Raw genomic sequence first — 144,179 nt, 5'->3', positions numbered from 1 at the left:
AAAAAAAATGGGAGGTAGAAGCCAATTTTCCCGAACTTAAGGGGAAAACATTTTTTTCCCGACTCCAATCAGGCAATCAGAATAACTACCTGGATCAACCACCCATCAATAGTAGCTATAGCCTGTAATATTATTACACTCCAGAAATACATTTAGGCCCCTCTTGAACTCTTTTAGTGAACTCATCACCACCTCCTTAGGCAGAGAGTTCCATAGTCTCACTGCTATTACCGTAAAGAATCCTCTTTTATGTTTGTGTACAAACCTTCTGTCCTCCAGACTGAAAGGATGTCCCCTCGTCACAGTCATAGTCCTGGGGATAAATAGATGATGCGAGAGATCTCGGTACTGACCACTGATATATTTATACATAGTTATTAGATCTTCCCTCAGTCGTCTTTTTTCTGAAGTGAATAACCCTAATTCTGATAATCTTTTAGGGTACTGTAGTCCCCCCATTCCAGTTATTACTTTAGTTGCCCTTCTCTGGACCCTCTCCAGCTCTGCTATGTCTGCCTTGTTCACAGGAGCCCAGAACTGTACACAGTTCTCCATGTGTGGTCTGACTAGTAATTTGTAAGGTGATAGGACTATGTTCTCATCACATGCATCAATGCCCCTTTTGATGCAACCCACTATCTTATTGGCCTTGGCAGTAGCTCCCTGACACTGGTTTCTAGAGCTTAGTTTGCTGTTCACTAAAGTTCCTAGGTCCTTTTCCATGTCAGTATTACCCAGTGTTTTACCATTTAGTATGTACGGGTGACTTGCATTATTCCTTTCCATGTGCATAACCTTACATTTGTCAGTGTTAAACCTCATCTGCCACTTATCTGCCCAAGCCTCCAATCTATTAAGATCCCTCTGTAGCTGTATAATGTCCTCTTCCGTGTCAATTACTTTACACAGTTTAGTATATTTTACTGTGCAAGCCTTCTACAAGATCATTAATAAATATATTGAAGAAAATAGGCCCCAATACTGACCCCTGAGGTACTCTGCTAGTGACAGTGACCCAATCTGAGTGTGTATCATTAATAACCACCCTCTGTTTTCTATCATTGAGCCAGTTACTTACCCACATACAGACGTTTTCTCCCAGTCCGAGCATTCTCATTTTATATACTAACCTTTTTATGTGGTACAGTATCAAATGCTTTGGAGAAGTCCAGATATACGACATCCATTGATTCGCCGCTGTCAAGTCCAGAACTTACCTCCTCATAGAAACTGATTAAATTAGTTTGACATGACCGATCCCTCATGAAACAATGCTGATATGGCGTTATTTGCTTATTTTCATTAAGGTACTCCAAGATAGCGTCTCTTAGAAAACCTTCAAACTGTTTACCCTCAACAGATGTTAAACTTATCAGCCTATAGTTTCCGGGCTCTGTTTTTGGACCCTTTTGAATATTGGAACCATATTCGCTATGCGTCAATCCAATGGGACACTCCCTGTCAGTATAGAGTCCTTAAATATCTGAAATAAGGGTATGGCTATGACATTACACAATTCTCTTAGGATACGGGGGGTGTATGCTATTTGGTCCTGACAATTTGTCTATTTTAATCTTTTTAAGACGCCGCTGTACTTCTTCCTGGGTCAGACAGGGCACTTTTAATAGGGAATTAACTTTTACATTCTGCATTTCATCTGACAGTTTATTTTCCTCAGTGATTACAGTCGGAAAAAAAATATTTAATAGCTTTGCTTTCTCCTCATCGCTCTCTGCAACTCCCCCCTCATTACTCTGTAGAGGGCCGACACCTTTAGATTTATACTTTTTATCATTTATATAATTGAAGAACATTTGAGGGTTAGCTTTGCTCTCTTTGGCAATTAATCTCTTGGTCTCTAGTTTGGCTGCTTTTATTTGTTTTTTGCATATTCAGTTTTTTTCCTTATAGTTTTTCAGTGCTCTCTCGCTACCCTCCTGTTTTAGTGATTTATATTCTTTCTTTTTGTCATTTATTGCTTTCTTTACAGTTCTATTTATCCACATTGTTTTTTTCTTGTTCCTTAACCTTTTATTCCCATAAGATATGTACCTCTCACAATTAGATTTTAGGATGCTTTTAAAAATATCCCACTTTGTTGCTGTATTTTTATTTTTGAGGACTTTGTCCCAGTTAGTTAGGCCTATGGCCTCTCTTAGTTGGCAAAATTTTGCTTTTTTGAAGTTTGGTATTTTTGTTCCTCTCTGAAGAAACACTCTTTTGAATGACAATTATAAGGCTATTACTTTATGGTCACTATTTCCCAGGTGTCTCCCAACCTGCACATCTGTTGTTCTGTCAGGTCTTTTGGTTTATACTAAGTTCAGTATGGCTGTCCCTCTAGTCGGGTCCTGAACCAGTTGGGAAAGGTAATTGTCTTTGGATATTGCCAAGAACCTGTTTCCTTTATGAGATATACAGTCTATATCTGGGTAGTTGAAGTCCCCAATAATAACAACCTCATTATGATCTGCCGCCTCGTCTATCTCGTTCAGTAGCAGATTTTCTGTGGACTCTGTTATATTTGGTGGTTTAAAATAAACTCCTATTAGTATTTTATTATTGTTTTTGCCTATATGTATTTCTACACACAGTGACTCCACATGTTTATGTCCCTCACTTATATCTTCTCGAAAAATGTGGGCTTTAGACAGGACTTTTCATAAACACAGATCCCTCCCCCTCTCCGGGTTTTGCGATCCTTTCTAAACAGACTGTAACCCTGTACATTAACTGCCCAGTCATAGCTATCATCCAGCTATGTCTCAATTATTCCCACTATGTCATAGTCCTCCTCATACATCACTAATTCCAGTTCACCAGCTTTATTAGTCAGAACTCTGGCATTAGTATACATACAATTAAGAGGTTTATGTATATTTTTTTACCCTACACCTTTCCTTCTGAACTGTTCCCTCCTTCCATTCCTCAATCAGTCCCATTACCTTGCCCCCGGTCTCTATCTGCACTACCTTCCCATCCTATAACGTAATTACCCTCCCCCCCAGTCCCTAGTTTAAACACTGCTCCAACCTTCTAGCCATCTTCTCCCCCAACACAGCTGCCCATTCCCCATTGAGGTGCAGCCCATCCCTACGATAGAACCTGTAGCCGACAGAGAATCAGCTCAGTTCTCCAGGAACCCAAACCCCTTCTTCCTACACCAGTTATTGAGCCACTTGTTAACCTCCCTAATCTCCCGCTGCCTTTCTTGCGTGGCTCGTGGTACAGGTAGTATTTCGGAAAACACTACTTTTGAGGTCCTTGCCCTAAGCTTGTGACCTAAATTCCTAAAATAATTTTTAAGGACACTCCACCTACGTCAAACTTTGTCACTGGTTCTGATATGGACCATGACTGCTGGATCTTCTCCAGACCCTCCCAGTAATCTGTCAAATCTGCGATGTGTCGAACTCGAGCGCTAGGAAGACAACACACTGCTCGACGATGCCGGTCTTTGTGACAGATTGCCCTATCTGTACCCCTAATAATTGAGTCTCCCACTACCAGCACCTGCCTGGCCAGCCCTGCTCTCCTGATCCCCTGTTTACTGGAGCTGACATTCCCCTGACTGGCAGAGGAAGGGTCCGGCTGCAGCAGTGCCGTCCCTGGACTGACATCCCCCTCATCTGACAACCTTGCAAACTTGTTGGGGTATGTCATATCAGTAGAAAACAATTCCAGCTCACCCAAACCAGGTGAGTTCTTCAATCAGCAGCAGTAGAAAAGATAGTCCAGCACTTCAGAGAAGAATATCAAAACTCTGTCTATATTGGTTGAATTCAAGATAACATATAGTGGACCCCACAGCACACTTGCTCCTCCAAGTTTCGACCAACAACCGGTCTTAGTCGTAACTATTTCATATCAGGGCTAGCCTCCCTGGCACTCTTCCTTCTACAAGGAAAGTTAATACAAGGCACATACTAATGTATTGTTATTATCCATACTGCTTCCTTTGCTGGCTTAATTCATTTTTCTATTACATTATACACTGCGGTTTTCCATGGTTACGACCACCCTGCAATTCAGCAGTGATGGCTGTGCTTGCACACTACTGGTGCAATTAAAAACTCCCCATGTAGATGTTTACCCTGTCTGTCAGGAAGCATGAGACTATTTTGTCTGCTGCAGTGGCCACTGTTAAAGCTACTGTATAAAATGGCACCGTTTCATGGATAATCACTTAAAAAAAACACAAACATAATTTATCCCCTGACAATGACCAGGCAAAGTACATGTGAGTTCAAAATACACATTATATATATATATATATATATATATATATACACATACATATACACACATACAGTATATACACACACATTTTATTTTTCAGGTTTTCAAATAATCTTTGTGTGTGTATTTTAACTGTGAAAGATCCATCAGCAGTTTAGATGGTCAAAAGTGCTGACAGGCTCCCTTTAAATACAATGCCTTTTATCGCTGGCAACAGGAGGACAGCTGCTGTAAATTTATAATTTTCTACAAGTTCTACGAGTCTCAATCTGATATCAAACTTCATTAGGAAAGAAAGTACTGACTAAATACTGTGTCAATACTAAATTGCAGACATTATATTAGCTCTTCAAAGCTAAGTAAACATTTGAGAGGTTGGACCAGTATGAAGTTGTTACTGAATATTACATTTTTTTTTTTCAAAGTTTCTAAAGTACAGCAATTTTCTATCTATCTATCTATCTATCTATCTATCTATCTATCTATCTATCTATCTATCTATCTCTTTAGCTGGAATCTGATATTTACAAAATGAATTCCATTCAAATGCAGTGGTTGACAAGTTTTATACATTAGTATAAGGGAGTTACTATTCTGCTGGTAAACAACTGTATACAGTAAAATTCAAAAAAGTCTATTATGCATTAATGAAAATGTAAAAGGCAAAACATTTTTGAAAACTCACTAAATAGTTGTTTTTATGAGGATATCATTGTTAATTCCCCAATCAACATCAATAATATCCTAATATTGGGCTGAAAAGTTCACTCTCTAACACATGCACTGGGAAAGCACTAGAGCGGTGGTCTAATGATTGTCAGTTTTCTATCATATTGTGGCATTGGTTGAAACTTGGCAGGTTATTTTGAACACTTGGTCAAAATACAGCTGTGCAAAATGTCAAATACATGTAGCTAAAGGGCTATTGTGTTTTGTTTTTTTTCATTTATTGGTTTATATAATAGGAAATTATACAATTTTCAGATATACATTTATTTAACATTTTGCTAACATACCTTTCTTATATCAGGTTGTTGACCCCTATCTACACAGTAGAATGGTATAGCCCATGGATCAGTCAGTCCTGTGTAATGCATCCATAACCTTACTGAAACATGCCATCAGTCGTGTTACATCCCACTGACATTCAGTAAGCAGCAATGTTACATACATATATATATCTATACATGCTGGGTCCATACACAGGACACTTCCATATAATAACTACATAGGAGTAATGGTGGAAACCACTGTGGCTATTATAACTACTTCACTGTATATGTATTGAAATGGCTGCCTGTTTGCGGGTGTTGTGTAAAATGGCTGCCTGTCTCTAGGTGTTGTCATGTTGATAATAAAATTAACTGTAAAAAAAAAAAGGTGTAAAATTACAAACACAACATATACAGGGGAGACAGGGAGAACAATGTTAGATGTGTTTTTACACTAACAGACATGATGAGATGCTACTGCAGACAGTAATACTGTATATACTGTATGCATATGTTCTATATCTCAATAAACTGCTATTCATCTGTTAGATATCTGGACAGTTCACTGAATGCCAGAGGTCAAATGTCAGGCTTGTAGTTCACATGACTAATGCCATATTAAGTCCTATCCAGCTCTCCTATGGAAACATTTTACAGGACCAAAATGAGTTGTACCATTTTTTTTTCTTTGAGAGAGGCTATTATGTGGCTTTAACAAAAGTCAGTGAGCAAAATTTTAAATACATCTATATTAGAAAATTGTATAACTGCCTATTATATAACATAAATAAATCATTGAAACTGGAATACCTATTTAAGAACAACTTTCACAAATATAATAAGTAACAAGAGAAAAACAACCTGCACAGTTACCAAATGCAAATACATAATAGGCAAGTGTTTCGAAAGCTGGTAGCAGAAGGCAGATCATAGATATTTATCTGACAAGGGAAGAGCAATGCAAAGACTAAAGAATGGTTTCTAAGCTACTAATGTGGACGCAACCATGTTAGAGCCACAGTGTAGACAGGCCCTTCATTGTTTTACTGAACTAAATGTAATTCACCATAAAGTTTTACGTTTTGCTACAGAGTCCAGTGTTGTGGTCACAATATCAATTTAAGAAATGGCAATCCAATAAAAATATTTCCATGTTTTAGTGATAAGAATTAAATGATGTGAACAAGTATTTTTTCAGGCTTCTCCTCTATTACCTAATTTAAACACTAAAGGATTTTGACTTATAACCGAAATGCAATGTGTAGTGCTTCTTTCACATTAGCGTTAGGATTGTCTGGCAGGCTATTCCGGTAGGGGAACAGCCTGCTGGATCCGTACTAACACTAGCACAAGTGTGGGAATATAAGGTACAATTTCTGTTCAGATATTTAACCCTCTAGCGCTGCAAAATCCCGGACACAAGTGAGCAGAAAGTCCACACAATGAGATAGGAGAAAATGGATTGCGCTACAGGAGAGTATGCTAAAATGGTTAAAGTCCAAAAATAAATTTTCTTTCTTATGTAAATCTTCGGTCAAATGGGTTCATCCATATATAACAAACACAACTGTGGTGTAGAAATCTGAAATAAAATAGAAACCGCACAATGGTGTAGTACTTCTAAAAAGGAGTATCACCTGGCCACAGGTTATACTCACAGGACTCAGATGATAATAAGCGTAAAAGACCGGCTCGGCACTTTCATCCACCCAGGAGCTGCAAACCTCAGATGCCGTTCACTAGACCGCACGGACGAACAGGATCTTTAGCCTGCTTGTAGGAAATCTTGCACAAGCACAAACTGGATCTCAAATTGGCAAGATATCACCAAACTTTACACTCTTCAAGGTCTCGGAGGAAGAATATCAACCAATGGTGAAGTACATACCACAGTGTTGGATAAAAAAGGATTTATTATACTCACAAACAAAGCAAGTTTTGGAGCAGATTAAAACAAGTACAAAGTGCCCGACCCGGGTTTCGCCATGATGCTTCGTCTGGGCCGTATGTTTCCTAAGTGCATGCAGCTGAATATAAAGGATCCAGGGAACCTCCCCTGTTGGGCGTCATGAGACTTTTCAATAAAAATATATATATTTTTTTTTCTAAAATATATATACACACATATGTATACTATCCTCCCCCGCACACAGACGGGTTGGAAACATAAAAGGTAGTCGCTAAAAATAAATATAAAATAAATAAAATCTAGTACAATCGTCTCCCTATCATAGACAACGCGGACCTATTATACAAACATCCTAGATTTAAACTATGCAAGCATTCACATCACATTCTATATTGAGTCCCTGGGGTTGAATGGTGTTTAATAAAAACATCCACTCCACCTCCCTTTTGTTTAATATTGAAATAAAATCCCCTCCCCGTATAGGGGTGCGGACCAACTCAATACCAGTAAAAATAAGCCCCCTGGGATTTTTCTGATGGTGAATTTTAAAGTGAAGGGAGACACTGTGGGTCTCCAATCCTTTTTTGATGTTACAAATATGTATACGGGGAGGGGATTTTATTTCAATATTAAACAAAAGGGAGGTGGAGTGGATGTTTTTATTAAACACCATTCAACCCCAGGGACTCAATATAGAATGTGATGTGAATGCTTGCATAGTTTAAATCTAGGATGTTTGTATAATAGGTCCGCGTTGTCTATGATAGGGAGACGATTGTACTAGATTTTATTTATTTTATATTTATTTTTAGCGACTACCTTTTATGTTTCCAACCCGTCTGTGTGCGGGGGAGGATAGTATACATATGTGTGTATATATATTTTAGAAAAAAAAATATATATATTTTTATTGAAAAGTCTCATGACGCCCAACAGGGGAGGTTCCCTGGATCCTTTATATTCAGCTGCATGCACTTAGGAAACATACGCCCCAGACGAAGCATCATGGCGAAACCCGGGTCGGGCACTTTGTACTTGTTTTAATCTGCTCCAAAACTTGCTTTGTTTGTGAGTATAATAAATCCTTTTTTATCCAACACTGTGGTATGTACTTCACCATTGGTTGATATTCTTCCTCCGAGACCTTGAAGAGTGTAAAGTTTGGTGATATCTTGCCAATTTGAGATCCAGTTTGTGCTTGTGCAAGATTTCCTACAAGCGGCTAAAGATCCTGTTCGTCCGTGCGGTCTAGTGAACGGCATCTGAGGTTTGCAGCTCCTGGGTGGATGAAAGTGCCGAGCCGGTCTTTTACGCTTATTATCATCTGAGTCCTGTGAGTATAACCTGTGGCCAGGTGATACTCCTTTTTAGAAGTACTACACCATTGTGCGGTTTCTATTTTATTTCAGATTTCTACACCACAGTTGTGTTTGTTATATATGGATGAACCCATTTGACCGAAGATTTACATAAGAAAGAAAATGTATTTTTGGACTTTAACCATTTTAGCATACTCTACTGCAGCGCAATCCATTTTCTCCTACTAGCACAAGTGTGCCAGTGGAAGTCAGCTCCGGCCTAATTTATTATATGTGGATGGGTCGGAGATGTGGCCGCAGCATGGCAAACATGCCGACCGGACCAGCCTGCCGGACAATCCTAACGCAAATGTGAAAGCCTAACAAATGTATTACATAGCACACAACTGTCTCTCACTGAGCTCAATCTGATCCCAACTGTTTGATGCCAAGCAGATGTCAACATTTTTTAAGCATTATACAATTCATCTGATGTAAAATGGTACCATTATACTGTAAAATGCAACTTAACTTACATAAAACAAACCATTCTATGGCTTTTGAAAAGCCATAAATGAAAGTAATAAAAAAAAATCCTGAGCCTTAAAAGGGTTTTCCAAGATTTTTGAATTGATAACCTATCCTCTAGATATTTCAACAGCATCTGATCGGTGGGGGTCTAACACCTGGGAACCATGACGATTAGCTGTTTAAGAAGGCACCAGCTCTCACTCTCACTACTCACAGTAGTGTTGTGGCCTTCTTGCAGTTTTGTCTAGGCCATGTGATGTCATTTTCATAGGTCTCATGGCTTAGGTGCAGCTCAGCCTCTTGGAAGTGAATAGGGTTGAGCTAAAATACCAAGCACAGCCATTACACTATGTATGGTGCTGTGCTTGGTGAGCTGGCAAAAGACCTCAGTGCTACTGTTAGCACTGGTCCCTTCTCAAACAGCTGATTGGTGGGGTTCCTGGTTGTCAGACCCCCAATGATCAGGTACTGATGGATGAGATTAGTATGTTTTGTTTTTTTTCTGCCATTTCAGGAAAATTTATTAGTTACCACGAAGCACCAAGAAATTTGGATTTGTTGCGAATCAAATTTTTCCTGAAATTTGGATCGAATTCCACTTTGCTAATTTGATTCACTCAACACTACTTATCCAGAAGATAGGTCATCAGTAAAAAAAAAAAAGGCATGGAAAAACCCTTTAAGCATCAAACTAGACTATACCCTAAAGGGGTTAATCAGTGTCTTCCACTCTGATTTAATTTCTATAAATTGATAGGTACATAGCATAAGATCTCACTTCTAGTTCTATTATGGCATCTCTACAACATTTAAGCAAGGACTATCAAAAAACGATGGGAACGATTCACTGTTCCTGTTTAATATTTAGACAATGTAAACTAGATAGCCTAAAAGAGTGTGCCAAATTTATCACAGGAGCTCAGGGTGGATGATAAATACACATTCAGACATTTTTGTCTACCTTCTACCACCTATTGGTTGAATTACTTTGCATTTACATTTCCGCGCAATTTTTACACATTGGCACATTGCAAGTCATGCCTCTTTTAGTCTACACCATGCCCCTCTAGCGAGGAGCAAAAAAATTTCAAAATCACATATTACACTACAGGAGAATGAAAAAAAAAAACAGGACTTAAAATAAAAAGCTTATTTTACAGTATTGTTATGCTGGGAGGTGGTACAAATACTGAACAGTTCCAAGATCCTTACTTTACATACAAATGCTCCACATACTTTTTTTTGGTCTGGCATCATTATTGTTTTTTGTCTGACAGCACTGTTTTTGTCTTCTCTCTTACATGACTGTAGACAAGGTGTCAATAAAGTGTTCATTATGCCTGCTAGAATAAGGCGTGCACCATCTGTGCAACTAATAGCCGAAAAGTGGGACTTTGAGAAGCTGGATGAACCATCCATCAAATATTAAAAAGAGTTTGACAAAAGGTTTCCATGTTTCTAGATGATCAAGGCAAAAAAAAAAATTGAAAAAAATCATGTGCATGAAGTCATATGCTTACAATATTTCTATTAATGTTTCCTGATTATTATTATGAAATAACTAATGGTATTAATGCCTTCATAGTATTGCTTAGAGTTACATAATAACTAGAGTGTCTGTGTTTAGCTGGCTGTTCATGGAGATACAATAATCACAAAGAAAATAAGAAGTCTGTAATTTAATTTAGGGAAAATGTTAAAATCAATCACTAACAACTTGATAAAGTACTGAGAAGTGAACACCACCACCACCACACATTCTGCCCTAAAGACATTTATTCTAACCTAACCTTTCTTCTACATGTTTTTAAATTAACAGTGAAGTGAACTTCTGACTCTTTTAGCAATAGTTCCAACCTGAACTTTTTGAACAAACAAGGTTATGCACATTTGTTTTCTTTCTACTTCTATGATAAAAAAAATTGCCGTTTCATTGCTTTTATAGTATTTGCAATGAGATCTTTTTTCCCCCAAAAAAATGAATTGAAAAAATCATTGGGGTGTATTCTCATGCAACATAAATTTGGTTCCTTTTGCTAAATAAGGTTGTTTAGGCAGCAAGTGTATCATTTTTATAAATCTAATCCCAGATGCTGTAATTTCTGACACAAATAATGTATATATTTGAATTGGATACGATAGAGATATTTTTACCTTTGCCTTTAAATAATGTGGTATAAATAATATTGGTGCAGTATGTAGGGCTTACATAAAATAAATCTCAGATGGCATATTTCAGACCAAAGAAATTAAAGCTTTATCCACTTTTCTTTGGTACCTGTTCCCAATTTTTCCATAACAGAATCATAGTGTGCGAACCCAGGGTGATGTACTGAATATAAAAATAGGTAGATACAGAATAGACATATTGTAAACAAATTATAAACCTGCTCAGAAACTTAGCAGATGTAATGCAGCTTGGGTTCAATCTTTGTGAGTGATCATAGATATCTACCGACAACCAAAGTTAATTATTTTTGCTTTATTTAAACATAATGAATTGGTAGAAGGTAGAAATCACACTGCTATATTTTTACAAGAAATTGCAATTTGTGCATAAAATAATATCTGTTATATAATTTATCAGTTTCTCTTAGATTGTGTTATATTTAGGCGATGAGAGAAAAATATAAAGATGTAATACATATTTTCAATAGAGGATCCTAACTAATAGAAAAGGATAATAAACACAGGTCTTATAAAATTGTATATTGTAGTGATTTTGGAAAAATTCTGAAGGCACTAAAAGCCATCCCTCTGCCATCTAGAATATATTGATTTAGATGTTGCCTTCATAAGAGAATTTTTTTTTTTTTTTAGACAGTTTTATTGCTCTCAATAAGAGGAACAAAGTAATAGTCTTGATACATTTTAATAATGGATAACTGAGTCTCCTTATGTCTCTTCATCATGCATGGTATAACAAAGTATCTAAAGAAGTATATAGATTCACAAAAAATTACCCTATCTGGGTATAGGCATGTTTACATAATAGACCGAAAAGACCTTGCGGACTGGATGCCAACTTGACCCAGATAATAGTATTTGAATAAAATTTAACTTTTAATCACCACTTATTAAAAGACAAATCTGGTGAGCCAAACAAAAAAGGAATTAAAGGGTTTCTATCACTTGGTATGACATAATTAGCTGTCAGACACTAGCGATCCGCTAGTGTCTGCTCTGGCCAACCATCCTACTATAATCACTTGTGGGGCAGCGGTTTTGCTAAAAAACTAACTTTTATAAATATGCTAATGAGCCTCTAGGTGCTATGTGGGCGTCATTAGCACCTAGAGGCTCCGTCTACCTTCAACACAGCCGCCGCCCAGCGCGTCCCTCCAGCCCGCCCATGTCCTCCTCCGTGTGACGCAGCGGCCGAATTCTCGCGCATGCGCCGTGCGCGGCTGTATTCGGCGCATTTGAGATGTCTGAGCTCGGAGCGGTCAGACATTCAATGCGCATGCGCGGATGTATTCGGCGCATGCGCATTGAATGTCTGACCGCTCCGAGCTCACATCTCAAATGCGCCGAATACAGCCGCGCACGGCGCATGCGCGAGAATTCGGCCGCTGCGTCACACGGAGGAGGACATGGGCGGGCTGGAGGGACGCGCTGGGCGGCGGCTGTGTATGAAGGTAGACGGAGCCTCTAGGTGCTAATGACGCCCACATAGCACCTAGAGGCTCATTAGCATATTTATAAAAGTTAGTTTTTTAGCAAAACCGCTGCCCCACAAGCTATTATAGTAGGATGGTTGGCCAGAGCAGACACTAGCGGATCGCTAGTGTCTGACAGCTAATTATGTCATACCAAGTGATAGAAACCCTTTAAAAATAGTTTCCTGTCTCAATGGCTGGCGTGTGTGTATTTGGTTTCTTTTGTTTCCATTAACCACTGCAGGGATGTGCACTCTCCCCGCTGCAGTCAATCACTGACTGATGGCATATCACTCATTACCAGTTGCAGCACTGGCTACTATAAGTGACTAAATATGCCTACACACTCTATTGTTATTTGGCGCATCACTGCCACTGATTAAATTGAGTTTAACCCCTTCAGGACATAGCCTTATTTCACCTTAAGGACCTGGCCATTTTTTGCAAATCTGACCAGTGTCACTTTAAGTGGTGATAACTTTAAAACACTTTGACTTATCCAGGCCATTCTGAGATTGTTTTTTCGTCACATATTGTACTTCATGACACTGGTAAAATGAAGTAAAAAAAAAACCACATTTTTATTAATAAAAAAATACCAAATTTACCAAAAATGAAGTAAAAAATAGAAAATCTCCAAGTTTCAATTTCTCTACTTCTATAATACATAGTAATACCTACAAAAATAGTTATTACTTTACAGTCCCCATATGTCTACTTCATGTTTGGATCAATTTGGGAATGATATTTTATTTTTGGGGGATGTTACAAGGCTTAGAAGTTTAGTAGCAAATCTTTAAATTTTTCTGAAATTTTCAAAAACCCAATTTTTAGGGACCAGTTCAGGTCTGAAGTTACTTAGTGAGGCTTACATAATAGAAACCACCAAAAGATGACCCCATTCTAGAAACTACACCCCTCAAGGTATTCAAAACTGATTTTACAAACGTCGTTAACCCTTTAGGTGTTCCACAAGAATTAACCGCCTCCGGACCGCCCAACGTAGGATCGCGTTCCGGAGGCGGCAGCCCTGCGCACAGTCACGCATTTATGCGTCATCTCGCGAGACGCGAGACTTCGCTCAAAGCCGGCCCGCGCATGCGCATCGCGGGCCGGCAAAAGTTAAAGAAGTATTTTGTCCCCAGCCTGCCAGCCAATGATCGTGGCTGGCAGGCTGGCGATTTTCAAAAAATCAAATCACAAGCCAGATAACACATTATATTTGTAAATATGATGTGTTAAATGGCCTGTCTGCTCCTCTGCTGGTCCTTTTTGTCGGTTGGTTCCAGCAGAGGAGCAGACATCACAGTGAGTAGCCACCAAACACTACACTTAGCCCCAGATCACCCCCCATCACCCCAATTAACCCCTTGATCACCCCTTGATCGCCCCTGTCAATCACCTAGTGAAAGGAAAAAAGTAATCAGTGTAAACTGTCACATTTTTTTTTCACTGGTATTGACTGATAGGTTTTAGAATAGTTTAGGCCACTTGGTTAGGTAGTTTAGCGTCAGTTAGCGCCCAGCCCACCGCACTGCAGTCACTGATTCGCTGATTAGCGTATCGCTAATCAGCATTTGTACTTTTATAGTATCTGTACGTGATCAAAACTGATCACAGTCAGATCTATAATTGTATTAGTGTCACCTTAGCTCGCCCTCCACCCAAAACGCAGTGTTTGCCCGATCAGGCCTGATCGGTCGCCCACACGTGCGTTCACCCATACCCGCCCCGTCGCAGTGACAAAAAAAATATATTTTTTTGATCAGTGCACAATCACTTTCCAAGCGCTGCGGCAATAAAAAAAAAATCAGTTTTGATATTTTTTATCAATCGCAGCGGCCTCCGGTACTTCGCTAGCCTCCCCTTTGTAAGACAGGCTTGCTTTTTTTCTTGGGTAGTCTCAGGGAATACCCCTAAATTTAGTAGTCCAAATGTCAAACAGGGGGTATTCTTCTGAAGAGGCCTACAGGATTCTGACCCAGTCGGATGAGGAATGGGAACCCTCATCTGACGAATCTAGCAGGTCAGAATATGAACCTGTAGAAAGCAGTGGCAGTCTGACCCAAAGTTCGGACGAGGAGGTTGAGGTCCCTGATACCACCAGGCGTACCCGGCCCCGTGTCGCTAGACCACAGGTTGCGCAGGATCCGCTTCAAGAGAAGCAGAGTGGGGCTGGCGCTGTCGGATCACGTGGTGAGGCATACACCAGCAGCGCAGCCCTCCCTGGACCTAGTACCAGCACTGCCGTACAACATGGTGAAGTGGCGAGCACCAGAAGGGCAGTTGAAGCTGGTACGGTGGCACGTGCAGTAGTTACCCCGTCGCACAGACAGGCCCATAGACCCCCTAGAGTCCCTGAGGTGCTGGCAAATCCTGATTGGCAGTCACCAACTTCAGCCGCACCATTAGTTCCCCCTTTCACCGCCCAGTCTGGAGTTCGGGTTGAGACAGCTCAGATCGGTTCGGCCCTGGGATTTTTTGAGCTGTTCTTGACTGCGGAGCTCTTGGACTTAGTCGTGACAGAAACAAATCGGTATGCCACTCAATTTATATCCGCCAACCCAGGAAGCTTTTATGCCCAGCCTTTCCGGTGGAAACCAGTCCAAGTTTCCAAAATTAAATTTTTTCTGGGCCTTCTCCTCAACATGGGTCTAACCAAAAAGCATGAATTGCGGTCATATTGGTCCACGAACCCGATTCATCACATGCCCATGTTCTATGCTGCTATGTCCAGGGCACGATTTGAAGCCATCCTGCGTTTCCTGCACTTTAGCGACAACACCTCCCGTCCCAGAGGCCACCCAGCTTTTGACCGGCTCCACAAAATTCGGCCCCTCATAGACCACTTCAACCAGAAATTTGCAGATTTGTATACCCCAGCGCAAAACATCTGCGTAGACGAGTCCCTAATACATTTTACCGGGCACCTTGGCTTCAAAACAATACATCCCAAGCAAGCGCGCCCGGTATGGGGTTAAATTGTATAAGCTCTGTGAAAGGGCCACAGGCTATACCCACAAATTTCAGATCTATGAGGGAAAAGATCAGACCCTGGAGCCGGTCGGTTGCCCTGACTATCTGGGGAGCAGTGGGAAGACAGTCTGGGACTTGGTGTCACCCTTATTTGGCAAGGGGTACCATCTTTATGTGGACAATTTCTACACAAGTGCGCCCCTCTTCAGGCATTTGTTCCTAGAACAGATTGGCTGCTGTGGCACCGCGCGAACTAGTCGCGTGGGCTTCCCCCAACGGCTCGTTACCACCCATCTTGCAAGGGGGGAGAGGGCTGCCTTGTGTAACGAAGAACTGCTCGCGGTGAAATGGAGAGACAAGCGTGACGTTTACATGCTCTCCTCCATTCACGCAGACACGACAATACAAATTGAGCGAGCAACCCGTGTCATTGAAAAGCCCCTCTGTGTCCACGACTATAATTTGCTCATGGGAGGGGTGGACTTCAATGACCAGATGTTGTCTCCGTATTTAGTTTCCCGACGCACCAGACGCTGGTATAAGAAGGTGTCTGTATATTTAATTCAATTGGCTGCATATAATAGTTTTGTTCTCTACAGTAAGGCTGGGAGAACACGATCCTTCCTCAAATTTCAGGAGGAGATCATCGAGAACCTCCTGTATCCAGAAGGTTCCATGGCCCCATCCACCAGTGTAGTTAGCCGTCTACACGATCGACATTTCCCCAGTGTCGTTCCTGGTACCTCAACCCAACCGTCACCCCGAAAAAGATGTCGTGTCTGTAGCAGGAGTGGAATAAGGCGTGACACCCGCTATTTCTGTCCTGACTGCCCTGACCACCCTGCCCTATGCTTTGGAGAGTGTTTCCAGAAGTACCACACACAGGTACACTTAGCATAGGGATTGCATCTCACAGGACAGGCACCCAGGGCTATTAGGGCCCTTTCTCTCACAGCTGCTGCAAACCTCTCCTTTCACCTGGGATAAAGTGCATAATGTACTTCGCCACATCTTTGGGCGATTTGCGCTTTGCACATTGTCCCATGGGGAAGGAGAGGTTTGTCCTATAAAAAGGTAAAAAAAAAAAAAAAAAACACCAGTAAGCAAAAAAGTTAACTTTCAGTTCAAAAAGTTAAAAAAAAGTTTTTATGTTCTGTTCAAAAGTTATTATAAAGTTAATAAAATTTATTGCGTTCCGGCCTGGTTTTTTCTTTTTTGTTTTGTTTTTTTTACCTTCCAGGTGGACCAACCGATCGACTAGCTGCAGCACTGATGTGCATTCTGACAGAAGCATTGCGCTGCTGTCAGATTACACACAAGTCGGTGTATGCGGCGCTGCAAGACGAGATTTCTCCTCTGCAGTAAAAGATACGTTTGCTGAGGCATATGAGCTGAGGAGGTGGCGGTGTTCATATGCTTTGGCAAACACTTTGTATATATAAAAAAAAAAATCCCGGCAATGATTTATTCATCCACAACGATTGATGTGAATGGAGAAATCTGGTTTGCCAGGGCACACGGGCTAAGTGGGTATGAGTGTTGGGCGGAGCTCCTATGTCTTGGCAGACGCCTTTCCCCTCCTTTTTTTTTTTGGGCAGAGATTTTTTCATCCACATTGATCGATGCGAATGAAGAAATCTGTGCCATTAATTTTTTCTTTCAGCCCAGAGGCTAAAAAAAAAAAAATCTCATTACCCGTATGCTCAATATAAGGAGAATAGCAGAAACTCCTAATGCTGGCCATACATGTAATGATTGCGGAGACCCTCAAATGCCAGGGCAGTACAAACACCCAACAAATAACACCATTTTGGAAAGAAGACACCCCAAGGTATTCGCTGAGGGGCATATTGAGTCCATGAAAGATTGAAATTTTTGTCTCAAGTTAGCGGAAAGGGAGACTTTGTGAGAAAAAAACAAAAAAAATCAATTTCCGCTAACTTGTGCCCAAAATTTTTTTTTTCTATGAACTTGCCATGCCCCTCATTGAATACCTTGGGGTGTCTTCTTTCCAAAATGGGGTCACATGTGGGGTATTTATACTGCCCTGGCTTTTTAGGGGCCCTAAAGCGTGAGAAGAAGTCTGGGATCCAAATGTCTAAAAATGCCCTCCTAAAAGGAATTTGGGCACCTTTGCGCATCTAGGCTGTAAAAAAGTGTCACACATGTGGTATCGCCGTACTCAGGAGAAGTTGGGCAATGTGTTTTGGGGTGTCATTTTACATATACCCATGCTGGGTGAGAGAAATATCTTGGTCAAATGCCAACTTTGTATAAAAAAATGGGAAAAGTTGTCTTTTGCCAAGATATTTCTCTCACCCAGCATGGGTATATGTAAAATAACACCCCAAAACACATTGCCCAACTTCTCCTGAGTACGGCGATACCACATGTGTGACACTTTTTTTGCAGCCTAGGTGGGCAAAGGGGCCCACATTCCAAAGAGCACCTTTAGGATTTCACCGGCCATTTTTTACAGATTCTGATTTCAAACTACTTACCACGCATTAGGGCCCCTAGAATGCCAGGGCAGTATAACTACCCCACAAGTGACCCCATTTTGGAAAGAAGACATCCCAAGGTATTTCGTGATGGGCATAGTGAGTTCATGGAAGTTTTTATTTTTTGTCAAAAGTTAGTGGAATAAGAGACTTTGTAAGAAAGAATTTTTTTTTTTTTAAATCATCATTTTCCGCAAACTTGTGACAAAAAATAAAAAATTCTAGGAACTCGCCATGCCCCTCACGGAATACCTTGGGGTGTCTTCTTTCCAAAATGGGGTCACTTGTGGGGTAGTTTTACTGCCCTGGCATTCTAGGGGCCCTAATGTGTGGTAAGTAGTTTGAAATCAGAATCTGTAAAAAATGGCCGGTGAAATCCTAAAGGTGCTCTTTGGAATGTGGGCCCCTTTGCCCACCTAGGCTGCAAAAAAGTGTCACAAATGTGGTATCGCCGTACTCAGGAGAAGTTGGGCAATGTGTTTTGGGGTGTCTTTTTACATATACCCATGCTGGGTGAGAGAAATATCTTGGCAAAAGACAACTTTTCCCATTTTTTTTATACAAAGTTGGCATTTGACCGAGATATTTATCTCACCCAGCATGGGTATATGTAAAATGACACCCCAAAACACATTGCCCAACTTCTCCTGACTACGGCAATACCAGATGTGTGACATTTTTTTGCAGCCTAGGTGGGCAATGCCCACATTCCAAAGAGCACCTTTCGGATTTCACCGGCCATTTTTTACAGATTTTGATTTCAAACCACTTCTCATGCATTCGGGCCACTAAAATGCCAGGGCAGTATAACTACCCCACAAGTGACCCCATTTTGGAAAGAAGACACCCCAAGGTATTTTGTGATGGGCATAGTGAGTTCATGGAAGTTTTTATTTTTTGTCACAAGTTAGTGGAATATGAGACTTTGTAAGAAAAAAAAAATAATAATAAAATCATCATTTTCCGCTAACTTGTGACAAAAAATAAAAAGTTCTATGAACTCACTATGCCCATAAGCGAATACCTTAGGGTGTCTACTTTCCGAAATGGGGTCATTTGTGGGGTGTTTGTACTGTCTGGCCATTGTAGAACCTCAGGAAACATGACAGGTGCTCAGAAAGTCAGAGCTGCTTCAAAAAGCGGAAATTCACATTTTTGTACCATAGTTTGTAAACGCTATAACTTTTACCCAAACCATTTTTTTTTTTTACCCAAACTTTTTTTTTTATCAAAGACATGTAGAACAATAAATTTAGAGAAAAATTTATATATGGATGTCGTTTTTTTTGCAAAATTTTACAACTGAAATTGAAAAATGACATTTTTTTGCAAAAAAATCGTTACATTTCGATTAATAACAAAAAAAGTAAAAATGTCAGCAGCAATGAAATACCACCAAATGAAAGCTCTATTAGTGAGAAGAAAAGGAGGTAAAATTCATTTGGGTGGTAAGTTGCATGACCGAGCAATAAATGGTGAAAGTAGTATAGTGCAGAAGTGTAAAAAGTGGCCTGGTCATTAAGGGTGTTTAAGCTATGGGGGCTGAGGTGGTTAATGGCAAATGGTGATAAAATTTCAGAATTTAGATTATTTGGCAAATTTTCCATTTTAATCAATTTTTTCCAGTAACAAAGCAAGGGTTAACAGCCAAACAAAATGCTATATTTATTGCCTCGATTCTTTAGTTTGCAAAAACACCCCATATGTGGCCGTAAACTACTGTACGGGCACACAGTAGGGCGTAGAGGGAAAGGTGCGCCGTATGGTTTTTGGAAGGCAGATTTTGCTGGACTGGTTTATTTACACCATGTCCCATTTGAAGCCCCCTGATGCACCCCTAGAGTAGAAACAACACCCCTCAAGGTATTCAAAACTGATTTTACAAACTTTGTTAACCCTTTAGGTGTTGCACAAGATTTAATGGAAAATAGAGATATTTTAATATTTTTGTTTTTCCAGTTACAAAGCAAGGGTTAACAGCCAAACAAAACTCAATATTTATGGCTCTGATTCTATAGTTTACAGAAACACCCCATATGTGGTCGTAAACTGCTGTACAGGCACACGGCAGGGCGCAGAAGGAAAGGAATTCCATACGGTTTTTGGAATGCAGATTTTGCTGGACTGTTTTTTTTTACACCATGTCCCATTTGAAGCCCCCCTGATGCACCCCTAGAGTAGAAACTCCCAAAAAGTGACCCCATTTTAGAAACTATGGGATAGGGTGGCAGTTTTGTTGGTACTAGTTTAGGGTACATATGATTTTTGGTTGCTCTATATTACACTTTTTGTGAGGCAAGGTAACAAGAAATAGCTTTTTTGGCACCGTTTTTCTTTTTTGTTATTTACAACATTCATCTGACAGGTTAGATCATGTGGTATTTTTATAGAGCAGGTTGTCACGGACGCGGCGATACCTAATATATATACAATTTTTTTATTTATGTAAGTTTTACACAATGATTTCTTTTTTGAAACAAAAAAAATCATGTTTTATTGTCTCCATAGTTTGAGATCCATAGTTTTTTCAGTTTTTGGGCGATTATCTTAGGTAGGGTCTGACAGGTTAGATCATGTGGTATTTTTATAGACCAGGTCGTTACGGACGTGGCGATACCTAATATGTGTAGTGTATTTTATTTTTTTTATTTTTATTCAGTGATAAATGTGTTTTTTTTTTATCTTTACTTTTTTCACCTTTTTAAAAAAAATAATTGGACCCAGACCCACTTGGTTCTTGAAAATCCAGTGGGTCTCATGTCTGTATAATACAGTACAGTACACTATATAGTGTTTTGTACTGTATTTTACTTACACTTTGTCTGAACAGATCTATGCCTTTAGCACAGATCTGTTCAGCACCATGGACAGCAGGATGCCTGAGAAGGCGTCCTGTTGCCATGGGAACCTTCCCCGTCTGCTCAGTTGTGGCCACAACTGAGCAGACGGGGAAGGGGAAGGAGGGGGGCTCCCTCCCTCTGTGACCCCATCCTGTCTGGGGGCTGCAAAGGCACAGCAGCCCCCCGATGGGAGAGGGAGGGAGCTCTCTGACTGTTAACCTTTTCCATACAGCGGTCCGTACGGACCGCAGTATGGAAAGGGTTAAACGGCTGACATCACAGCACAGATGTCAGCCGTTTATACCAGAGTGTCAGCAATGTGCTGACACTCTGGTATAACCACTGGACGCCAATGAATATTCAAGAGGAGGCGGGCGGGGGATCACGATCCCGCCCACCGCACCGCCCGCACTGCCTGCACCGCCTGCAACCCCCCTTCCTGCACCACCCGCCAGCATAAAATCATTCAGGGGTGCAGGGGGGGTAAAAAATAGTTATTTTCGGCATATTAAAGTTTCTGATCCCCGCGGTCAGGGACCGCGGGGATCAGAAACTGCAGGAAGCGCTGCAAACCGCAGGTCTGAATTGACCTGCGGTTTGCTGCGATCGCCGACATGGGGCATTTAGCCGAGGTGCCTGCTCAATCATTTGAGCAGGCACCTTGTTCCGATCACCTCCCGCCGGGCGGCGGTGATCGGAACAACACATGACGTACCGGTACATCATGTGTCCTTAAGGACTCGGGAAACATGCCGTACCGGTACGTCATGTGTCCTTAAGGGGTTAAGGGACCATTCACACATCCGTATGTGTTTTGCGCATCCACAGATCCACAAAACACGGACACCGGCAATGTGCGTTCCGCATTTTGCGGACCGCACATCGCCGGCACTATAATAGAAAATGCCTAATTTTGTCCGCAATTGCAATTTTTTCGGGAACGGAATTGCGGACCCGTAAGTGCAGATCCGCATTTCCGTAGACGGACAGCACATCGTGTGGTCCCATAGAAATGAATAGGTCTGCAATTCCGTTCCGCAAAATGCGGAACAGAATTGAAGATGTGTGAATGGAGCCTAACACTGATTTTAGCTCTATGAGGCAGGCTGACAGTAGATCTAAAACCTAAGAACTGCCCCCGACATGTTTCACCAGCTAACCTGGCTTCTTCAGGGGTTTGGGAAGCATTGGAAAAGGAACGCCACAAACGAGGTGTAAATAACCTCTGTAATGTGATTGACACCTTAGTGAACCAAAGAGACTTGCAAGACATCATCTAGGTGGGTGTCAACTCCCTGTACGCCCAACCAATCTCTATGCACATTGTAAGGGATTAGGTAGCGGGGCTGTCGTCTCCTGGGTAGACAGGCACAGTTTAGCAGGCACACCGAAGCAGTTACAGTCCACACGGCAGGAACTTCGTTTAACTGACCTCAGCCAGTTTTATTGTCAGGTTGAGGTACAGAACATAAAATATAACAAACAAAAATCCTAAGCCTGTCCAGCTCTAACTATACAGCATGAAACCTCCCTGACCAAGTGCCGGCCTAATACCAAGCACCCAAACAAAATAGCAAAGTCCGTACCTCTTGAAGTGCTCTCACAGGCTCCATGCAGGTAACCTGTTCCCAGGCTGAGAGAGCTGTGTCTGCATTCTCAGCCTTATATCAGGCCAGCACACCTGAGGAGTAATTACCTGACAGCCCAAAACCCGGACTGTCCGGATGGAGTGGGGCCCACCCTTCTCTCCCCACTCCAGCAACACAGGCCCTAAAAACAGGTTTTATGCAGACCCGAATTGCAGAGACCTCTCCTGAACATTTCCCTGGTTGCTTTTAAATGACAGAAGTGAGGAATCTTGGGCACACATAGACCCCGTCCACTACTTCTCCAGACACTCTGTCACATATCCTCCCCCCCTGTTTCAGACCCGGGGCTGGAACACATCTGGACATCAGACAATGTACACGTGACAAGGCATCTGCATTTCCCATTTGGGTCCCAGGCCTGTGCTTTACGGTAAACTGGTACTCTTGCAGGGCTAAGAACCATCTTGTTACCCTCCTATTTTTTTCCTTATTCTCACACATCCATTTTAAGGGAGCATGATCCGTGACCAATTCAAAGTGACGGCCAAGCAAATAGTAGCGGAGTGCTTCCAGGGCCCATTTAATAGCGAGGCACTCTTTTTCCACAATTGCATATTTTTGCTCATGGTCATTAAGTTTCCTGCTCAGATACAGTACAGGGTGTTCTTCTCCATCCCGTACCTGTGACAGTACTGCCCCCAGTCCCACCTCAGACGCATCCGTCTGTAGGACAAACCCTTTCTTAAAGTCTGGGGTTATCAGCACTGGCTGAGCGCACAGGAGGGTTTTTAGAGTCTGAAATGATTTTTCCGCCTCTTGTGACCACTTGACCATGACAGAGTCTTTCCCTTTTGTCAGGTCCGTTAATGGGGCTGCAAGGGAAGCAAAATTAGGTATAAATCACCGGTAATAGCCTGTAATCCCCAAGAAGGCACGGACTTGCTTCTTGTTTACCGGTTGAGGCCATCTTTGTATGGCTTCGATTTTGTTTAACTGGGGCTTTACTAGGCCTCGGCCTATGATATAACCTAGATACTTAGCATCTTCAAGACCAATGGCACATTTTTTGGGATTGGCTGTGAAGCCTGCCTCACACAGGGAATTGATAACCGCCTGCACCCTAGGTAGATGGGATTCCCAGTCTGGACTTTGGATGATGATGTCATCCAGATATGCGGCTGCGTACCGTCTGTGGGGTCTTAAAATCTTATCCATCACCCTCTGGAAGGTTGCAGGGGCTCCATGCAAACCAAACGGCAAGACCACATAATGAAACAACCCATCAGGAGTGGCAAAGGCAATTTTCTCTTTGGCCTCATTTGTCAGGGGAATTTGCCAGTATCCCTTGGTTAGGTCTAGAGTGGTTATATACCTGGCATTTCCGAGCCTGTCAATGAGCTCATCAACACGGGGCATTGGGTAAGCATCAAACTTAGATATGGTGTTCAAAGTCATTGCAAAACCTCCAGCTGCCATCTGGTTTAGGGATCAGAACTATAGGACTGGACCACTGGCTATGGGACTCTTCAATTACCCCAAGTTCCAACATTTTCCTCACCTCTTCAGAGATAAGCCCTCTCCTGGCCTCTGGTATTCTGTAGGGTCGCAGCTTAACCCTTTTCCCTGGTTCTGTAATGATGTCATGTTTTATGACAGAGGTGCGACCTGGGATCTCTGAGAAAAAATCCCTATTCTTAAAGAGGAACCCCTGCACTTCTACCTTTTGTGTCTTAGCCAGGGAGTCGGGTACTGTTACCTCTGGCAACAGGGGCTTCCCAGAGCACCGCTGCTCTGGTGGGAAGGAGGTGTCAGCCGCAAGTGATAGTCGATCTTTCCACGGTTTTATAAGATTGACGTGGTATATTTGCTCAGGCTTCCTCTTACCTGGTTGACTGATTTTATAGTTTACCTCATTTACTTTCTCTATCACCTCAAAGGGGCCTTGCCACTTAGCCAGGAATTTACTCTCTACCGTAGGGATCAGTACCAGAACCCGGTCACCTGGCGCAAAGGTACGTACTCTGGCACTGCGGTTATACACCCTTTGTTGTGCCCCCTGAGCCTGGGCCATATGTTCTCGTACAATAGGCATCACCGCAGATATACGATCTTGCATTTGTGCCACATGTTCTATGACACTTCTATAGGGGGTAGCTTCTTCTTCCCAAGTTTCTTTTGCTATATCTAGCAGACCCCTAGGGTGGCGACCATATAGCAACTCAAATGGGGAGTAGCCTGTAGAGGACTGAGGCACTTCACGGATGGAAAACATAAGATAGGGGAGAAGGAAATCCCAGTTTTTCCCATCTTTGTCTACCACTTTTTTAAGCATGGCTTTTAGAGTTTTATTAAATCTCTCTACCAGTCCATCAGTCTGTGGATGGTAGACAGAGGTACGCAGCTGTTTAACTTTGAACAGTTTACATAACTCCTTCATGATGCGTGACATAAAGGGGGTACCCTGATCTGTTAGGATCTCTTTTGGTAGTCCCACGCGACTGAACACCTGCACCAACTCTTTAGCTATGGCCTTGGATGACGTATTACGTAAGGGTATAGCTTCCGGGTAACGAGTAGCGTAGTCCATGATTACGAGAATATGTTGGTGGCCTCGAGCAGATCTTACAAGGGGCCCCACCAGATCCATGGCTATTCTCTCAAATGGTATCTCAATGATTGGTAGAGGTACCAGGGGACTACAATAGTGTGGCCTAGGAGCCGAAATTTGGCACTCGGGGCAGGTGTCGCAATAGTCTTTAACATCTTTATGGACCCCAGGCCAAAAGAACCTTTGAAGGACTCTGTCTGTAGTCTTTTCAGCTCCCAAATGCCCCCCCATAAGGTGACCATGAGCAATATCTAGTACCGTTCGTCGGTACACTTTAGGAACCACCAGTTGTTCCACCAGATCCTCTCCCCTTTTTACCACTTGGTACAATAAGTCATGTTTCACAGCCATATGCGGGAAACAAAGTCTGCCGTCCGGTTCCACCAGTTTACCATTAATAGACTTCACATTTTCCCTGGCTCTAGTAAGGGTGGGATCTTTTAATTGCTCAGCACCAAATTGCTCTTTCCGTACTGCCAGGTCTGGCAAATTGTCATTAAGGGAGTCTTCCCTCTCTGGACTGCTCTGACCCTCTTCTATCCCATCACTATGGTCAGAGACCACAGGCTCCCCCACCATGACAGACAAGGGAAACGATTCACCATCAACAGAAGTCTCTCCTAAATACCCACACCTCTCGGTACCCAGTGGTAGGTCATCTCCTTCCTGACAGGCATTTGAAAGTTTATGTTCCCATAGCTGCCAGAAATGTGGGAAATCCCGCCCCATGATGACATCATGCATTAACCTAGGCACTAAACCAACCATAAATTTTCCTGCCCCGAACTGGGTATTTACATCTACCACAGCAGTGTGATAATTACGGGTGTCTCCATGTATGCAGGTTACCGCAATGGCTTTCGTTTGCCATTTCCTGGGGTTTACCAAATGCATTTTTACTAGGGTGACCAGACTGCCTGAGTCCAACAAGGCACTCACATCTTTACCTTCCACCGTAATAACACACATTTGTTTCTCCCCCCCAGTATTTGATAAAGCCACACACGCAGGCTGAGCATACAGTGATAAACGGCGGTTTATATATGAGGCATCACATTGCATTGGTTCACCATACATTGGGCAATTGGCAACAACATGACCTGGCATTTGACATCTGAAACATTTTATTAAGTCCCTATTAAGTGTCTTATAGGCCACAGACCTCCCTGGCACGGCTTGCCAGCTTCTAGAGCCTGGGCCTCCAGTCTCTCCACTTGCACCCACAGATATATCACTTCTGCCAGCCCCCTTTTCCCTTAGAACAGTCTTACCAGGTAGTCCTGGAGATCTCCGCTGCGGGGCTGGGGGGCGCTGTGGCAGACTCAATAGCTTCTCTGCGGATGTGTACCTCTCCACCATCTCCACCATCTGGTCAGCATTCTTGGGGTCACCATGGCTCACCCACTTGCGCAAGGTAACGGGGAGGGCCCTTAAGTACCGGTCCATCACAACCTGTTCCACCATCTGAGGGCCTGTCAGGAACTCCGGCTGCAACCACTTCTTGGTCAGATGTATGAGGTCGTGCATTTGGGAACGTGGAGGTTTATCCATACTGTAGTCCCAGTTGTGCACACGCTGTGCACGGACCGAGAGAGTAACACCAAGGCGTGCAAGGATCTCCTTTTTTAGCATAACATAGTCCATAGCATCATGATTCTCCAGGTCAAAATATGCCTTTTGGGGTTCTCCTGAAAGGAAGGGGGCCAACAATCCGGCCCACTGTGCCTTTGGCCAACCCTCTCGCTCGGCAGTCCTTTCGAAGGTGGTCAGGTAGGCCTCCACGTCATCTGCGGTTGTCATCTTTTGCAGAAAGTGACTAGCCCTTATGGCGGCATGAGGGGCCTCTGCCATACCTGGGTCCCGTCCAGCGACACTGGTAAGTTGCTGCACCACAACTGCTAAGGTCTCTCGATCTTTTCTTTGCGCCTCTTGTGCAGCCTCCAGTTGGGCCGTCAGCCTGCGGCTGGTTTCCTCAAGCGCCTTTTGCTGTACTAGGGTAGCCTCCCGCTGCACTCGGGTAGCCTCCTGTTGAGATGCAACAGCTTGCAACATAGCTTTAACCACATCCTCCATTTTCCAAGAGGCAGAAAACAGTCTTTGGTGCACAGCACAAAAATGTACTCTGTCCCTTTAAATGTTCAGTTTTTTTTTTTTTTTTTTTCTTATGCCAGAATTTGGTGTGCCCGCATCCTCCACCAAATGTAAGGGATTAGGTAGCGGGGCTGTCGTCTCCTGGGTAGACAGGCACAGTTTAGCAGGCACACCGAAGCAGTTACAGTCCACACGGCAGGAACTTCGTTTAACTGACCTCAGCCAGTTTTATTGTCAGGTTGAGGTACAGAACATAAAATATAACAAACAAAAATCCTAAGCCTGTCCGGCTCTAACTATACAGCATGAAACCTCCCTGACCAAGTGCCGGCCTAATACCAAGCACCCAAACAAAATAGCAAAGTCCGTACCTCTTGAAGTGCTCTCACAGGCTCCATGCAGGTAACCTGTTCCCAGGCTGAGAGAGCTGTGTCTGCATTCTCAGCCTTATATCAGGCCAGCACACCTGAGGAGTAATTACCTGACAGCCCAAAACTCGGACTGTCCGGATGGAGTGGGGCCCACCCTTCTCTCCCCACTCCAGCAACACAGGCCCTAAAAACAGGTTTTATGCAGACCCGAATTGCAGAGACCTCTCCTGAACATTTCCCTGGTTGCTTTTAAATGACAGAAGTGGGGAATCTTGGGCACACATAGACCCCGTCCACTACTTCTCCAGACACTCTGTCACAACATATACTACACCTCTTGTCCAATCGCTTTATTGGGGGGCGTGGCCATCATGATCAATCTACCTAGTGCGCATGTCCTGCGCAGCATGTAGAAGAGCAGGGACTTAGACTCATCTGAGTTCTCCACAGGTTGAGCGCATGTTCTGGTCAACAGTTAGATGTGCCGAAACTTAACTTTCTGTGTGCAGAGGTTTAGGCAGATGCAAATGGAAAAGAAGCTGACATGTCTATCTCTGTATCAGAGTTAATCTCAGAGATGCTTGGTACAAAATACCAGATGTGTGATGCCAGGTAAGAGTGTCAGAATTATACCGTATGTCTAGAAGAGTGGGCTGATACTGATTACTGATCACTATAAAAATAAAAGAGGTAAGTATAAAGCAAATGTATAAGAGATAAGTATAGGCGACATGGGATAGATCGGGGACTCGCAGCCCTATCGAGAAGAACAAAAGATGATCATGCTAGAAAAACAATATCACTCAATGGTGGATATAATTGCATTGAAATATAAGAAGGTGAGGTATTTTAGCAATAAATATCATAATGTTTCAGTGTTTGGTGTTCCTTCTGCTCACACATGGGCATCTGACACAACAAATTATATCATCAGCCATTATAAAAAAGAAGAATAGGTGAAACCTTCATTCAAGCCTGTTGGACTCAAACTGTCCAATCTGTAGATCCACTTAGTCTCTTCTTGCAGTAGGTTTCTGTAAAGGGGGAATATTAATTACCAATATTTATGCAAATATCAATAATTAATATTCATAAATAGGAGGAGCCGTCTACCGATGACTCCGCCTATTTATACCTTTATATTAATAACACTATACTTTCACCTTGCCTTACGCTAATCACTAAGCTAGCTGCAAGCGCCTAACTGAGCTAACTACCGCTAATAAACACACGTTACACAGTAGGTATAATACAAATAATACACAATATTTATTAACACCTACAGTGCACAACGCACGCAATGCACTTACTAAACTACACTACACAGTTCCCAAATTCCACCCACAAACTATCTATACAATACACTTACACACATTCATTAGCAGCCCACCCCACCTGGCTCTAAACTATCCCTATGAACAAAGGGTTAACGGTGGCGCCTGTGGACCACTAAGGGCAGATGTGCGCAGATGCTGGGCACATCTGCGCACATCATCCTATGAGGTGGCTGTTAATGCATGCATATATATTGTACATGCATGCACGTGTTTGCATGCATATATATATATATACATATATATGCATACGTCTCAACCCTTCCTCAACAGATTCTATCCAGATTACCTTTTCTCACCTCCAAGAACTTCTTACAAATTCCCCAAAACTTCAGACATTTGGGGTCACCATTATGATATTGTCTCACATGCCTAGAGATCACTGTGTCTGCTTTAGTATTAACGCTGCTGATGTGCTGACAGATGCGACGTCTAAACTCTTGAATAGTTTTGCCCACATATAAATTTTGGCAGGGGCATTGGGCAACGTAGATTATACCTGTAGTCTGGCAGTTGATGAAATCATTGATATAAAATTCTTTATTATCCAATGGATTTTTAATTTTTTTAATTTTTTGGATGTTTGGACAAAAGGAGCATCTACCACAAGGGTGTGCCCACTACCTTAGATGCAAGCCATGTTTTCTGAGGTTGTTCTGGACTAATAACACTCTGAACCAAGATATCTTTAATATTTTTGCCTCTGCGATAAGTGATGCTCGGAGGGTTATTACCTCTCTTAGATCATCGTCCGCCTGGAGAATGTGCCAATGTTTCCTTAGGATTTGAAATACCTTCAAATTTTGTGCATCATAGGTACCAAACCATCTGATGACTTTTGATGTATAGGTATATCTTTTGTCACACAACAAATCTGACCGATTCAACCCTTTGGACCGGGAAAACGCCTTATGCAATATTTTCTTAGGGTATCCCCTTTCCTTAAAACGCTGGAACAGGTTATTGCTTTCCTTGATTAAACTGGAATCTTTAGTACAGTTTCTCCGAGCCCTAATGTATTGGCCATGGTGCCCTTTTTCAATAGTACTGGATGGTGGCTTAGCCAATGTAACAGGTTAATAGTTGAAGTAGGATTACGAAACACCTCTGTCAGGATGCGTCCACTGAGATCCTAAGGTCCAGAAAGGTCAGCGTATGATCGTCTATTTCAGACATGAACCTCATGCCTATCTGATTGTGATTGAGAGATTCAACAAAATCATTAAAAAGTGCAGCAGTGCCATCTCAAACAATCAAATCATCTATATACCTGCCCCAAAATAAAATGTGCCTGGTGTATGTCTGAAATGGTTCCGTGAATACAATGGTGTTTTCCCACCACCCTAAAAACAAATTTGCAAAATTCGGTGCACATTTACTCCCCATAGCGGTGCCAATTAATTGTAAATAATAGTGACCATTAAATAAAAAATAATTGTGTGTGAGTAGAAACCTTAAAAGTGTGAGGAAAAATTGGTTATGTGGGAGAAATTGTGTGCCTTTTGTGGATAAAAAAGGAGACGTCCAAAATCCCCAAATCATGTCTGATGTTTGTATACAACGCTTGAATGTCTAACCTTCTTCTTAAGAGGGCTGCGAGTCCCCAGTCTATCCCATTTCACCTATACTTGTCTCTTATGCATTTGCTTTTTACTTACCTCTTTTATTTTTGTAGTGATCAGTATAAGCCCACTATGCTAGACATATAATTCTGATACTCTTACCTGGCGTCACACATCTGGTATTTTGTACCAAGCATCTCTGAGATTAACTCTAATACAGAGATAGACATGTCTGCTGCTTTTCCATTTGCATCTGCCTAAACCTCTGCACACAGAAAGTTAAGTTTCGGCATATCTAACTGTTGACCAGAACATGCGCTCAACCTGTGGAGAACTCAGATGAGTCTAAGTCCCTGCTCTTCTACATGCTGCGCAGGACATGCGCACTAGGTAGATTCACTCTGTGGAAATGTCCAAGCGCAATCGCAGTGAACTTACCACAGCATTCAGTTTAAGAAGTCTGTGTGCATCGGGAGTGTGCGCTGCACATCACAATGGCCACACCCCCAATAAAGCAATTGGACAAGAGGTGTAGTATATGTGTATAGAGATTGGTTGGGCGTACAGGGACTTGACACCCACCTAGATGACGTCTTGCAAGTGTATTTGGTTGACTAAGATGTCAATCACATTACAGAGGTTATTTATACCTCGTTTGTGGCGTTCCTTTTCCAATGCTGCCCAAACCCCTGAAGAAGCCAGGTTAGACGGTGAAACATGTCGGGGGCAGTTCTTAGGTTTTAGATCTACTGTCAGCCTGCCTCATAGAGCTAAAATCAGTGTTCTACTCAGTTTAATCAGTGACAGTGATGCGCCAAATAACAATAGAGTGTGTAGGCATATTTAGTCAATTACTTATAATCTTTATAAATCATTATGGTTTTCCAATTTGTCCGTAAAAAATATTGTCTGTTCTTTATTTTAGGATAAGTTGTTCAGATAAAAGAAAAATTCTGGTTGGCAACCATGTTCTCTGGTCAACCCTCCAATCTATCCAGATCTATCTGTCTTCATTTGTGTTAATTGCTTTACACAGTCTAGTATCTTCTACAAAAATTAATATTTTTCTGTGTAACGCCCTTTACAAGATCAATAATAAATATATTGAAGATAAGAGGGCTTAATACTAACCCCTGAGGTAACCCAGTAGTGACAGTGACCCAATCTGAGAATGTACCGTTAAAAACCTTTTTCTGTTTTCTATCACTGAGCCAGTTACTTACCCAGATACACACATTTCACCCAAGTTCAAGCATTCTCATTTTATGCACTAACCGTTCTATGTTACACTGTATGAAATGCTTTGGATAAGTCAAGCAATATGACATCCATTGTTTCACCCGATCCAGTGTAGAACTTACCTTCTCATAGAAACTGATTAGATTAGTTTGACAGGACCTATCCTTTATAAACCCATGCTGATGAAGTATGATACACTTATTTTCATTGAGAAATTCCAGGACAGCATCTCTTAGAAAACCTTCAGTTTGCCTACAGCAAATGTTAGACTTACTGGCCTATAGTTTCCAGGCTCTATTGTTGATTCTTTTTTGAATATTGGGACCACATTTGCTAAGCCCCAATCATGTGGAACAGACTTTGCCATTATAGAGTCCTTAAATATCAGCAATGTGCTAATGTCAGCTGAACCTAACTAGCCTATTCCTACTTCTATCTATTCCCCCGTTACTGCAGAAATATAACTTTTATAATATGCTAATTAGCCTCTAGGTGCAGGGGCGGCATTGCCCCTGCTCCTATAGGCTCCATTCTCCCACCTCTGGCCACGTCCTGCAACACTAGATTGACAGGGCCAGGTAGCCTTCACCTCCAATATCGCAAATATGGACAGTCTGCATTTCATCTGACAGTGGAGAAAAAATTCACTTTCTCCTTATCACCCTTTACAACTCCTCCCTCATCTCTCTTTAATGGGCTAACACTTTCAGGTTTAAACTTCTTTTTATTTTTTTCATATGATTTATATATGAAGAACATTTTATAGTTAATTTTACTCTCTTTGGCAATGAGCCTTTCTGTCTCCAGCTTGGCTGCCTTTATCTGTCTTTTACATATCATATTTTTACTTCATGTTTTAGTAATTTAAATGCTTTATTTATGTCTTTTATTTGCCCCTTTACATATCTATTTATTTTTGTTCCTTCAATCGATTTTTTGTGAATTGAAGTTGCTCCAATTGCACTGAAAATTGGTATATAACACCCTCTCCTGCGACTCCGATTTTTTATTAATGAAATATGTTTTTTATTAATGAAATATTTTATTTCAGGTAGCAGCAGCCTTACAGAAGTTAATGGCCTTGTTTACATTCTTAATTAACCCTTTCAGGACCAGCCATTTTTCACCTTTCTGCCCAGGCCATTTTTAGCCAATCTGACATGTGTCACTTTATGTGGTAATAACTTTAAAATGCTTTTACTTATCCAGGCCATTCTGAGATTGTTTTCTCATCACATATTGTACTTCATGACAGTGGTAAAATGGAGTCAAAAATTTTCATTTTTATTTATAAAAAAAATACCAAATTTACCCAAAATTTGGAAAAATTAGCAAATTTGCAAATTTCTATTTCTTTACTTTTATAATAGATAGTAATAACTACAAAAATAGTTACTACTTTACTTTCCCCATATGTCTACTTCATGTTTGGATAATTTTGTGAATTCCATTTTATTTATGGTCCCGTTAGAAGGCTTAGAAATTTAGAAGCAAATCTTGAAATTTTTCCGAATATTTCCAAAACCCACTTTTTAAGGACCAGTTCAGGTCTGAAGTCACTTGCATAATAGAAATCACCCAAAAATGACCCATTTTAGAAACTCCACCCCTCTGTAACGGTCACGTACACACACACACACAGGGGGGAGGGAAGTGACCACTGCGCTCCACCCTCACCCCTGGCCCTGCCTACTTGCCTCGCGAGTCCTAATGACAGGGGACAACTGGACGGCAATCCCTAGCTTGGAATAGGTGCAGGGATGACAGACAGACAAACAACAGAACGTGAACGGACCGAGTCAATACCAGGAAATCTACAAAGTACAAATGGAGCAAGCATAGAATAGTCAGGAGAAGCCGGGGTCATAAATACCAGGAGAGTCGTGAAGTACCAAAGGAGTCAGCAGAGGATCGTCAGGAGTTCAGCAGGGGGTCAGTACGCCAGGAAAGACAAAATCGCAGGTGGAACCTAAATAACAGGCAATCTGTGGCCAGCAGATTGCCTGTTTAAATAGGAAGCTAGAGGGGTCATGTGACATGGTCAGTGATCAGCTCGGTGCTCAGCCCTAAAACCATTAGCATGAATGCAGATAGATGCACGCATAGTATTATCAGGAGCGCTGGTGACGCTGGACGCACTGATGATGCGCGCGCGCTCTTGACGTGCCCGCCTCCTAGACGGTGCCGTGACAGTACCCCCCCTTTTACGCGGGGCCACTGGACCCAAGGACTCAGGTGACGGCTTCTCGGGATGATCCTCATGAAATTTCTTAACCAGTCTAGGGGCATGAACCTCCCTAGCTGGTACCCAAGACCTCTCCTCAGGTCCATAGCCCTTCCAGTGCACCAGATACTGCAAGGAATTACGCACTGTCCTGACATCCAAAATTTTAGATACCACATACTCCACAGAATCCTTAACCAGAACAGGCAGAGGCCCGGCTTGTGACGGTACAATAGGTTCGTTTTTTTTTAGTAGGGACTTGTGAAATACATCGTGAATGTGGAACGAGCTGGGCAATTCTAACCTAAATGATACAGGATTAATCACCTCTACGATTTTGTACGGCCCTACAAAGTGAGGAGCAAACTTTCTTCAAGCAACTTTGAGTGAAAGATTTTTAGAGGACAACCACACCTTATCACCCACCTGAAAGTTCACCCCCGTGGAACGTCTCCTATTGGCCTTGACTCTTTGAGTATCTTGAGCCTTTTCCATGTTCGATTGAACCCGAGCCCATACTGTGCACAGTTCAGAGGAGAGCCTATCCGCCTCAGGGTTAGAAGAGGAGACGGATGACCCAGAAAGAAAATGAGGATGAAAGCCATAGTTACAAAAAAAAGGAGAGACCCCAGCAGAGGAATTAACACGGTTATTCAGAGCAAACTCGGCTAATGGAAGGTATTTCACCCACAACTGTTGATCATCTGCAACATATGCCCTGAGAAATTGTTCCACCGACTGATTGAGGCGCTCAGTCTGTCCATTACTTTCAGGGTGATAAGCAGATGAAAAGGACAGAGAAATCCGGCATCTCAGACAGAAGGCCCTCCAAAACTTGGACACAAACTGCACACCCCTGTGAGATACAATATTTTCTGGAATGCCATGTAAACGTACAATTTGTTCCACAAACAAAGATGCTAGGGTCTTCGCACTCGGGAGTTTAGGCAGGGGAATAAAGTGAGCCATCTTGCTGAATCTATCGACCACTACCCAAACCACAGTTTTACCCTCTGCAGGTGGCAGATCAGTGATAAAATCCATCGAGATATGAGACCAGGGTCTACTGGGAATGGGTAATGGTCGTAGGTCCCCAGCCGGGCGAGTCCTAGGGGTCTTAGACCTCGCACAAACCTCGCAGGCCAACACATAAGACTTGACGTCTCTAGTTAAAGTAGGCCACCAGAATGATCTGGAAACCAGCTCTTTAGTGCCCTCAATGCCCGGATGTCCACAAAAAACAGAGTCATGACACTCACCCAGCTGGAGACGAAACTGTACTGGAACAAACAACTTATCTGTAGGAGTGTATGGCGGAGCTAGGTGTTGTTCAGCCTTGATGAGAGTCGTGATGTCCTGAGACAAGGCTGCTACGAAGACCTTAGCTGGTAAAATGGTTTCAGGTGGAGTCTCTGTAGGCTGGTACGCACAGAAACTCAGAGAGAGTGCGTCGGCCTTCACGTTTCTACTTCCAGGTCTGAAAGTTATGGAAAAATTAAAGCGAGTAAAAAACAATGCCCATCTAGCCTGATGGGGATTTAACCTTTTAGCCGACTCGAGAAACATTAGGTTCTTATGATCGGTAACAACAGTAACACTATGTTTTGCCCCCTCAAGAAAATGTCTCCATTCTTCAAATGCCCACTTAATGGCCAGTAACTCCCGATTTCCTATGTCATAATTTCTCTCAGAGGGGGAAAACTTTCTGGAAAAAAAAGCACAAGGTCTCAGGTTAGTGAGGGTAGCAGGACCTTGCGAGAGGACTGCTCCTGCCCCGTCCTCAGAAGCATCCACCTCCACAATAAAAGGTTTTTCCTGATCTGGCTGGGTTAGAACGGGAGCGCTACTGAAAGCATCCTTTAGGGTTTCAAATGAATCTAAGGCCTCAGTAGACCAATTTTCCAGATCCGCCCCTTTTTTAGTGAGGTCGGTCAGTGGTCTAGCGATTACCGAGAAATTCTTTATGAACTTACGGTAGTAGTTAGCGAATCCAAAGAAACGTTGTAAGGCCTTTAAGGATGATGGTCTTACCCATCCCTTAATCGCTAAAACCTTGCTAGGATCCATCTTTATGGCATGGGGAGTCAGAACATGTCCGAGAAATATAATCTCCTGCACCCCAAAAACACATTTTTCCTGTTTAGCAGATAATTGGTTCTCTCTCAACACCTCCAACACCTGTCTAACATGAAACACATGACTCTTAAAATCAGGGGAAAATATCAAAATGTCGTCGAGATATACAATGACAAATTTTCCCAAGAACTCCCTAAGAATATCGTTCATGAAATTTTGGAACACAGCCGGGGCATTGCTGAGTCCAAAAGGCATAACGAGATATTCAAAGTGACCAGCCGGGGTATTGAATGCTGTTTTCCACTCGTCCCCCTCCTTGATTCGGATTAAATTGTATGCTCCTCTTAAATCAATCTTAGAAAACCAGGCCGCCCCTAATACCTGGTTAAATAAATCCGGAATCAATGGGAGGGAGTAAGTATTCTGGATAGTGATCTCATTTAATTTCCGGTAATCTATACAGGGTCTAAGACCACCAACCTTCTTCTTAACAAAGAAAAACCCCGCACCCATGGGAGAAACCAAGGGTCTAATGTGCCCCTTAATGAGACTCTCCTTAATGTAATCTTCCATGGCCTCACGTTCAGGTTTGGAAAGATTGTAAATACGCCCCTTAGGAAACCTTGCCCCCTTCTCCAGGACTATGGCGCAATCATAAGGTCTATGGGGAGGAAGAGCCTCTGTGGACGACGACGAGAACACATCAGCATACTCCTTTATGACTGCAGGTAATACCTCAGTCTCCACAGAGAACCCAACCCGTATTCTAGCCAAACACGAGCCGCACTCAGATCCCCAACTCACCAGTTCCCCTCTGGTCCAATCAATCGTAGGATTGTGTAATTGGAGCCACGGCATCCCCAATACCACCTCGACTGGTAAGTTCTCTAGGACTAACAGGGAACATTTCTCTAAGTGGCACACTCCCACAGCTAAGGAAATCTCTGAGGTACATGACCTCACAGTACCCCCCACCAGGGGAGTGGAGTCGATGGCCATGATATGGATGGGCGTGGGTAAAACAAAAATTGGAATACCCTGGCTAGTAGCATACCCCTGGTCAATAAAGCTGGCCGCTGAGCCCGAATCTATAAAGGCCTGACCCGACCAATTATTAGATCCCAGAGAAATTGTTATAGGAACTAAAAGCTTACTCTTAGTAATAACAGGGAGTACCTGGTCCCTTGGTGGTCTTGTCTTGGAAGCCTTATCAGAAAGGATCCTCTTTGGACACTGATTGATCCAATGGTCAGGATCTCCACAGTAGAAACAGATCCCACGTCTGCGGCGCTGATCCCCTCTGGTCATCCCAATTTGTATAGGTTCTTCAGAGGAGACCTCCACACCACTCCTGGTGCAACACCACTCAGACTGGACCAGTACCTGGGAAGAGAACTGTCGTTCCTGTCGTCTTTCTCTCACACGTCGGTCGAGTCGGACTGCTAGGGTCATAGTCTCCTCAAGAGTCTCAGGGAGCTGATAACTCACTAGTAGGTATTTTAGATTATCAGATAGGCCTGACCTGAATTGACACTTAAGAGCTGGCTCATTCCACCCTGAGGGAACACACCACCTTCTAAATTGGGTGCAATACTCCTCCGCAGAGAGGTTGCCTTGAACCAATACTTTCAGCGCAGTTTCGGCTACCAGGGCCCTGTCTGGTTCATCATACAGGGTACCCAGAGCCTGAAAAAAAAACTCTACCGTGGTTAAACAACTAGCATCAGGGGGTAAAGAAAAGGCCCACTCCTGGGGATCCCCCTGTAAGCGGGAAATAACAATGCCCACCAGTTGGCTTTCCGACCTGGAAGACAAGGGGCGTAAACTAAAATACAATTTACAGCTCTCCTTAAAGGAGTGAAACTTCCTCCGAACTCCAGAGAAGGGCTCTGGAAGCTTGATCGGTGGCTCCATATGAGGGCTCAAGTTCGGACCAGAGGCCTGAGTAGCAGCGGCGTATTGTCCTATTTCTAGGGAAAGAATCTTCTCCCCTAGCTCCTGCACCATCTGCGTCAGGTTTGACACATACTCAGTCAGGGTCACTAGAGGATTCATGGTACAGTGGTTTCAGTAGGCCTGTTATTCTGTAACGGTCACGTACACACACACACAGGGGGGAGGGAAGTGACCACTGCGCTCCACCCTCACCCCTGGCCCTGCCTACTTGCCTCGCGAGTCCTAATGACAGGGGACAACTGGACGGCAATCCCTAGCTTGGAATAAGTGCAGGGATGACAGACAGACAAACAACAGAACGTGAACGGACCGAGTCAATACCAGGAAATCTACAAAGTACAAATGGAGCAAGCAGAGAAAAGTCAGGAGAAGCCGGGGTCATAAATACCAGGAGAGTCGTGAAGTACCAAAGGAGTCAGCAGAGGATCGTCAGGAGTTCAGCAGGGGGTCAGTACGCCAGGAAAGACAAAATCGCAGGTGGAACCTAAATAACAGGCAATCTGTGGCCAGCAGATTGCCTATTTAAATAGGAAGCTAGAGGGGTCATGTGACGTGGCCAGCGTCACATGACTTCACACAGACTACACAGCCGAGCACCGAGTGATCAGCTCGGTGCTCAGCCCTAAAACTATTAGCATGAATGCAGATATATGCACGCATAGTATTATCAGGAGCGCGGGTGACGCTGGACGCACTGATGATGCGCGCGCGCTCTGGACATGCCCGCCTCCTAGAAGGCGCCGTGACACCCTCAAGGTATTCAAAACTGATTTTGCAAACTTTGTTAACCCTTTAGGTGTTCCACAAGAATTAATGGAAAATGAAGATTACATTTCAGAATTTCACTTTTTTGGCAGATTTTCCATTTTAATTAAAAAAAATCCACTTACAAAGCAAGGGTTAGTAACCAAAGAAACTTCAATATTTATTGCCCTGATTCTGTAGTTTACAGAAGCACCCCATATGTGGTTGTAAACTGCCATACGGGCACACGGCATTGCGCAGAAGGAAAGGAACGTCATATGGTTTTTGGAAAGCAGATTTCATTGGGATAATTTTAAGCTGCCATGTCACATTTGAAGACCCTCTGATGCACCCCTAGAGTAGAAACTCCAAAGAAAGACCCCATTTTGGAAACTACGGGATAAGGTGGCAGTTTTGTTGGTACTATTTTAGGGTACATATGATTTTTGGTTGCTCTATATTACACTATTTGCGAGGCAAGGTAACAAAAAATAGCTGTTTTGGCACTGTTTTTATTTTTTGTTATTTACAATGTTCATCTGACAGGTTAGATCATGAGGTATTTTTATAGAGCAGGTTGTTACGGACGCGACAATACCGAATATGACTACTTTTTTGGTTGTTTGTTTCAGTTTTACATAAGGAAGCATTTTTGAAAAAAAATATTTTTTTGTGTCTCCATATTCTGAAAGCCATATCTTTTTTTATTTTTTGGATGAATGTCTTATCTAGGGGCTCATTTTTTTCTGTATGAAATTACAGTTTGATTGGTACTATTTTGGGGTGCATATTACTTTTTGATCGCTTGCTATTACACTTTTTTGAGATGTAAGGTGACAAAAAATAGTTTTTTTACACCGTTTTTTGTTTTTATATCTTTTACGGTGTTCACCTGAGGGGTTAGTTCATGTGATATTTGTATACAGCCGGTTCATACGGACGTGGCAATACCTAATATGTATACTTTTATTTATTTAATTATGTGTTACACAATAACAGCATTTTTGAATTTAAAAAAATCATGTTTCAGTGTCTACATATTCTGAGAGCCCTATTTTTTTTTATTTTTTGGGCGATTGTCTTAAGTAAGGTCTAATTTTTTGTGGGATGAGATGATGGTTTGCGGTTTTGGGGTGCGTATGACTTTTTGATCGCTTGGTATTACACTTTTTGTGATGTAAGGTGACAAAAAAAAAATCTTTTTTGACACTCTTTCTATTTTTTATTTTATGGTGTTCACCTGAGGGGTTAGGTCATGTGATATTTTTATAGAGCAGATTGTTACGGATGTGGCAATACCTAATATGTATACTTTTTTTATTTAAGTTTCACACAATAATATAATTTTTGAAACCAAAAAAATCATGTTTTAGTGTCTCCATAGTCTGAGAGCCATAGTTTGTTAATTTTTTGGGCAATTGTCTTAGGAAGGAGCTCATTTTTTGTGGAATGAGGCAACTGTAAGATTGGTACTATTTTGGGGGGCATACGCCTTTTTGATTGCTTGGTGTTGCACTTTTAGTGATGTAAGGTGAAAAAAAAATGTTTTCATTAGCACAGTTTTTATTTGATTTTTTTGACAGTGTTCACCTGAGGGGCTAGGTCATGTGATATTTTTATAGAGCCGGTCGATATGGACACGGCGATACCGAATATGTCTACTTTTCTTTTTTTCCTTTTTAACTTTTTTTTTCACTTTATCTTTTGTCCCACTCTGGGACTTCAACTTTTGGGGGTCTGATCCCCTTTACAATACATTACAATACTTCTGTATTGTAATGCATTGGCTGTAAGTGTATTACTGAGTGTAATACACTTACAGCTCCCTGCCTGTGAGATCCAGGGGGCTGGATCTCACAGGCTTTCCCGGAAGGTAGCCACGATGCCTAAGGAAGGCATCAGGCTGCCTTCCCTGCCATTGGGTCCCCGTCACAGCAGTGCGGGACCCCGAGGCACACCCTGCACACGTCAGGGACACCAGAGGGACACACTGCTGACCGTGGCCGTGCAGGGGTTAATGCACCGGCATCGGTGATTTCACCGACGTCGGCGCGTGCAGCAGGGGTCCGGCTATCGGTGACTGCCGGAACCCTGCCGCGGATCTGGCGGGCGCAGCTCCTGCACCCGCCCGATCAGCGGGTCGTACATGTACGCCGTTGGGCGTTCAGTCAGGTCCGGTTGCGCTGTACATGTACGGCGTGGGGTGTTAGGCTCCATTCACACGTCCGCAAAATGGGTCGGGTGCGGACCCATTCATTCTCTATGGGGACGGAATGGATGCGGACAGCACACAGTGTGCTGTCCGCATCCGCATTTGCGGAGCGCGGCCCCGATCTTTGGGTCCGCAGCTCCGCAAAAAGATAGAGCATGTCCTATTCTTGTCTGCAGCTGCGGACAAGAATAGGCATTTCTATAGGGGTGCCGGGCGGGTGTGTTGCGGATCCGCAATTTGCAGGTCCGCAACACAGCACGGACGTGTGAATGCAGCCTTAAGGGGCTAATCCAGGTGAAAACCCTTGATGGGGTCTACGAACAACCTTCCCACTCAAGGTCTTCAGTCACTCCTAAATCCTGGACCCAAATTCCAGTTAAAGAAAACACTCCCAAAGTAACCTATTGTTGCTGGTGCATATGTTTTACAGAATCTACATCACTAAATCAAGAAACCTCAGTGACAAATACACATGATATACGACTTTTCTTGGTTTTTATAATCTATACTAATAAAAGCCCTGTGTACATGAGGCACTTGATACTGGCACATGGGGGAGAGAGGAGAGAGGCACTTGATACTGGCACATGGGGGAGGGAGGAGAGAGGCACTTGATACTGGCACATGGGGGGAGGGGGGTTGGCACCTGATACTGGCACATGGGGGGGTTGGCACTATGATACTGGCACATGGGGGGGAAGGAGAGAGGCACCTGATACTGGCACATGGGGGGGGGGGTTGGCACTATTATACTGGCACATGGGGGGAAGGAGAGAGGCACTTGATACTGGCACATGGGGGAGGGAGGAGAGAGGCACTTGATGCTGGCACTTTTTTTGGGGGGGGGGAGATGGCACTATGATACTGGGACATGGGGGGAGGAGAGAGGCACTTGATACTGGCACTTTTGGGGGAGGGAGATGGCACTATGATACTGGGACATGGGGGGGAGAGGCACTTGATACTGGCACGTGGGGGGAGGGTTTGGCACTTCATGGGGGAGAGGCACTTGATACTGGCACTTTTTTTGGGGGGGGTGGCACATGATACAGGGACATGGGGGGGAAGGGAGAGGCACTTGATACTGGCACATGGGGGGTTTGGCACTATGACACTGGCACATGGGGGGTGGGAAGGAGAGAGGCACTTGATACTGGCACATGATGGGGGGGCATCTATGGGGGACACTAGGCCGGCAGCCTATCAGAGGCCGGACACTGAGGGCATCTACTGGGGGACTATATATGGGGCATTTTATACTGGTACATTATGGGGGGCACTAGCAGGAAAGGGGGAGAGGAGCACTATGGGGGAATTTACTGGGGGCACTATATAGGGTATTTTATACTGGGACATTATGGGGACATTAGCTCAACTGGGGCATTACAAGGGGGTATTTTTTGCACTGTCACATTAAAAGGAGAATTATTTCTACTGGGGGGGCATTATGGTGGGCTTTATTACTCCCACATGGTATGACCCCCGAGTAGCAGCACCAGCCTCTCCCTGCTCTGCTACATCTATACACATGACAGCTGCCCCAGCACACCCAGCTCTGCTACATCTAATACACATGACAGCTGCACCAGCACACTCAGCTATACGTTATCTCTATATATGACAGCTGCCCCAGCAAACCCAGCTCTGCTACATCTATACACATGACAGCTGCCCAAACACACTCAGCTTTGCTATATCTCTATATATCTATCTACTGTATAGCAATACTTAGAGATATATAGATGTAGCAGAGCTGGGTGTGCTGGGGCAGCTGTTATATATAGAGATATAGTAGAGCTGAGTGTGCTGGTGCAGCTGTCATGTGTATTAGATGTAGCAGAGCTGGGTGTGCTGGGGCAGCTATCATATATAGAGATATAGCAGAGCTGAGTGTGCTGGGACAGCTGTCATATAGAGATATTGCAGTGCTGGATTTGTTAGGGCAGCTGTCATGCGTATAGATGTACACTTAGCCAGCTATAACAGTAGAAGTCTCATTTTTTTTTTTCAATCACTGGCAATGCAGATCTTATGGCTGTGTGGGTAAGTGCTTTGCCTCTGATACAGAAGGTCGTGGGTTCGAATCCAAGCAGAAATTTTTCTGAAATACAGGCTAAATTAGAATACACAAGCACTGACTCCATATATTGACATACAGGAAGAGGCTGCATCGCATCGCTGACATGGAGGTAAGTATAAGTGTTTTTTTTTTTTTTTTAATACCCGACTGCCATGGGGGGAGCGGGAGGCACTTGATACTGGCACATTGGGGGAGGGGGGTTGGCACCTGATACTGGCACATGGGGGGGAGGGGGGTTGGCACCTGATACTGGCACATGGGGGGGTTGGCACTATGATACTGGCACATGGGGGAAGGAGAGAGGCACTTGATACTGGCACATGTGGGAGGGAGGAGAGAGGCACTTGATACTGGCACATGGGTGGAGGGGGGTTGGCACCTGATACTGGCACATGGGGGGGTTGGCACTATGATACTGGCACATGGGGGGGAAGGAGAGAGGCACCTGATACTGGCACATGGGGGGGTTGGCACTATTATACTGGCACATGGGGGGAAGGAGAGAGGCACTTGATACTGGCACTTTTTGGGGGGGGAGATGGCACTATGATACTGGGACATGGGGGGAGGAGAGAGGCACTTGATACTGGCACTTTTGGGGGAGGGAGATGGCACTATGATACTGGGACATGGGGGGGAGAGAGGCACTTGATACTGGCATGTGGGGGGGGTTTGGCACTTGATACTGGCACATGGGTGGGTTTGGCACTATGATACTGGCACATGGGTGGGTTTGGCACTATGATACTGGCACATGGGGGGAGAGGCACTTGATACTGGCACTTTTTTTTGGGGGGGTGGCACATGATACAGGGACATGGGGGGGAAGGGAGAGGCACTTGATACTGGCACATGGGGGGTTTGGCACTATGACACTGGCACATGGGGGGTGGGAAGGAGAGAGGCACTTGATACTGGCACATGATGGGGGGGCATCTATGGGGGACACTAGGCCGGCAGCCTATCAGAGGCCGGACACTGAGGGCATCTACTGGGGCACTATATTTGGGGCATTTTATACTGGTACATTATGGGGGGCACTAGCAGGAAGGGGGGAGAGGAGCACTGTGGGGGAATTTACTGGGGGCACTATATAGGGTATTTTATACTGGGACATTATGGGGACATAAGCTCAACTGGGGCATTACAAGGGGGTATTTTTTGCACTGTCACATTAAAAGGAGAATTATTTCTACTGGGGGGGGCATTATGGTGGGCTTTATTACTCCCCCATGGTATAACCCCCGAGTAGCAGCACCAGCCTCTCCCTGCTCTGCTATTCCTCTGCCCCTTCTCCAAATCCTTATTATGAAATCTTTCTCATTAGGATAAAACAGAACATCAGCCCTACCGAGCCCACGGCCAAAGTGTGGAAGTGGCGTCCGAGATCCCCAAGGGCCAAGCCAAGTAATTGTAAGTACAGTACACCGCTACACTGTGCCACACAATATACAGTATACCTCTACACTGTGCCACACAATATACAGTATACCTCTACACTGTGCCACACAATATGCAGTATACCTCTACACTGTGCCACACAATATACAGTATACCTCTACACTGTGGAGTCTGTTCTATAAGCACCATTGTTTTGTGGCGGCGGACAGAAAATAATCTGGAAGTGCCCCTCCCGAGACCAGGCTCTGACTGCTAGGAGGGGTCTGCTGAGCTAATGGATGCCCCCTATGGCAGTAGCACCACCATAGCACCACCATAGGGGTGACACCATTTTCTACCGCACCAGGTGACACCAGCCCTAGCAACGCCACTGTGCGCAGGTAAGTATAATGCTTCTAAAATTGCTAAGTAACCATGGCAGCCAGGACTGCAGTAGCATCCTGGCTTCCATGGTAACCGATCGGAGCCCCAGCGATTAAACTGGGACTCCGATCGGAACTCTACGCTGCCACCAATGATGGGGGGGTGATTTTAATTAGAGGGGGGGAGCGGGGAGGCCACTAGTTAGTGCCAGCTCTATCAGCCACCAGTCACAGTGCCAGTGGTCTCAGCACCACCAGTCATTGCCAGCCGTATCAGCCACCAGTCACAGCAGTCTCAGCACCACGTGGCACTGCCAGTCGTCTCAGCCACCAGTAAGTGCCAGCTGTTTCAGCCATCAGCTGCAGCCTCAGCACCACTTCTATAATCGGCACACACGCACGGACACCAGCCCTGAGCACGTACACAGGGCTTTTATTAGTATAGATAATATTTTCTCTTACTGTAATACTGACTTATATGTAGCTGTAATATGCGTCACTGGCACTCACTTTTGGCTGAGACTGCAGGCACTGTGACTGGTGGCTGATATGACTGCCACTGACTGGTGGTGCTGAGACCACTGGCACTGTGACTGGTGACTGATACAGCTGTCACTGACTGGTGGTGCTGAGACCACTGGCACTGTAACTGGTGGCTGATATGGCTGGCACTGACTGGTGGTGCTGAGAGCACTGGCACTGTGACTGGTGGCTGATACTGCTGGCACTGATTGCTGGTACTGACTGGTAGTACTAAGATCACTTGCACTGTGACTGGTGACTGATACAGCTGTCACTGACTGGTGGTGCTGAGGCCACTGGCACTGTGACTGGTGGCTGATACGGCTGGCAGTGACTGGTGGTGCTGAGAGCACTGGCACTGTGACTGGTGGCTGATACTGCTGGCACTGTTTGCTGGCACTGACTGGTGGTGCTGAGACTGTGGGCACTGTGACTGGTGCCTGAGATGGCTGGCATGACTGGTGGTGCTGAGACTGCAGCTGATGGCTGAAACAGCTGGCACTTACTGGTGGTTGAGACGACTGGCAGTGCCACGTGGTGCTGAGACTGCTGTGACTGGTGGCTGATATGGCTGGCAATGACTGGTGGTGATAGTACAATAAGGCTGGAGGGGTTTAAAAAAAAATAAAAAATTTAACTCACCTTAATCCACTTGATCGCGCAGCTCGGCTTCTCTTCTGTCTTCTTCTTTGCTGTGCACAGGAATAGGACCTTTGATGACGTCTCTGTGCTCCTCACATGGTCCAATCACATGGTTCATCACCATGGTGAGGGACCATGTGATTGGATCATGTGATGTGACGTCACCACAGGTCCTAAGCCGGCAGCTCAACATTACAGAAGAAGACAGAGATCCGCAACTACGCGATCAAGTGGACTCGGGGAGTTAATTTTTTGAAATTTTTAACCCCTCCATCACTATTGTACTTTGCATTCTGCATTCAGAATGCTATTATTTTCCCTTATAACCATGTTATAAGGGAAAAAAATACAGATCGGATCCCCAGCCCGATCGTCACCTAGCAACCATGCGTGAAAATCGCACCGCATCCGCACTTGCTTGCGGATGCTTGCATTTTTCACGCGGCCCCATTCACTTCTATGGGGCCTGCTGCGATTTTCACGCAACGCACAAGTGATGCGTGAAAATCACCGCTCGTGTGCACAGCCCCATAGAAATGAATGAGTCAGGATTCAGTGCGGGTGCAATGCGTTCAACTCACGCATTGCACCCGCGCGGAATACTCGCCGGTGTGAAAGGGGCCTTAGCCTCTACTGTTTGAAACAACAGAAATCTGGCTGCTATCTCGCCCACTGCATGCGCGAGCGGGCGCCATCTTTAAAGTGGCGACCTCCACCATACATCTATGGTGAAGGTCAGTAAGGGGTTAAAAACTTACATGGGCACCATGTTACAGCTATGCAGAGCCAAATTATGGTCTTTGCATGTGGCCTAAATAAACTGGGTGTTAAATAGTGCAACTGCCATATCAATCCTGTGAGTTTTTGCATGCATTGTATATAGACAGTGCATATTAGATTTTTTTCTTTTATCTCTGATACAAATCTGGTACAAATTAATGATAATAAAGCATGTTTACTGCAATATTTTTATGTACATGGAGTATTAGAGTACAAATATTACAAAAAAACAGGTCTTATTTGAAAAGTTGTCTTCATGAATTTCTAATGTGTCTTATGATGCTTGTAAATAATCTTCAATATTACAAAGAATAGCAAAATTCATAGCAGTGTAAATTAATTGCAAAATAATAAACTCTGATTTATTTTGTGCTATGGAAGATGATGGAGAATTAATTAATGTCATGAAAATGTTGAAACACATTTCAAAGTAAATAATATATCTGGTCTGAAGCAGGTCTTCAAGATCTTAGAAAATTATCACAACAGAGGTCCTCTTAGGAGCAGTTTCTGAGAATGAATATTCATTAACAGTCTCCTCAAATTGAATAGTGATCTTATTTTTTATGTTACTAAGGGAATCATGCTGCTATATGTTTTGATTGGTTTTGCATTGCCTATAGCTTGAATATCATTAAATAATACTGTAACCAGTATTACTGAGGGTGAGTTAACTTATGCATTTGTGTGTGTGTGTGTGTACAATATATATATAGACTACACATTAAGCCCGTTACAATAACGGGCGCTAGAACAGTAGTGCTGGCACTGTGATGGGGGATCTGTGGATGGCACTGTTATGGGGGGATCTGTGGATGACGCTGTTATGGGGGATCTGTGGGTGGCACTGTTATGGGGGACCTGTGGATGGCACTGTTATGAGGGGATCTGTGGATGACACTGTTATGGGGGGATCTGTGAATGGTACTGTTATGGGGGGATCTGTGGATGACACTGTTATGGGGGGAATCTGTGGATGGCACTCTTATGGGGGCGCTGTGGCTGACACTTATTGGGGTCTGTGGCTGACACTGTTATGGGGGTATCTGTGGATGACACATAGCATCTTATGCTATGTGTCATCCACAGATCCCCCCATAACAGTGACGCTGTTTAGTGTGAATGTAATGGCAGCGGGGCCCGGTGCAGTCACTGTATTGCACCGGCCCCGCTCAGAGTAGTAATACTTTGAATAACTGTACACAGGGCACGTACACAGGGCTTTTATTAGTATAGATAATATTTTCTCTTACTGTAATACTGACTTATATGTAGCTGTAATATGCGTCACTGGCACTCACTTTTGGCTGAGACTGCAGGCACTGTGACTGGTGGCTGATATGACTGCCACTGACTGGTGGTGCTGAGACTGCTGGCACTGTGACTGGTGACTGATACAGCTGTCACTGACTGGTGGTGCTGAGACCACTGGCACTGTAACTGGTGGCTGATATGGCTGGCACTGACTGGTGGTGCTGAGAGCACTGGCACTGTGACTGGTGTATGGCGGAGATGTATGGCGGAGGTCGCCACTTTAAAGATGGCGCCCGCTCGCGCATGCAGTTGGCGAGATAGCAGCCAGATTTCTGTTGTTTCAAACAGTAGAGGCTAATGGCCCCTTTCACACCGGCGAGTATTCCGCGCGGGTGCAATGCGTGAGTTGAACGCATTGCACCCGCACTGAATCCTGACTCATTAATTTCTATGAGGCTGTGCACACGAGCGGTGATTTTCACGCATCACTTGTGCGTTGCGTGAAAATCGCAACAGGCCCCATAGAAGTGAATGGGGCCGCGTGAAAATTGCAAGCATCCGCAAGCAAGTGCGGATGCGGTGCGATTTTCACGCATGGTTGCTAGGTGACGATCGGGCTGGGGACCCGATCTGTATTTTTTTCCCTTATAACATGGTTATAAGGGAAAATAATAGCATTCTGAATGCAGAATGCAAAGTAAAATAGTGATGGAGGGGTTAAAAATGTAAAAAAATTAACTCCCCGAGTCCACTTGATCGCGTAGTTGCGGATCTCTGTCTTCTTCTGTAATGTTGAGCTGCCGGCTTAGGACCTGTGGTGACGTCACATCACATGATCCAATCACATGGTCCCTCACCATGGTGATGAACCATGTGATTGGACCATGTGATGAGCACAGAGACGTCATCAAAGGTCCTATTCCTGTGCACAGCAAAGCAGAAGACAGAAGAGAAGCCGAGCTGCGCGATCAAGTGGATTAAGGTGAGCTAAATTTTTTTTATTTTTTTTAAACTTCTCCAGCCTTATTGTACTATGCATTCTGTATTAAGAATGCTATTATTTTCCCTTATAACCATGTTATAAGGGAAAATAATACAATCTACAGAACACCTAACCCAAACCCGAACTTCTGTGAAGAAGTTCGGGTTTGGGTACCAAACATGCCGATTTTTCTCACGCGTGTGCAAAACGCATTACAATGTTTTGCACTCGCGCGGAAAAATCGCGCATTTTCCCGCAACGCACCCGCATCTTATCCGGGCAAAAAACATGACGCCCGTGTAAAAGAGGCCTAAGGGCAGACGTATCCGATCAGTCCTAAGGTTCATTGCATACATTTAACCCCTCAGATACCATAGTCAAATGTGCTCGGTAATAGCCCGGGGTAGGTTCCGATAGCTATCACTGGAATATTCCAAAACAGGAATACAATTAATAGCCTGTTCTATGATGGATATTTACCCATCAGAGAACACAATTGGCAATCTGATTGCCAGTTATAGTCACCTGGGGTAACTAAAAAAAAAAGTTAAAGAAAGTTTTTAAAAATATTTAAAAAATTATTACATTTTAAATCACCCCCTTTTCTCCAAAATGAAAATAAACAATAAAAAAATTGGCATTGTCGTGTCTGAAACTGTCCCCACTATTAACCCCTTAAGGACCCTGACATTTTCCACCTTAACGCTTTTACTTATCCAAGCCATTCTGAGATTATTTTCTAATTACATATTGTACTTCATGACAGTGGTAAATTTGAGTCAAAATATTTCATTTTTATTTATATAAAAAAAATAGCAAATTTACCAAAAATGTGTAAAAATTTGCAATTTTCAAAATTTTGATTTTTCTGTTTTTTAAAACAGATAGTGATACCTCCTAAAATAGTTATTACTTTACATTTCCCATATGTCTACTTCATGTTTGGATCAATTTGTGAAATACATTTTCTTTTTTTGGGACATTACATTCCATCACTATTGTGGCCAGAAAGAGTCCCTGTGGGTTTAAAAATTCTCCTGTCTATTGAAGTCTATGGCGGTTCGCACGTTCGAGAACATTTGCGGAAGTTAGCATTCGCCATTCGCAAACGGAAAATTTTATGTTCGCGACATCTCTAGTTAGATCATGTGGTATTTTTATAGAGCAGGTTGTTACGGACGCGACAATACCAAATTTGACAACTTTTTTTGTTGTTTGTTTCAGTTTTATATAATAAAGCATTTTTGCATCTTCTGAAAGCCATTTTATTTTTATTTTTTTTGGGCGGCTGTCTTATGTAGGAGCTCATTTTTTGCGGGATGAGGAGACAGTTAGATTTGTACTATGTTGGGGAGCATACACCTTTTTATCGCTTGGTGTTGCACTTTTAGTTATGTAAGGCGACAAAAAAAAAGTTTTTTTAGCACAATTTTTATTTAATTTTTTTGACGGTGTTCACCTGAGGGTTAGATCATGTGATATTTTTATAGAGCCAGTCGATACGGACGCAGCGATACCTAATATGTCTACTTTTTCTTTTTCCTATTTTCTCCATTTTCTTTTTACTTTATTTTGGAAAAACAAAGCTTTTTTTTACAAACCGGATTACCAAAAAGTTGGGACACTATACAAATCGTGAATAAAAACTGAATGCAATGATGTGGAGGTGCCAACTTCTAAAATTTTATTCAGAATATAACATAAATCACGGAACAAAAGTTTAAACTGAGAAAATGTACCATTTTAAGGGAAAAATATGTTGAATCAGAATTTCATGGTGTCAACAAATCCCCAAAAAGTTGCGACAAGGCCATTTTCACCACTGTGTGGCATCTCCCCTTCTTCTTACAACACTCAACAGACGTCTGGGGACCGAGGAGACCAGTTTCTCAAGTTTAGAAATAGGAATGCTCTCCCATTCTTGTCTAATACAGGCCTCTAACTGTTCAATCGTCTTGGGCCTTCTTTGTTGCACCTTCCTCTTTATGATGCGCCAAATGTTCTCTATAGGTGAAAGATCTGGACTGCAGACTGGCCATTTCAGTACCCGGATCCTTCTCCTACGCAGCCATGATGTTGTGATTGATGCAGAATGTGGTCTGGCATTATCTTGTTGAAAAATGCAGGGTCTTCCCTGAAAGAGATGACGTCTGGATGGGAGCATATGTTGTTCTAGAACCTGAATATATTTTTCTGCATTGATGGTGCCTTTCCAGACATGCAAGCTGCCAATGCCACACGCACTCATGCAACCCCATACCATCAGAGATGCAGGCTTCTGAACTGAGCGTTGATAACAACTTGGGTTGTCCTTGTCCTCTTTGGTCCGGGTGACATGGCGTCCCAGATTTCCAAAAAGAACTTCGAATCGTGACTCGTCTGACCACAGAACAGTCTTCCATTTTGCCACACTCCATTTTAAATGATCCCTGGCCCAGTGAAAACGCCTGAGCTTGTGGATCTTCCCATAGGAACGAATGGCAAAATGTTCAAAACTAGAGTGGGAGCTGACAAAAGCTAGAGTGTGAGCTGAAAAATCAGGACATGATTTCTAAACTGCCACCACTCCCTGATTTTCAAGCCCACCTACACAAACCTTATATCAAAACGTTCAGCTATCCTTGCTGCCACTAAAAATCCACAGCTAAGCCATAGTCCTGGTAGTTTTCACAATATGACCATTTGTTTTCAACTCACGCCACCCATTGACATTTATTGAAACTCCACTCTAGCCACCTCAAATTTGAAGGGCAATTTCTAAACTGCGACTGTGCCTTCATTTTCAATATTTCAGAGACATACTTCTCACAATATAAAGCTCCTTGCTGTAGGATTTATAATTTTTAAACTACAACCGTTTGAAGATGGCAACCGCCAGTGAAGTGAGATAGTTGGAGCAGGTGGTTTTTAACCTCTCTTCTCTGCCCTTGCTGTAGAGTGAGTTGCCATAGGAACCCAGGTGTGTGAGCAGCCAGCAGAGTGACAAAAGCTAGAGTGTGAGCTGAAAAATCAGGACATGATTTCTAAACACCTACACAAATCGGCTGCTAATGTTTTTATAAATGTATGTTTTAATGTAACTGTGAAGCACTTTGGGCAACAACTTTGCAATTAAATGTGCTATATAAATAAAAGTTGAAATGCATTTCTCACTCGACCAGGCTTGCCATGTGCACTTTTTAAATTTGATCAATCAATTGGTTAGTATAAGGTTTACTATCTTTACTCACGCCAAACACTCCACACAGTTACTCTGCCCACTCCATAAAGTTACTCTGCCCAGTCCAACCTTTCCACAGTTACTCCAGCCACTCTAACCACACAACAGTTACTCAAGCCACTCCACCCAGTTACTCCGCCTACTTCAGTTGTAGACTACTGGAGGAGGCAAGAACACTTTTCCAACGAAATTGTAGCTTTTGTAGTTCTATATATTTTTAACAGTTTAATTGAAAGTTGCACTATTTGAGCTATTCTGTGTTTAGTATAGCTGCATTTCTACAATGGAGTCATTATTGCCTATGCCTGTATCTGATTATAACACCCAATCAGAGAGACCTCTGCTCTTTGCCTTCCTTGCACACTCACTAAGTAGCCAGCTGAGAAGGCTGTAGAGTGGAGGCATCAGTAATCATGCATTACAATCTCACACCAGCAAAGGGCCAATGAAACAATGGGTGCATCGGGTTTTTCAGCAGGACAAGAAAATCTCTGCCTCTAGCTTGTACAAGAGTATTCAGTATCTTTGAGTGCTGAATGTGGATTTTTGTAGCAATGGTCAGTTACTGATACCACAGGGGCTGCGGCTCAGGACCATTTGAGGAGCCTGAATTGACTAATAAAGTATAATAAAACCTTCATAAAATGAACTGACCTACACATTTATTTCATTAAAACTGTAACAGTTACACTTTAAGCAGTATGGGGGTCATTTACTAAGCTGAAATACACATAAATTAGGGTTGCGCTGCTATCTGTGACTTCGCTCAACTCACGCCAGTCCTAAAAATGTGGGTGTGGCAGGGGCAGGGAAGGGCCGGCAGGCCTGTCCCATTTACCATTTTCTATGCCTGTTTTAGACATAGAAAATGGTCTAAATGTAAGACAGTTAGGAAGCTGTCTTACATTTAGAACTGGCGCTGGATGCACCGACGTTATGAAGAGACCTGCGCCTCTTCATAACTTCGGAAAAACCACCGCCAACAATGGGGCTTTATTAACCCCTTAGGGACGCATGACGTACCGGTACGGCATGTTTCCTGAGTCCTTAACCACCTCAGCCCCCCTAGCTTAAACACCCTTAATGACCAGGCCACTTTTTACACTTCTGACCTACACTACTTTAACCATTTATTGCTCGGTCATGCAAGTTACCACCCAAATGAATTTTACCTCCTTTTCTTCTCACTAATAGAGCTTTCATTTGGTGGTATTTCATTGCTGCTGACATTTTTACTTTTTTTGTTATTAATCGAAATTTAACGATTTTTTTGCAAAAAAATGACATTTTTCACTTTCAGTTGTAAAATTTTGCAAAAAAAACGACATCCATATATAAATTTTTCTCTAAATTTATTGTTCTACATGTATTTGATAAAAAATAATGTTTGGGTAAAAAAAAAATGGTTTGGGTAAAAGTTATAGCGTTTACAAACTATGGTACAAAAATGTGAATTTCCGCTTTTTGAAGCAGCACTGACTTTCTGAGCACCTGTCATGTTTCCTGAGGTTCTACAATGGCCAGACAGTACAAACACCCCACAAATGACCCATTTTGGAAAGTAGACACCCTAAGGTATTCGCTGATGGGCATAGTGAGTTCATAGAACTTTTTATTTTTTGTCACAAGTTAGCGGAAAATTATGATTTTTTTTTTTTTCTTACAAAGTCTCATATTCCACTAACTTGTGACAAAAAATAAAAACTTCTATGAACTCACTATGCCCAACAGCGAATACCTTGGGGTGTCTTCTTTCCAAAATGGGGTCACTTGTGGGGTATTTATACTGCCCTGGCATTCTAGGGGCCCTAATGTGTGGTAAGTAGTTTGAAATCAAAATCTGTAAAAAATGGCTGGTGAAATCCGAAAGGTGCTCTTTGGAATGTGGGCCCCTTTGCCGTGAGAAGAAGTCTGGAATCCAAATGCCTAAAAATGCCCTCCTAAAAGGAATTTGGGCCCCTTTGCGCATCTAGGCTGCAAAAAAGTGTCACACATCTGGTATCTCCGTACTCAGGAGAAGTTGGGCAATGTGTTTTGGGGTGTCATTTTACATATACCCATGCTGGGTGAGAGAAATATCTTGGCAAAAGACAACTTTTCCCATTTTTTTATACAAAGTTGGCATTTGACCAAGATATTTATCTCACCCAGCATGGGTATATGTAAAATGACACCCCAAAACACATTTCGGATTTCACCGGCCATTTTTTACAGATTTTGATTTCAAACTACTTACCACACATTTGGGCCCCTAGAATGCCAGGGCAGTATAACTGCCCCACAAGTGACCCCATTTTGGAAAGAAGACACCCCAAGGTATTCCATGAGGAGCATGGCGAGTTCCTCGAATTTTTTATTTTTTGTCACAAGTTAGCGGAAAATGATTATTTATTTATTTTTATTTTTTTCTTACAAAGTCTCATATTCCACTAACTTGTGACAAAAAATAAAAACTTACATGAACTCACTATGCCCATCAGCGAATACCTTGGGGTGTCTTCTTTCCAAAATGGGGTCACTTGTGGGGTAGTTATACTGCCCTGGGATTCTAGGGGCCCAAATGTGTGGTAAGTAGTTTGAAATCAAAATCTGTAAAAAAATGGCCGGTGAAATCCGAAAGGTGCTCTTTGGAATGTGGGCCCCTTTGCCCACCTGGCTGCGAAAAAGTGTCACACATCTGGTATCCCCGTACTCAGGAGAAGTTGGGCAATGTGTTTTGGGGTGTCATTTTACATATACCCATGCTGGGTGAGATAAATATTTCGGTCAAATGCCAACTTTGTATAAAAAAAATGGGAAAAGTTGTCTTTTGCCAAGATATTTCTCTCACCCAGCATTGGTATATGTAAAAAGACACCCCAAAACACATTGCCCAACTTCTCCTGAGTACGGGGATACCAGATGTGTGACACTTTTTTGCAGCCTAGGTGGGCAAAGGGGCCCACATTCCAAAGAGCACCTTTTGGATTTCACCAGCCATTTTTTACAGATTTTGATTTCAAACCACTTCTCACGCATTCGGCCCCTAAAATGCCAGGGCAGTATAACTACCCCACAAGTGACCCCATTTTGGAAAGAAGACACCCCAAGGTATTTCGTGATGGGCATAGTGAGTTCATGGAAGTTTTTATTTTTTGTCACAAGTTAGTGGAATATGAGACTTTGTAAGAAAAAAAAAAATAATCATTTTCCGCTAACTTGTGACAAAAAATAAAAAATTCTAGGAACTCGCCATGCCCCTCACGGAATACCTTGGGGTGTCTTCTTTCCAAAATGGGGTCACTTTTGGGGTAGTTATACTGCCCTGGCATTCTAGAGGCCCTAATGTGTGGTAAGTAGGTAAATGACCTGTGAAATCCGAAAGGTGCTCTTTGGAATGTGGGCCCCTTTGCCCACCTAGGCTGCAAAAAAGTGTCACACATGTGGTATCGCCGTATTCAGGAGAAGTTGGGCAATGTGTTTTGGGGTGTCTTTTTACATATACTCATGCTGGGTGAGAGAAATATCTCGGCAAAAGACAACTTTTCCAATTTTTTATACAAAGTTGGCATTTGACCAAGATATTTATCTCACCCAGCATGGGTATATGTAAAATGACACCCCAAAACACATTGCCCAACTTCTCCTGAGTACGGCGATACCAGATGTGTGACACTTTTTTGCAGCCTAGATACGCAAAGGGGCCCACATTCCTTTTATGAGGGCATTTTTAGACATTTGGATCCCAGACTTCTTCTCACGCTTTAGGGCCCCTAGAATGCCAGGGCAGTATAAATACCCCACATGTGACCCTATTTTGGAAAGAAGACACCCCAAGGTATTCAATGAGGGGCATGGCGAGTTCATAGAAAAAGAATTTTTTGGGCACAAGTTAGCGGAAATTTATATATATTTTTTTTCTCACAAAGTCTCCCTTTCCGCTAACTTGGGACAAAAATTTCAATCTTTCATGGACTCAATATGCCCCTCACGGAATACCTTGGGGTGTCTTCTTTCCGAAATGGGGTCACATGTGGGGTATTTATACTGCCCTGGCATTCTAGGGGCCCTAAAGCATGAGAAGAAGTCTGGAATATAAATGTCTAAAAAATGTTACGCATTTGGATTCCGTGAGGGGTATGGTGAGTTCATGTGAGATTTTATTTTTTGACACAAGTTAGTGGAATATGAGACTTTGTAAGAAAAAAAAAAAATTTCCGCTAACTTGGGCCAAAAAAATGTCTGAATGCAGTCTTACAGGGGGGTGATCAATGACAGGGGGGTGATCAATGACTGGGGGGTGATCAGGGAGTCTATATGGGGTGATCACACCCCTGTCATTGATCACCCCCCTGTAAGGCTCCATTCAGACGTCCGTATTTGTTTTGCGGATCCGATCCATGTATCAGTGGATCCGTAAAAATCATACGGACGTCTGAATGGAGCCTTACAAGGGGGTGATCAATGACAGGGGGGTGATCAATGACAGGGGGGTGATCAATGACAGGGGGGTGATCAGGGAGTCTATATGGGGTGATCACCCCCCTATAAGGCTCCATTCAGATGTCCGTATGTGTTTTGCGGATCCGATCCATGTATCAGTGGATCCGTAAAAATCATACGGACATCTGAATGCAGCCTTACAGGGGGGTGATCAATGACAGGGGGGTGATCAATGACAGGGGGGTGATCAGGGAGTCTATATCGGGTGATCACCCCCATGTAAGGCTCCATTCAGACGCCTGTATGTGTTTTGCGGATCCGATCGATGTATCCGTGGATCCGTAAAAAACATACGGACATCTGAATGCAGCCTTACAGGGGGGTGATCAATGACAGGGGGGTGATCAATGACAGGGGGATGATCAGGGAGTCTATATGGGGTGATCACCCCTGTCATTGATCACCCCCCTGTAAGGCTCCATTCAGACGTCCGTATGTGTTTTGCGGATCCGATCCATGTATCAGTGGATCCGTAAAAATCATATGGACGTCTGAATGGAGCCTTACAAGGGGGTGATCAGGGAGTCTATATGGGGTGATCACCCCCCTGCAACAAAACCTTGTATATAGGGGGATTCGAATTAACATCAGACCAAATTCCCATCAGGATGATCCAGATTTTTTGAAGGGGTGGGAAGACCTGCTGACTGACTGTTCCCTGCGGATGCAGACATATCTCCTTGAATATGAAAAACAATCATTAAGTAAAATAGCTACACAGCTGGAAAAGGAGATTACTGATATACAAACTTTCCGATCCCATACGGAATTTACAGATCTAGAGACCAAACTCCAAAAAAATATTGAATATTTGCAGAGTGAGGTGAAGGAAAGAAAACATCGGAAGTATAACAGGGACAAAAAGGACTTCGAAACAGGGAAAGTCTATAACAGAAATAGTCAGAGCAATTATCGCGGCAATTACAATCGTAGTGAGTACACTGATATCTCAGAGTCAGACGTATCGGAACCTGAGAACTATACCTCTATGTATAAAAGAGATTACCGACCGAGATCTAAACGTAGAGGTAATAGTAGATCCAACTATAAACAAACTAATAACAGAGGATACTCACAAGATACGCAAAAATGCCCCAATGTAGTACCAACAAATATGAGTGGAACAATGGGAGTGAGTGGGGGACAATCAGGTGTAGTACAATCATCTTCCTACTCACTATCTACTCAACCTACAGGGAACAGCCCAGTGGGAAATATTGGTCAGGCAGGAATTACTATCCAAACACTAATGCCTCATTTTTTAGTGCCCGGCATCCAGCTAAAGGACAGAGACAAGTGGGGGTATCGTCAGGGGACATAGTCGCAGTATCATCCTCTGATGAAATGCGAATCATCAACCTAACAGACCTGATACTTACACCAGAACACGAGGCACTGCTCAGTAAAGGCCTGTCATTCACACCACTACCCTACTTCGATTGCTTCAGCTGGGTCAAAGATGTGAACTTGTTCGCACGGAAATTGGCCCTGTATAAGGAATATAAAAATCTAGAAAAGGACCCTACGAAGTTCAGTGGTAAAGAACTAGAAGCAGTACAAATTTTAGAAGATTTACAATGGGAACATCGAGGGGAGGTAGTACCATCTAGGGCACCTCACAGTACGTTAACACCACAATCTAGATACACGCCACCGTTCACGAAGTATGGCAAAATAGATTCATTTGTAGATCTAGTTACAAAGGACCTTCAAAAAATAAGAACTAATAAAACATCTCTGGGGTCTAATCTTACCCCACAAGAGAAAGGAGCCTTGGACAGTCTGATCAAAAATGATAATTTAGAGATCAAGCCGTCGGATAAAGGAGGAAACATAGTACTGCTTGAGAAAGAGTACTATGTACGCATGGTAATGACCCTCCTTGAAGACATCAATACTTATCGACCACTCAGAGAAAATCCCACAGAAAAATTTAAACAGGAGTTGAAAATCATCTTAAATGCAGCAAAAGAGAGAGACCTTATTACTAAAGAAGAGCTAAAGGTCCTATACAACCCGTATCCTACTGTAGCTACCTTTTATGCCATTCCTAAGGTACACAAAAAACGGGATCCCATCCCAGGCAGGCCGATAGTATCAGGTAATCTAAGTCTTTGTGAGGGAATCAGCAGATATGTGGACCAAGCCATTAGCCCATTTGTAACTAGCTTATCCTCCTACCTCAAAGACACCAAGGATAGGCTGGTGAAACTTCAGGGCATTCAGGTGAATGAGTCCATTCAAATAGCGAGTCTGAATGTAGAAGCTCTCTACACTAGTATTAAACATCAACTTGGCCTAGAAGCTATTAGATATTATTTGAATAAAAAAGGTATCCAATTCTTAGAGCACAATGAATTTGTTTTATCACTACTCGAGTTTCTGTTGACACATAATTATTTCACATTCAATGGTAAGTTTTATTTGCAGATTACCGGGACAGCTATGGGGACAACCTGTGCGCCTAGCTTTGCGAATTTATTTTTAGGATGGTGGGAGGAACAGGTAGTATTCACAGAAGCCAATCAACATTACACTGATCACATACTGTATTGGGGTCGCTTCATAGATGATATTTTAATTTTATGGGACAGCACTAGCACTCACTTTTTTGATTTTGTTAAAGAACTAAACAACAATCTACTAGGCCTTAAATTCACAGCGGAATTAGATCAGAAAACTATCAATTTTTTGGACCTCACCATTACCCTTGAGAGTGATGGCAGCATACAAACTACCATCTATAGGAAGCCTACTTCAACAAATAGCCTCCTACATTGGAAAATACATCATCCAAGTAGCCTTAAAAAAGGAATTCCGATAGGGCAATATCTTCAAGCGAAACGTAATTGCTCAACAACTGAAGGCTTTGAAGTTGAATGTAGGCTCCTATATGAAAAATTCTTAGTAAGAGGATACCCGAAGAAAACTTTACATTACGCATACAATCGAGCTAGAAAAACCAGCAGGGTGAATCTATTAAAGAGCACCGGGCAACCTAGAACCCAAAACGATAAAATCATACGATGTATTGGAAATTACGATGGACAACATGAGAAGATACGGAAGATCCTAGCACGGTATTGGCATATACTACTCTCAGATGATGAGCTCAGAGAAATCATCACCCCGAGACCAGCAATTACATACAGAAGGGGGCAGAACATAAAAGAGAAAATAGTGCACAGTCACTTTGTTCAGAATAAAAAACAAATTAAACCCACCTGGCTTGGTACAAGCGGATCCTTTCCATGTGGGGACTGCAGTTTCTGCAGGATGATGTCACCGAAAAGGGAATTTTTAAACCCTGGGGACAATAAGAAATATCAAATTAAGGAATATATCAATTGTAAGTCAATGAGAGTAGTATATGCCATGCAGTGTGAATGTCCAAAAATTTATGTGGGTAAAACCACGCAAGAACTCAGAAGACGTATATCCAAACACTTGAGTGTAATAAATACCAGTGGTGATACACCTGTGGCAAGACATATGCATCAAATGCATAATGGAAATGTCCAGAACTTAAAAGTCTGGGGCATACAAAAACTTAAATTAGGCCCCAGAATGGGAAATTTAGACAGGAGACTACAGCAAGAGGAAACCCACTGGATCTATCGTCTGAAAAGTCTAGCCCCTGTAGGACTAAATGAGGGATTCACCTTCGCCTCATTTCTCTGAGAGAGATTACAGTAACAAGAATTTAGTATAAGGAAGAGATTAGAAGGAATAGAACCTATTTTAACTAGAAAGAAGAGGAGCCAGCCAGAAACTAGCAACAGATGTATAGTATGAGGAATAGGATCTCAAGTACAATATGGAATATTACCATTGGCATTGTATAGCCGTGCTGTAAACTATACACTTGGAGTTGAATTATACTGAGAAAGCAACGGTAAATGTGTATATAATAGTAACATTAAATCACTATTTATAATAAGCGAATGGAAAAGAAGGGAGAGAAATAAGTAGTCAAAAGTTCCTATAAAGAAAAAATGACAATATAATTCCAGTGGACCCTTTCCCCAGTGATTAGATTATATGCAAGTTACACAGGATACAAGAGAGCTAATACCTGTGTAATTAGCATACACACTCACAAATTCAAATACTCACCTACAGTTCTTAACCCTGGAGAGGGAAGAGAAAGATTATGTTATACAATCACAAGCAGCACCAATAATTAATATCTAATGATAAAAATTTCACTATTATTTTATTATAAAAATATATAAAAAAAATAATAAAAAAATATTTCACTAAAACTATCAATAATATATATAAAAATAATAAATAATAAAAAATAATAAAATAAATAAAATAAAAATAATAATAATAATAATACAAATATTTCTACACCAAAATGATTATAAATCAGCAAAAAAAAAAAAGGGGGGGGTGGTAACACAATATATTTTTTTGTTTAAAAACTCACATTCTGGAAACATGGTGGAGTAAAAGGGAGAACTGGTGCATCTGGAAGTTATCTGGATGCAGAAAGAGGAGATTCAGAGATTATATATCCCCATTCCAAATTTATCAATATGAGAATGCTGAAATAATTAATAAATATACAGTATTAACCAATACAAACATGAACGGCTTTATAAGAGTGAATTAAGAGCCCCCATACAGGAAGGAGATACTACCTGAGGTAAAATGAATTGAGAAAAAGTCATTAATAAAAGGGGCCTGCACATAATGAATAGAACTGAAAAGGCATGAACTTTGAACCAAGACCGGACGCATGAGCAGTGGTCACCTTTGGGATTCGCTCCAAGAGTGAGAGCAGGCGCAATACAACTCATGAGCACTGAAATATTCAGAGTGCCCTGACATGCGCAGAGATGCTAAATCATTCAGCCGGCATCCTGTCCCAACGACGGGGGGGGGGGGGTCATGTGACCCCCCGTATCGGCGATCGCAGCAAACCGCAGGTCAATTCAGACCTGCGGTTTGCTGCGCTTTCTGCCTATTCTGATCGCGGGGATCAAACTTTAAAATGCCCCATATAAAGTTTTTTTCACCCCCCCTGCACCCCCCCTGCACCCCTGAATGATATTATAGCGGCGGGTGGTGCAGGGGGGGTGTTGCAGGCGGTGCGGGCGGTGCGGGAGGCGGACGGTGGTGTTCAGTGGGTATACCAGAGTGTCAGCACATTGCTGACACTCTGGTATAAACGGCTGACATCTGTGATGCGATGTCAGCCGTTTAACCCTTTCCATACCGCAGTCCGTACGGACCGCGGTATGGAAAAAGTTAACAGTAAGATGGGGCTCCCTCCCTCTCCCATCGGGGGGCTGCTGTGCCTTTGCAGCCCCCCGACAGGATGGGGTGACAGAGGGAGGGAGCCCCCCTCCTTACCCTTCCCCGTCTGCGCAGTTGTGGCCACAACTGAGCAGGCAGGGAAGGTTCCCATGGCAACAGGACGCCTTCTCAGGCATCCTGCTGTCCATGGTGCTGAACAGATCTGTGCTAAAGGCATAGATCTGTTCAGACAAAGTGTAAGTAAAATACGGTACAATACCCTATATAGTGTACTGTACTGTATTATACAGACATCAGACCCACTGGATCTTCAAGAACCAAGTGGGTCTGGGTCAAAAAAAAGTTTAATTTTTTTTTTAAAAAGTTAAGATAAAAAAAAACATTTATCACTGAATAAAAAAAAAAAAATACACTACACATATTAGGTATTGCCGCGTCCGTAACGACCTGATCCCAAAAAAAATAATAAAAGTGATCAAAAAATTCGCATGTACACCAAAATAGTACCAATCAAACAGTCATCTCATCCCGCAAATATCATACCCTACCCAAGATAATCGCCCAAAAACTGAAAAAACTATGACTCTTAGATTATGGAAACACTAAAACATGATTTTTTTTGTTTCAAAAATGAAATCATTGTGTAAAACTTACATAAATAAAAAAAAAGTATACATATTAGGTATCTCCGCGTCCATATCGACCGGCTCTATAAAAATACCACATGACCTAACCCCTCAGTTGAACACCGTAAAAAAATAAAAACGGTGTAAAAAAAGCAATTTTTTGTCATCTTACGTCACAAAAAGTGTAATAGCAAGCGATCAAAAAGTCATATGCACCCCAAAATAGTGCCAATCAAACCGTCATCTCATCCCACAAAAACTATACCCTACCCAAGGTAATCTCCCAAAAACTGAAAAAATTGTATACATATTAGGTATCGCCGCATCCGTGACAACCTGCTCTATAAAAATACCACATGATCTAACCTGTCAGATGAATGTTGTAAATAAAAAAACGGTGCCAAAAAAGCTATTTCTTGTTACCTTGCCTCACAAAAAGTGTAATATAGAGCAACCAAAAATCATATGTACCCTAAACTAGTACCAACAAAACTGCCACCCTATCCCATAGTTTCTAAAATGGGGTCACTTTTTGGGAGTTTCTACTCTAGGGGTGCATCAGGGGGGCTTCAAATGGGACATGGTGTCCAAAAAACAGTCTAGCAAAATCTGCCTTCCAAAAACCGTATGGCATTCCTTTCCTCCTGCGCCCTGCCGTGTGCCCGTACAGCAGTTTACGACCACATATGGGGTGCTTCTGTAAACTACAGAATCAGGGCCATAAATAATGAGTTTTGTTTGGCTGTTAACCCTTGCTTTGTAACTGGAAAAAAAATATTGAAATGAAAAATCTGCCAAAAAAGTGAAATTTTGAAATTGTATCTCTATTTTCCATTAAATCTTGTGCAACACCTAAAGGGTTAACAAAGTTTGTAAAATCAGTTTTGAATACCTTGAGGGGTGTAGTTTCTTAGATGGGGTCACTTTTATGGAGTTTCTACTCTAGGGGTGCATCAAATGGGACATGGTGTCAAAAAAAACAGTCCAGCAAAATCTGCCTTCCAAAAACCATACGGGCACCTTTCCCTCTACGCCCTACCGTGTGCCCGTACAGTAGTTTACGGCCACATATGGGGTGTTTCTGCAAACTACAGAATCGGGGCAATAAATATAGCATTTTTTTGGCTGTTAACCCTTGCTTTGTTACTGGAAAAAATGGATTAAAATGGAAAATTTGCCCAAAAATTGAAATTCTCAAATTTCATCTCCATTTGCCAATAACTCTTGTGCAACACCTAAAGGGTTATCAAAGTTTGTAAAATCAGTTTTGAATACCTTGAGGGGTGTAGTTTCTAGAAAGGGGTCATTTTTGGGTGGTTTCTATTATGTAAGCCTCACAAAGTGACTTCAGACCTGAACTGGTCCTTAAAAAGTGGGTTTTTGAAAATTTCAGAAAAATTTCAAGATTTTCTTCTAAACTTCTAAGCCTTGTAACATCCCCAAAAATAAAATATCATTCCCAAATTGATCCAAACATGAAGTAGACATATGGGGAATGTAAAGTAATAACTATTTTTGGAGGTATTACTATGTATTATAAAAGTAGGGAAATTGAAACTTGGAAATTTGCAATTTAAAAAAAAATTTGGGTAAATTTGGTATTTTTTTATAAATAAAAATGAATTTTTTTTACTTCATTTTACCAGTGTCATGAAGTACAATATGTGATGAAAAAATCTCAGAATGACCTGGGTAAGTCAAAGCGTTTTAAAGTTATCAGCACTTAAAGTGACACTGGTCAGATTTGCAAAATATCGCCAAGTCCTTAAGGTGAAATAGGGCTGAGTCCTTAAGGGGTTAATACGGGCGTCTAAAACGCCGGTCTTAATAAATGTGCCCCTATGTTTTTATGACATACTGTATTTTCAGACGTGGACAAAATTGTTTGTACCCTTCTGTTAAAGAAAGAAAAACCCACAATGGTCACTGAAATAACTTGAAACTGACAAAAGTAGAAATAAATAAAAATTTACTGAAAATTGATTTCACATCTGCGTTTTTGCTGGATCAGTCATGGATGAGCAAAAACGCCTCTGTAATGATAATACAACCATCTGCATCCGTTATGAACAGATCCGGTGGTATTATCTCTAAAATAGCCATGACGGATCCGTCTCCAAAACCATTAAAACCATTCTTTTTGTCAGAGAAAACTGATCTGTCACCATTGACTTACATTGTGCGTCATGACGAATCCGTCTTTTTCTGCATCACTGGAAGCACTCAAAAATTCTGCTTGCAGCTCTTTTGTGTGCATCATGGGTACGCAATGAAATGGAACGGAATGCATTCTTGTGCACTCCTTTCCCTTCAGTTCAGTTTTGTCCCCATTAAAAATGAATGGGGACATAACGGATCTCAATAGTGGAAAGGGAAGGCGCAGGTGTGAAAGTAGCCTTATGAAAATCAGACATTGCATTGTGGTTCAATAGAATAATAAAAAAAACTATGAAACTGGCCTGGACAAAAATGATGGTACCCTTAAATTAATATTTTGTTGCTCAACCTTTTGAGGCAATCACTGTAATCAAGCAATTTCTGTACTACAAATTAGACTTTTGCACATGCCCACAGGTATTCTGTCCCACTCCTCACGAGCAAACTGCTCCAGCTGTCTGAGGTTTGAAAGATGAATTCTCCAGATTGCATGTTTTAGCTCCTACCAGGAATTTAATAGGATTTATATCAGGGCTGATAGAAGACCACTTCCGAATAGTCCAATGCTTTGCTCTTTAGCCATTCCTGGATGTTTTTCGCTGTGGACCCATGGCCCCACGACCTGCAACTGAGACCAAGCTTTTTGACACTGGGCAGCACATATCGCTCCAGAATGCCTTGATAGTCATTAGATTTCTTTATGCCCTGCACAGATTCAAGACACCCTGTGCCAGATGCAGCCAAGCAGCCCAAAAACATAACTGAGCCTCCTCCAGATTTCACAGTAGGTACAATGTTCTTTTCTTTGCATGCTTCATTTTTGCATCTGTGAACATAGAGCTGATGTGACTTGCCAAAAAGCTCCAGTTTTGTCTCACTTGTCTAAAGGATATACTCTCAGAAGTTTTATGGTTTGTCAATATGCATTTTGGCATATTCCAATGTCGCTTTTTTATGATTTGCTTTCAATAGTCGTTTCCGCCTCATCTGTCATTAATTGCACATTGACTAAGACAGCGACGGATGGTGCGATCTGACACTGATGTACCTTGAATAATAAACCTACACACCACAAAGGCCAATACCATTATAGTATGAATTGTGCTGCTATGGACCCAGGGCCGGCGCCACCTGTAAGGCGACCTAGGCAGCCGCCTAGGGTGCAATTTAGCAGGGGGTGCCGGCCCCGTGCGGTTTAAAAAAAAAAGCGTTGCCACAAGTTTTTTTTTTTTTTTTTTAAGTACGGCGGCGGGCCCTCCCCCGCACCGGGCGGCTGCCGCACTGCCCGGGCTGGTGCGTCTATGATTGTGCACCGCCCAGGCGCAGCCTGAAGAGAGGGACTCACAGTCACAGGAGGGAGGCGCCTGTAATGTAGCGTAGCCGAGCTCTGTTCGGTCCGCAGAACAGGAGCTTTTGTTTCCTGTACCCTTAGTGTGCACTTCCTGTCAGTCCGGCCGGGTACAGGAAACAAATGCTCCTGTACCGCAGACCGAACAGAGCTCGGCCACGCTACATTAGAGGTGGGGGGGAATGAGAGTGACAAGGGAGGAGGGGGAGTAAATGAGAGTGACAAGGGGGGGGTAAATGAGAGTGACAAGGGAGGGGGGGAGTGACAAGGGAGGGGGGGAATAAATGAGAGTGACAAGGGGGGGAGTAAATGAGAGTGACAAGGGAGGGGGAGAAAATGAGAGTGACAAGGGGGGAGTAAATGAGAGTGACAAGGGAGGGGGGGAGTAAATGAGAGTGACAAGGGAGGGGGGAGTAAATGAGAGTGACAAGGGAGGGGGGAGTAAATGAGAGTGACAAGGGAGGGGGGGAGTAAATGAGAGTGACAAGGAGGGGGGAGTAAATGAGAGTGACAAGGGAGGGGGGGAGTAAATGAGAGTGACAAGGGAGGGGGGGGAGTAAATGAGAGTGACAAGGGAGGGGGGAGTAAATGAAAGTGACAAGGGAGGGGGGGCGTAAATGAGAGTGACAAGGGAGGGGGGTAAATGAGAGTGACAAGGGAGGGGGGAGTAAATGAGAGTGACAAGGGAGGGGGGAGTAAATGAGAGTGACAAGGGGGGGAGTAAATGAGAGTGACAAGGGAGGGGGGGAGTAAATGAGAGTGACAAGGGGGGAGTAAATGAGAGTGACAAGGGAGGGGGGAGTAAATGAGAGTGACAAGGGGGGAGTAAATGAGAGTGACAAGGGAGTGGGGGTGTAAATGAGAGTGACAAGGGAGGGGGGAGTAAATGAGAGTGACAAGGGAGTGAGGGGAGTAAATGAGAGTGACAAGGGAGTAGGGGGGAAATTAGAGTGACAAGGGAGGGGGGAGAAGAGAGTGACAAGGGAGGGAGGGGGGAGAAGAGAGTGACAAGGAAGGGAGAAGGGAGAAGAGAGTGACAAGGGAGGGGGGGAGAAGAGAGTGACAAGGGAGTCCCCAGAGCCAGACCAAGAGCCAGACTGCAGCCAGAGACCAGATCGTCTTATTGTCCTGGTGGTAAGTAGACAATGTAATATGTTTATTATGTAATTGTTTAGTTATTAATACTACAGTCGTGGCCAAAAGTTTTGAGAATGACACAAATATTAGTTTTCACAAAGTTTGCTGCTAAACTGCTTTTTATATCTTTGTTTCAGTTGTTTCTGTGATGTAGTGAAATATAATTACACACACTTTATACGTTTCAAAGACTTTTATCGACAATTACATGACATTTATGCAAAGAGTCAGTATTTGCAGTGTGCATGCTCTCAATCAACTTCTGGGCCAATTCCTGACTGATAGCAAGCAACCCATTCTTTCATAATCACTTCTTGGAGTTTGTCAGAATTAGTGGGTTTTTGTTTGTCCACCCGCCTCTTGAGGATTGACCACAAGTTCTCAATGGGATTAAGATCTGGGGAGTTTCCAGGCCATGGACCCAAAATGTCAACGTTTTGGTCCCCGAGCCACTTAGTTATCACTTTTGCCTTATGGCACGGTGCTCCATCGTGCTGGAAAATGCATTGTTCTTCACCAAACTGTTGTTGGATTGTTGGAAGAAGTAGCTGCTGGAGGGTGTTTTGGTACCATTCTTTATTCATGGCTGTGTTTTTGGGCAAAATTGTGAGTGAGCCTACTCCCTTGGATGAGAAGCAACCCCACACATGAATGGTCTCAGGATGCTTTACTGTTGGCATAACACAGGACTGATGGTAGCGCTCACCTTTTCTTCTCCGGACAAGCCTTTTTCCAGATGCCGCAAACAATCGGAAAGAGGCTTTATTGGAGAATATGACTTTGCCCCAGTCCTCAGCAGTCCATTCACCATACTTTCTGCAGATCAATCTGTCCCTGATGTTTTTTTTGGAGAGAAGTGGCTTCTTTGCTTCCCTTCTTGACACCAGGCCATCTTCCAAAAGTCTGCCTGCTGCCATTCCTGAGCAAGCTCTGCACTGGTGGCACTCCGATCCCGCAGCTGAATCCTCTTTAGGAGATGATCCTGGCGCTTGCTGGACTTTCTTGGACGCCCTGAAGCCTTCTTAACAAGAATTTAACCTCTTTCCTTGAAGTTCTTGATGATCCTATAAATTGTTGATTGAGGTGCAATCTTAGTAGCCACAATATCTTTGCCTGTGAAGCCATTTTTATGCAATGCAATGATGGCTGCACGCGTTTCTTTGCAGGTCACCATGGTTAACAATGGAAGAGCAATGATTTCAAGCATCACCCTCCTTTTAACATGTCAAGTCTGCCATTTTAACCTCCTCAGGACCGCCGTACGCAGGATTGCGTCTTTGCGGCGGTCCTGTTACTCTGGGTGGACGCGCCGGTGCGTCCTCTCGCGAGACGCGAGATTTCGGGCAAAGCCGAAGTCATCAACCTGCCAGCCAATGATCGTCGCTGGCAGGTTGATGATTTTCAAAAAAACGAATCAGAAGCCAGTTAACACATTATATTTATAAATATAATGTGTTAAATGGCTTCTGTGCTCCTCTGCTGGTCCTTTTCGTCAGTTGGTCCCAGCAGAGGAGCACACATCACAGTGAGTACCCACCAACACCACACTTAGCCCCCAGATCCCCCTCCATCACCCCAATTAACCCCTTGATCACCCCTTGATCGCCCCTGTCAATCACCTAGTGAAAGGGAAAAAATGGATCAGTGTAAACTGTGACTTTTTTTTTCTCACTGGTATTGACTGATAGGTTTTAGGATAGTTTAGGCCCCTTGGTTAGGTAGTTAGCGTCAGTTAGCGCCCAGCCCACCGCTGTCACTTATTCGCTGATTAGCGTATCGCTAATCAGCATTTGTACTTTTATAGTATCTATAAGTGATCAAAACTGATCACAGTCAGATCTATAATAGTATTAGTGTCACCTTAGTTCACCCTCCACCCAAAACGCAGTGTTTGCCCGATCAGGCCTGATCGGTCGCCAAAACGTGCGTTCACCCACGCCCGCCCCGCCGCAGTGACAAATTTTTTTTATTTTTTTGATCACTGCACAATCACTTTACAAGCGCTGCGGCGATAAAAAAATCAGTTTTGATATTTTTTATCAATCGCAGCTGCCTCCGGTACTTCGCTAGCCTCCCATTTGTAAGACAGGCTTGCTTTTTTTCTTGGGTAGTCTCAGGGAATACCTCTAAATTTAGTAGTCCAAATGTCAAACAGGGTGTATTCTTCTGAAGAGGCCTACAGGATTCTGACCCAGTCGGATGAGCAATGGGAACCCTCATCTGATGAATCTAGCGGGTCAGAATATGAACCTGTAGAAAGCAGTGGCAGTCTGACCCAAAGTTCGGACGAGGAGGTTGAAGTCCCTGATAGCACCAGGCGTACCCGGCCCCTTGTTGCTAGACCACAGGTTGCGCAGGATCCGTTTCAAGGGCAGCAGAGTGGGGCTGGCGCTGTCGGATTACATGGTGAGGGATACACCAGCAGCGCAGCCCATCCTGGACCTAGTACCAGCACTGCCGTACAACATGGTGAAGTGGCGAGCACCAGAAGGGCAGTTGAAGCTGGTACGGTGGCACGTGCAATAGTTACCCCATCGCAGCAACCGCACAGACAGGCCCGTAGAGCCCCTAGAGTCCCTGAGGTGCTGGCAAACCCTGATTGGCAGTCCCCAACTTCAGCCGCACCATTAGTTCCCCCTTTCACCTCTGAAGTTCGGGTTGAGACAGCTCAGATCGGTTCGGCACTGTTTTTTTTTTAGCTGTTCTTGACTGCGGAGCTCTTGGACTTAGTCGTGGCAGAAACAAATCGGTATGCCACTCAATTTATAGCCGACAACCCGGGAAGCTCTTATGCCCAGTCTTTCCGGTGGAAACCCGTCCAAGTTTCCGAATTTAAAATTTTTCTGGGCCTTCTCCTCAACATGGGTCTAACCAAAAAGCATGAATTGCGGTCATATTGGTCCACGAACCCAATTCATCACATGCCCATGTTCTCTGCTGCTATGTCCAGGACACGATTTGAGACCATCCTGCGTTTCCTGCACTTTAGCGACAACACCACCTCCCGTCCCAGAGGTCATTCAGCTTTTGACCGGCTCCACAAAATTCGGCCCCTCATAGACCACTTCAACAACAAATTTGCAGATTTGTATACCCCTGAGTAAAACATCTGCGTAGACGAGTCCCTTATACATTTTACCGGGCGCCTTGGCTTCAAACAATACATCCCAGGCAAGAGCGCCCGGTATGGGGTCAAATTGTATAAGCTCTGTGAAAGGGCCACAGGCTATACCCACAAATTTCGGATCTATGAGGGAAATGATCAGACCCTGGAGCCGGTCGGTTGCCCTGACTACCTGGGGAGCAGTGGGAAGACAGTCTGGGACTTGGTGTCACCCTTATTTGGCAAGGGGTACCATCTTTATGTGGACAATTTCTACACAAGTGTGCCCCTCTTCAGGCATTTGTTCCTAGAACAGATTGGCTGCTGTGGCACCGCGCGACCTAGTCGCCGGGGCTTCCCCCAATGGCTCGTTACCACCCGTCTTGCAAGGGGGGAGAGGGCTGCCTTGTGTAACCAAGAACTGCTCGTGGTGAAATGGAGAGACAAGCGTGACGTTTACATGCTCTCCTCCATTCACGCAGACACGACAATCCAAATTGAACGAGCAACCAGTGTCATTGAAAAGCCCCTCTCGGTCCACGACTATAATTTGCTCATGGGAGAGGTGGACTTCAATGACCAGATGTTGGCTCCTTATCTACTTTCCCGCAGGACCAGTATAAGAAGGTGTCTGTATATTTGATTCAATTGGCTGCATATAATAGTTTTGTTCTCTACAGTAAGGCTGGGAGAACAGGATCCTTCCTCAAATTTCATGAAGAGATCATCGCGAACCTCCTGTATCCAAGAGGTTCCGTGGCCCCAACCACCAGTGTAGTGAGCCGTCTACACGAGCGACATTTCCCCAGTGTTGTTGCTGGTACCTCAAACCGACCGCCACCCCGAAAAAAATGTTGTGTCTGTAGCAGGAGTGGAATAAGGCGTGACACCCGCTATTTCTGTCCTGACTGCCCTGACCACCCTGCCCTATGCTTTGGGGAGTATTTGCGGAAGTACCACACACAGGTACACTTAGCATAGGTATTGCATTTTACAGGACAGGCACACAGGGCTATTAGGGCCCTTTCACTCACAGCTGCTGCAAACCTCTCCTTTCACCTGGGATAAAGTGCATAATGTACTTCGCCACATCTCTGGGCGATTTGCGCTTTGCACATTGTCCCATGGGGAAGGAGAGGTTTGTCCTTTAAAGGTAAAAAAAAAAAAATCACCGGTAAGCAAAAAAGTTAACGTTCAGTTCAAAAAGTTTAATAAAGTTTATATGTTCTGTTCAAATTTTATTATAAAGTTAATAAATTTATTGCGTTTCGGCCTGGTTTTTTCTTTTTTGTTTTGGTTTTTTTACCTTCCAGGTGGACCAACTGTTCGAATAGCTGCAGCACTGAAATGCATTCTGACAGAAGCATTGCGCTGCTGTCAGATTACACAAAAGTCGGTGTATGCTGCGCTGCAAGACGAGATTTCTCCTCTGCAGTAAAAGATACGTTTGCCGAGGCATATGAGCTGAGGAGGCGGCGGTGTTCATATACTTTGGCAAACACTTTGTATATAAAAAAATTAATAAAAATCCCGGCAATGATTTATTCATTCACATCGATTGATGTGAATGGAGAAATACGGTTTGCCAGGGCATACGGGCTAAGTGGGTATGGATGTTGGGCAGAGCTCCTATGTCCTGGCAGACGCCTTTCCCCTCCTTTTTTTTTTTGGCAGAGATTTTTTCATCCACATTGATCGATGCGAATGAAGAAATCTGTGCCGTTCATTTTTTCTTTCAGCCCAGAGGCTGAAGGGAAAAAAATAATCTCATTACCCGTATGCTCAATATAAGGAGAATAGCAGAAACTCCTAATGCTGGCCATACATGTAATGATTGCGGAGACCCTCAAATGCCAGGGCAGTACAAACACCCCACAAATGACCCCATTTTGGAAAGAAGACACCCCAAGGTATTCGCTGAGGGGCATATTGAGTCCATGAAAGATTGAAATTTTTGTTTCAAGTTAGCGGAAAGGGAAAGGGAGACTTTGTGAGAGAAAAAAAAAAAACAATTTCCGCTAACTTGTGCCAAAAAAAAAAATTTCGATGAACTCTCCATGCCCCTCATTGAATACCTTGGGGTGCCTTCTTTCCAAAATGGGGTCACATGTGGGGTATTTATACTGCCCTGGCATTTTAGGGGCCCTAAAGCGTGAGAAGAAGTCTGGAATCCAAATGCCTAAAAATGCCCTCCTAAAAGGAATTTGGGCCCCTTTGCGCATCTAGGCTGCAAAAAAGTGTCACACATCTGGTATCGCCGTACTCAGGAGAAGTTGGACAATGTGTTTTGGCGTGTCATTTTACATATACCCATGCTGGGTGAGAGAAATATCTCGGTCAAATGCCAACTTTGTATAAAAATACCTTGGGGTGTATAAAAGACACCCCAAGGTATTCCGTGAGGGGCATGGCGAGTTCCTAGAATTTTTATTTTTTGTCACAAGTTAGCGGAAAATGATGATTTTTTTTATTTCTTTTTTCTTACAAAGTCTCATATTCCACTAACTTGTGACAAAAAATAAAAACTTCCATGAACTCACTATGCCCATCACGAAATACCTTGGTGTGTCTTCTTTCCAAAATGGGGTCACTTGTGGGGTAGTTATACTGCCCTGGCAATTTAGGGGCCCTAATGTGTGGGAAGTATTTTGAAATCAAAATGTGTAAAAAATGACCTGTGAAATCCTAAAGGTGCTCTTTGGAATGTGGGCCCCTTTGCCCACCTAGGCTGCAAAAAAATGTCACACATCTGGTATCGCCGTACTCAGGAGAAGTTGGGCAATGTGTTTTGGGGTGTCATTTTACATATACCCATGCTGGGTGAGATAAATATCTCGGCAAAACACAACTTTTCCCATTTTTTATACAAAGTTGGCATTTGACCGAGATATTTCTCTCACCCAGCATGGTTATATGTAAAATGACACCCAAAAACACATTGCCCTCCTTCTCCTGAGTACGGCGATACCAGATATGTGACACTTTTTTGCAGCCTAGGTGGGCAAAGGGGCCCACATTCCAAAGAGCACCTTTCGGATTTCACAGGGCATTTTTTACAGATTTTGATTTCAAACTACTCACACATTAGGGCCCCTAGAATGCCAGGTCAGTATAACTACCCCACAAGTGACCCCATTTTGGAAAGAAGACACCCCAAGGTATTTCTTGATGGGCATAGTGAGTTCATGGAAGTTTTTATTTTTTGTCAAAAGTTAGTGGAATATGACACTTTGTAAGGAAAAAAATAAAAAAAAATCATCATTTTCCGCTAACTTGTGACAAAAAATAAAAAGTTCTATGAACTCACTATGCCCATCAGCGAATACCTTAGGGTGTCTACTTTCCGAAATGGGGTCATTTGTGGGGTTTTTCTACTGTCTGGGCATTGTAGAACCTCAGGAAACATGACAGGTGCTCAGAAAGTCAGAGCTGCTTCAAAAAGCTGAAATTCACATTTTTGTACCATAGTTTGTAAACGCTATAACTTTTACCCAAACCATTTTTTTTTTACCCAAATATTTTTTTTTATCAGACATGTAGAACAATAAATTTAGAGAAAAATTTATATATGGATGTCGTTTTTAAAAAAAAATAAATTTCAACTGAAAGTGAAAAATGTCATTTTTTTGCAAAAATTTCGTTAAATTTCGATTAATAACAAAAAAAGTTAAAATGTCAGCAGCAATGAAATACCACCAAATGAAAGCTCTATTAGTGAGAAGAAAAGGAGGTAAAATTCATTTGGGTGGTAAGTTGCATGACCGAGCAATAAACGGTGAAAGTAGTGTAGTGCAGAAGTGTAAAAAGTGGCCTGGTCATTAAGGGTGTTTAAGCTAGGGGGGGTGAGGTGGTTAACCCAATCAGCCTGACATATTGATCTCCAGCCTTGTGCTCGTCAACATTCTCACCTGAGTTAACAAGACGTTTACTGAAATGATCTCAGCAGGTCCTTTAATGACAGCAATGAAATGCAGTCGAAAGTTTTTTTGGGGATTAAGTTAATTTTCATGGCAAAGAAGGACTATGCAATTCATCTGATCACTCTTCATAATATTCTGGAGTATATGCAAATTGCTATTATAAAAACTTAAGCAGCAACTTTTCCAATTTCCAATATTTATGGAATTCTCAAAACTTTTGGCCACGACTGTACATTGAAAACTACTTTACCTCACATTAAGGCTCCATTCACACGTCCGCAATGTGTTTTGCGGATACACGGAGCCGCGGATCCGCAAAACACGGAAAGCGGCAATGTTCGTTCCGCATTTTGCGGACCGCACATTGCCGGCACTAATAGAATATGCCTGTTCTTGTCCGCAATTGCGGACAAGAATAGGACATGTTCTATTTTTTTGGCGGAACGTAAGTGCGGACCCGGAAGTGCGGATCCGCAATTCCGTGTCCGGGCAGCACATCGTGCTGCCCCATAGAAATGAATGGGTCCGCAATTCCGTTCCGCAAAATGCAGAACGAAATTGCGGACGTGTGAATGGAGCCTAAAAGGACACTATAGTCCCAGAACCACTACAGTTTAATGTAGTGGTACTGGTGTCTATAGCTTGTTCTATAGTGCCAGGAAAACAAACTCATTTTCCTGGCACTATATAGTTGTTAGGAGTGGGGCACCCTCGTGTCCCCTTCCCACTGGGAATCATTTTCCTGGCACTATATAGTTGTTAGGAGTGAGGCACCCTCGTGTCCCCCTCCCACTGGGCTGAAGGAGTTAAAACCCCTTCAGCCACTTACCTTTCTCCAGCTCCGTCACTGGGAACTCTTCTCCCCTATCCTCCTCTCAGCTGCGAATGCGCATGCGCACGCATTCAAAACTATGTTTCGCGTCTTCCCACTGTAATTTTCACAGTGAGAATCGCGGAAGCACCTCTAGCGGCTGTCAGGGAGACAGCTACAAGAAGCTTAATTAACCCTAAGAGAAACATAGCAGTTCTTTTAATTTAAATGCTGAGAAAGGGGTGGAACATATGTGATGTCATGATATGGGCAGATCATCTGATAAGGGGGGAGGGTGGCAATTTTTATCTTGCCTAGGGCGGCAAAAATCCTTGCACTGGCCCTGTATGGACCTAGAGCTAAATACTAATAGAAAAACTAAACAAAAAAAAAACTGGTTATAAAAAACAATACTACTAGATTGCAAAACAATAAGGGTCCATTCACACGTCCGCAAATTCGTTCCGCATTTTGCGGAACGGAATTGCGGACCCCTTCATTTCTATGGGGCAGCACGATGTGCTGCCCGGATCCGGAATTGCGGATCCGCACTTCCGGGTCCGCAATTCCGATCCTGAAAAAAATAGAACATGTCCTATTCTTGTCCGCAATTGCGGACAAGTATAGGCATTTTCTATTAAGTGCCGGTGATGTGCGGTCCGCAAAATGCGGAACGCACATCGCCGATGTCCGTGTTTTGCGAAACCGTGGATCAGCAAAACACATATGGACGTGTGAATAGACCCTATCTATAATTTTTTTGAATGAAATAGACAAATATATTAAAAGCAGGCCACAAATCACATATATGACATAAAAATTTAAAAAAATTTAAAAAAAGAGTACAAGAAAGGCAATGGGGGGACACTGCAAGAAGTCATCTATAATGATGTTCTTAAAAATAATCTAACAAAATACAAATGGCACCTTGCCACCACCAAAGTGTACTATCTATACAATAAGGAGTCTCACATATTACATATCTGCATTACCGATCAGTCTTTTACAGGGAAACGCTCAATGAAACGAGGTACAATGCCAGCCACCCAGCAAAGGGAAACCCCACCCCAAACACAACACCTGGACATGCGATAAGTGCATCTGATGATGTGGGAGAGGAGCACCAGCACCTGCTCATGTTCTGCAGTTTCACTGGTAGTTTAACAAATAATGCCAGCCATCTATGTATTGCCCAATGGGCACAGCCATTTTGTCTTGGCCCCAAACATAAAACTCCATTACCCATTTTCTGTTAATCAAATAGACACAGCCACTACTACTACAGCTACCTGCACATGTGATATGAGTGATCTCCAGCAGTGATGGGCAGTTCGCCGTGTTTGCCCGCGAACACATGCGGGCTGCCATCTTATTTCACAAGTCTGGCGAGACACAGGTAAGCCCTCACCTGTGCCTGTGCTGCGAGCCGGTCTGAAACAAATGCGGTCACCGGGAGCAGGCAGTTCCGAAAACAGCCCGATGAAGGCCCCCGGCCGGACTTGTGAGTTAAGATGGCAGCCCGCATGTGTTCGCGGGCGAACACGGCGAACTGCCCATCACTGATCTCCAGTAGCCAATTTATAAGGTCCAAGAGAATTTATGACCAAACATTTGACTTTGAAAAGGAAGCTGCTGAATTGAAACAAATTCTTTCTAAAACAGGGTTATAAAGAACATATTAGGAATTGGCTGTTTTCCAGATTGGCTTTTTCCTCCTCTCTGTAAGTAGCAATGCTACTGAATTGATTTTTTATCCTTCTGTTTTTCAAATAGTACCTTACAAGGTTCATGTGCATTATACCTTGCAGCAAACTCAGGGTATATTTGTATATATTTGTATATGTGATTTATGGTATAGTACATGTGAGGGACAGATGGGGTAAGTTGATTTCATGGAGGGGTACAGTACCTATAGCTTTTGAACAATAGCCTATTAGCAACTTCAGTAACCATGTGATTAGCAGGGCATTGTAGACCAGTTATGGGAGAGCCAAGATTAGAAGCCAATGGGAGATAGAGTTTGTGAATTAAATCTCAATTGCTAACAGTTTTTTATATTTGCCTTCCAATTGAAGTGATGCTGAAATGGATACCTCAGCTGGCTTGTTGGGCCAAGGATGTTCATTTTGTATGGGTACTCAGAATTATAAGTCTTTGGGATCACTCACTAGTGGAGTACCTCAGGGGTCAGTACTAGGCCCTATCCTATTCAATATATTTATTAATGATCCTGTAGAAGGCTTGCACAGTAAAATATCAATTTTTGCAGAGGACACTAAACTGTGTAAAGTAATTGACATGGAAGAGGACAGTAGACTGCTACAGATGGATCTGGATAGATTGGAGGCTTGTGCAGATGAGGTTTAACACTGACAAATGTAAGGTTATGCACATGGGAAGGAATAATGCAAGTCACCTGTACATACTAAATGGTAAAACACTGGGTAACACTGACATGGAAAATGACATAGGAATTTTAGTGAACAGTAAACTAAGCTGTAAAAAACTGTGTCAGACAGCTGCTGCCAAGGCTAATAAGATAATGGGTTGCATCAAAAGATGCCCGTGATGAGAACATAGTCCTACCACTGGTCAGACCACACATGGAGTATTGTGTACAGTTCTGGTCTCCTGTGAACAAGGCAGACATAGCAGAGCTGGAAAGAGTTCAGAGGAGGGCAACAAAAGTAATAACTGGAATGGGTGGACTACAGTACCCTGAAAGATTATCAAAATTAGGGTTATTCACTTTAGAAAAAAGACGACTCAGGGGAGATCTAATTACTATGTATAAATATATCAGGAGTCAGTACAAAGATCTCTCCCATCATCTATTTATCCCCAGGACTGTGACGAGGGGACATCCTCTGCGTCTGGAGGAAAGAAGGTTTGTACACAAACATAGAAGAGGATTCTTTACGGTAAGAGCAGTGAGACTATGGAACTTTCTGCCTGAGGAGGTGGTGATGGTATGGATGTATTTCTGGAGTGTAATAATATTACCGGCTATAGCTACTAGAGATGGGTCATTGATCCAGGGAGTTATTCTGATTGCCTGATTGGGGTCGAAAAGGATTTTTTTTCCCCTTAAAGGGCTTCTTCCACCAGATTTGGTCCTATTTAGCTGACTGACACTAGCGATGTGCTAGTGTCAGCAGTCCATAACAGTGTTCTTACTTATCATCTGTCTGCTGCCGTTCACCTTAAAAACTTACTTTTATAGATATGCTAATGAGCCTCTAGGTGCTATGTGGGCGTCATTAGCACCTAGAGTGCTCCGTCCACTAACCATTTCAGCCGCCCATCGCGTCCCTCCAGCCCGCCCCGCTCCTGTTGATTGACGTGAAACTTCTCAGTATCTCGTACCAATTCCCGCGCCTGCGCCGTGCGGGGCGGGCTGGAGGGACGCGATGGGCGGCTGAAATGGTTAGTGGACGGAGCACTCTAGGTGCTAATGACGCCCACATAGCACCTAGAGGCTCATTAGCATATCTATAAAAGTAAGTTTTTAAGGTGAACGGCAGCAGACAGATGATAAGTAAGAACACTGTTATGGACTGCTGACACTAGCACATCGCTAGTGTCAGTCAGCTAAATAGGACCAAATCTGGTGATAGAAGCACTTTAAGTGGGGAAAATTGGCTTCTACCTCACTGGGGTTTTGCCTTCCTCTATATCAACAGGCTGAACTGGATGGACAAATGTATTTTTTCGGCCCTCATATACTATGTTACTATGTTACTCAGACTGGAATAGAAGAGTGAAAATCTGAAACAAGTGTATTTGCCCACTATCCACTATAACAGGGTAATTTTTTTTTCACACAGATTCATATTTTTACATTCATTATTTCATTATATTCATTATAACACCCTTGACGTATTCATCTCTTTTTTTGTGTTTGACACAGATATTTGGTGTCATTATTTTCACATTTTTATGCAAACCATGCAGTTGTTTTTTTTCATTAATACATCAGCGAATCGACTTTTGATGAAACATCAAACTTCGTTCCAATACTGTACAAAGCTGGAGCTCCGTACAGTATTAGAATGTATTGGCTCAGATAAGCCAAAGTTATTGCTTTGCGAAGTCTCGCGAGACTTCGGGTAATAACTCCATAAATTAATTTGTACTGTAAAAAACATTTCCTGAACTCGGGTTCGGTTCCAAGTGGTACCTTGGAACCGAACCAGAGTTCGGGAAATGACCACCCCTCAAAATTAAGTAATTGGGGGAGAAGGGCTTTAGTAAGAGAGGTGACGAAGAACCTAATGGTCACTCTGGCTAAGCTTGAAAGATCCTGTGTCGAGATGGGAAAATCTTCTGGAAGGTCAACCATCACTGCAGCTCTCCACCTATCTGAGCTTTATGGCATACTGGCCAGAAAGAAGCTTCTCCTCAGTAAAAAGACACAAGAGCCCACCAGGAATTTATAATAAAAAAATAAAAAATAAAACACATAAGGGACTCTAAGACCACGAGAATTATTTTCTGGTCTAATGAAACCAAACTAAACTTTTTGGCCTCAATTCTAAGCATTGTGTCTGGAGAAAACCATGCACTGCTCATCACCTGCCCAACAGTGATGGCCAGTTCGCCGTGTTCGCCCGCGAACACATGCGGGCTGCCATCTTAAATCTAAAGGCCGGCGATGCACAGGTAAGCCCTTACCTGTGCCTGCGCCGCGAGACGGTCTGAAACAAATGCGGTCACCGGGAGCAGGCAGTTCCGAGAACAGATGCCGGGGGTCTTCATCGGGCTGTTCTCGGAACTGCCTGCTCCCGGTGACCGCATTTGTCTCAGACCGGCTCGCGGCGCAGGCACAGGTAAGGGCTTACCTGTGCATCGCCGGACTTGTGATTTAAGATGGCAGCCCGCATGTGTTCGCGGGCGAATACGGCGAACTGGCCATCACTGCTGCCCAATAACATCCCTTCAGTGAAGCATGGTAGTGGCACCATCATACTGTGGCTGGGGCAGGGAAACTGGTCAGGGTTAAGGGAAAGCTGAATGGAGAAAAGTACAGAGATATTCTTACTGAACACAAATTTACTGCTGACACCCTCTCCACTCTGTCGGGGGGGCTCTACTTGTATAAGCGTTTAATAGAACAGGTTCTGTAGACATGTATGTGGAATCAGTTGACGACGGAATAATTCGCTTCAATACGAATTTATTTGCGGCGAATTGTGTTACAAAACAGCCATTTCCTTGCTGCTGAGAGCCTTTATAGTGGTGTAGAAAACTGTGCCTTGCAGTAGCATGCATAGGGAGTCTGCTTTGGTAGTGAAAAAATACTGTGAGTCCGTATGACATGCAGATGACAGTAGTCACTCTTAGGCCCCTTTCACACTGGCGAGTTTTCCGCGCGGGTGCAATGTGTGAGGTGAACGCATTAAATGATGATGTCAGCCAGGCCGAAAGCCAAAATAGTGGACCAGTCATGAAGTGGGGAGAGTGGGAACAGCAGGAGAAGTCCACAGAGTTGACCTATGACATAGTGGTGAGGTGAAAGCAGCATGAAGAGACCACAGAGTGGGAAAATGACAGAGTCTGGAGGTGGCGGCAGCAGCAGCAGCATTAGGAGTAGGCCACAGAGTGGTGCAATGACAGAGTGTGGAGGTGGCAGCAGCAGCAGCATTAGGAGGAGGCCACAGAGTGGTGCAATGACAGAGTCTGGAGGTGGCAGCAGTATGAAGAGACCACAGAGCGGCACAATGACAGAGTCTGGAGGTGGCGGCAGCAGCAGCATCAGGAGGAGGCCACAGAGTTGCACAATGACAGAGTGTGGAGGTGGCGGCAGCAGCAGCATCAGGAGGAGGCCACAGAGTTGCACAATGACAGAGTGTGGAGGTGGCGGCAGCAGCAGCATCAGAAGGAGGCCACAGAGTGGCACAATGACAAAGTCTGGAGGTGGTGGCAGCATGAGGAGACCACAGAGCGGCACAATGACAGAGTCTGGAGGTGGCGGTAGCATTAGTAGGCCACAGAGTGGCACAATGACAGAGTCTGGAGTTGGCAGCAGCATGAGGAGACCTCCAGACTATAGAGCGGCACAATGACAGAGTCTGGAGGTGACGGCAGCATCAGAAGGCCACAGAGTGGCAAAGTGACATACTGTGGAGGTTGGTGGCAATACCAGTATCTGCTGTAGATGGTGGGTGAAAGAAGGAGCACTTTGCATCAGATGTGTGGCATCAGATGTGTGGCATCAGGCGGGTAACAGCATCAGAATAGTAGCTGAGGAAGGTAGACAGTGGAAAACGGTCTCTTTTGTCAAATTGTTGGTGTGGCACCATGGATGATCTAGTCTGATGCATCAGGCATTGGTGTGTGGAAATCCTGGCTGATCCACACCTGATTCATCTTGATGCAGTGTCCCACTATGTGCTATACACTCACCTAAAGAATTATTAGGAACACCATACTAATACGGTGTTGGACCCACTTTTGCCTTCAGAACTGCCTTAATTCTACGTGGCATTGATTCAACAAGGTGCTGATAGCATTCTTTAGAAATGTTGGCCCATATTGATAGGATAGCATCTTGCAGTTGATGGAGATTTGAGGGATGCACATCCAGGGCACGAAGCTCCCGTTCCACCACATCCCAAAGATGCTCTATTGGGTTGAGATCTGGTGACTGTGGGGGCCATTTTAGTACAGTGAACTCATTGTCATGTTCAAGAAACCAATTTGAAATGATTCGAGCTTTGTGACATGGTGCATTATCCTGCTGGAAGTAGCCATCAGAGGATGGATACATGTTCTCATTCTGTTTACGCCAAATTTGGACTCTATTATTTGAATGTCTCAACAGAAATCGAGACTCATCAGACCAGGCAACATTTTTCCAGTCTTCAACAGTCCAATTTTGGTGAGCTCGTGCAAATTGTAGCCTCTTTTTCCTATTTGTAGTGGAGATGAGTGGTACCCAGTGGGGTCTTCTGCTGTTGTAGCCCATCCGCCTCAAGGTTGTGCGTGTTGTGGCTTCACAAATGCTTTGCTGCATACCTCGGTTGTAACGAGTGGTTATTTCAGTCAATGTTGCTCTTCTATCAGCTTGAATCAGTCGGCCCATTCTCCTCTGACCTCTAGCATCCACTAGGCATTTTTGCCCACAGGACTGCCGCATACTGGATGTTTTTCCCTTTTCACACCATTCTTTTTAAACCCTAGAAATGGTTGTGCGTGAAAATCCCAGTAACTGAGCAGATTGTGAAATACTCAGACCGGCCCGTCTGGCACCAACAACCATGCCACACTCAAAATTGCTTAAATCACCTTTCTTTCCCATTCTGACATTCAGTTTGGAGTTCAGGAGATTGTCTTGACCAGGACCACACTCCTAAATGCATTGAAACAACTGCCATGTGATTGGTTGACTAGATAATTGCATTATTGAGAAATAGAACAGGTGTTCCTAATAATTCTTTAGGTGAGTGTATGTGGGCACTTTAAACTTTTGCTAAATGTTATATCAAATGTATTGTGGTATCATGCTGTAATTCACTTTAACAGGCTGGCAGTGTCATTTATCTTTATTCACCCCTAGGTGGTGCTGGCACCACTTATATATATAGCTGGGTGTGGTGTCAAGTCAGTGTGTTGTGGATGAGAAGGAAGAGAGGAGGAAGTTAATGGAGGAGGTGGAAATTTGTTTTTCCAACTAAATAATTCACAAAAGATTTTACCACAAATAACTGCAGCGCTGAACGCTGAATACAATTTTTACGAAGTAAGTCACAAAAGATTTTACCGCATATAAGTGCACAGCTTAACGCTGAAGACTATTTTTTATTCCACCAAAATAAGTCACAAAAGATTTTGCCACATATAATTGCAGCACTTAACGCTGAATAAATATTTTTTTCCACCAAAATAATTCACAAAAGATTTTAATGCATATAAGTGCAGCGCTTAACGCTGAATAAAATTTATTTTTCTGCCAAAATCCTTAAATATAACGGAGCACGGAGATGGAGAGGGTCTTCGGATTCCCCCCGCACTATTCGGACGTCTCAGAAATGAACCGTTGCTCCCGACAGGAGCTCCTGGGAAAGGCATGGAGCATCCCGGTCATCCGAAATCTATTCGCTCCTCTGAAGGATTATTTTTAAAGTGTGTAGAAGCCCCCATACTGCAGATTTATCATGGAGACATCATGGAGATTTAACCGCATATAACCGCAGGGCTGACAACTTAATAAATTTTGTTTTTGGACCGAAATACTTCAATAAAGATTTTACCACATATAACCACCCTGCTGAATCCCAGCCATGCTTTCAATACATAGAACTGCCTCCGCAATAAACTGAGAATGTATTTTACTGTTTGTCCTGAAATAGGCCACTAAACGCTTTCAACACATAAAACCGCCGCCAACGTGACCTGAGAATGCATTTTTTTTTTTGTACTGAAATAGGCCACTAAACACTTTCAACACATATAACCACTGCCGACGTGAACTGAGAATGTATTTTTCCTTTTGTACTGAAATACAAAATAACATAACCACCGAACTGACTGACTGCTACCACCGCTACTTCCGTGAACCCCTGCACCACTACTTCCCGGGTAGGTAGGCTGCTGCGAAGCAGGTGCTCTACCCCAGGCACGTTTGGCTGCTGACCTCCCACTGCTGCCACCCTAATGAGTCCCAGCCATACTTTGAACACATATAACCGCTGACGTGAACTGAGAGTATATTTTTCTCTTTGTACTGAAATAGGCCAGTAAACGCTTTCAGCAGAAATAAATGCACCAGTGAAGTGCGTATATATTTTTCTTTCTGTAATGAAATTGGCCACTGAAAGCTTTTGCTACAAATAAGTGCACCAGTGAAATGTGTATATATTTTTCTTTTTTTACTTTAATACGCCCCTATATGCTTTCACCAGAATTAACTGCAGAAATGCACTGAGAATATATTTTTCTTCTTTTACTGTAATACACCCCTAAACGCTTTCACCAGAAATAACTGCAACAGTGCAGTGCATATATATTTTTCTTATTTTACTTAAATACGCCCGTATACGCTTTCACCAGAAACTGCAACAGTGCAGTGCATATATATTTTTCTTATTTTACTGAAATATGCCCCTATACGCTTTCACCAGAAATAACTGCAACAGTGCAGTGCGTATATATATTTTTCTTATTTTACTGAAATACGCCCCTATACGCTTTCACCAGAAACTGCAACAGTGCAGTGTGTATATATTTTTCTTATTTTACTGAAATATGCCCCTATACGCTTTCACCAGAAATAACTGCAACAGTGCAGTGCGTATATATTTTTCTTATTTTACTGAAATACGTCCCTATACGCTTTCATCAAAAACTGCAACAGTGTAGTGTGTATATATTTTTCTTATTTTACTGAAATACGCCCCTATACGCTTTCACCAGAAACTGCAACAGTGCAGTGTGTATATATTTTTCTTATTTTACTGAAATATGCCCCTATACGCTTTCACCAGAAATAACTGCAACAGTGCAGTGCGCATATATTTTTCTTATTTTACTGAAATATGCCCCTATACGCTTTCACCAGAAACTGCAACAGTGCGTATATATCTTTCTTATTTTACTGAAATACGCCCCTATACGCTTTCACCAGAAACTGCAACAGTGCAGTTCGTATATATTTTTCTTATTGTACTGAAATATGCCCCTATACGCTTTCACCATAAATAACTGCAACAGTGCAGTGCATATATAGTTTTCTTATTTTACTGAAATATGCTCCTATAAGCTTTCACCAGAAATAACTGCAACAGTGCAGTGCGTATATATTTTTCTTATTTTACTGAAATATGTCCCTATACACTTTTACCAGAATGCACTGAGAATATATTTTCCTTTTTTTACTGTAATATGCCCCTATACGCTTTTACCAGAAATAACTGCAACAGTACAGTGCGCATAGATTTGTCTTCTTTTACTGAAATACGCCCCTATACGCTTTCATCAGAATTAACTGGAGAAATGCACTGAAAATATATTTATCTTTTTTTATTGTAATATGCCCCTATGCACTTTCACCACTTTCTACGCCGCTTAATAGTAAGTATGGTAGTCATGTATTTGACCCTGTTCACACATTCCCTGTTTACCCACCCTTAGTGCATTTAGTGGTGTGCTGCTACTTTGTTTTTCTACATAGTTGCTATGGTAGCTTGCATCTGCGATTGTCTCTGGAGGTGCTGTTCCTTTTTTTAAATTAGGCATATATATATATATATATATATATATATACATATATACACGAATACAAAATAGAGCAGCACTCCAAAAAATAGTGAAAAAATAAAGTGGTTTATTAACCCAATGGTGTAGCGACGTTTCGGCTCTATCCCAGAGCCTTTCTCAAGCAATGGTACACAGGGAAATGTGAACAATATATACCCAACAGTGATTACATCATAATGTCCCATGATCAACAAGTTCCATACAATGAACACTTTGTGTACAATTCATGTGAAATAAACATACATAAAATATCTATATTCGCATGATTATTGTGTAAAAATACATAGTATACATGATTTTTGATGAGACACAACTATGTATTGGATTTTTATCATGTATTTTACATAAAACACAACAAACACAACAAAGTGTTAATTGTATGGAACTTGCTGATCATGTGACATTATGATGTAATTACTGTTGGGTATATATTGTTCCCTGTGTACCAATGCTTGAGAAAGGCTCTGGGATAGAGCCGTAACGTCGCTACACCATTGGGTGAATAAACCACTTTATTTTTTCACAATTTTTTGGAGTGCTGCTCTATTTTGTATTCGTTGATATTGGGTAAGCTTTATCCCTTTGACCTTGCACCCAGCCTTCCCTCCCTTTTGGTCGGTGCTGCCTCTGTTTTTTATTTTTACACATATATATATATATATATATATATATATATATTATATATATTATATATAGAGAGAGAGAGAGCATTTTTTGTTATTATAAACAATATGTGCATGGTAACTCATGTAATGAACAGCCAGCCAATGTATGCCTAAAAGGCTATTTATTCTGGATCACAGGGGGGGGGGGGGTTGACCTTAGAACCCTCTCTATGACATCCATATGCCCAAATAGTGCATACTGACAATGGTTGTCTTTCTTCGACAACCTCTTCAGCTTACTGCTATAAGTGTAAGAGCTCCTTTTACTAACGTTAATAATATACTAATTGTGACAACCACCCGACAATCCCTTCGTACTATGCCACAGTTGCCATACAGGTCTCGTCCACTGAAGACTTCTGGAGGCGAATCCACTGTGAGCACACTAGATGTTTAAGATTGGTTGGTGTGCCCATACATGATACAATCGCGATTGTATGTACAATTGGTAAAGTAAAATTATCGATTTCGCTCTGGAAATCAAATTAATTTGCTGCCACCACTCTTCGTATTAAATCGGGCGAAGAGACCCCGGCTAGCTAATCCTAAAGGGACGAAACGGTTATTTTGCAACCTAGCTAACCAATTAACAATGTATAAAAATAAGACAAATGTGGTAGTATGTCTCCTCTGAGGACAGAGTTCTTAGCATAGACGAGATAATCAGGTAACAAGGGCAAAACTGGAACGATTAAATCGTTAGTTTTATTTTAAAAAATATACACAAAAATATACATTAAAACTGACAGAAAAATATACCTGCCAGTCGAACAGATTGGTTGGATGGAAATAGGTAAGAGATGGAAAGGAGTAGAAAGTCTGTAAATTCAGAATTACCATGGTAGGGTCCAGTAAAAGATAAAGTCTTTGCAAGGAATAATCCAAGATGGCGGTGTGCCCGTGTCCAGCGGGCGGTCGTGATGTTAATCGACTTCAGATGGTAAGTGAAGGACCAGGACCAGAGTTGGTCACTGTGTTTTACCCACTCTTTAGCTGGGAGTGGCTATGACACGTACAAGCCCAGCCCTGTGTAATTGGAAGAGGGGCAGTTCTTGCCCTGAGAGGGAGAAAATCTGGCAGAATCTTGGCTTTGCCAGTTTCTCCGTACCTGTAGGCCAAATTAAGAAATAAAGTTAATATTTATAATCAGGACAATTTTACGCATCATCTGATAACAAATATGACTGGAAGATGATACAGGGTGCCTGAGAACCGTTATATCTCAGAGCAGGAACTTCTAATTGACTTGCCGATTTCCTGGAAGGTGTATTAGAAGAACTGAAACATTTTCTGAAGAGATTGTTCATTTCGTATTTTCCTAACCCAGGAAATATGGGAAAAATATGAAGTCTTCGGATTGGAGGTGACCTTAAGGTCATCTTTCTTCTTGTACTAACCAGCTGTGTGATAAGGATCTGTCCTTCTCTTTTAAAGGTCTGACTAGGCTTAAGGAGTGTGAAAACTCATGCTGTGTTGGGGCCGCTCAGACTAGAGAGAAGGCCTGTTTATGAGGTTTTGTCATGATGATATCAAATTGATGGATGTATAACCTGACAGGGGGTCAGTAGGAATCTTTGGCCAGGGTTTGCTAATTAACGTCTGCTCTGTGAGCTGTAATGCAAAGTTTAAACTCTTTGTGTGCAGGAGAGGGCTCTGGCGATTCTATGATTTTAGAGCATGATGCATTCGCTATTTCTTCGTATTGCCGAGATCACGAAGCATCACACTAGCGCAGTAAAATGTAAGGCATTGAAATTCTTTATCATTGTTCTGTGAAGTTATTAGCCTTACACATGCTGCAGTATTGGCAGCATATAGCAAACACCAGGGATGGACTGGCCATAGACTCTACATGGAAATTTCCCAGTGGGCTCATGTCCAAGGGGCCACCATGTGCTGTCCGCATCCATATGACCGTTCCATAGCTCTGCAAAAAAGATAGAACATGTCCTATTCTTGTCCATTTTGCTGACAAGGATAGGAATTGTTACAATGGATCCACAAAAAAATGGATGAAACACGGACTTCACATGGACGTCATCCCTATATTTTGCGGATCCATGTTTTGTGGTCATGTGAATGCACCCTAAAGAGGAAAAATCTCTCGCACTTAAGGGAAATATCTTTGTTATAAAATCATCATTTATTGAAAAAAGCCATTAAAAAATACATGACACAGAGCCCCGGTCATCTTGAAAACATGTTTCGAACCTGCTTGCAGTGGTTTTTACTATGAGTAAGAACCATTGCAAGTAGGATTGAAAGTAGGATTGAAAGATGTTTAGTGATAACTAATACATAAAATATGTATTAATCTTATTACATTAACAGTATGGCTTGGGATGTTTTAGGAAACTTTTTTGATTTTCCATTTTGAATTGGAAGTGGTGATTCCAGTGAGTAGCATGTTTCTTTTTATAGAAAGACTACACTGAATATTTTGTTTTTCCCTAAGAAGGCATTCTTCTGCTCTACTGAACAATGGTTATATGACATAATCTTAGAGCCAACATGTTAAACATATAGTTAATTATTTTCAACTTTTAGAAACTGATGGTACAGTGTTACTATTTCCTTCTTTAAGTGTTCTCAAACATTACTTGTATGAAAGAACACAGATGAACAAAACACAATACAAGAGAGTTGGTTAAATAGCTGTGGGTAAATTGATCCCGAGGGATGCAGGGGGCTTACACAGGAATAAAAGGTCAAGTAAATAAGGTAATGTTCTCATGTACAATAGAACTACAGCTGTATTACCTGCCACTGCGCCAGCTTCTCAACTTCTGTGCTTTCCTATAGTCCAGATGGACAAACACCTGCACCTTCAGAAACAATGTGATGTGATGTGATGCAATGTCCTTGCTTTTCTGTATAGTAAAAAAAAGGAAACTGTAGGAATATGGCTGCAAGTTACGAATACACACAAATACACTATGTAACCCAATTTTAAGATTATATTTCTGAAGAAATGTAATCATGACTAGTACAATCAATTCATAATTTAAAGAGTAACTGTCATTGTTTTTTTGTAATATACTATCATTACTGAAATCATACATTTCTATTAGAAAAATACCTCTAACAGTCAGTGTTAGCAAGTCTCCACTGTTATGTAAACAGAAGACAGAGGAGCGTTACTAAGGCTCAAAATGGGCCACTTCAGAGGTATTTTTCTAATAGAAATGTACTATTATAGTAATTAAAGTATATTACAAAAATGTTCAGTATCATTGCCTCTACACATTGCAAAAATAAAAAAAGTTGCACTTTAAAGTTAATTTTCAATATGGTTCACAATTTTTTTTACTATTTCTCATTCACATACAGTTGCAAGAAAAAGTATGTGAACCCTTTGGAATGATATGGATTTCTGCACAAATTGGTCATAAAATGTGATCTGATCTTCATCTAAGTCACAACAATAGACAATAACAGTCTGCTTAAACTAATAACACACAAAGAATTAAATGTTACCATGTTTTTATTGAACACACTGTGTAAACATTCATAGTGCAGGTGGAAAAAGTATGGGAACCCCTAGACTAATGACATCTCCAAGAGCTAATTGGAGTGAGGTGTCAGCCAACTGGAGTCCAATCAATGAGATGAGATTGGAGATGTTGGTTACAGCTGCCCTGCCCTATAAAAAACACACACCAGTTCTGGGTTTGCTTTTCACAAAAAGCATTGCCTGATGTGAATGATGCCTCGCACAAAAAGAGCTCTCAAAAGACCTACGATTAAGAATTGTTGACTTGCATATAGCTGGAAAGGGTTATAAAAGTATCTCCAAAAGCCTTGCTGTTCATCAGTCCACAGTAAGACAAATGGTCTATAAATAGAGAAAGTTCAGCACTGCAGCTACTCTCCCTAGGAGTGGCTGTCCTGTAAAGATGACTGCAAGAGCACAGTGCAGACTGCTCAATGAGGTGAAGAAGAATCCTAGAGTGTCAGTTAAAGACTTACAAAAGACTCTGGCATATGCTAACATCCCTGTTAGCGAATCTATGATAAGTAAAACACTAAACAAGAATGGATTTCATGGGAGGATACCACAGAGGAAGCCACTGCTGTCCAAAAAAAACATTGCTGCACGTTTACAGTTTGCACAAGAGCACCTGGATGTTCCACAGCAGTACTGGCAAAGTATTCTGTGGACAGATGTAACTGAAGTTGAGTTGTTTGGAAGAAACACACAACACTATGTGTGGAGAAAAAGAGGCACAGCACACCAACATCAAAACCTCATACCAACTGTGAAGTATGGTGGTGGGGGCATCATGGTTTGGGGCTGCTTTGCTGCACCAGGGCCTGGACGGAATGCTATTATCGAAGGAAAAATGAATTCCCAAGTTTATCAAGACATTTTGCAGGAGAACTTAAAGGGGTATTCTCATCTTCCCTTTTCATACTTACCTTCCTTGAGCGTGACGTTCACTTCCTGGATTCTTCTCCCGGCCAGGCCGCGCTTGCGCTGAAGACTGAAGATTTTCTCCCGGCCGGGCCGCGCAATGTCCTGAACGCGCACGCCGCCGCGCATGCGCCATGGTGACTTATTCCTGGCCTGTGTAGTACAGAGCCGGCGTGCTTGTTCGCGGCTCTGTGCTATACTGGCCAGGAAGAAGTTATCATGGCGCATGCGCGGCGGCGTGCGCGTTCAGGACATTGCGCGGCCTGGCCGGGAGAGAATCTTCAGTCTTCTGCGCAAGCGCGGCCCGGCGGAATTCGACAGGAGAGGTGGCCGTAACCAGGGGAAACCAAAGACAACATCAGGTAAGAGGGGACTTATTTTCTAAAAATGGGTGGGAATTGACTAATAACATGTATTTAGAAAAATGATCATTGTCAAATCATTAACAGATTTAACAGTTATCATTAAGATGAGAATACCCCTTTAAGGCCAGCTGTCCACCAGCTGAAGCTCAACAGAAGATGGATGTTGGAACAGGACAACGACCCAAAGCATAGAAGTAAATCAACAACAGAATGGCTTAAACAGAAGAAAATACGCATTTTGGAATGGCCCAGTCAGAGTCCTGACCTCAACCCGATTGAGATGCTGTGGCATGACCTCAAGAAAGCGATTCACACCAGACATCCCAAGAATATTGCTGAACTGAATCAGTTGTGTAAAGAGGAATGGTCAAGAATTACTCCTGACCGTTGTGCACGTCTGATCTACAACTACAGGAAACATTTGGTTGAAGCTATTGCTGCCAAAGGAGGTTCAACCAGTTATTAAATCGAAGGGTTCACATACTTTTTACACCTGCACTGTGAATGTTTACATGATGTGTTCAATAAAAACATGGTAACATTTAATTCTTTGTGTGTTATTAGTTTAAGCAGACTGTTATTGTCTATTGTTGTGACTTAGATGAAGATCAGATCACATTTTATGACCAATTTGTGCAGAAATCCATATCATTCCAAAGGGTTCACATACTTTTTCTTGCAACTGTAGCCGTACGAGGGCTTGTTTTTTGAAGTACAAGTTGTACTTTCTAATTGCCCATATAATTGGTTGCATAAAATGTAGTGAGGAAAAATGGGGTGGAATTATAAAAAAAAACACAATTCTGCCACAGTTTTATGGGTTTTGTTTTTACAGCGTTTCCTATGCGGTAAAAATGACCTGTTATTTTTATTCTCTGGGGTTAGTACAATTACAACGATACCACATTTGAAAAAATACATTAAAAAAATTGGAAAAAACTATTTTTTTCTTTGCATTGCCACATTAAGAATCTTAATATAACTTTTTTATTTTTATGTATACGAAGCAATGTGAGGGTTAATTTTTTGTGGGACGATCTATAGTTGTTATTAATACCATGCTGGAGTATGTGCGACTTTTTGATCACTTTTTATTCAATTTTTTGTGGGGTTAAATGACCAAAAAACGGAAAATCAGCTAATTTAACTTTTTTTCGTTTCGCCGTTTGCTGTATAGGATAAATATTTTTATATTTTAAAAGTGTTGGTGTTTTTAGATGAGGCGATGCACATGATCTTTATTTTTGTTTATTGTTTATGTATTTCTATTTTGGAGAAAAGGGGGTGTGATTTGAATTTTATATTTTTAAACCACTAGAGCTTCACAAGTTGCCACTGGAATCCTCTTCCACTCCTCTAAGATGATGTCACAGAGCTGGTGGATGTTAGAGACCTTGCGCTCCTCCACCTTCCATTTGAGGATGCCCCACAAATGCTCAATAGCATTTAGGTCTGGAGACATGCTTGGTCAGTCCAGCACCTTTACCCTCAGTTTCTTTAGCAAGGCAGTGGTCGTGTTGGAGGTGTGTTTGGGGTCGTTATCATGTTGGAATACTACCCTGTGGCCCAGTTTCCAAAGGGAGGGGATCATGCTCCTCTGCTTCAGTATGTCACAGTACATATTAGCATTCACGGTTCCCTCAATGAACTGTAGCTCTCCACAGCAAGCACCACTCATGCAGCCCCACACCATGACAATCCCACCATCATGCTTGACTGTAGGCAAGACACAATTGTCTTTGTACTCCTCACCTGGTTGCCGCCACACACATTTTACACCATCTGAACCAAATAAGTTTATCTTGGTCTCATCAGACCATAGGACACGGTTTCAGTAATCCATGTCCTTAGTCTGCTTGTCTTCAGCAAACTGTTTGTGGGTTTTCTTGTGCATCATCTTTAGAAGAGGCTTCCTTCTGGGACGACAGGCATGCAGACCAATTTGATGCAGTGTGTGGAGTATGGTCTGCGCACTGACAGACTGACCCCCCACGCCTTTAATTTCTGTAGCAATGCTGGCAGCACTCGTATGTCTATTTTGAAAAGACAACCTCTGGATATGATGCTGAGCACGTGCACTCAACTTCTTTGGTTGACCATGACGAGGCCTGTTCTGAGAGGAACCTGTCTTGTTAAACTGCTGTATGGTCTTGGCCACCGTGCTGCAACTCAGGTTCAGAGTGTTGGCAATCTCCTTAAAGCCTAGGCATTCTTTATGTATTGTAGAGCAACAATTCTTTTTTTCAGATCCTCAGAGAGTTCTTTGCAATGGGGTGCCATGTTGGACTTCCAGTGACCAGTATGAGACAGTATGAGAGCAATAACACCAAATGTAACACACCTGCTCCCCATTCACAACAGAGACCTTGTAACACTAACGAGTCACATGTCACCGGGGAGTTATTTTGCCGGAACACCAAATTTACACTGTTATACAAGCTGTAGACTGACTACTTTACATTGTATCAAATTGTCATATCTTTAGTTTTGTCCCATGAAAAGATATAATTAAATATTTACAAAAATGTGAGGGGTGTACTCACTTTTGTGACATACTGTACGTGTGGCAGCCTACTGTGGTATCAGAAGAAGCAATGACTTGTTTTTAACGTTTAAAGTTACTCCTTTTGTTCTTTGATTAGCAACAGGTTTGGTGTCATTTTAAACTGCTGATGTGTAGGGACAGGGAACATTTTTCTAATATACTTTATTTAGGGAAAACGTTTATTTTTACCAGAAAACTAGGGATGAACAGTGCTGCGCTGTTAGGAATATACAGAGACGGACTAGGTTGGGGGGTGGTGGGCGCCTGCCCTCACTGCTCCCTTATATCGTGGGGACGATACAGTCACAACTATATTATGGTTCTTAGTGACCTCTTCTGTACTCCCAGTGTGCTGTGTAAGGAACCAGCCGCGGGTAGAGAAGCCTGTGTGAGCGGTATGCACTGGCTACTGACAATGTAGGGAGGCTATTTTACTGTATATAGGGGCAGTAATATACTATAACTGTAACTATAAACTGTAGAAGATCTTCCCCCTGCCTCCCTGTATTGCCTGTAGTGAGCGCTAACCGTTCACACAGGCTTCTCTCCCAGTGGCTGGTTCATTACACAGCACACCAGGAGTACAGAAGAAGAGGTCACTGACAGCGCTGGCACTGATCAGTAAGAAGGAATGAAATGTAGATATTTATATATTGATGAACTAGTTATTGCCGTATCATCCCAGCTATATGAGGGCGCAGTGAGGGAAGACACCTACCAGCTCCCAGCTTGTCTTCCTATCTTCCTAACAGTACAGTACTGCGCTGTTAGGATGATGGATTTCCCTTAGCAACGGCTCTGGAAAAGAGCCCTAGTTTTCCACTATAAATAAATGTTTTCCCTAAATAAAGTATATCAGAAAAATGTTCCCTATCTCTGTCCCTACACATTAGCAAAAAAATAATAATAATAATATATGACAGTTACACTTGCATAGCTTTTTTAGAGTTTTGGAGCAATTGCAGGTTTAAATCTAGGCCAGCAGGGGAGCTGGCGTAGAGTGTAAATTCCACCTAAGTTATGTAGAGACCAGCGACTCTACATAACTTAGGCAGATGAACTGCCAGCGCATGAGGGACGAAAACCGACGTCTAAATCAACAGTCTTCATAAATGTCCCCCATGGTTCTTATATTTGTGCCTGACCAGCCGCATCTAATTCTCTACCTGCAGAGTTTGCATACTGCGATCGTTTTGTTGACTGATAATGTAGAGAAAGATTCCTACATGGAGATGGCTGTACATAGCCATCACAAACTGCACTTACAGTATTTCTCTCACCACCACCCAATCTTGCCCTAAGTAGGACAGCTTTTGAGCTTACAAAAACAGCAGCAATGGTATCAACTGTTCCTGAGCTGAACACAGTAGAAGCAGATCTGCCACTGGTAGGTTTATTACCCTCCTCCTCTCATATCATCATCACCTCCTCCTCACCCTGATCCAGGTCCTGTCCAAGATGCAATCATCATCATCAGCTCCATACTATGATATACTATGATATGTAATGGGTGCATTGGCCCCCTCATGTTTCCCACTCAGTGGCGTAACTACCGGGGAAGCAGGGGAAGCGGCTGCTTCGGGGCCCGGGCTGCCAAGGGGCCCGGCGCCCAGGCATCGTGTGTGACAGTTTATTTTCAAGTTAGTTAAATATGATCGATTCTTGTTGTTCAGGGCCCCTTCACAGCAGCAGCGGCGGCGGACCAGGCCCCCTCGCTAATGTGATCTTAATCTTACTGTCTCCTGGAGTCTCCTGATGTGTCTGCGATTCGAACCCCAGACACTCCTGATGTGTCTGGGATTCGAACCCACAACCTTCATGTATCAGAGGCAAAGCATAAGGGCTGCATTGAAACTGAGTGAAAAAATATGAGACTTCTACTGTTGTAGCTGGCTAAGTGTACATCTATACACATGACAGCTGCCCCAACACACCCAGCACTGCTATATCTCTATATATGATAGCTGCCCCAACACACCCAGCACTGCTATATCTCTATATATGATAGCTGTCCAAGCACACCCAGCTCTGCTACATTTAATACACATGACAACCAGCACACTCAGCTCTACTATATCTCTATATATGACAGCTGCCCCAGCAAACCCAGCTCTGCTACATCTATACACATGACAGCTGCCCAAACACCCAGCTCTGCTACATCTATACACATGACAGCTGCCCCAGCACACTCAGCTTTGCTATATCTCTATATATCTATCTACTGTATAGCAATACTTAGAGATATATAGATGTAGCAGAGCTGGGTGTGCTGGGGCAGCTGTCATTTATAGAGATATAGTAGAGCTGAGTATGCTGGTGCAGCTGTCATGTGTATTAGATGTACCAGAGCTGGGTGTGCTGGGGCAGCTATCATATATAGAGATATAGTAGAGCTGAGTGTGCTGGGACAGCTGTCATATAGAGATATAGCAGTGCTGGGTGTGTTGGGGCAGCTGTCATGTGTATAGATGTACACTTAGCCAGCTATAACAGTAGAACAGTGTTTCCCAACCAGTGTGCCTCCAGCTGTTGCAAAACTACAACTCCCAGCATGCCCGGACAGCCTTTGGCTGTGCCGGCATGCTGGGAGTTGTAGTTTTGCAACAGCTGGAGGCACACTGGTTGGGAAACACTGCAGTAGAAGTCTCTGTGGCGAAACCAACCTCGCCACTGGGTTTTGGAGAGGCCTGGCTGCTGGCCTCTTGCCCCAGGATTATGGGCCATATACTAACTTTTAAACCCCTGAACCTATTCAAGTGAATTTTGGATAGGTTTGTCCCCAAGTTATACTGTTTAAATTGATGTAAGTTATATGTATGGCCAATGTAAACTCACAAAGTTGTAACAATTTATAATAAGTGTAACTTGTCAGCTTGGGAGGAAAATTCTGGGTGTGTTTCTATTGTGCCATTGTCCCATTGTGTGTTTAAAGGGTGATGTCTGTCCTATTGTCTGCACATGTGTGTCTCCAGGGCAGAGAGGAGGAAACCATGATGCATTGTGGGGATGTATTGTCTCTGTGTATCCTACAGTGCTGCATATCTGTCCTATGTCACAAGTCTTCCTTCTGGTCCCCTAGGGGCGTGTACTTACATTGTATGTGTTGTAACATATTGATTGGCTGTATTTCAAACCCCTGTGGGCGGACCTGTATTTGCAACAACTGTAATAAAAACCAGCCTGGGTGTGCCAGCACCTCAGACCACTGCTTGACCCTCAACACGGAGCCTTGTCTCGTTATTGGGGGGATCCGCTGTATGCTGTTAGAGACTGATTGCCAGGAGTGTAAGCTGATTCCTGTTCGTCTGCTAGCAGCTATTCGTGAGGTTCCAGTTTGGAGTGCTACTTTGTATCCAGTTCGGGAGGTTGGTGTCCTGCAGTAGCTGTGCCTGTCTCTCAGAAAGGGGCATATCGCCTAAACGGTTTTTAACCCCTTGTCTGCTGAAAGGGTCCGTTACATTGGTGGCAGCAGTGGGATCGTTCCTACAGCCAGAAGGACAGCTACAGGGGACACCATTTCTTTGGATTCTACAATTTAAAGGCAACGCATGTCCCAGTACAGCGACCCTAAAAGCAACAGGATGGAACCAGCAGTGTTATACGAGGAGGAGGACCTGGATGGCCGGGATGTATTAAGGAAAGGCATCTGGTACCAGGCTCTGGATAATGTACAATACCAGCAGGGTGAGAGTCTCCCCAGTGAAGAGCAGCGGTTGCAGAAGCAAGTGGCCCTGCGGATGCCCTTTCTGGGAGAGCAGCCCCTGGAGGAATGGGTGAAGGATCTAGAGCACCGGGTATGGCAGGAGCTATGGCTGGAGGATGCCTACCAGGCGCTTTGGTGGTATATGGCACAGTATATACCCTGGACAGCCGAACATGACAAGCCAGAGGGAGAGGCGTTTGATGGTCCTGGCTTGTTATGGGAGTCCTTTGCAGAGCCTGACTTCGGGAGCCCTGCACAGTCCAGACTTCAGGACATTTTCTATGAGAGGGAGGCTAGGCATGAGTGGGATGACCCCCATGAGGTAGAGCAAGACCTGGCTCACCTAGCAACCCTGGAGTGGGAACTGGAGCAGGACTACCGAGATCTCTTCCACTCCATTGAGAAGGCTCAGCAGGACGGTAAGGTGACAGACCCAGACCCATTCAGCTGGGCAGATATTGTAGAGTGTTACTGGGAAGGACCCCAGGTGGCCGGTAGAGATGGGACCGAGGTCTCTCCACCGGTCCTGCAGGGAATTGGGAGCCCAGTCTCCATTCCCCAGCGGCAGTGTGAAATGCAGGGAGAGGAGAGCAGCATCCTCCCTCCCCAGTGGCAGGCTGAGTTACAGGGGGCAGAGGTAGTTGTTCCTGCCCCCCAGCAGCAGAGTGATTTTTTGGGAATTGGGAGCCCAGTCTCCATTCCCCAGCGGCAGGCTGAGTTACAGGGGGCAGAGGTAGTTGTTCCTGCCCCCCAGCAGCAGAGTGATTTTTTGGGAATTGGGAGCCCAGTCTCCATTCCCCAGTGGCAGAGTGTCCAGCAGGGAATAGAGAGCCCAGTCTCCTTTCCCCAGCAGCAGGACACTGTATTGGGAGCGGAGACGGTTGGTCGCCCTCCCCAGCGTCTGGAAGTATGTATGGGAGAGGAGCTCGTTACCCCCTCTCCCCAGTGGCAGCTTAACGCACCAGGGGGAGACAGTAACCCCCACAACAGTGCAGATGGGACCGTGGTCTCTGCACCTACAGAACAGGGGGTAGAGACAGTCGGTCTCCCCCTCCAACAACCAGACTCTAAGCCAGGGAGCAACACAGAGACCGGGAGTACCAGCTTCCAACATAACCTTGGTGGACTCACTGGACATAGACAGGCTACCAAATGCAACAGGTCCAGTATTGGGTTGTGGGTGGGCTGCCAGACTAACTCAGGTACCGACCGGCGTGAGGTCAGGTATTTGGTTAGTCTTCCCTGGGGGGGGAGATGTGTGGCGAAAGCAACCTCGCCACTGGGTTTTGGAGAGGCCTGGCTGCTGGCCTCTTGCCCCAGGATTATGGGCCATATACTAACTTTTAAACCCCTGAACCTATTCAAGTGAATTTTGGATAGGTTTGTCCCCAAGTTATACTGTTTAAATTGATGTAAGTTATATGTATGGCCAATGTAAACTCACAAAATTGTAACAATTTATAATAAGTGTAACTTGTCAGCTTGGGAGGAAAATGCTGGGTGTGTTTCTATTGTGCCATTGTCCCATTGTGTGTTTAAAGGGTGATGTCTGTCCTATTGTCTGCACATGTGTATTGGTGACTTCTCTTTGTCTTGAGAGGTAATTGGATTACGCCTCGGGTGTCTCCAGGGCAGAGAGGAGGAAACCATGATGCATTGTGGGGATGTATTGTCTCTGTGTATCCTACAGTGCTGCATATCTGTCCTATGTCACAAGTCTTCCTTCTGGTCCCCTAGGGGCGTGTACTTACATTGTATGTGTTGTAGCATATTGATTAGCTGTATTTCAAACCCCTGTGGGCGGACCTGTATTTGCAACAACTGTAATAAAAACCAGGCTGGGTGTGCCAGCACCTCAGACCACTGCTTGACCCTCAACACGGAGCCTTGTCTCGTTATTGGGGGGATCCGCTGTATGCTGTTAGAGACTGATTGCCAGGAGTGTAAGCTGATTCCTGTTCGTCTGCTAGCAGCTATTCGTGAGGTTCCAGTTTGGAGTGCTACTTTGTATCCAGTTCGGGAGGTTGGTGTCCTGCAGTAGCTGTGCCTGTCTCTCAGAAAGGGGCATATCGCCTAAATGGTTTTTAACCCCTTGTCTGCTGAAACGGTCCATTACAGTCTCATATTTTTTCAGTCATTGGCAAGGCTGCTCTTGTGGTTGTGTGGTTAAGTGCTTTGCCACTGATACAGAAGGCCGTGGGTTCGAATCCCAGTAGAAACTTTTCTGAAATACAAGCACTGACTCCATATATGGACATACAGGGCGGGACACAGGAAGAGGCTGCATCACATCGCTGACATGGAGGTAAGTAGAAGTGTTTATTTTATTTTTTTAATACCCGACTGTTACTGCCATGGGGGGAGCGTGAGGCACTTGATACTGGCACATGGGGGGAGGGGGGTTGGCACCTGATACTGGCACATAGGAGGGGTTGGCATCTGATACTGGCACATGGGGGGGAGGGGGGTTGGCACCTGATACTGGCACATGGGGGGGAGTGGTTGGCACCTGATACTGGCACATGGGGGGGAGAGGCACTTGATATTGGCACTTATTTTGGGGGGAATGGGGAGATGGCACTATGATACTGGGACATGGGGGGGGAGGAGAGAGGCACTTGATACTGGCACGTGGGAGGGGGGGTTTGGCACTTGATACTTGCACATGGGTGGGGGGGAGAGAGGCACTTGATATTGGCACGTGGGGGGGTTTGGCACTTGATACTGGCACATGGGTGGGTTTGGCACTATGATACTGGCACATGGGGGGTGGGAAGGAGAGAGGCACATTGGGGGGGAGATGGCACTATGATACTGGGACATGTGGGGGGGAGGAGAGAGGCACTTGATACTGGCACATGATGGGGGGGCATCTATGGGGACAATTACTGGCACATTATTGGGGGGAATTATGGGGGACACTAGGCCGGCAGACTATCAGAGGCCGGACACTGAGGGGCATCTACTGGGGCACTATATATGGGGCATTTTATACTGGTACATTATGGGGGGCACTAGCAGGAAGGGGGGAGAGGAGCACTATGGGGGAATTTACTGGGGGCACTATATAGGGGTATTTTATACTGGCACATTATGGGGACATTAGCTCAACTGGAGGCATTACAAGGGAGTATTTTTTGCATTGTCAAATTATAAGGGGAATTATTTCTACTGGGGGGGCATTATGGTGGGCTTTATTACTACCCCATGGTATGACCCCCTAGTAGCAGCACCAGCCTCTCCCTGCTCTGCTATCCCTCTGCCCTTTCTCCAAATCCTTATTATGAAATCTTTCTCATTAGGATAAAGCACAACATCAGCTCCGCCGAGCCCCCGGCCAAAGTGTTGAAGTGGTGTCCGAGATCCCCAAGGGCCAAGCCAAGTAACTGTAAGTTTTCATATGAAATATGTTTATGTTATACACATACAGCCTACACTGTGCCCCACAATATACAGTATACCGCTACACTGTGCCCCACAATATACAGTATACCGCTACACTGTGCCAAAGGAGAGGGGTTTACACAGGAGGAGGGATGTGCGAAGCGCGCTGGGGGGGCCCTTACAAATATTTGCTGTGGGGCCCAGTCACTTCTAGTTACGCCTCTGTTCCCACTTCAATATTTGCCCTGAGTACCACAAACACCATGGCTATACATGCAACTACTACCACCAATACAGTTATGCAATTGTCACGGGGCACCAAAGGCACACTCGGTCTCCCATCAGCCGCAGACCTGCTGCTTAGCTTCGGGAGCGAGGATCTGTGCTTGGCCTCGTTCCCAGGGCGGCTTTGCTAGCTGGGAGGCTCCCTGCTCTTAGGTCTGCCTTGAGCGCCGAGCTGATCACTAGGTGCTTGATTTGTCTGTCTGCCGGTCATGTGACACTGGCCACGTCACATGACCCTCACTCCCCACTATAAATACAGGTAGCCTGCTGGCCACAGGTTGCCTGTTAATTTTAGGTGTCTGGTGATTGCTTTGTTCCTGCATACTTACCTGATTCTGTGTTCCCTGACGATTCTCTGCCTGCTCCTCCTGTACTGCACATCTCTCCTGGTATTCTGACCCCGGCTTCCACCTGATGATTCTTTGCGGACTCCTGTTGTACTTCGTTTCTCTCTTGGTATTTGACCTTGGCTTTTCCTGACTATTCTCTGCTCATTCCTTAGTACTGCGTAGCTCTCTAGATATTGACCCGGTCCGTTCACGTTCCGTTATTTGTCTTGTCTGTCTTCCCAGCACGTATCCTAAGTTAGGGACTGCCGTCTAGTTGTCCCCTGTCATTAGAACTTGCGAGGCAAGTAGGCAGGGCCAGGGGTGAGGGTGGAGCGCAGTGGTCACTATCCTCCCCCTGTGTGTAGTGTACGTTACCGTCACAGCAATCCAGTCATGTCCTCAGACTACATATCATACTCCTCCCCAATGAGGTCCACATGCTGATGGTGGTCATACAACTCATCAACAGGAACAACCTGTGTGAAGTTAGCACCCCATATTCGCAAAAGATGAAAATAAATACACCATTCGTTTGTGCTGCTTTGTGCCGCAAAAATGAACGTTTGTGTCGGTTCGGTTCCTGAGATATTGCGCGTTAGATTTTTATGAAGCCCCGCCCACTTTCCACCCCATGTTCTTACATTTCAAAAAGAAATACACCATTGGTTTGAGCTGCAAAAATTAACGTTTGCGCCGCTTTGGTTTCCGAGATATTGTGCGCTTGATTTGCTGAAACAATGCCCTCTTTCCACCCCATGTTCTTAAATTTCAAAAAGAAATACACCATTCGTTTGTGCCGGTTTGGTTCCTGAGATATTGCACGTTACATTTTTATGAAGCCCCGCCCACTTTCCACCCCATGTTCTTAAATTTCAAAAGGAAATACACCATTCCTTTGTGCTGCGTTTGTGCTGCAAAAATGAACGTTTGCGCCGCCTTGGTTTCCGAGATATTTCACGCTCCATATGCTGAAAAAAATACACCATTCGTTTGTGCTGAGTTTGTTCCGCAAATCACTGTAACTGATGCATGAATAAAAGGAGAGAAAAAGAATTGAAAAACACTGCGTGCCATAGCAATTTTATAAAAAGAAAACTGTATAAAGGACTAGACCCCATACTTCATTTCCTGCTTCTGATGCCCCTCCTCTATGCTGGGCACTTTTAGCACCACACATTGTACCTTGGGGAAAGGCATAAGCAAATGTACAGTCAGGTCCATAAATATTGGGACATCAACACAATTCTAACATTTTTGGCTCTATACACCACCACAATGGATTTGAAATGAAACAAACAAGATGTGCTTTAACTGAAGACTGTCAGATTTAATTTGAGAGTATTTACATCCAAATCAGGTGAACGGTGTAGGAATTACAACAGTTTGCATATGTGCCTCCCACTTGTTAAGGGACCAAAAGTAATGGGACAGAATAATAATCATAAATCAAACTTTCACTTTTTAATATTTGGTTGCAAATCCTTTGCAGTCAATTACAGCCTGAAGTCTGGAACGCATAGACATCACCAGACGCTGGGTTTCATCCCTGGTGATGCTCTGCCAGGCCTCTACTGCAACTGTCTTCAGTTCCTACTTGTCCATGGGGCATTTTCCCTTCAGTTTTGTCTTTTAGCAAATGAAATGCATGCTCAATCGGATTCAGGTCAGGTGATTGACTTGGCCATTGCATAACATTCCACTACTTTCCCTTAAAAAACAGTTTGGTTGCTTTTGCAGTATGCTTTGGGTCATTGTCCATCTGCACTGTGAAGCACTGTCCCATGAGTTCTGAAGCAGTTGGCTGAATATGAGCAGATAATATTGCCCGAAACACTTCAGAATTCATCCTGCTGCTTTTGTCAGCAGTCACATTATCAATAAATACAAGTGAACCAGTTCCATTGGCAGCCATACATGCCCACGCCATGACACTACCACCACCATGCTTCACTAATGAGGTGGTATGCTTAGGATCATGAGCAGTTCCTTTCCTTCTCCATACTCTTCTCTTCCCATCACTCTGGTACAAGTTGATCTTGGTCTTATCTGTCCATAGGATGTTGTTCCAGAACTGTGAAGGCTTTTTTAGATGTCGTTTGGCAAACTCTAATCTGGCCTTCCTGTTTTTGAAGCTCTCCAATGGTTTACATCTTGTGGTGAACCCTCTGTATTCACTCTGGTGAAGTCTTCTCTTGATTGTTGACTTTGACACACATACACCTACCTCCTGGAGAGTGTTCTTGATCTGGCCAACTGTTGTAAAGGGTGTTTTCTTCACCAGGGAAATAATTCTTCGGTCATCCACCACAGTTTTCCTTGGTCTTCCGGGTCTTTTAGTGTTGCTGAGCTCACCGGTGCGTTCCTTCTTTTTAAGAATGTTCCAAACAGTTGTTTTGGCCACGCCTAATGTTTTTGCTATCTCTCTGATGGGTTTGTTTTGTTTTTTCAGCCTAATGATGGCTTGCTTCTTTGATAGTGACAGCTCTTTGGATCTCATCTTGAGAGTTGACAGCAACAGATTCCAAATGCAAATAGCACAGTTGAAATGAACTCTGGACCTTTTATCTGCTCATTGTAATTGGGATAATGAGGAAATAACACACACACCTGGCCATGGAACAGCTGAGAAGCCAATTGTCCCATTATTTTTGGTCCCTCAGCAAGTGGGAGGCACATAGGAAAACTGTTGTAATTCCTACACCGTTCACCTGATTTGGATGTAAATACCCTCAAATTAAAGCTGACAGTCTGCAGTTAAAGCACATCTTGTTCGTTTCATTTCAAATCCATTGAGGTGGTGTATAGACCCAAAAATGTTAGAATTGTGTTGATGTCCCAATATTTATGGACCTAACTGTATGCTTAACAAATTGACTTCAAGCTAAGAGACTCCAGGGAAAATCAAGTGTACCTACTTAGGCTCCATTCACACATCCGCAATTCCGTTATTGCGGGCCCATTCATTTCTATAGGGCCGCACGATGTGCGGCCCCGATCCGGAAATGCGGACCCGCACTTCCGGGTCCGCATTTCCGTTCCCGAAAAAAATAGAACATGCCCTATTCTTGTCCGCAATTGCGGACAAGAATAGGCATATTCTATTAGTGCCGGCGATGTGCGGTCCGCAAATGGTGGAACGCACATTGCCGGTGTCCGCGTTTTGTGGATCTGCAAAACCCACACGGATGTGTGAATGGACCCTTATTGTAACTAATCAGGGCTCGAGTTCTGCAGGAACGTGTGCGCAGCCTTCACAGCACAGCCGACAGCAGGATGCAGATCGCGTAGGAGGAGAGGAGAGGCAGCGTCCAGGAGCAGGAGAGGTAAGCGTTTTTTTTATTTTATATTTTATGAGGCTGATGGAGAGGCACTGGGGGGATGCTGGTGAGAGGCACTGGGGGTATGCTGGTGAGAGGCACTGGGGGCTGGTGGAGAGGCACTGGGGGCTGGTGGAGAGGCTACTGGAGGCTGGTGGAGAGGCTACTGGGGGCTGGTGGAGAGGCTACTGGGGGCTGGTGGAGAGGCTACTGGGGGCTGATGGAGAGGCTGCTGGGGGCTGATGGAAAGGCTACTGGGGGCTGATGGAGAGGCTACTGGGGGCTGATGGAGAGGCTACTGGGGGCTGATATATGGCTACTGGGGGCTGCTATGAGGCATGGGGCTCTTATCTGAGGTCTGATTGGGGATCATTCATATTGGGGTCTGAGCTGAGGTGTGATCTGAGGTCTTATTGGGGTCTTATTAACATTGGGGATCTTATTAGGGCTGTTAGCTGAGGTCTGATTAACATTGGGGGTCTGATTGGTGGTCTGACCTGAGGTGTAATGAAAAATATTTTTTTCCAGAGCAGCTTGGAGAAAAAAGGCCTCACAGTCTGACACACTCCTTCTGCCCGGCCAAGCCTGTCAGTGCCCCCGAGGCCAAGCCTGTCAGCGCCCCTGAGTCTTCAGAACTGTAAGTAAATTATATATAAGGGGAGCTTATAATATGACAGACGAATTACGCCTGAACAGACATATAGTGCAAATTCCAGTTTTTATTTACGTTTTGATCACGTGTACATTTGGCTCATGTATGTCAAAAAACCGCAGCACTCACTTGTCTTCAATTATGCAGGATATATTCACCAACAAAAATGCGACGTTTCGACCGTCATGGTCTTTCTCAAGCAACAAGTTGCTTGAGAAAGACCATGACGGTCAAAACGTCACATTTTTGTTGGTGAATAAATCCTGCATAATTGAAGACAAGTGAGTGCTGCAGTTTTTTTACATATACGACGCATTGAAGGGGGATCCTCAGACTGGCTCCCAACACGGCTGGCACCACCACAAGAAAGGTTTCATTTTTTCGTTGAGCTGCTATAAACATTTCTTTTTCTACATTTGGCTCAGTCCTTAAGGGGTTAAAAACACAGTCATTAAAGGGTGGCAAACAGAATCAGAAACCATATGTAATTAAGGACACAATTTCTGGAATAAAAGGGAATAATGACAAAATATTTCCGTCATGTGTCCTAAGGGGTTAAAATAACTGATATATACACTCACCTAAAGAATTATTAGGAACACCATACTAATACGGTGTTGGCCCCCTTTTGCCTTCAGAACTGCCTTAATTCTACGTGGCATTGATTCAACAAGGTGCTGATAGCATTCTTTAGAAATGTTGGCCCATATTGATAGGATAGCATCTTGCAGTTGATGGAGATTTGAGGGATGCACATCCAGGGCACGAAGCTCCCGTTCCACCACATCCCAAAGATGCTCTATTGGGTTGAGATCTGGTGACTGTGGGGGCCATTTTAGTACAGTGAACTCATTGTCATGTTCAAGAAACCAATTTGAAATGATTCGAGCTTTGTGACATGGTGCATTATCCTGCTGGAAGTAGCCATCAGAGGATGGATACATGTTCTCATTCTGTTTACGCCAAATTCGGACTCTATTATTTGAATGTCTCAACAGAAATCGAGACTCATCAGACCAGGCAACATTTTTCCAGTCTTCAACAGTCCAATTTTGGTGAGCTCGTGGAAATTGTAGCCTCTTTTTCCTATTTGTAGTGGAGATGAGTGGTACCCGGTGGGGTCTTCTGCTGTTGTAGCCCATCCGCCTCAAGGTTGTGCGTGTTGTGGCTTCACAAATGCTTTGCTGCATACCTCGGTTGTAACGAGTGGTTATGTCAGTCAATGTTGCTCTTCTATCAGCTTGAATCAGTCGGCCCATTCTCCTCTGACCTCTAGCATCCACAAGGCATTTTTGCCCACAGGACTGCCACATACTGGATGTTTTTCCCTTTTCACACCATTCTTTGTAAGCCCTAGAAATGGTTGTGCGTGAAAATCCCAGTAACTGAGCAGATTGTGAAATACTCAGACCGGCCCGTCTGGCACCAACAACCATGCCACACTCAAAATTGCTTAAATCACCTTTCTTTCCCATTCTGACATTCAGTTTTGAGTTCAGGAGATTGTCTTGACCAGGACCACACCCCTAAATGCATCGAAGCAACTGCCATGTGATTGGTTGACTAGATAATTGCATTAATGTGAAATAGAACAGATGTTCCTAATAATTCTTTAGGTGAGTGTATATATATATATATATATATATATATATAAAATAAGGGGGATCGGTGCTGTCTCGGACAGGATAGGAGGAGGTGGCAGGGGTGCCACCTTCTCCTATCCCCTGTGATTGGTCGATTGGAGCAACCAACCAATCACACGGGGGGGGGGGGGGGGGGCGGGATATTGAAAATTAGAGATGGGATGGGGGATTCGTCTAATCCACGAATCCGTTGAATCTTGCTGGATTCGTGGGATTCGTGGACTCGAATCCCGACGTAGTTTACCGGATACGAATCCGACGGATCCCGGTGGTGCCCAGACTGGTGGTGGCGGCGGCAGGGCACTCTAGAAGATGAGCGCTTCGCTGCTGCGACAGGTGAGGGAGAGGCGTTTCCTTTCCCTGTTCCTTTGATAGGCTGCCGGCACAAGGCCCGCAGCCTATCAGAGGCCGGTGCAGGCGGCGCGATGACGTCATCGCGCCGCCTGAGCCGTACAGCGCGGGACACAGGCCAGAAGAGGCCTGCATCGCAGCGGAGGTAAGTTAAAGCAGGGCTTTTTTTCTGGCGGAGCGCACCGGAACGGCGTTCCGCCACCTTTTGACATCGCAGCCTGCCATGCTCCAGCATCGCAGGCTGCGATGTATCAGCGGGGAGGGACTGGGAGGAGGAGCTGGGGGCTGGTGCGTTCACTGTGCTCCGGCCCCGCCGCTCCAGTACAGTTATAAAATGTGTAATTCAATTAATAATGATTCATGCTGCCCCCTCTGTAGTATAACATTCAATATATCCTACTCACAGGGCTACTGTTATATTGTAATGCAGGCCAGCCGGGCAGACAAGCGGCAGAGTGACTGACTGACGTCACGTGCCTGCCCGGCCTACTTTATGAATGAAGCAGGCGGCGCAGGCACGTGACGTCAGTCAGTCACTCTGCCGCTCGTCTGCCCGGCCGGCCTGCATTACGATATAACAGTAGCCCTGTGAGTAGGATATATTGAATGTTATACTACAGAGGGGGCAGCATGAATCATTATTAATTGAATTACACATTTTATAACTGTACTGGAGCGGCAATGGGGTGTCTGTGGATGACACTGGTAAGGGGTGGGGGGGGTCTGTGGATGGCACTGTTATGGGGTGGGGGGTCTGTGGATGGCACTGTTATGGGGTGGGGGGGTCTGTGGATGGCACTGTTATGGGGTGGGGTCTGTGGATGGCACTGTTATGGGGTGGGGGGGTCTGTGGATGGCACTGTTATGGGGTGGGGGGGTCTGTGGATGCACTGTTATGGGGTGGGGGGGTCTGTGGATGCACTGTTATGGGGTGGGGGGGTCTGTGGATGGCACTGTTATGGGGTGGGGGGTCTGTGGAAGGCACTGTTATGGGGTGGGGGGGTCTGTGGATGGCACTGTTATGGGGTGGGGGGGGTCTGTGGATGGCACTGTTATGGGGTGCGGGGTCTGTGGATGGCACTGTTATAGGATGGGGGGGTCTGTGGATGGCACTGTTATAGGATGGGGGATCTGTGGATGCCATCCACAGATCCCCCATAACAGTGCCATCCACAGATCCTCCACCCCATAACAGTGCCATCCCCAGATCCCCCATTAACAGTGCCATCTCCAGATCCCCCATTAACAGTGCCATCCCCATCTGGGGGGTTTCTTTGCTGGGCTGGACTTTTATAGCCCCCCAAATTTTACTTGCATCCCTGTTCTCTAAAGGGGCGTTTTTAGGGGGCGGTCCTAGGGGTGGGTAGGGGTGTGGCCAGGGGAGGGGGTGAGTTCCACCACCTTTTCTCTGAGAAAAAAAGCCCTGAGTAAAAGTTTTTTTTTTTTTTTAATCTGTTACTGGCACATTGGCGAGGGGGAGAGGTGAGAGGCACTATGATACTACTGCCACATTGGGGGGGGTGAGGCACTATGATACTGGCACATTATGGGGGGAGATGGCACTATGATACTACTGGCACATTGGGGGGGAGGCACTATGACACTGGCACATTATGGGGGGAGATGGCACTGATACTACTGGCACATTGGGGGGAGGCACTATGATGCTGGCACATTATGAGGGAAGATGGCACTATGATACTGGCACATTATGGGGGGAGATGGCACTATGATACTGGCACATTATGGGGGGAGGTGGCACTATAATACTGGCACATTATGGGGGAGATGGCACTATGATACTGGCACATTGGGGGGGAGATGGCACTATGATACTGGCACATTATGGGGGGGAGATGGCACTATGATACCGGCACATGGGGGGGAGAAGAGAGGCACTCCGCAATTGATACTGGCACATGGGGGGAGAAGAGAGGCATTTGATACAGGCACATGATTAAGGGGGCATCTATGGGGACACTTACTGGCACATTATTGGGTGGCACTGTGGGGCCACTTCTTATTGGCACATTATTGGGGGGCACTATGGGGGCATCTACTGAGGCCACAAAGAAGGGGTATTTTATATGGGGGGCTCTGTGTGGTACTAGTATTATCAGGGGTATTATCTGTTTCTGCAGTATAGTATTGGGGAGCACAGCGGAACAGTATTGGGGGTGTTAGGATGATTTGTTCAGAAGATGGGAGGATGATGGAAAAGTAGTAAACTAAGATATTTTTTTTGTCAAACTGCAGAGACGAAAAATGGCTGAAAAATGGTGGTCTGGTCTGAAGGTCTGAAAGGAGAAGATGAGGAAAGAGAACATCTACATCAAAGGAGACGTCACTGGATGTAAGAGGTATGTGGCGCTGTATTACCCTGTATGTTCTGTAGTGATAGGAGCAGGGGAGTAACGATCGCGGTCATAGAGGGTGCGACCATGACTGGGAGGTAGAGGTTCAGACAAACTGAAGCGGTCTGACTTTGTTTCTTACACCGTTCACACAATTATGTACAGGATTCGTAGGATTCGAGATTCGAAAGATTCGATATATTCGAGAACCTTTTCGGATTCGGATTTGAAAAAAATTGGATTCGTCCCACCTCTATTGAAAATGAATTTCCCCTGCTCTGTCCGCCCATCCCGGTCTTGTAGACAGCTTAAGGCCTCATGCACACGACCGTTGTGTGCATCCGCGGCCGTTGTTCCTTTTTCAGTTTTTTTTTCGCGCACCCACTGACTTTCAATGGGTCCGTGGAAAAATCGGAAAATGCAGCCACATCCGTGATCCGTGTTTCCTGTCCTATTTTTGGACGGACAACGGTTCACGGACCCATTCAAGTCAATGGGTCTGTGAAAAAACACGGATGCACACAAGATTGCCATCCGCGTCCGTCATCCTTGTCCGTACACTACTTTCACACAGATGGATCCGCTGATCCGTCTGGTAAGTGAAAGGTCTGTGCGGCGCATTGCTTATAGCACAGACCTGTCACTTACCAGTAGGAGGAGCGCCCGGCCGGTCACAGACATCGCAGGTAAGTATAATGCTTCTAAAATTGCTAAGTAACCATGGCAGCCAGGATTGCAGTAGCATCCTGGTTGCCATGGTTACCGATCGGAGTCCCAGCGATTAAACTGGGACTCCGATCGGAACTCTCCGCTGCCACCAATGATGGGGGGGTCGGTCATTTTAATTAGGGGGGGAGGGGGGGGCCGGCTGCACTGGCCACCAATGTGTTAAATACAAGGGAGGGAGGGGGGGCCGGCCGCACTGGCCACCAATGTGTTAAATACAAGGGAGGGAGGGGGGGGCGGCCGCACTGGCCACCAATGTGTTAAATACAAGGGAGGGAAGGGAGGGGGGGCCGGCCGCACTGGCCACCAATGTGTTAAATACAAGGGAGGGAAGGGAGGGGGGGCCGGCCGCACTGGCCACCAATGTGTTAAATACAAGGGAGGGAAGGGAGGGGGGGCGGCCGCACTGGCCACCAATGTGTTAAATACAAGGGAGGGAGGGGCGCCGGCCGCACTGGCCACCAATGAGTTAAATACAGGGGAGAGAGGGGGGCCGCACTGGCCATCAATGAGTTAAATACAGGGGGGGAGGGGGGCTGCCCCCTGTTGCCTGGCAGCACCTGCCAGGCAGCAGGGGGCAGTCATGTACACAGTTCTTTTAGTATATTCTAACCTGAAGCGTCCCCATCACCATGGGAACGCCTCTGTGTTAGAATATACTGTCGGATCTGAGTTTCACGATCTAACTCAAATATGATGGTATATTCTAACATAGAGGCGTTCCCATGGTGATGGGGACGCTTCAAGTTAAAATATACCATCGGATTGGAGAAAACTCCCATCCGATGGTATAAAAGGGACTCCTGACTTTACATTGAAAGTCAATGGGGGACGGATCCGTTTGCAATTGCACCATATTGTGTCAACGTCAAACGGATCCGTCCCCATTGACTTGCATTGTAAGTCAGGACGGATCCGTTTGGTTCCGCACGGCTAGGCGGACACCAAAACGACTTTTTTTTCATATCCGTGGATCCTCCAAAAATCAAGGAAGACCCACGGAAGAAAAAACGGTCACGGATCACTGAACAACGGAAATCCGTTTTGCGGACCGCAAAAAAAACGGTCGTGTGCATGAGGCCAAAAGCACAGCACATGACTAAAGTAAAGTTTCTTTGCTCAGGTAATAGTGTTACAGATATCTACCAAGACAGTTTAGCACATTATTAGTTACAGGGGTTAAGTCCTGGGAAAGAAAGTGTGGGAACTCACCCAAGATCAATTTTTTTTGGGGGGGGGGGGGGGGTCAGGGTGTCAGTGGATCTTGGGTGAGTTCCCACACTTTCTTTCCCAGGACTTAACCCCTGTAACTAATGTGCTAAACTGTCTTGGTAGATATCTGTAACACTATTACCTGAGCAAAGAAACTTTACTTTAGTCATGTGCTGTGCTTTTAGCTGTCTACAAGAATTGTTACACACAGGTAGTAGTATCTGTTTATAGTATGAGGAGAAAGTGCTGTTCTGTGAAATGTTGCAAAACTACAACTCCCAGCATGCCCAAACAGCCGTTGGTGGTCTGGGCGTTTTGCAACATCTGGAGGGCCACAGTTTGGAGATCACTGTGGCCATTCAGATCTCTGCTGCATACACCCACTGCTGTCTCCGCCGCACATTCCCCACTCTGCCCGGATCGAGATGGGCGGACAGAGCAGGGTAAATTCATTTTCAATATCCCGCCCCCCCCCCCCGTGTGATAGGTTGGTTGCTCCAATCGTAGGGGATAGGAGAAGGTGGCACCCCTGCCACCTCCTCCTATCCTGTCCGAGACAGCACCGATCCCCCTTATTTTCCGGGCTATCGGGTCGCCAGAATTAACCATCCAATCACGGCATCGCCATTATGGGGGGTCTCAGGACCCCCCATGGGCGATGACAGAAAGGCCTTATATGCCATCACATTATGTCTGACATTTATTATTGTCTTTAGACAGCTTTTTTTTTGTGTCTAGAAAAAGCGCAAAAAAGGCGCAAGCAGGATTTATTTGCTCCTTTTTTGCGCCTTTTCAAATAGACAATTCTGCAGTTCCTGACCTGCAGTGACTCTTTTCACTTTTGTCGATGCAGCGATCACAAATTTACTAACTGCGCCTTTTGACAAAAAGGCGCAGTTTGGGGCGCAATGGGCCATTTAGAACAAAAGTGTACACCAGGTACAGGGAGGTGTGAGTATAAGTTCTACACTTTCTACAACCAGTTTGCCTTCATAAAGTTCCACACTGCGCCAAATTCACCACCTGTGCCTTTTTGATAAATAAGGTGCAAGAAAGTCACACTTCACACAGAAAGTGTGTAAAAAGCCCTCTACAATAGAGATACATTGATGAATGTCGGCCTATGTGCTTCTATATTTCTATCCACATAATTTTGGATCACATACTATAAGACCAAAATTCCACTAAGATTCTGCCGCATGACGTTTATTCATTGAAAAAACACTGCGGCCAGATGTTAGCTGTTCTTCAATAGGTAAGCGCAACAAGCAATATCCACACAGCGTTTTTTTATTTGGCGTTTTTTTTTTTATCCTTTTGCCGTTTTTTGGCTTTTTATGCCTCAGTGGCAGTTTTTCAAAAACGACCTCTTGTTGAGACTTGGCATTTTTTTCCCATAGAAGTATATGGGAGTAAAAAAAAGCCTTGAAAAACGCCATTTGGGTTTTAACCCCTTAAGGACTCGGCCCTATTTCACCTTAAGGACTTGGCCATTTTTTGCAAATCTGACCAGTGCCACTTTAAGTGTTGATAACTTTAAAACGCTTTGACTTACCCAGGCCGTTCTGAGATACTTTTTTCGTCACATATTGTACTTCATGACACTGCTAAAATTGGGTCAAAAAAAGTTAATTTTTTTGCATAAAAAAATACCAAATTTACCAAAAATTTTGAGAAATTTGCAAATTTCAAAGTTTCAGTTTCTCTACTTCTGTAATACATAGTAATACCCCCCAAAAATTTGATAACTTTACATTCCCCATATGTCTACTTCATGTTTGCAGCATTTTGGGAATGAGATTTTATTTTTTGGGGATGTTACATAGCTTTGAAGTTTAGAAGCAAATTTAGAAATTTTTCCGAAATTTTCCAAATCCCGCTTTTTATGGACCAGTTCAGGTTTGAAGTCACTTTGTGAGGCTTACATAATAGAAACCATCCAAAAATACAAACTACACCCCTCAAGGTATTCAAAACAGTTTTTACAAACTTTGTTAACCCTTTAGGTCTTCCACAAGACTTCATGGCAAATGGACATAAAATTTACGAATTTTGATTTTTTGGAAAATAGAAGGACATAGAAGGAGGGGAACGCCATATGGATTTTGCAAGGCAGATTTTGTTTATACCATGTCCCATTTCAAGCCCCCCCCCCCCCCCCTTGCACCCCTAGAATAGAAATTTCAAAAAAGTGACTCCATCTAAGAAAGTACACCCCTCAAGGTATTCAAAACTGGGTTTACAAACTTTGTTAACCCTTTAGGTGTTCCACAAGTGTTAATGGCAGATGGAGAAACAATTTAGAAATATCAATTTTTTGGAAAATTTTCCATTTTAACCCATTTTTTACAGTAATAAAGTAAGGGTTAACTGCCAAACAAAACTCAATATGGGTTGCCCTGATTCTGTAGTTTGCAAAAACACCCCATATGTGGTCCTAAACTACTGTTTGGCCAAACGGGAGGACATAGAAAGAGGGGAGCGCCATATGGGTTTTGGAAGGCAGATTTTGCAGGACTGGTTTTGTTTATACCATGTCCCATTTCAAGCCCCCCCCCTTGCACCCCTAGAATATAAATTCCAAAAAAGTGACTCCATCTAAGAAAGTACACCCCTCAAGGTATTCAAAACTGGGTTTACAAACTTTGTTAACCCTTTAGGTGTTCCACAAGAGTTAATGGCAGATGGAGAAACAATTTAGAAATTTCTATTTTTTGGAAAATTTTCCATTTTAACCCTTACTTTATTACTGGAAAAAATGGGTTCACAGCCAAACAAAACTCAAAATGGGTTGCCCTGATTCTGTAGTTTGCAGAAACACCCCATATGTGGTCGTAAACTACTATTTGGCTAAACGGCAGGACATAGAAGAAGGGGAACACCATATGGTTTTTGGAAGGCAGATTTTGCTGGACTGGTTTATTTACACCATGTACCCTTTCAAGCCCCCTGATGCACCCCTAGAGTAGAAACTCCATAAAAGTGACCCCATCTAAGAAACTACGGGATACAGTGGTTGTTTTGGGACTTTTTTAGGGTAAATATGATTTTTGGTTGTTCTTTATTACACTTTTTTGAGGCAAGGTAACAAAAAATGTAAATTCTAAAATTGTTTCTACATTCGCTATTTAGTTTTGTGGAACACCTGAAGGGTTAACAAAGTTTGTAAAGTAACTTTTGAATACCTTGAGGGGTGTAGTTTCTTAGATGGAATCACTTTTTTGGAGTTTCTAGTCTAGGCTACATCAGGGGGGCTTCTAATGGTACATGGTGTAAATAAACCAGTCCATCAAAATCTGCCTTCCAGAAACCATATGGAGTTCCCTTCGTTCTATGCCCTGCCGTGTGGCTATATAGCCATTTACGACCACATATGGGGTGTTTCTGCAAACTACAGAATCAGGGCAATAAATATTTAGTTTTGTTTGGCTGTTAACCCTTGCTTTATTACCGGAAAAAAGGATTCAAATGGAAATTTTGCCCAAAAATGGGTGTTTTGGCACCGTTTTTATTTTATATTTTTAATGCTGTTCATCCGAAAGGTTTGGTCAAATGTTATTTTTATAGGGCAGATTCTTACGGACGCAGCGATACCTAATATGTCTACATTTTAAAATGTATTTAGATTTTACACTATATTATCATTTTAGGAACCCAAAAAAATATTTTAGTATCTCCATAGCCTGGGAGCTACAGTTTTTTTTTTGTTGTTGGGCGACTATCTAATGTAGGGACTACTTTTTTGCGGGATGAGATGGCGGTTTTATAGGCACTAATTGGGGGTGCATATCACATTTTGATCGCTCGCTATTACACTTTTTCTGATGTTAGGTGACAAAACAATTGCTTTTTTTACACTTTTTTTTTTTTTTAACGCTGTTCATCCGGGGGGGTTGGGTTAAATGTTATTTTTATAGAAATGATTTTTACGGACGCGACGATGCGCAATATGTATGGTTCTCAGACTTTGGAGACACAAAGCAGGCATCCTAAAACTGCGGCCCTCCAGATGATGGCTGTAGGTTGTCTGGGCATGCTGGGAGTTATAGTTTTACAACATCTGGAGGGCTGCAGTTTGAGGATGCCTGCACTAAAACTAATATTTTATTGGGGAAAAAAAATTGTTTCCGTGTCTCCAAAGTCTGAGAGCCATAGTTTTTTATGTTCTCTAGGGGACTGTTGGGGATTATAAAAATGTAGTACTCCATGGAAGTGTGATACTCCCTGAAGCAATCGATAACGCAGAGGCCCGGATGATCGGGGCAAGTGTCACACTGAGTGGTGGTGTCCTTCCGTATCCCCCTCTTGTGACACACTCTGCATCTTTTTTGGGTTCGTCCCTGCTTTCCAGTATGGGGGACCACACCTGGAAAATGTTGGCCAGGGATGATCCGGGCGCCTCCAACTCCCAAGGTACTCCGGCCTGCTCTTGCCCGGTCCGAAAAGATCAGGTCTTTGAGGACTGCCTCATAGAATTGGAGGAATGTCCCTGTGCTGCCAGCACTTCGGGATAGTACAAAAGAGTTGTACAAGGCAGCCTGTACCAAGTAGACCGCAACTTTTTTGTACCATGCCCGGGTTTTGCGCATGGCATTATATGGCTTGAGGACTTGATCAGAGAGATCAACTCCTCCCATATACTGATTGTAGTCGATGATACAATCGGGCTTGAGGACCGTTGCCGAGGTACCTCGCACAGAGACGGGGGTGGTGCTGTTACCGTGGATTGTGGACAGCATAAGGACATCCTTCTTGTCCTTATACCTGACCAGCAACAGGTTTCCACTGGTAAGGGCACGGGTCTCACCCCTGGGGATAGGTACCTGGAGGGGGTGGGCAGGGAGGCCGCGTTGATTTTTCTGCACGGTCCCACAAGCGAACGTGGATCTGGCGGCAAGGGACCTGAACAAGGGAATGCTAGTATAAAAGTTATCCACGTAAAGGTGGTAACCCTTATCTAGAAGTGGGTACATAAGGTCCCACACGAGTTTCCCGCTAACACCCAGAGTGGGGGGACATTCTGGGGGTTGAATACGGGAATCTCGCCCCTCGTACACACAAAATTTGTAAGTGTACCCTGAGGTACTCTCACAAATTTTGTATAGCTTCACGCCATACCTCGCCCGCTTAGTGGGAATGTATTGGCGTAAACTGAGTCTCCCCTTGAACGCAACGAGAGACTCATCAACCGCGACCTCCCTTTCCAGGTACGTAGGCCTGCTCAAATTTGGCCCCGAAGTGATCGATGACCGGCCGTATCTTATACGGGCTGGTAGTGAGGGGGGGCTGGTGGTGAGGGGGGTTGGTGTTGGGGGTCAAGTGGCAGGGGGGGTCTAGGGTCTGAAAGCTGAAACAAAAAAGTTTAGATAAAAGTGCTTTTTTTTTTTCCTAACTAACTTTTCCCTTCTATCCCTGCCTAACGGTGCCTCTCCCTCACTGACCCTAACCTACCTGGAGGGTGATGGATGCAGGAGGGTGATGGATGACGATTAGGGGGACTCAGGAGCTGGTGCTGGATGGTGCTGCAGGGTGCTCGTGCAGAACAGGAAGAGGAGGGGAGAGAGGAGCGCAGGAAGTTTGAATCTCGCGCCTCTCTCCCCTGCACCAATCAGCACCCTGGACAGCAGCATCAAGCACCAGGGCCAGCACCGCCTCTTCAAATCTTCGTACTGCGATTGGTGGTGTATAATCACGCCACCGATCGCAGTCTTTTTCCGGTTCATCGGGTTACCGGAGACCCGAATGGACCGGAAACGCAGCAAACCGCAGGTCTGAATTGACCTGCGGTTTTCTGCGATCGCCGATACGGGGGGTCAAATGACCACCCCCCCCCCCGGCGTTGTTACAGGATGCCGGCTGAATGATTTTTTCAGCCGGCATCCTGTTCCGATTAACCCCCGTGGCCAGGGGCGGGCTGGGCCGGGGGGCAGGGAGGCAATTGCCCCCCAGGCCGCCCGAAATAAACGGCTACTGGGCCGACCGTCTTAAAAGAAAAATTTTTTTTTTTTTTTTTTTTTTATTCTTCAGGGCGTGTCCCTCCCCTGTTCTTCTGATAGGCCGCAGGCACTAATGCCTGCAGCTTATCAGAGGCCGGCTCAGGCAGAGCAATGACGTCATTATCATTGCGACGCCTGAGCCAGCACACAGCAGGGACACAGGCCAGAAGAGGCTGCATCGCTGCTGATGGAGGTAAGTATTAGTGTTGTTTTTTTTTTCTTCTTTGCAGGGGCTGGCACTATGGGGGGGGGATCTGGCACTATAAGGGGGGCTGGCACTATGGGGGGATCTGGCACTATGGGGGGGGATCTGGCACTTTGGGGGAGCTAGCACTATGGGGGGGCACTATAGGGGGAGCTGGCACTATAGGGGGGGCTGGAACTATGGGGGAGCTGGCACTATGGGGGGGCTGGCACTATGGGGGGCTGGCACTATGGGGGGGCTGGCACTATGGGGGGCTGGCACTATAGGGGGAGCTGGCACTATGGGGGGCTGACACTATGGGGGGCTGTCACTATAAGGGGGCTGGCACTATGGGGGAGGAGCTGGCACTATGGGGGGGCTGGCACTATAGGGGGGCTGGCACTATGGGGGGGGGGGGGGATCTGGCACTATGGGGGGGATTTGGCACTATGGGGGGATTTGGCACTAAGGTGGGCAATCTGGCACTTTGGGGGAGCTAGCACTATGGGGGGGGGCACTATAGGGCTGGCACTATGGGGCAGCTGGCACTATGGGGCGGCTGGCACTATGGGGGGCTGGAACTATGGGGGGGGCTGACACTATGGGGGGGGCTGACACTATGGGGGACTGGCACTATAAGGGGGCTGGCACTATGGGGGGGGCTGGCACTATGGGGTAGGAGCTGGCACTATGGGGGGGCTTGCACTATAGGGGAGCTGGCACCACGGGGGGGGCTGGCACCACGGGGGGGGGCTGGCACTATGGGGGAGCTGGCACTATAAGGGGGCTGGCACTATGGGTGAAGTGGCACTATGGGGGGGCTGACACTATAAAGGGGCTGGCACTATAAGGGGGCTGGCACTATGGGGGGGGGGTGGCACTATGGGGTAGGAGCTGGCACTACGGGGGGGGGCTGGCACTACGGGGGGGGGCTGGCACTATGGGGGAGCTGGCACTATAAGGGGGCTGGCACTATGGGGGGGCTGCCACTATGGGGGGCCTGGCACTATGGGGGGCTTGTACTATGGGGGGGGGGGGAGCTGGCACTATGGGGGCATTTCTTGCTGGCACATTATGGGGGGGCACCATGGGGGAGAGGAGCACTATGGGGGTATCTGGGGGCTCTAAAGGGGCTTTTTTTTAATTATTGGCACATTCTGGGGGGCACTATAGGGGAGAGCAGCACTATGGGGCATCTGGGGTTACTATAGGGGCATTATTTGGGGGCACTATGGGGAAGTGGGGGCTCTAAAGGGGCCTTTTGTATTGGAACATTATGGGGGGCACTATGGCATTTGGTAGCACTAAGGGGGCATTTTTTACTGGCACATTATGGCAGGCACTATAGGGGAGAGCGGCACTATGGGGCATTATTTGGGGGCACTATGGGGGAGTGGAGCACTATTGGGGCATATGGTGGCACTAAGAAGGGAATTTTTTTTACTGGCACATTGTGGGGGAGAGGAGCACTATAGGGGCATCTGCTGGGGGTACTAAGGGGCATTTTTTTTACTGGCATATTATGGGGGACACTATGGGGAAGGGGGAGAGGAGCAGTATGAGTGCATTTACTGGGGCACTATATAGGGGTATTTTATACTGGCATACATTATGGGGACATTAGCTCAACTGCGGGCACTAAGCGGGGGTATTTCATGTACTGTCATATTATAGGGAAAATTAGTACTACTAGGGGGTATTATGGGGAGCTTTACTACTACTGGGGGGCTATGAGGAACATGATTACTAGGGCACTATTGGGGCATTATTACTACTAAGTGTGCTCTGGCAGATAATTATTTCTATTGGTGGGATTTTGGGGGGCACTGTTACTTTGGGGGCACCCTAGCACAGTATCAGCTTAGCACAATTATTTTTGGGGGACATTATCTTTATACTATTAGTGTCTGGGCGCAGTTATTTTTTAGAGCACTGTGTGCCAATAATTGTTTAAGGGGGCACTATCTGTGTGGTAGTAGTATTCCCAGGGGTACTGTTTCTGCAGTATAGTATTGGGGGTGGCAGGAAACTAATGTCTGTTTCTCAATCTCTGCAGAGACGGGAGATGGCTGAAAAATCATCATGGCGGTCTGGTCTGAATGGAGAAGATGAGGAAAGAGAACGTCTACAACAAAGGTGACATTGGATGTAAGAGGTATGTGGTGCTATGTAGGAGAGGAGATGCTCCGGCTCCTCCCCCTGCCATTTGCAGAAGGAGGATTCAGAGCTGGGTGAGGATGACGAAAGGGGGCAGCAGGCCACGGGCGGGTGGCAGATGGTGGGGGGGAACCACAAGCCTTAAGCAGGATCTGGGGAGGGAGGAGAGCGGAGGAGCTTCCTGGCTGTAGCTTGTTGTATAAGCAGGCAGTGCAGCCAGGACAGGTCCTCCCCTCTTCGTATGATGTGTAGACAGGCCTCAACTATAGAATGTCAGCTGTACAGTGTGTGTTGGGAGTGGCCTATTAAATGTAGGAGGGGCTTTTAATAATGGGCGGGGCTAAAAATGGGCCACTTGACTGGATTTGCCCCCCAGGACTAAGGCTGCCAGCCCTCCCCTGCCCGTGGCGCCGGAATCGCGATTTAAAGCCATGACGTACAGGTACGTCATGGGTCCTTAAGGACTCGGGAAACATGCCGTACCGGTACGTCATGCGTCCCTAAGGGGTTAACATTGGCTTTTTTGCAATTTTTATTCTTCTACTTTTGGACAAAAGTACTACAACTCCCATCATAGAAAAGACTCTTCCATGATGGTAGGTGTAGTCCACTCCTGAGACCCGCTGCGATCCAATTTATTAACTGTATAAGCAGGCGGCATTCATTCACTATTCTCTGCTACACTGTACTGACAGCTGATCTCTCTGCCACAATTTATAATCCCCGTCGGGACCTCTGATTGGTCAGTATCTATTCACCAATCACAGCTACCGCCGGGATTATGAATTGTGACAATGCAGATATCAGAGACAGTAAATGAATGCCTCCGGCTTATACAGTTAATAGGTTCTGATTGCAGTGGGTCTCAAGAGTGAAAGCTGCTGCGATCAGTTCCTCAGACCCTGGACTACAACTCCCACCATGTAAGAGTCTCTTGCATGCTGGGAGTTGTAGTACTTTTGTCCAAAAGATTTAAAAAAAAAATGTTTGTGTCCCTAACCCCTTGTACTATAACTCCTGTCATGAAACAGAGGTTGTTGCATGATGGGAGTTGTAGTACTTCAAAAATATTAAAAGAAAAATATTCATACTCTTAGGTCCTTTGGGAAAAAAAAACTGCCAAATGAGCCAAAATTTAATTTCCACACAAAGGCAAAGACGCCAGAAAAACCGCCAAAATGCAGGGAAAAACTGTGGCAGTTTTTCAGGAGTTTTTTTCTGGCGGTTTTTCCAAGACAAAAAACTCAGTGGAGTCCTAGCCTTATAGTAGTTTTCAATGTATGTACTACTTCAGAGCATTGTTTACTATGATTACTATAAAGTAAGCTCATGACTCTATAGCCAATGAGTGGCGGTTGCTTTCAGCAACTGGCACTCATTTTTAGGGTACGTTCACACATAATAATATGCTGCTGGAAATCCACAGCATATGCTACTCGATAATTTTCCATATATTACACTGAATGTAACTAATGAAACAAAAAAAATCATTTTTGTTTCTATCAGATTACCACCTCTGCCAGGTATAACCTCACTGACCGGTCTCGGTGTATGAAGTAATAACTGTGTGTATATCAGAATAAATCATATATTGCTACGTTAATCCCTTAATGCTAAATTAACTTCTCTGATCTCAGAAACCGAACCGGCACAAACGTTCATTTTTGCGGCACAAACCAGCACAAACAAATGGTGTATTTATTTTCATCTTTTGCGAACATGGGGTGCCAACTTCACACAGGTCACAGTGCCTCTCCATCAGCCCCCAGTCAGTGCCTCTCCATCAGCCCTAGTCAGTGCCTCTCCATCAGCCCCCAGTCAGTGCCTCTCCATCAGCCCCCAGTCAGTGCCTCTCCGTCAGCCCCCAGTCAGTGCCTCTCCATCAGCCCCCAGTCAGTGCCTCTCCATCAGCCCCCAGTCAGTGCCTCTCCATCAGCCCCCAGTCCGTGCCTCTCCATCAGCCCCCAGTCAGTGCCTCTCCATCAGCCCCCAGTCAGTGCCTCTCCATCAGCCCCCCTCCAAATAAAAAAAACACTTACCTCTCCTGCTCCTGGACGCCGCCGCTCCTCTCCTCCTACGCGATCTGCATTCTGCTGTCGGCTGTGCTGTGAAGGCTGCGCACAGTGTGACATCACAGAGCGCCTCAGCCCTTATGCCTGTGCACATCTGACAGCCGAGGACCAGGAAGCGGTGAGTGCTAAGCCTTCAGCGCTTCCTGGTCCTTTTGCCCAGCGTTAAAGCCGGCCGGCCCTGAAAGGGAACGGCGTTCCTCCTATGAAAAAAGTGCAGGAACGCCGTTCCCACATGTTCCTGCAGGACTCGAGCCCTGATTAGTTACAATAAGGGTCCCTTCCGCAAGACACAGACACTGGCAATGTGTGGTGCGCAATTTGCGGACCGCACATCGCCGGCACTAATAGAATATGCCTATTCTTGTCCGCGATTGCGGACAAGAATAGGGCATGTTCTATTTTTTTCAGGAACGGAAATGCGGACCCGGAAGTGCGGGTCTGCATTTTCGGATCGGGGCCGCACACCATAGAAATGAATGGGTCCGCAATTCGGAATTGCGGATGTGTGAATGGAGCCTAAGTAGGTACACTTGATTTTCCCTGGAGTCTCTTAGCTAGTAGTCAATTTGTTAAGCATGCATTTGCTTATGCCTTTCCCCAAGGTCCAGTGTGTGGTGCTGAAAGTGCCCAGCATAGAGGAGGGGCATCAGAAGCAGGAAATGAAGTATGGGGTCTAGTCCTTTATACATTTTTCTTATTATAAAATTGCTATGGCACGCAGTGTTTTTCAATTATTTTTCTTTCCTTTTATCCATGCATCAGTTACAGTGATTTGCGGAACAAACTCAGCACAAACGAATGGTGTATTTTTTTTTAGCATATGGAGCGCGCAATATCTCGGAAACCAAAGCGGCGCAAACTTTCATTTTTGCAGCACAAACCATCACAAACGCAGCACAAACGAATGGTGCATTTCTTTTTAAAATTTAAGAACGAGGGGTGGAAAGTGAGAACGAGGGGTGGAAAGTGGGCGAGGTTTCAGCAAATCATGCACACAATATTTCGTAAACCAAGCGGCGCAAACGTTCATTTTTGCAGCACAAACACAGCCCAAACGAATGGTGTATTTCTTTTTGAAATTTAAGAACATGGGGTGGAAAGTGGGCGGGGCTTCAGCAAATCAAGCGCACAATATCTCGGAAACCAAAGCGACGCAAACGTTCATTTTTGCAGCACAAACCAATGGTGTATTTATTTTCATCTTTTGCAAACATGGGGTGCCAACTTCACACAGGTACAGGAACACTATCTTGAATATCTTTTTTAGCACCCAAGTTGCTGTTTCTTAAAGGGAACCTGTCATCAACTTTATGCTGACCTCACTGAGGGCAGCATAAATTAGTGACAGAAATGCTGATTTTGGCAGTGTGTCACTCATGAGCTAAAAGTCAGTGGTTGCCGAGAACCAGCATCATAATTATTGCAGCACAGGCCTTGAAAAGAGGCAAATCTACCTAAGAAGAGTCATGGTTATTCATAATCTCCTGCTCTCCCCACCCATCTGCTGATGAATGGCAGTTCTCTCCTAGAGAGAAAGGGAGAAAACTAGGTAGAAGCCTGTCAATAATCAGCAGGTGGGCAGGGAGGGCAAGAATTTATGAATAACCATGACTCTTCTCAGGTGGCCGTGACTCTTTTCCAGGCCAAGTCTGTAATGATTGTGATGTTGGTTCTTGGCAACCACTTATTTGTAACTTATAAATGACAGACTGCTGAAATCAACTCACCTGTCTCTACTTTATTCTGCCATTAGTATGGGCAGCATAAAGTTGATGACAGGTTCCCTTTAAGAGAAAAGAAGTTGTCCTACTAGGGGTCTGTGAAGATAGAGATGACGGAAAAGAAATCGTCCTATCAGGCCTCAAATTAACTGTAAAGCAGGAGGAGCAAGACAAATGTGCTAAACATAAGCCCAAAGGCACACATCAGACTTAGAGGTAATATCAACATCATCAGTGAATGAGATGATGATTAACCCCTTCAACCCCGGGCCTGTTTTCACCTTCCTGCCCAGGCCATTTTTTGAAAATCTGACTTGTGTTACTTTATGTGGTAATAACTTTAAAACGCTTTTACTTATACAGGCAATTCTGGAATTGTTTTCTCGTCACATATCGTACTTCATAACACTGGTGAAATGGAGTCAAAAAAATTAATTTTTATTTTGAAAAAATACCAAATTTACCAAAACTTTAAATTTAAATTTCTCTACTTTTATAATAGATAGTAATACCTCCAAAAATAGTAATTACTTTACATTCCCCATATGTCTACTTCATGTTTGGATCATTTTGAAAATGACATTTTATATTTTTGGGACGTGAGAAGGCTTAGAAGTTTAGAAGCAAATCTTAACATTTTTAACAATATTTCCAAAACCCCAATTTTTCAGGATCAGTTCAGTTATGAAGTCACTTTCTGGGGCTTACATATTAGAAACCACCCATAAATCACCCCATTTTAGAAACTACACCCCTCAAAGTATTCAAAACTGATTTTACAAACTTTGTTAACCCTTTAGGTGTTCCACAAGAGTGAATGGCAAATGGAGATAAAATTTCAGAATTTCACTTTTTTGGCAGATTTTTCATTTTAATCCATTTGTTCCAGTAGCAAAGCAAGGGTTAACAGCCAAACAAAACTCAAAATCTATTACCCTGAATCTGGGGTTTTCAGAAACACCCCATGTGTGCTCAAAAACTGATGTATGTGCGCACAACAGGCTTCATAGTGGAAGGAGCATCATATGGCTTTTGGAGAGCGGATTTAGTTGGAATGGTAATTGGGAGCTATGTCGCATGTGAAGACACTCTGAGGTGTCCCTACAGTGGAAACCCCCAAAAAGTCATCACCCCATTCTGAAAACTACACCCCTCAAGGAATATTTCAAGGTGTGTAGTTAGCACTTCGACCCATCAAACGTTTCACAGAATTAGGAAACGCTTGGCTGTGAAAATGAAAAATGACTATTTTTTTCCTAAAAAAGTTGCGTTATAAAGACACCCTGAGGTACCCCTAGAGTGGAAATCCCCAAAAAGTGACCCATTCCGGAAACTACACCCCTCAAGGAATATTTCAAGGTGTGTAGTGAGCACTTAGACCCATTGGGCATTTCACAGAATTAGGAAACGCTTGGCTGTGAAAAAAAAAAAAGACAATTTTTTCCAGAAAAAGTAGCTTTACACCCACATTTTTCACTTTCACAAAGGGTAGCAGGACAAAATGCACCCCATATTTTGTTCCCCATTTCCCCCCGAATACGCCAACACCCAATATGTGCTCATAAAATGATGTATGGGTGCATGGCAGGATCCAAAAGGGAAGTAGCGCCATAGGGCTTTTGGAGGACAGATATTGCAGGATTGGCTTTTAGGAACTATGTCGCATATAAAGACACCCTGAGGTACCCCTAGAGTGGAAATCCCCAAAAAGCGACCCCATTCCAGAAACTACACCCTTCAAGGAATATTTCAAGATGTGTAGTGATAACTTTGTCCTCAAAGGTAAAACATGGAATTGGCTGTGAAAATGAAAAATTTAATATTTTTTCAAGAAAAATGGACTTTAGCCTCAAATTTTTCCCTTTCGTAAGGGGGAACTAGAGAAAATGTACCCCCAAATGTATTGCCCATCTTCTCCTGATTACAGCAATACCCCATATGTGCTTGTATACTGCTATATGGGCGTACCACAGGGGTCAGAAGGAAAGGAGCACCAAATGGCTTCTGGAAGGCAGATTTCACCAGAATAATTCACAGGCGCCATCTTGCAATTGAACACACCCTGCGGTAACCCTAGAGTGGAAACCCCCAAAACGTGACCTCATTCTGGAAACAACACCCCTCAAGGAATATTCCAAGGTGTGTAGTGAGCACTTTGACCCATCGAGCGTTTCACAGAATTAGGAAACGCTTGGCTGTGAAAATGAAAAATTACTATTTTTTTCCTAAAAAAGTTGCTTTACACCTCTTTGTTTTCTCCGTGAGTGGATTAATAGCCCTCTCTGTAAGTATTTAGTGAATAGATCTCCTTATGATAATTTTTTTACGCTCTTGTAGTCGGATCAATTGACCGACTCCGATAGAGAATTCAAATCCACCAGGAACTTGTTTATGAAGTCATGGTATTCTATTAGACTTTGGTGTGGAGTGAAAGGTTCAATCGGATGTACTCCGTCGTGGTACAACAAGCACTTACAAACTCTAGTCAAACTAAGTAGAGATTTATACTGGCAAAAAGGTAATATTGTTTATGTGACACAGGTAGTAGGAAGTGGGAATATTGTTTTGTTCACGGTATTATCACAAAGACAAAAATCACAGAAAATATCATGGTTTCGGTATTTACAGTTAAGATCGGCACTTTTAAGTATTAAAGAAAAAAACTGGTTGCAAATTTACACTGGTTCACAATTTAATGAATTGATAGAGAATTTAGGCCAAAAGATGAAGATTTCTCATCTTTATAAAAGTTTAATTACAGCACGATTTGGTGATATTTGGTGCCCGGGACAGAGGGCTTGGCAAAATGAATGTTTAATGACACATTTGGAGGATCAGGAGAAGTTATCTCAGGATCTAAAATTGGTATCACATAATTTCAATCACGTTTTGGTGCAGTTTAATATTCTACAGAGACTCTATGTTACCCCTGTCTGGCTTAATAAATGTGGTATTAGGAATCATTCTACTTGTCCTAGGTGTGATCTTCCTGATGCGGATTATTTGCATATGTTCTGGTTTTGTTCAGAGCTGAAACAATATTGGGAGACTATTCACGACTACATAGAGAGAAAACTGAATGTGCGGATTCCTTTAATTCCTAAATGCTGGGTATTGGGGGATAATGCAAGGTGGGCTGTCACCAATATAAAAAAAATCTGTTTAAAATGTTTCTGGCAAGACTCCTAATAGCACGCTCTTGGTTTGCATGAGATGTTCCCAGTATTAACACATGGGTAAACTTGGTAAATACCAATAAGAGATATGAACATATTTTATATAAGCAAAGAGATATAGAGATAAAATGGAGTAGAATGTGGGGAGAATGGAATCCATAGAGCTCGCTCTCCATGCTTCTCCATCATTCCTCGGTCATGTTACGGAGGGCTGGTGGAGAAGTAGGACACATCATGGGATGGGAGGGGGAGGGAATTGGGGGGGCGTCGGTAAAAAAAATTAAAAATAAAAATGATGTTAATATTGATATGTGTTTATAAATTTGTCTGTTAATATTGAAATAATAATAAAGAAAGTTAATTTTAAAAAAAATGTAAAAAACAAAACAAAACACCCTGAGGTACCCCTCAAGGAATATTTCAAGGTGTGTAGTGAGCACTTAGACCAATCGGGCGTTTCACAGAATTAGGAAACGCTTAGCTGTTAAAATAAAGAATGACAATTTTTTTCCAGAAAAAGTAGCTTTACACTCACATTTTTCACTTTCACAAGGGGTAGCAGGACAAAATGCACCCCACATTTTGTTCCCCATTTACCCGCGAATACGCCAACACCCAATATGTGCTCAAAAAATTATGTATGGACGCATGGCAGGGTTCTAGAGTCAAACAGCTAAATATGGATTTTGCTGACCTGAATTGGCAGACATGGATTTTAGCTGCCATGTCACATTTAAAAAATTTCCAGAGGTCCCCAGAAATGAAAAATCCCAAAAAGTGACCCCATTTTGGAAAGAGCACCCTCGGACGAACATTTTAAGTGGTGGAAAGGGTACTTTTTACCAAGCAGGTATCTCACAGAAGGCAGAATTACTTGAGACAAGCATTTCATAGCACACATTTGTAAAAATTACTAGCAGACCCCAATTTTTTACTTTCACAAGGGGTTAAAGGAGAAAATGCACCCCAGTATATGTTCCCCATTTTCTCCCCATTTTTCAAACACCCCATATGTGCTTGTAGCCTGCTGCATTGGCGCACAGCAGGCCGCTACAGGCAAAGTACAATTTGCAGGCCTGAATTGGCAGACATGGATTTTAGCTGCCATGTTGCATTTAAAAAATTTACAGAGGTCCCCAGAAATGAAAAAACCCCAAGAAGTGACCTAATTTTGGAAAGAGCACCCCCGTACTGACATTTTAAGTGGTGGAAAGGGTACTTTTTACCAAACAGGTGTCTCACAGAATAGATTATGTAGTGGTTGTTGGAAAGTGGGTATGCAAGTAAGGTGGACTAAATCAGAGATATGGAAATATTACAGGGAGCATAAAGGATGAAATTTAAAATCCATGGATAAGTGGTAGGTTCGGAAGCATTCTTTCATGCAGAGGCCAGGTTTTTCAGGGCAGGTGTTGCACTGATAAATGGTGTCCTTTCATATTCCCCTTTTGTAACAAACCCGACATCTTTTTTGGGTCTTTCCCCTCTTTGCTGTTTGCGGGACTTCACCAGGGAAATGTTGTCCTGATACAACACGGGCACCATGACCTCCTGAAGTACTCGGGCCCTCCCCTTCCTGACTTTGGAAAATTAGGGCCTTGATTACCGCCTCTTGGAACTGAAGGAAAGTTCCTGTCTGGCCTGCAGTTCTATGTAAAATGTATGCATTGTACATTGCCATCTGTACAATGTATACAGCAAGCTTTTTGTACCACACCTTAGTTTTACGCATGGCACTGTAGGGCTTCAGAAATTGATCGGACAGATCAACCCCTCCCATGTGCCTGTTGTAATCAAGGATGCAGTCAGGCTTGTTGACAGGGGTAGTGGTACCTCACACTTGGGCAGGAGAACTGGTGTTTGTGTGAACGGTGGTTAGTACAAGGACATCCCTCTTGTCCTTGTACTTAACTGCCAGCACGTTCTCATGGACGAGAGCCCTACTGTCACCTTTTCGGAGTAGTTGCCCTACCAGGGATCTAGGGAGCCCTCTTTGATTTTTCTCGCACTGTGCCGCAAGCCACAGTACCTCAGGCTTTTAGGGACATAAATAGGGGTATGCTGGTGTAATAGTTATCTACATAGAGGTGATAACCATTATCCAGCAGTGGGTGCAGTAAGTCCCACACAATCTTGCCAGTAACTCCTAGGACGGGGGGACGGGGGGCTTCAGGGGGTTGTATCCGGGAATATTTCCTCTCAAAAACCCAGAACCTGTAGGTGTACCCAGATGTACTCTCGCACAGCTTGTACATTTTTATTCCGTACCGTGCTTGCTTGCTGGGCAGGTACTGGCGAAATTTAACCCTTCCTTTAAAATGTACAAGGGACTCTTCTATGCTAATTTCTTTTGCTGGGGTAAACACCTCTGTAAATTTTGAGTTGAGGTGCTCCAGAAGGGGTCTTATTTTGAAAAGACGGTCAAAATGTGGGTCATTTGGGGGGGGGGGGCACTGTGCATTATCATTGCAATGTAGGAATTTCAAAATGGATTCAAATCTTGAGCGGGACATGGTCATATTGTAAATTGGATTGTTGTACAAGACATCTGAACTCCAATATTGTCTCATTTCATTTTTTTTTTACAAGGCCCATATGCAGCAACAGCCCCCAAAACTTCATAATGTCTGCTGCATTTACAGGGGTCCAACCTAGGGGTCTAGCATATGAGGATGTTGGATTTTGAGAAATAAAACTGCTGGGCGTACAAATTTGTTTGGGTCACGATCAAATTTATGAATTTGTCAGAGAAATAGATTTAGAAAAAATCTATTTCTGTGAAGCCCGTGCAGTCAATCTGGATTCCAGAGTTTCCTACAAACTCTGAAATTTGGGGCTCATAATCCTCAGGCGGTCTGGACCATAGGGGATCCCTTGGGGGGGGGGGTACTTCATCTCTCTTGGGGCGTCTCCTTGAGGGTCCCTCATCACCGGATGACGATGATGATGATGAAGGAGTTGAGGAGTAGAGGAATGTGGCATCCTTTTCTCCCTCACTTGCAGACTCCGTTTCAGAGGCAAGGATGGCGTATGCCTCTTCAGCGGAGTACATTCTCTGGGATGAATTGGACATTTTTATTTTTATTGGTGTATGTAAAGTGAAAAGTGTCAGGGGGGTATATGTAGTGATTTAACACGTGAGGGGATTTGTAATTAATTAATTAATTAAAATAAAATGTATGATAAAGAAAAAAAGAGAAAGAAAGAAAAGAGAAAAAGATAAGTGAAAGAATTATATAAAAATGTTGAAAAAAAGGCTCAAAAAAAAAAAAAAAGGCACTAAACCTGAGCAGACGCAGTCAGTAAATGACAGTACTGACCAGCGCTCAGCAGGTGCAGGACACACACACGCAGATGGCCCGTGTGTGGGTTTAAAAATCTAAACTAGTACTAACTAAAATTGACATATATACAGTACAGACCAAAAGATTGGACACACCTTCTCATTCAAAGAGTTTTCTTTATTTTCATGACTATGAAAATTGTAGATTCACACTGAAGGCATCAAAACTATGAATTAACACATGTGGAATTATATACATAACAAAGAAGTGTAAAACAACTGAAAATATGTCATATTCTAGGTTCTTCAAAGTAGCCACCTTTTGCTTTGATTACTGCTTTGCACACTCTTTGCATTCTCTTGATGAGCTTCAAGAGGTAGTCACCTGAAATGGTTTTCACTTCACAGGTGTGCCCTGTCAGGTTTAATAAGTGGGATTTCTTGCCTTATAAATGGGGTTGGGACCATCAGTTGCATTGGGGAGAAGTCAGGTGGATACACAGCTGATAGTCCTACTGAATAGACTGTTAGAATTTGTATTATGGCAAGAAAATAGCAGCTAAGTATAGAAAAACGAGTGGCCATCATTACTTTAAGAAATGAAGGTCAGTCAGTCAGCCGAAAAATTGGGAAAACTTTGAAAGTAAGGGCTATTTGACCATGAAGGAGAGTGATGGGGTGCTGCGCCAGATGACCTGGCCTCCACAGTCACCGGACCTGAACCCAATCGAGATGGTTTGGGGTGAGCTGGACCGCAGAGTGAAGGCAAAAGGGCCAACAAGTGCTAAGCATCTCTGGGAACTCCTTCAAGACTGTTGGAAGACCATTTCAGGTGACTATCTCTTGAAGCTCATCAAGAGAAAGCCAAGAGTGTGCAAAGCAGTAATCAAAGCAAAATGTGGCTACTTTGAAGAACCTAGAATATGACATATTTTCAGTTGTTTCACACTTGTTTGTTATGTATATAATTCCACATGTGTTAATTCATAGTTTTGATGCCTTCATAGTCATGAAAATAAAGAAAACTCTCTGAATGAGAAGGTGTGTCCAAACTTTTGGTCTGTACTGTATATATATATATATACCGTATTTTTCGCTTTATAAGACACACTTTTTTTCCCCCAAAAGAGGGGGGGAAATGGCTGTGTGTCTTATAAAGCGGATACTTCACTGGCCGCCATGCTGAACAGCGCGGCCAGCGAAGTATCAGTGTGGAGGGAGGAGGCGGAGACACTCATGGCGGGGCCCGGTGCAGTGACTCTACTCTAATACACCGGGCCCCGCAACTGTTAAACACATTCAATCCGATCTATATCTAAATGTATACTGCACTGTTCGGTACTTACTGTAGTACCGTAAGTATAGCATTAAGACGGCGCAGACTGGCAGCTACCTCGGTCATGCGCCGCCTGCCCCGCCTGCCGCAGCTCCCTCCTCATGCGCTGCCTGCCGCAGCTCCCTCTTCATGCGCTGCCTGCCCCGCCTGCCGCAGCTCCCTTGGTCATGCGCCGACCAGGCCCGCCTGTCTGTTCATTCATTCATAAAGTGAGATAAGCAGGCAGGCAGGCGACACATGACCGAGGGAGCTGCCGGTCTGCGCCGTCTTAATGCTATACTTACGGTACTACAGTAAGTACCGAACAGTGCGGTATACATTTAGATATAGATTGGATTGAATGTATTTAACAGTTACGGGGCCCGGTGTATTAGAGTAGAGTCACTGCACCGGGCCCCGCCATGAGTGTCTCCGCCTCCTCCCTCCACACTGATGCATCTGATGTGGGATCTGTAGATGACATAAGTCTAATCCACAGATCCCCCCCCCCATCAGTCTAATCCCGCCCCCATCAGTCTAATCCACAAATCCCCGCCATCAGTCTAATCCACAGATCCCCCCCATCAGTCTAATCCACAGATCCCCCATCAGTCTAATCCACAGATCCCCCCCATCAGTCTAATGCACAGATCCCCCCCATCAGTCTAATGCACAGATCCCCCCATCAGTCTAATCCACAGATCCCCCCATCAGTGTAATCCACAGATCCCCCCCATCAGTCTAATCCACAGATCCCCCTATAACTGTGCATCATCCACACATCCTCCCCATAACTGTGCATCATCCACACATCCCCCCATAACTGTGCATTATCCACACATCCCCCCATAACTGTGTATCATCCACACATCCCCCCATAACTGTGCATCATCCACACATCAGCCCCATAACTGTGCATCATCCACACATCCCCCCATAACTGTGCATCATTCACACACACCCCCATAACTGTGCATCATCCACACACCCCCCATAACGGTGCATCATCCACACATCCCCCCATAACTGTGCATCATCCACACATCCCCCATAACTGTGCATCATCCACACATCCCCCCATAACTGTGCATCATCCACACATCCCCCCCATAACTGTGCATCATCCACAGACCACCAATAGTTCAAAACCTACCAAAAGCACACCTTTTGGTTCAAAATATTTTTTTCTTTTCCTCCTCAAAAACCTAGGTGCGTCTTATCATCAGGTGCATCTTATAAAGCAAAAAATACAGTATATATCTATATGTGTGTGTGTATATATATATATATATATATATATATATATAAAAAGGGGGGTTAGCTCTTCTCCGGGGGTAATTCTCACAGGTTACTTCACCAGACACGGATATACTGTCCAAACTTTGCATTTATTGTGCAACACCAGCAACAACAAACAATAACACAAAACAAATACCTGCCCATCTGGGCTCTAACTAAACATAGGGTAGAATCCCTGACTCACCTATAGAGGGCTGTTCAGACACGGTCATAACCTGCAGCTTTCTCAGCTAGCCCAGCAGCCTCCAGGCTGTAGCAAACGCAAGTCCCTTTGGGGGATTGTGGTCCAGCAGTCCTCCCGACTCTGACCTTGAGGCCCTTGTACCGCAGGCGTCACTGCGTCCCCCAAATTCCAGGCGGTCACTTAGCCTCGTGGTCCCTCAGCCTAGCCCAGCTGAGACCACACAGACAGAGCCTCCAGGCCTCTGTCTACAGGTAACACACTCCCCCCTTGCTGACACTCTGGGAGGTGGTTTATGCCAGGCTGAGTACCTCCAGCTGGTCTCACCTGTGGTGGAACAGGGGTGTGGATTGCCCTATCCACCCCTTCCTTGCCTCCAACATGCGTGAGACCTGTCACTGTCTCCAGGGCCGCTGATAGGCCAGTACAGCTGGCCCAGTTGTACCGGGCCCGGCTGGCAGGGGGGCCCGGGCTGCCGACTCCCGAGCCATTTTAATTTTTTTGCTGTCAGTGGGCTGGCTCCAGTAACAGCAGGCAGTGTGGGGGCGGCGCTCACTCACTGACGTCACACGCCTGCTCCTCCCACTAGGCGGCGCAGGCGCGGGACGTCAGTGAGTGAGCGCTGCCGCCCGCACTTGTTACTGGAGGCTGGAGGGTGGAGGGAGGAGGCAGGAGCTGAATGTAAGGTAGTATTTTAGTAAAGAGATGAGCGCTGTGCCTGTGCTAAAATTAAAGTTACTGTCTGCAGCCTGCACGGCTGCACCGATTTATTAATGTATACTACTGTGAGTGGCGGGGGGGGATCTATATGGATGACGTCATGACGGCACTGTTATAGGGAGGGCGGGGGATCCGTGGATGGCACTGTTATGGGGGGGGGGTCTGTCATGTGGATGACACTTATGGGGGGGGGCCGGGGGGTCTGTGGATGACACTTATGGGGGGGATCTGTGGATGGCACCATTATGGAGGGGGATCTGTGGATGACACTGTTATGGGGGGGATCTGTGGATGACACTGTTATGGGGGGATCTGTGGATGACTGTTATGGGGGGGATCTGTGGATGGCACTGTTATGGAGGGTATCTGTGAATGGCACTGTTATGGAGGGGTATCTGTGGATGACACATAGCATAAGATGCTATATACGGTATGTGTCATCCACAGATCCCCCTCTATAACAGTGCCATCCACAGATCCCCCCATAACAGTGCCATCCACAGATCCCCCCATAACAGTGCCATCCACAGATCCCCTCCATAACAGTGCCATCCACAGATCCTCTCCATAACAGTGCCATCCACAGATCCCCTCCATAACAGTGCCATCCACAGATCCCCTCCATAACAGTGCCATCCACAGATCCCCTCCATAACAGTGCCATCCACAGATCCCCTCCATAACAGTGCCATCCACAGATCCCCTCCATAACAGTGCCATCCACAGATCCCCTCCATAAAAGTGCCATTCACAGATCCCCTCCATAACAGTGCCATTCACAGATCCCCTCCATAACAGCGCCATTCACAGACGACCCCCCAGCGCCATAAATATCACTTGTAGACAAATCTGCATGTTGTTTCAAGGCGGCGTCTGGGGAGGGGCCAAGGGCGGGGCCAGGGGTGTGGCTGAAGGAGGGATCAGGGGGTGGAGCTGAAGGGGGCCCCGTCATGTATGCTGTACGGGGCCCCATGATTTCTATCAGCGGCCCTGACTGTCTCACATATCCCCCCCCCTTTGTTCAAGCCTGTGAGGCTGAACACCTGCATAACCAAGGGAGGCTGGTGAGGGGGCATCCACCTGGCCTGGACGTGGGGAACAGCCACCAACCCTGCTCTTTGGCTGCTCCCAATAAGAACCGGCCCAGATTGGCTTTACAGCCACACTAAGTAACCCAGTGTCAGCGAGCACTAGCTGCCGCTGACACAGAAAATTACCGGTTCTTATTTCACCGAGGCCAGGAACCTCGGTGACAAGTACCTTCCCCTTGTTCTGCCAGACCCACGCCAGCAGAGCTTGGTTTATCACCAAAACCAACATCTTGCCTAACAGAAACTGCCTAACGGCCTCATGTGTCCATCTCATGGGCAGATAATATTTTTCTACGTTTTCCCGAGTGATAATGATGCGCTGTCGTATATTTTGATCTCTCTCTCTTTTTAGATCCTCTGGCTCCTGTACATGCGCCTCACGTCCTTTCTTGGACTGCTGCAACTCTTGACTGAACTGTTCCCAGTCATGGTCATGACCCGACACTTTCTCCTTTGCTTTGAAGGGCTCCTTCAGCAGAGCATGCTTGCCCCAGCTCGCTTCTTTTACGTGCATCCGGGTCACTTTTTCCTTCTTTCCAGCAGTAGTTACGCCAGCTACGGTGGCAGTTTCAGAGACCTCTGCTTCTTTAGTGGCTTTTTCCACTTCAGCCGCGGCTCCCTTTGGCTTAACTTTGGTCTCTGTAGCAGCTGGGGACTTCACGTCAACCAACACATCGGCCTTAACTTTTTCAGCCTTTGTCTTCTCGAAGTCTCCAGTCTCTTTGACCGCCTTCTCATCCTTCTCGGACATGGCACCATACACTTGCCCTGTTAACCCCTCCCCCTCTTTCTCATCGAGGCAGGAGGCACCAGGGTCTTCAGCAGACTCCTCGTCTTCTGTCATTTTCTCCAGAGGCTCACCCAGGACACTGTTCTCCTTTTGTGGAGGAGTCAGGAGAGATAGCCCATCGTAATAGCCCGGATCAAGGTACTCTCGCACAGCTTGTACATTTTTATTCCGTACCGTGCCCGCTTGCTGGGCAGGTACTGGCGAAATTTAACTCTTCCTTTAAAATGTACAAGGGATTCTTCTATGCTAATTTCTTTTGCTGGGGTAAACACCTCTGTAAATTTTGAGTTGAGGTGCTCCAGAAGGGGTCTTATTTTGAAAAGACGGTCAAAATTTGGGTCATTTGGGGGGGGGGGCACTGTGCATTATCATTGCAATGTAGGAATTTCAAAATGGATTCAAATCTTGAGCGGGACATGGTCATATTGTAAATTGGATTGTTGTACAAGACATCTGAACTCCAATATTGTCTCATTTCATTTTTTTTTTACAAGGCCCATATGCAGCAACAGCCCCCAAAACTTCATAATGTCTGCTGCATTTACAGGGGTCCAACCTAGGGGTCTAGCATATGAGGATGTTGGATTTTGAGAAATAAAACTGCTGGGCGTACAAATTTGTTTGGGTCACAATCAAATTTATGAATTTGTCAGAGAAATAGATTTAGAAAAAATCTATTTCTGTGAAGCCCGTGCAGTCAATCTGGATTCCAGAGTTTCCTACAAACTCTGGAATTTGGGGCTCATAATCCTCAGGCGGTCTGGACCATAGGGGATCCCTTGGGGGGGGGGTACTTCATCTCTCCTGGGGCGTCTCCTTGAGGGTCCCTCATCACCGGATGACGATGATGATGATGAAGGAGTTGAGGAGTAGAGGAATGTGGCATCCTTTTCTCCCTCACTTGCAGACTCCGTTTCAGAGGCAAGGATGGCGTATGCCTCTTCAGCGGAGTACATTCTCTGGGATGAATTGGACATTTTTATTTTTATTGGTGTATGTAAAGTGAAAAGTGTCAGGGGGGTATATGTAGTGATTTAACACGTGAGGGGACTTGTAATGAATTAATTAAAAAAAAAATTATGATAAAGAAAAAAAGAGAAAGAAAGAAAAGAGAAAAAGATAAGTGAAAGAAATAGATAAAAATTTTGAAAAAAAGGCTCCAAAAAAAAATAAAAAGGCACTAAACCTGAGCAGACGCAGTCAGTAATGCAAGCAGATGGCCGTGTGTGGGTTTAAAAATCTAAACTAGTACTAACTAAAATTGACATATATACTGTACAGACCAAAAGTTTGGACACACCTTCTCATTCAAAGAGTTTTCTTTATTTTCATGACTATGAAAATTGTAGATTCACACTGAAGGCATCAAAACTATGAATTAACACATGTGGAATTATATACATAACAAAGAAGTGTAAAACAACTGAAAATATGTCATATTCTAGGTTCTTCAAAGTAGCCACCTTTTGCTTTGATTACTGCTTTGCACACTCTTGGCATTCTCTTGATGAGCTTCAAGAGGTAGTCACCTGAAATGGTTTTCACTTCACAGGTGTGCCCTGTCAGGTTTAATAAGTGGGATTTCTTGCCTTATAAATGGGGTTGGGACCATCAGTTGCGTTGAGGAGAAGTCAGGTGGATACACAGCTTATAGTCCTATTGAATAGACTTTTAGAATTTGTATTATGGTAAGAAAAAAGCAGCTAAGTAAGGAAAAACGAGTGGCCATCATTACTTTAAGAAATGAAGGTCAGTCAGTCAGCTGAAAATTTGGGAAAACTTTGAAAGTAAGGGCTATTTGACCATGAAGGAGAGTGATGGGGTGCTGCGCCAGATGACCTGGCCTCCACAGTCACCGGACCTGAACCCAATCGAGATGGTTTGGGGTGAGCTGGACCGCAGAGTGAAGGCAAAAGGGCTAACAAGTGCTAAGCATCTCTGGGAACTCCTTCAAGACTGTTGGAAGACCATTTCAGGTGACTATCTCTTGAAGCTCATCAAGAGAATGCCAAGAGTGTGCAAAGCAGTAATCAAAGCAAAATGTGGCTACTTTGAAGTACCTAGAATATTACATATTTTCAGTTGTTTCACACTTGTTTGTTATGTATATAATTCCACATGTGTTAATTCATAGTTTTGATGCCTTCATAGTCATGAAAATAAAGAAAACTCTTTGAATGAGAAGGTGTGTCCAAACTTTTGGTCTGTACTGTATATACACTGCATGCAGAATTATTAGGCAAATGAGTATTTTGACCACATCATCCTCTTTATGCATGTTGTCTTACTCCAAGCTGTATAGGCTCGAAAGCATACTACCAATTAAGCATATTAGGTGATGTGCATCTCTGTAATGAGAAGGGGTGTGGTCTAATGACATCAACACCCTATATTAGGTGTGCATAATTATTAGGCAACTTCCTTTCCTTTGGCAAAATGGTTTAAAAGAAGGACTTGACAGGCTCAGAAAAGTCAAAAATAGTGAGATATCTTGCAGAGGGATGCAGCACTCCTAAAATTGCAAAGCTTCTAAAGCGTGATCATCGAACAATCAAGCGTTTCATTCAAAATAGTCAACAGGGTCGCAAGAAGCGTGTGGAAAAACCAAGGCGCAAAATAACTGCCCATGAACTGAGAAAAGTCAAGCGTGCAGCTGCCAAGATGCCACTTGCCACCAGTTTGGCCATATTTCAGAGCTGCAACATCACTGGAGTGCCCAAAAGCACAAGGTGTGCAATACTCAGAGACATGGCCAAGGTAAGAAAGGCTGCCTAATAAGTATGCACAGTAATAGTCACCTGCACACACAGATATCCCCCTAAAATAGCTAAAACTAAAAACAAACTAAAAACTACTTCCAAAAATATTCAGCCTTGATATTAATGAGTTTTTTGGGTTCATTGAGAACATGGTTGTTGTTCAATAATAAAATTAATCCTCAAAAATACAACTTGCCTAATAATTCTGCACTCCCTGTATATATATACCGTATTTTTCGCTTTATAAGACATACTTTTTTCCACCCAAAAGAGGGGGGGAAATGGCCATGTGTCTTATAAAGCGGATATTTCACTGGCCGCCATGCTGCACAGCGCGGCCAGCGAAGTATCAGTGTGGAGGGAGGAGGCGGAGACACTCATGGAGGGGCCCGATGCAGTGACTCTACTCTAATACACCGGGCCCCGCAACTGTTAAACACATTCAATCCGATCTATATCTAAATGTATACTGCACTGTTCGGTACTTACTGTAGTACCGTAAGTATAGCATTAAGACGGCGCAGACCGGCAGCTACCTCGGTCATGCGCCGCCTGCCCCGCCTGCCGCAGCTCCCTCCTCATGCGCTGCCTGCCCCGCCTGCCGCAGCTCCCTCTTCATGCGCTGCCTGCCCCGCCTGCCGCAGCTCCCTTGGTCATGCGCCGACCAGGCCCGCCTGTCTGTTCATTCATTCATAAAGTGAGATAAGCAGGCAGGCGGCGCATGACCGAGGGAGCTGCCGGTCTGCGCCGTCTTAATGCTATACTTACGGTACTACAGTAAGTACCGAACAGTGCGGTATACATTTAGATATAGATTGGATTGAATGTATATAACAGTTACGGGGCCTGGTGTATTAGAGTAGAGTCACTGCCCCGCCATGAGTGTCTCCGCCTCCTCCCTCCACACTGATGCATCTGATGTGGGATCTGTAGATGACATAAGTCTAATCCACAGATCCCCCCCATCAGTCTAATCCACAGATCCCCCATCAGTCTAATCCACAAATCCCCCATCAGTCTAATCCACAGATTCCCCCCATCAGTCTAATCCACAGATCCCCCCCCATCAGTCTAATCCACAGATCCCCTTATCAGTCTAATCCACAGATCCCCCCCATCAGTCTAATGCACAGATCCCCCCCATCAGTCTAATGCACAGCTCCCCCCCATCAGTCTAATCCACAGATCCCCCCCATCAGTCTAATCCACAGATCACCCCCCATCAGTCTAATCCACAGATCCCCCCTATAACTGTGCATCATCCACACATCCTCCCCATAACTGTGCATCATCCACACATCCCCCCATAACTGTGCATCATCCACACCCCCCCCATAACAGTGCATCATCCACACACCTAGGTGTGTCTTATCATCAGGTGCATCTTATAAAGAAAAAAATATGGTATATATCTATATATGTGTATATATATATATATATATATATATATATATATATAAAGGGGGGCTAGCTCTTCTCCGGGGGTAATTCTCACAGGTTACTTCACCAGACATGGATATACTGTCCAAACTTTGCATTTATTGTGCAACACCAGCAACAACAAACAATAACACAAAACAAATACCTGCCCGTCTGGGCTCTAACTAAACATGGGGTAGAAACGAATTTTAGAAGTGATAAACAATAACGGCGGAGTTCATTACTGAGTTCATGTTTGGAAGTTGGATTTCTGTTTTGGGGTTTTTTGTTTTTTTTTTGGAGGTGTGGTCCTAAACTTTTGATCAGCTGAAAAACAGCCTGTTTCAGTTTATTCATTGTTTTCATTAAATTGAATGCTCAAAAAATGTTTTGTCTCACTCCCATTTCTTCTTGTTGCATGTTGAAGCTCTACTTGGAACCTTGTTAAGATCCAGCCATGCTAAATATGATTTTTTGCCATTTTTCAAGTGGTCTTAAACTTTTTAAAAAAAATTATATATATATATGTAGTTAAGGCTGACATGTCAGCCTGCATTTGTGGGAGGGGCGTAGGCGCTCTTAAAAGGAGGCACGCCCTCTCCTCATGTGCGGGCGTTTTCGGTGCCTTCCCGCCACGAACGTTACGCCCCTTACAGCAGTGCCGCTAGACAGGTAAGTAAGTCCCGTCATGGTGCCTCCGGTTCCTCCGTCTTCGGCACTTGACGGCCGGGTAAGTTCGGTCACATCCACTGCCCTCACTCACCCTCCACGCCGCGGCGCATCCATTCCTGGCGTCTCCCCTACGTCTGACCTCTGCTCCCGGCACAGTCCACAGGGGGGTCACGTGGGACGCCGGGCATGAGGTCCGCCGCAGCGTCCATGTTGCCCGGCAACGAGTTCAGTGTTCTCCTCCTGCACCCACAAGGCACGACTGCCTCCTAAGCTCCGTGGTGCGCCGCGTCCGGTTGCTTTCCCATTGTGGTCTCGTGGCCGGCTGTCCCTCTGGCTCGGCCCCGGTCTGCACGGCGTCTCTGTTACCCGGCAACGCCGTTGGTGTCCCCCCCCCCCCTTGCGGTCACATGATCTCTCCCTGGTTCCGGTCTGCGCTCCTCTCGTCCACCGCTGCCCTCATCGTACATACCGGGCAATGCGGGTCCGGCCCGGTCACCCGGGGGTCGGGTCCGTCCAGAGCCAGGGCCGCATCAGGGGTGCCGCTTCCACTCTGCCGCAGCGCTGGCCGGCGGCCGGCGGTTGTTAATTTCCAATAAAGTTTAAAAAAAAAAAAAAAAAAAATAATAATCTCTTACACGAATACACGTTGCACACGGGAGCAGCGCAAATTTAAATTCACACTAATATCATACACACACAGGAGCAATTTAGCTCATAGTAACTGCTACAGGGTCCCCACGGGCCCTCCTCTGTCATCCAGAGCCACTGTCAGCTGACTCAGGGAACCTTCCCCGCCCCCTTCCTTCCCTCATTCACTTGCTTCTGTCCTCTCCAGCTAAAATAAAATAAAATAAAAAATGTGTGTGTATGTGTATATATATATATATGTATATGTGTGTATGTGCGTATGTATGTATATATATATCTATATATATATATATATGCATGTAGATAAATGTATGAATAAATAAGTTTCAACACTTTCACGCTTCAGAGATAAGTCACTCCACAGGTCAACCCTTCACACCGCACGTTCAGCAATTCCCGCTACCCTCCACGTCAGGTCCCACAACGCAGGGCATCCGCAGCCCACCAGAGTATTTCGTTAGATCACAGGGACGGCTGGGGATCCCTGGGTTGTGGGTCGGTAAATGCCGCAGTCTATGGACTGCTCCGGGCCCCCCCCCCCCCATGCCTCTGACTGTTGTTGCAGACCCTGGGTTTTCGGCCGTGCTAGCCATTTTTTTTTTTTTTTTTTTTTTTTTTTTTTTTTTTCGTCTGCCAAGGGTTTTTCAAACAATTTCCGCCCGTGTCGACCACCGCCTGTTCCACTCTGCTACATCTGCGGACGTTTCGGTAAATACTTCTTTTCAGTCACCGTTCTGTCACCAGTCACACGGCGGGTTTTGCTTCCTGTCATCCCACCATGTTCATTGCCGGGTTTTCTTCAGGTTTCACGCATGTCATTTCATGCTCCAACATGTCTGTGGCCTGTTCCGTGTCAGGCTCACGCATTATTCATTACCATTTGTTGCCCATGTCGCCACGGGCTCACGTTTTTCCCAGACTATATCTGTTGCCAGTCACGCTTCAGGCTCACGTATTATTTGCCGTCAGTGCCTGTTTCAGGGTTATGTTTCCAATATATCATGTCTGTTGCCTGTCACGTTTCAGGCTTACGTTTTTCTTTTCTGTTGCCAGTTACGTTTCTGGCTTACGTTTCTAATCTATCATGTCTCCTGCCTGTTACGTTCAGGCTTACGTTTTTCTTTTCTGTTGCCAGTTACGTTTCTGGCTTACGTTTCTAATCTATCATGTCTGCTGCCTGTTACGCTTCAGGCTTACGTGTTTTCTTTTTGTTGCCAGTTACGTTTCTGGCTTACGTTTCTATATGTATCATGTTGCCTGTTACGCTTCAGGCTTACGTTTTTTCTTTTATTTTTGTCGCCTGTTACGTTTCAGGCTTACGTATGCACTGTACCACGTCTGTTGCCTGTCACGTTTGTCAGGTTCACGTTTCTCTTATGTATTTATTCCCCGTTACGCTTCAGGTTTACGTTTTTTCATCCATTACCGGTTACAGGCCAGGTTCATGCTGTTAATCACTATTCTTTGTCGCTATCATTTTTTTCCAGATTCAATCAATATTATTTTCTACAGTACGACCCCAGTTTTTGTGTTCTTTTTCCAAAAAAAAAAAAAAAAAAAAAAAAAAAAAAAAGAGTATTGTTACAGACCCTGGGTACTCTGCCGTTAATCTTCAACCAGTGATCCATGCATCCTTACAGAGGTCATAAAATTCCCCACTTGGGGTTCAACCAGGTAGGTGCCGGTTTTTAGTCCTTCTCACTCCAGTCACACTCAAAGTTTTTATTCTCTCCACACAGTCAAGCAGCTGCAGCGAAGTATAAAAAAAAAAAAAAAAAAAAAAATGATGGTTCCCTATGTCACGGTTGGGGTGCATTGGCGCGTTCCGGTCTGCGTAGTCTCCCCCTCACATTACCAATTATTTTGCAGTCACCGGGTGCTGCGCCACTCTGGCTGCGCTCGTCAGCCAGGTTGCGCTCATTTGTCCCGTTTGTGCCGACCATCGCTTTCCACTCTCTACATCCACGGACATTTCCGGCAACTGCTTCATTTTCTACCACACATTCGCGGTCTTCCAGGCTACGCTGCTATGCAACTTCCTATTCCTTTGTCACCCGCGTCAGGGTCACGTCATAGTCACCAGGTTGTCTCCAGTCACGTCTCAGGTCACTTCTTGTTCATGTCACCATGTTTTGTTTCTCTGTCATACCTGTCCACGACAGGCTGTTGCTGTCACGTGTCAGGCCTATGTATCAATTGGCGGTAACGGCCAGGCTCACGCCTCTTGCCTCCCACGGCCTGTTCTGTCCAGGCGTCCGTTCCTTTCTCAATCATTGGCCTGTCACGTTTCAGACTCACGCTTTATTACCATTGCCACTTTTTGCGCTTCAGGCTCACGTGCACATCTCACCACGTCGGGTGGCTGCCACGGTTCAAGCTCACTTTTTTTTTTTTTTTTTATTTTTTTTTATTTTTTTTTTTTTTTTATTCAGTGTATCATCTGTTGCCTGTCACGTTCAAACGCACGTTTCAATCTGTCATCTTGTTGCCATGTTTTATCTGTTGCCTGTCACGTTTTTCAGGCTCACGTTTTCAATTCATCATCTGTTTCTGTTACGCTTCAGGCTTACGTGTTATTTTCATTGTCTGTTGCCTGTTACGTTTCAGGCTTACGTTTCTAATTTATCTTAGGTTGCCTATTACGCTTCAGGCTTACGTGTTATTTTCATTATCTGTTGCCTGTTACGTTTCAGGCTTACGTTTTCAATTTGTCATAGGTTTGGCTGTTACGCTTCAGGCTTACGTTTCAATCAATTATCTGCTGCCTGTTGCGCTTCAGGCTCACGTGTTTTTATTTTTCAGGTGTTGCCTGTCACGCTTCAGGCTTACGTTCATGGCACGCCGTGTCTGCCACCGGCTGCGCATCTATGTACGTTTCCAGTTTCCGTTGCCTCTTTCGTTTAGGGTCCACGTTCTTCACTTCTCATGCCATGGTTATCGCGCTCAGGCGTACATAAGTGTCCGGATCACTCAAAGTCTTACGTGGTATCATTTATTTTCTGTTACCTGTCGCTTCAGGTTCACACTGTTAATTTACTGTTTCTGTCGCCTGTCATGTTTTAGACTCGATTCGGTAGTCTTTTCTCCGGTACGATTTCAGGTTTGATGTTTGTTTTCTCTTCAGTTTTCTTTTTCCTGTCTGGGGCCAAGCACGGTTAGCCTTCTCACGTCATTTCACGCTTAGTCCATGGTCCCGCCGTTCAGAGCACTAGACACTCGCTAGTCCTCCTTTAACCACCATTCACGTCTCGGGTGTCGCTTGCAAGGTACGGGGCTTCCTGGTCAAATGTTATTTTCTATTCGTCACTTCGCAGCTGCAGTATGTCACATTTCCAACATCAAAGAAGGCCTATCTGTACCGGAAACACCCGCATCCAAGTGGCCCTATGGAGTTGGTCAATTCCGAAGTTGGTTACGGAGCTTAACCGGAGAGGGTTCCAATACC

This window comes from Bufo bufo, chromosome 2 (assembly GCF_905171765.1).
Source record: "Bufo bufo chromosome 2, aBufBuf1.1, whole genome shotgun sequence".
NCBI lineage: Eukaryota > Metazoa > Chordata > Amphibia > Anura > Bufonidae > Bufo > Bufo bufo.
The sequence above is the reverse complement of the archived record's forward strand: the minus strand, read 5'-3'. Positions refer to the sequence as shown.